Genomic DNA, 143,645 nt, shown 5'->3' with positions numbered 1-143,645 from the left:
AAGAACAGGAAGGATGGTAGTAAGCAAAAATAATTTTTTTGAGAGGGTAGAGCTGAGTCATGACTGAAGGATTTTTAAATTTTTTTTAACAAGGCTGAATGTTAAGTCTCTCTTAGTAAAAAAAAAAAAAAAAAAAAAGAAAGAAAAGAAAGTCCTACCTCTTGCCTTTTTATCTTCCACTCCTTCCCTCTCTTGTTAAGCTAAATAATGCTAGTGGATAGACTGACTTGTTTGTTTGTTTGTTTGTTTAAATCATATTAGCATATGAAGTGCATATAATGGAGAAAATTCTCATTTACTTTCCACCTTTTGTAACACTACTTTAGATTGGATCACAGGTTGCAAATGAGAAAGAGCTTAACTTCTTAAAATCCTTGTTCCGTTCACTGGAAATTCAGAAATCAATTCACAATTGATTTCAGATACCATGTGAATCAAAGAAAATGTGTTCTGCTGTTATCTGTGTGAGTTCCGGAGTAGCATGCTTAGCATAGGATCACTTTCTATGTGCTGTTGATACGGGTTCTTGGCAGGCCAAAGTTTTGCAGCACAGTAATTTTCCAGTACTTATTTTTCTAATTAATATGATTAGCTGCCTTGAAAGAGTGTTCATTGTTCCCTATACATAAATAAAATGTAGATTCTCCTTAAAAACATGCTGAAAAGTTGGCTTTAAAATCTGATATGCACCTTAATCTGTGCTGCCCATCATCATTCAGACATTATGGTACATTTGGATGGTATAACTTCCCTACTCAAGAATAGTGTACCAAAACTAGTTTTGAGATTTAAAATGGCAATAATTGATTGTCTGCTCTCCTTCCCCCTTGTGATGGAGTTTTGACAAGGGCTGAGGGATGACACTTGCAGTAGGACACGTTCAAAAGAAAATAATGCAGTTCAGCACCATAAAAGGTAGCCATTTAACCAAATATTTAAAGAATCATTCCCATAATGAAGGCAAAATCATGTTGAGGTCTAAATCTGTGAGTTCAGTAGTTTATTTTCCATCACTTATGCTCTCATTTTATTTAGTACCTGGTAAAATGGGGCAGGTGGCCTCATTTTTATGGTTATCTAATGTTAGCTTGGTGCAGTTGTGCTTGGCTGGTCACTTCTGCAGAGAGAATACACTCAAATCCCAAAATGGTTTTCCTATAAATATCGATGACAGGAATGTTGGTTGGAAAGGATCTCTAGAGGGCATCCAGTCTGACCTCTTCCTTGAGCTGAGTCTGGAGGTTGTCCAGTCCAGCCTGATAGCAAGGTGTTTGCCACTGCTAAATCAGGTCATACATTTTTTTACATCTGGGCCTTGAAAACCACCAAGGACGAAGGTTGCACAGACTCTCTGGGTACCCTGTTCCGGTGCAGCAGTACCACCCTAATCAAGAATTTTTCTCTTCATTTGTAGCTGTTGCCCCACATTCTGCCATCTGCCACTACTGAAAGGTGTTGGGCAGCGTTATTTTTGTAACCTTTCTGTAAGTAGTAGTAGGCTGCTGTTAAATCACCCCTTGTCTTCTACCTTTCCAGACTATGCCCAGCTCCCTCAGCCTCATCTTATAGGACATGAACTCTGGGCCCCAACCATCTGAATAATGCTTGCCTGGACCCTCTTTAGTTTTTCAACATCCCTCTAAAACTCAAGAGTCCCAAAACCAGACTTAGTATTCCAGTTGCAACCACCAGCACTAAGCAAAATGCCTGCCTTTGCTCTGCAAGCTACACTTTTCATAATGTAGCCCAGTATGCAGTTAAATCACTTCAGACATAACTGAATGTGGAAGATGTTTTGTCCATAATTCGAATGATCATCTTTTAATTATGTGAAAAAGTAGGCATGGGATTCCCACTGGCTGGTTGGAGTCTGCTTTTTCCTGTCCTAGCACAATCTGCCCAAGCCCTATTGCCTCTAGGCAAAAAGGGAGATACAAAAAACAGGCTTACAAAATACTGGGTTATGAATGTCCTTTGGCATGTTTCCCCTTTCAATATTAAATGACCTCTGGATCTCCCCAAGTCCTGGTTCTGATTAACAAAATGGACTTTTGCTATAGGGTAGGCCATTTTTTTCCCCTTGTTTGCAATATAGCAACATGTTGGCAGTCTTCTCCCAGCCTTTTGGAGTTTTGGGTCAGTTGGACAATGAACAGTTGTATTATGGATATTAGCGTCTGTATTTGTCTATTATGTAGCTTTTGTCTGTGGATTTGTTAAACTGCTGCATAACAGTTCAGTGAGGCTGTAGTTTTAAGTCCACTAGATTCCTTGGTTTCTGGCATTCAGTAAGTCTTTGGTTGCAAGTAAACATTCAAAATGCTTAATGGTAACAGCCCTCAAAATTGAAAGAATGTGAAAACTGGTGAAGTGTCACAGCTCATAAAACTTCTGTAGTAAATTTGAAGTATGAATGGGTAATCTAATGAGTGGGTACATGTTGTAATGTCTTATGTTAAAAAGGCAGTGTTAAAAAGAATACAAAGATTTTCAAATAGATTGTTATTCCTGGCATTTTGGAAGCTTTTCCAGGAGCAATTCTTAAGGATATTTTTGCAAGAGTTGTCTGTTTCTGTAAAAGCAAGTAGAGAAATTGCTTGTGGTTCTAGCAGAACAGAAGGATGATCCCAGGATCTGGACCTGATCCACATTTAGGCACATGCTTTCATCCAGGTTAAATAATCATAACCTTATTTCTGTAGTAACTGTTAATTTTTACTGCTCTCGGATGGTATGAGCTTGCACTGTGTAGCTGTGTGTAAGTCTCTCTAACTTTATTGAAGGGTGAACCTATCAGAGTCCTGGTGACTGGAGCTGCTGGGCAGATTGCTTACTCGCTGCTGTACAGCATTGCCAAGGGAGATGTCTTCGGCAAAGAACAGGTAAGTTACCAATGTGGGGAAAATGGAGTCCTGCTCTGTTATGCAAGCTTTCAGTTGTTGGTCATGCTGAAGTTTTTCAGTTTTCTGTAAATGGATTTGAAGTCTTGCACAAGATAGCATTTTCTAGCAGATAACAAGACAAATTAATTTTCAAAACAGGTTAAGCCTGACTTGCACTAAACCGTTTCTTTCTTTACAGCCTCTTATTCTTGTGCTGCTGGATATCACCCCCATGATGACTGTATTGGAAGGTGTAGTGATGGAGCTGCAGGACTGTGCCCTACCGCTGCTGAGAGGTGGCCGAAAGAAATTTTTCTTATACCTATAAGATGTTCTAGTACAACTGTTGCATTTATGAGTTCCTGTAGCTGGCAGGAAGTTGAGCAGAAGAAAATATTAGATGATCCTTTCTTGGTTTTACATTTTGTGGAAGATAATTTAACTTAGGATGTAAGCTCAGAAGAATGTCATCAAATGAGTTTTGTGTAAAGAATTGACTATGCAGATACCTGGGTTTTGGGTTATGTCATCTAAACCTGGGTTGTCAGCATGTACAACAAATTGTCAGATACTTGTGCATTTATGCGTTGTATTCTGGCCTAGTGGTAAAATAGCATTGAATCTTTAGGTACACCTAGATGCCTTTACTAAGTAATTAAAAAAAAAAAATTAAAAAAATCTAGTCTTTAGAAATAACTTCTACATAGACACAAACTGAAAAATTGCTCATCAAGTTGTGTAAACAAGTTAAGTTTTGATAGTTTAAACAAGCAGAAGGAGCAAGTAGATGCTACTGTAATTATTACAGTACTTCAAAAAAAAAAGGCATGTAGCTGCCAGCTCTTGTACATGTACAAATCAAACCTTCTTCAGTTTGAAGTGTTAAAGGGAGAGAAAAACTTCATATCTGTTGGTGCTTGCCACAGAAAATTTTTTGTAAAAGTGAAGAACAGCATATGTACATATGTGTACATATTTAGATAGACACACATGAAAGGTATCTTTTTACATAGATTTCTCCTGTGTTTTCAGAATTTATATCTAAAGCTTTAGATAAATATTTATATATATAGACTGTTCACTGGCAAGTATTTAATCTGTGGAGTTAGGGCTAAATGACTATACTTAACGTTTTTGGAAGGGGAAGGTGGTGGTGGTGTTGGCATATCAGTTTATATACTATCTATGAACCAAAGAATATTCCCTTTAACACTTTGCCATGAGTATTTATCTTACTTAGATTATTTCCCCCCCCCCCCTTTCCTTTTTTTTAGAGGTCATTCCAACAGACAAGGAGGAAGTTGCATTCAAAGACCTTGACATAGCAATTCTGGTTGGCTCCATGCCAAGGAGAGAGGGCATGGAGAGGAAGGATTTACTCAAAGCAAATGTGAAAATTTTCAAGTCTCAGGGTGCAGCCTTGGACAAGTATGCCAAAAAGACTGTCAAGGTGAATATAGAAACTGATTTTAAAAGTTAACTCTCTGAGTTTTGTAGAGATCTAAATACATTGTAGAATGATATTGTGCAAGCAGGAGCCTATTTAGTGCAGGCATTCCTTTCCTTAAGCCCTGGAAAATATACCACAGTCAAGGTTAGATGAGAGATAGTATGTTAAATACACAGATGATTTAGTCCTTAATTCGTTTGGTGAAAAAGATAAGTCTTATACTGTATTGCTGTAGTCCACATATATTCTGAACTAGTTACCAGCAATTCTTAAAAAAACCCCCTATATTAAAAAAAATAAAAAGCAGTCTTCTGCTCGTTATCTTTCTTCTCTGGGAGAACTAAATTATCTACATGCAGCTGCCTACTTCATATCCATCTGTGGCTTTAACATAATGACCCTTAACTTAAGTATCAATATGGAATTACGGTTGCACAAAAAATCAGCTTTATTTAGGTTGTTTGTGTCTTGGTCTTTGGAGCACTGGAAGCTTTTAATTGTTCTCTCTCAGATTCCTTCAGCACAGTTAATGGGATCATGTGGCTGCTCTCCTACTGCTCTTAATCTCAGACCCAGATTCCAACTGTGCTTTGTAACTGACTTTTTAATGTGTGCTTCCTCTGCTGATGAACTCCCTACTGCTTCTAAAGACTTGTTTGCTTCTTTATACAATTGGTATAAAAACTATCAATATTACTATTGCAGAGTAATGGAAAATTTACTGAACTTACTTTCAAAAGGGGAAATGCAAAGGGAGGTTTGCAGATTAGCTTGTGTGATTGAGAGTATATGGAACTTGACATTAATCATCTGAGGCACATTAGTAGATGAAGGATGAATAAAAATCAGTTTTCCATAGTAATAAATTGATCTAAATCCAGGCAATATTTTACTTCTAGCTGCCTATGAACATTGAGATAAGTAACTGTTCTGGCTTTCTTAGTTATAAAGCAATTATATAAAGCATTTGAAAGATGATGGTGAATTCACTGTGGGCTGACTAGTGTGTATGTATCTTGCTTTCCCTGTATCTAGTAGCATGAGGTTTGAAGCCAGGCTGTGGGTCAGTGTGCAGATCTCCCTAGAAGTCTTGTACTCTTTCATGTTTGAATGTCAAATTATAACTAGCTAGAAAATATTTTTCTGTGCAGTTATAGAAGACTCAGTGACTATGAACAATGCACATATAAAACAACCATGTTGAAGACAACCCAGAGATTTAGAAAACTTAACTTTTTGATAGCTTCTTTGAAGGCGAAGCTATGTATTTCACTTGAGGGAGTTGTTTTGCAGAAATAGCTTCTTCATCTTCCCATGTTCCACTTCCCTTTTTTTGTTTTTAGGTTGTGGTAGTTGGGAATCCAGCAAATACTAACTGCCTGATTGCATCAAAGTCAGCCCCATCAATACCAAAGGAAAACTTCAGCTGCTTAACTCGTTTGGATCACAACAGAGCTAAGTCTCAGGTAAAAAGGGCCTATTCAAAGTAGAATGCTTTCTGTTGTCTCTGCTAAATACAAACAGAGCAATGCTCTCAAAGAAGCCTGTGAATTGAGAAGCTGAAGTTAATACATTGGACATCTTTAATTTCCAATTAGATTGCTCTGAAACTTGGTGTGACTGCTAATGATGTGAAGAATGTCATCATCTGGGGCAACCACTCCTCCACTCAATATCCAGATGTTAATCACGCAAAGGTAAATGTGAAAGGAAAGGAAGTTGGAGTTTATGAAGCTATAAAAGATGACAGCTGGCTGAAGGGAGACTTTATCCTGGTAAGATCTTGGGGTTTTTGATTGTTTTTTTAAATGGTTATTCTGTGCTTCTGCTTTGTTCTAACCTTATGTGAAATTATGAACTATGTAACTGACTGACTGGGTGAAGCAGCTCTTCCTATCTCACTAGAATAAGTCACTTCAGATAGCTTCTCTCTTATCAGTTACTTGCTTTTGAAAAATCTAAGGCATTATGAAAACCAACGTAAATACTACTAGAAAAATCCATTTGGAGTGCTAAAATGATTCAACAAAAAGAATTTTGATCATAGCTCAGGTGCAACTCATCTGACACACAAACACCATTGACATTTCACTATGGTGACTTTTTTGGGCGGGTTTGTAGATGACAAGTAGGATGATCTTCCATTTGCTGCTCCCCAGCTACCAAAAAAGCCCAGCAGCCCTCCCCCTGCACATGCATGCATTTGCGCACACACTTTCCAAATCTAAATCTGTGGCCTTGTCAGCAGCATTTCTAAAAAGTAATCTGAAAAATCTAGAAAACACCTGCAAATGTCTTAATGTAGGGTAGCAATAAATAATGATATAAGCTGGTAAGACAAAATAATGGTACTAATTGATTAAAAGCACAGGCTGCCTAAATGCAATATCAAGTGAAACAAGGATTACTAAAGCCCTTGATGAACGTGACTCCAAGTAGGTGTACTTTGCTTGGTATTGGAGTGTTACTGACATGCTGACAGCCAGGTACTGTATCTTGGCCAAAGCACCTTTAGTTTGGGACTGAGGATGTGTTTTGTCATATGACCGTGCTCTGTCCTGTCTTGTTTTTGGATATAGCTTATTTCAGTTCATGCTTGTTAGTACAGAATAAATGATTGTATGCTGGCATACAAAGTTCATGAGCCAGAGGGTAAGCAGAAACCTGTCCTTGTCCTTGATCCTGCTGTATCTCATGTGGCCAAGGCAGGATACTGGTTTGGCCTTCTAGGTGCATTGTAATGCTGGTCTATACTAGAATGCTTTGCCTAAGATAAGGAGATTTCATGATTCTTGCTTTCTAGACTGGGGTCTGGTTGGCATAGAGCCTTACCAAAACTTACTAAGAAAAAAGTATGTGAGGTTTAAGAAGCTATGCTAATTCTAAGTACAATTCTTAAGTAAAAAATTTCTTAATCTAAATTTGAGTATAGGGAGGTAGGTTCACCTATCTTCAGGAATTAAATGAATTTTATGCATTAAGTATTGTAGGATTGAGACCAGCAAGTAGTTCACCTTGGTATTCAGCAAAAAACCTTAACTGCCAGTGTTGCTCTGAGGCATCTGTTACTATTGACATATATGAAGTCTCTTGGTGGTAAAAGCTTGAAATACCTGGTTGGTATGAGAGAAGTCAGTGGGGTGCTAGCTATAACACAGGTACTGAGAAATGAGCCAGCCTCTGAAATACTCCATTATGTTCTTGTCTTGGCAAAACTCTTCTAGACTGTATTTCTGGATTGTATGCCATGTTCATTTAGTGATAGAGCTATGTCTTGACTGATGAAATTAAGTAATGATGTAAGGTGGTCTTTCCTTATGGCATTTACTAACAGCTTTCAGACCAAGCCATGATTTTGCTGCTTTGCAATTTAGGTTTGGGGTTTTTTTCTGAATTGCAGACCGTTCAGCAACGTGGAGCAGCTGTTATTAAGGCTAGGAAGCTGTCCAGTGCAATGTCAGCTGCCAAAGCTATCTGCGATCATGTGAGGGACATCTGGTTTGGCACTCCAGCGGTAAGATGTTGCTCTTGAGTAAGTGCTTGTTTGCCTGATGGCTTTGATTACATGCCAGTGTCTTTGACCTCAAGTATGTGTGTTCAGAGGGGGAAGAATCTGTCTTTTGCTGGAATAAAGTGTGTCGCAGGAGACGCAGTATATTAGAAATTAAAATTTTGCTTGCTTCCAGCAGTGAGAAATGTATTTATCTCTTAATTTTCTGGTTTCAGGGTGAATTTGTTTCCATGGGAGTAATTTCTGATGGCAATTCTTACGGTATTCCTGAAGACCTGCTGTATTCATTCCCTGTTGTGATCAAGGTAACTAGACTGTATTTAAATCCACATATCTTCTGCAAGACCTAGCTAAACTGTCATGAGCTTAACAGCAGTGCTTTTAGTATGGGACTACGGTTGCTGGGATGTAGGGGTTTTAGCAGTCTTTCACAGAGTGGACCATTATTAACCATTTTGTAGTAGTTATCAAATAAGTACTGAGAGACAAGTAGAATCTGATTATGACTAGCTGGTCTGGTTGCATTCTTTATCTGAAAACAAAGTTAACTACTGCCTGAAGTGTTTTTTAAGGCCATAAACTTTGTGTCTTATGCTGCAAAGTTTCCTTCATGAAGACTGAATGAAGCTTATTCTAACATGGAGGTGGTTTTTTTGTTTGTTTTAAAACAGGACAAGACTTGGAAGTTTGTTGAGGGACTTCCTATTAATGATTTTTCTCGTGAGAAGATGGATCTGACTGCTAAGGAGTTAACTGAAGAAAAGGAGACTGCTGTGGAATTCCTCTCCAGTGCATGACTAGGTGATGAGGAAATACAAAATCATTTAAGAGTGGAAGAATCTAAAAGTCGTCTCTAAGTCTTCTACCAAACACTATTCCTGTATTCAAGTCAACTGTATGTGACAATTGTGCATTTTAAAGTTCATATGCTTACTGGTACTGTTGTGCCTATTGAGTTATTAGCAAAAAGATTATTAAAGAAGTAAAACTAGTTTGTTGACCAAACTTTTTGTCTGTTCAATACTAGTTGCTTTCTGTGTATGATACAGAATAATTGTTTGCCTTGGCTACTAACGCACACTCTGAGTTTTGGTTAGAATTTGGCACTGTTGGAACATGTTCTAGTCCGTGATCACTTCAGCATCCTATGGCTCAACTGAAAATAAAATTGGAATGCCAGTAGTTCTCCTTGAACCAGTAGTTCAGTGACTCAAGTCTATCACTGGACAGACTCCAAGTATATACTGTTCACTCTATTGACAAACATTGTAAGCATAAACAGAAATATTAAAAGATGCTTAATCACATAATGGCTAAAGAGTAGTCTGTTGCGCTTTATTTGCATGTTTTAGTTATGTAACTAGCAGAATTTGATAGTACAACATAAAAAACCCACTGGAGACATATTTTAAGAAACTGAGGGAAACTGGTTTTAAGGAGCTTTATTGATGACTAGCACTTCATTTGTCTTTCCCAGGCAAAATTGCTTTATGTCGACACAAAAGCCTCAAGGCAGACTTGTATTGCAGCACTGCTGTTCAAAAGCAGTGTTGGTACTGTAGCTCAGTATTAATTTGATTGTAGCTTCAAAGCTTTTTGTCCCAGGAGACAAGGACTCACTTGGTTAAGACCAAGTGAGGTTAATATACTTGCTTGAGAATTTTCCTAGTGCAGCCTTACAAACATTTTAACATCAGGAAGCTATTTGAAATATATTGTACTGTAATTATTCCTTTGTAAATGCACAGGTGAAAGTTGCTGTAATTCTTCTGCTAGACTCCTGCTTTGTGTGTTCCTACTGTAGTAACCCACCTTATGTAGTCTTAGGGGATTTAGACCAGGTTTGTTGTTCTGGGAATTTCTTAGATGTACTACTACCTGTTCTGTTTGTTTTCTAAGCACCTTGAATACTTCCTGCCTTGTTCACAGAGTGCAAATTCTCACGATAATGGGATTTTTCTTGTATACAATGTCAGTGCTAAGTTGTTGTCTGTCCTGTTCCAGTGTAAGTGTTTCTGCCTTGTACTAAAGTAAATCTTGGGTCTGTTGTATCTGGAGTCATCTCATTTCCCTTTTTTGGTTGGTTGTCCTTAAATGAGGATTCAAGAAGTAGAACTGTTTTGACAAAAAAAAAACCAAAACGCTCAAACTGAATTCTAAGGAAATTGAAAGGTTTCTTTGAGGATTTATCAACTAGAATATAAAATAAATCAGCAAACATCAATAAGCTTATCCTTAAAAATAAGTCTGCTCTCTGAACATTACTGTAGCTACTAAGTACAGTGATAGTAACGCAGCAAAGACTTACTATACATAAATAGTTGAAAGGGAAAACAAGCATTTTGGAAAATGGGAATGTCTGCTGCAGTACAGGCCAGCTGCAGAGAGGGCACAGTAAGTGAATGCCTTGAATGTTTATGAAGCAGCTGTTGTAAGAACTTAAGCACTTTTGCAGTCTTAGGAATAGACGAGAAGTATATACACGGTATTTTTGCTGTTTTTCTCTTTCCTCTAAACTCCTTGGAGTTTAGCTTTAGAAAAATTATAAGAAAATTTCATACATCTGTCTTTTCACAACAGTCTAGGAACTTCTGCAGAATTTAGGGAGGTAAGGGAAGCTGTCAACGTGATGACTGCCTTCTGGTGTTCCATACAAAGTCAGTAAAATCTCATTTCAGCATGAACCTGGGGACCAAAGGAATTAATTCCAATGATTACCATGCTACAGCTTTTTTTAAAACAAATGTGTTTTACAGTGAATGTTACAGGACATAGCCATAGTGCACAGTTACTCAGTTTAAAAAGGCTACAGGTGAAGTAAAGGAAAAATACGCATCTGTGCCTTAAAACCAAAAATAAGAGGTGATAAATCCTGCTGGTGTGAAGTATGTTTTGTGCCATACCTGAAGAAACATCACAATGTAGGAAGGAAGCTTTAAAAAAAAATATCTGGAAGATGTGGCTCTTCAGGGTTTTTTGATGTTTTAAAACAGCCTTCTCTAGGAGACAGCTCATTTCTTGTAAAGTGATGCTTATAACACTTGGTGGGTCAGAACAATTGCATAATTAACCTCAGTACTTGATAGACTATCTCATGATATATTTAACTCCTCAAGTTAACACTTGAATCTATGTTTAACTCCTCTCATACTATGAGTTTTAAGGACTGTTTGTATTTCTTCCAGACTTCTGTGAAGCAATTCAACAGGCAATCTCTCATCTGCTCATTGACCACATATTTAACTACTACCCCATTACTTACAAATTCTCAAACTAGCAAGTGGTGGATATTCTTTGTCTTCGTGTTTCTGAACTGTTTTGTCCTCTGTTCTACTTTCTCCAGTTTTTATATTTCTGGGAGATTCCCTCCTGCTGTGGTTAGTGATCTTTTACTGTGGCTTGTGTTACATTGTACAGTCTGCACTGTTTTTGCTTTCCTCTTCTAGTAGTGAGTGGCGTATGAAAATATGCACATGAAAGCAAAGAGAAGTAGCCATCCACTTTTCCTTCTGTCTTTCAGACTGTTACAGTTTTCTAGTGCAAGAGGAATCTTGGACAGTGCTATTCCAAACTTAGGGTATTAAGTGCTTTGCTCTTCATTGAAATGTTTCTATTCTGTGAATTTTTTTTTTGAGCGTTCATGGGCTGGAGTACATGAGATACTAGATGAGGCTGAGAGAGTGGGGTTTCTTCATCCTGGAAAAAGAAACACTCAGAGGAGATCTTGTCAACAGCTACCTAATGGAAGGGTGCAGAGAAAGCAGAGCCAGGCTCAGTGGCACATAGTGGAAGGTCAAGAGGCAATGGACACAAGTTGGAACAGCGGAAACTGATTTCTCAAACCTGAGGGTGACCAAATACTGAAGTAACCAGAGAGGCTGTGGAAACTCCGTTCTTGGATCTGTCCCTGAGCAACCAGATGTAGGTCAGCCCTGCATTGAGCTGGAGTTTGCACTGAATGACTTCTGACCTTTGCAATTGAAAGCCACTGAATAGGTTCACACCAACTGCATCTTTTGAACAACGCTAAATACATACGTATCAAAAGTTATTCTTTGGTTAGCGATGAGCATATTTTCAGTACGTATAAACTTTCTGTGCAGGAAGAAATTTCACATCTGCTTTTTACTCACTAATTACTTCCCCAAGAGAACGAAAGTTAGGACTTCAAACAGCAACTCCTGAGTACATACAAGCATTCTTTCAGAAATTAATCCTAGGGGAAAGTAAGATTTGAATTGTCAGGTCCACTTCTGGAAGGTTTCTAGATGGAGCAGCTGAGAATGTTAGGGCTCCTGGCTGAGTCTGTGTGTCAGCAGAAAGGCTCCCAGGGAAGATTGGAAACTGTTCAGCATGACTGGCATGCTTTGTCATGGAGCACCTGGAAAACGCAGATCCCAAATCCTCCCTTCATGCTAGCGAAAGCTGTACAAGGTAGGCTGCAAAGCTGATCTCTGTGTCCTTTCATGACAGCTTTCCCTTCCCAGCAAGAATTCTTATGAGAGAGAGAAGAAATAAAGCTTTTCTCCAAATGAACAAAATATTGATTTCAGGTTTGTCTCACATTGTTGTTCTCCTACTGCAGCTATTCCTGCTATTTTTTACAGTGACTGCAGGTAAAGCTGGAAACTCTAGCTCGTACAAATGAATGTAAATCAACATTACGCTGATGCTCACCACAGACGTTCACACCCTGGGCATATTTATAAGGTATCACGTCGTGTCAAATCAATAGGATTTGAATGACACTTTGCACAAGGGAAGGCAAAAGAGAACTACTCTGGCAAGTAAAACAGATGCAGCATGCTTTCAAAGCACCAGATTTACAAAACAGAGGAAAGTCATCCTGGAAGAGTTTATTAGAATTATTTCTTTTTTCTCTTCTATTTTTTCCCACCGTTTCCTGTGGTTTGGGGACTTTTTCACATTTACAGACACATTTTGAATTCCAAATAGCAAATCCTAAATGATAACTACAGCTCAGCTGAAATGAAAGAAGAACTTATGTAAATATAACTACTTGCAACTGAAAGTGCTGATATTTTGTGTTCAAATACCAAGGTTTTTTTGAAAAACATTCTGACTACTTTTTAAGTGGCACCTTTGCAGAGGAGCTTGACAAAAGCTGTTGTATCGGAACAGAAGCTGAGCAGTCAGCTGCTTAAAATAATATACCATAACTGCAGGTAAATAGAGAAATTAATGAGTAGAGATGCAGTCTTCAGCTTAGCCAGAAATAAGCACATTGTTTTGGTTTTACAGAATTTTTTATCGTGCGTATTAATTTATTACCAAAAATTTAATTGCACAGACGCTTTCTTTTTCCAAGTCTGCTAATCACAATCAAGTGGTTTGTAGCTAAATGACAAAGTGTTTGCACAGAGACCTTTGCCTACTTTCTCTCAAAAAACAGTCATCATACACTGGGAGTGATTTGTTGCTTAAATGCATTAAAAGCTCTACTCAAGTCAACTCATGTTTGGGGCTCTGACTGTTTGTTGAATCCTGATGAAATACGCTGCATGAACAAATCTGTGGCCACTCAGGACTTCTCAGTCATATTGACTTCACACCATAATGACTGTTTCTGTGGCCAAAAGCCCCAAATCCAGGCTGTCCTGCTCCTGCAGTACCCGCTCCCTCTCTTTACCCTCCGTATCGCAGCTGAAGAGCAAAGCTGGGACGAGCAGCTCAGCGCAGGGAAGAGGTGGCTGCTGCCTTCCTGGCAGATGGCACTAACGCGTACATGGTGTGCATCCGTATGCATGCACACACCACACGCTCCCCTGATCAGACCATGATGGAAAACGTGTCTGGAGTTCAAAGGAGCCACCCGACTGTCCTTACAAGCCAAGACCTTCATGGCTATCCTTAAGCTGCACAGATCAACTATGCAAGATTTTATTGTAGCAGACGACTAAAAATACTTGGAATGAAGGTGAGCTTTCATTTGTTACCAGCAGTACAGCAGCCAGGACATACCTGAGTGGGTAATTCCAGCCCAGCAGCTCAGGTTGGCTTCACTGAGCTGCTAACCAGTGGCTGTGTATCCTTTAGCGTGGGATGTTGAGCAGCAGCAACGCACACATATATGTTCAAAGGCAAAATACCGAAGCTAAGCCAAAGGCTGAGAAAATATAAATTTCAGTTTGCTAAACTTTGCGCTCTATTTTTTTAAACCAAATCAGCATTTGTAAAGCCATAGATTTTTGCTCTCCAGAGATCTGGCGTAGCCCTCTGTTGTGAAATTTTCCCTGATTGTTTTCATATATTCAGTTTTTCTTTCTCATTCATGAGTGTTTCTCAACAAACACAGGCAGCTTGATTCATTTTTAAATGAGACCAACAATACACCTTGGCTGATGTGTCCCTAACGAAAAAATGTTATTATATGATTATTTCCGAAGCCAGTGGGAACAGAATCCTTTCAAAGCTTGAGATGGACAATTTAGGAAGCCACTAACAAACCAGCATGGGAGTTATTTCAGGAGCTATTTGAACCCCTGCTGAAAGCCCACTGATGGAGACTTAATAGTCTGGCTGAAAACTGGTTTTATAAGAAACCAAACACAGCAACGGAAGTGGATGGTTTTCGGGAAAAACAGCAAGCTGCAAGTTTTTAGTGCCACAGTAAATATTGCTTTGCATGGCAAGCCCAGCAAGGTCTCTCCTGCAGACAGTGGCATTTCTCTTGGTTGGGAAGGTGGCAACAAGAAGCTCTAACCGTACCTTTGTGGTTGCACGCTCCTAGAAGGAAAGGAAAGACAACATTTGGGCTTTCACTTTGAAGAAAAGAGTAATAATTATTTTTAGCTGGATCTCTTCTGCATGCTGAGCTGACAACAGACACGCTTTTTAGATGTGAGGATGCCTGACCGAGGAAAGCACAGTGTGAGCCACTTATGCCAGCGGGCTTGAACACAAGCCCCAGAGGTAAGCTTGCTGTTCAGCAGGATTTTAAACAGAGGATGTACCACTTCCTCAGCACCACGAACATGGGCACGTGGTGTTAATTCCCACTCAGACCTCTAGTTCTGGGAGGAAAAAAAACCACTTTCTTGAAAGCAGGTTCTTCCTAGAAGAGCTCTATGAAGCTAAACTCAGAGGGAGTCCAAAAAGGCAAGGAGTCAAGGAAGAAGGGGAAGAATGAAGTTTATTCCTCAGCGAAGAGTTCGTAGGAGAGAACTAACCCCTCAAAGGATCTCTATGTTTTCTAAGTTAAAAAAACCCCACCTTCCTAAAAGGCAATGTTAACATTTCTTTCTGATATTAAAAGGGAGATTGACTCCGAAGTAAACATAAGCCATGATGGGCATGGCTGTGTTGTGCATGTATCCCACAAGGACATGGGGATGTGTATTAGCAATGCCCATCACTCCTAGCCAGATCAAGGATGGAGAAGGGCAGCACACATTAGACAAGTGAAAATACAGAGGTCTACTAGGGCTAAAAACCAGGGAAGACAGCTCAGTAGGAAGCAGAAGGTGAGAGTCTGCAAATTTTCTACTTTATCCACCAGAAGGTGCTCATCTCACAGATATACGCTTATTCCAGTGATTCCTGTGTACTTGAGGTAAGGGGCCCAGGAGGGGAGCACATCTTCGGGCTGACAACTGCATAGCAACTGTACAAAGAAGTGGAGGTTCCAGCACGACCCAAGCAGCAACCAGCTTCACCGTCAAGCTGAAAGCTTGAATCCCACGAGGAGGGGCAGGAGGTCAGCAGGGGACAGCTTGCAGGTAGCGTTGGAACAAGGGCCAGGTAGCCAGGGAGAGACGTGCCATTCCTGGTTACACACCGTAATTGTGACATCATAGGAAAAGATAAAGAAGGCAGGTTCGGATGATTTCAAGATTGGATTTTGCTGCATCCAAATTTTGCCATCGGGCCTTTCATGTGTTTCATGACTGAAAAGGGGCAGATTGTTTCCTAAAATAGTTAAAACTAACAGACATGTCACCGCCCAGCTGTTTGCAGTCTCAGAGTTCAAGAGCAGCAGCCTGATTTGACAAGAGCTTCCAGTGTGGGCTTGTTATCAGTTAGAGGAGGAAAAATAGATCTGGCAACGTCCTGCTTTCGCATTGCACAGACATCAGGCAAGATGACATCTGACTTTGGAGCACCCTGGGTACATTATCACTCGGGTGCTGCTGTAGCTGGATAGTTGCATCCAGATTTTGGAATAATTATCACGTTCAAAATGATTATCGCTTAACAGGAGGTTCCTTCCTAATTCGTGCTTTGTATTGATCTCCCCAGACTATCACTGGCCAACAATCACAATGCATCTTAAGCCTGCAGATGACATTGCTAGTGCCGAGGTATTTTTACCCGGGATGTCTGTTGGTGGAGGAGTGGTTGCAGCTTCCCAGCTTGGCTGTCTCACCAGTGGAGGCAGAGAAGGAGCATGCGGGTCTGGCATGTCCCCTTCCCTCCACACCTAGTTATTATTAGACTTGTGGAGCAAGAAGCTTCGGAGAGGCTTTCTTCACCTTGAGCTGTCAAGTGTGCACACCGGGATTGTCCTGCATAACTACTCCTTTACAAGAGGGCAGTGCATGCATCCCTGATGGGATTTTACTGTAAGAATAATCTGCGATGCTGGTATTTGTCCTAGGATACTGTCAAGTGAAGTATTTTTTACATGGATCCTTGAGCTGAATGGTGAATAGTGCTTTAGGCTCTGCTTAGTGGGTCAGACAGCAGCAGAGACAGCTTCGTACACCCATAGCTGCTGCTGCCTTTATGCTTTTTGGCATTAGTGGTTTTCAATGCCAAGAAAGCCTTAAATCCAAAATAAATAGATTAATAAATAAATAATTTTACAATGCAATTTTTTTTGAGCCTCCAGATGGAGCTAGTAGAGAGGGTGTCACACTTGGAGGATTTTTTTCCCCCTCAGTCTGTGAGCCTGGAGAATTTAAATACTTGACCAAGAGAAAATAGACAAATCTTCTTCCAGTTCTGCAGTTACAAGGCTGGGGGCCCAGGAGACTCTTGGACAGGAGAAGGAAGGTAATAGCTAGCCCTCATCCCCACCAGGGTGGACACCTGCCTCCATCCAACGGAGGACATGTCTACACAACATGGCAAGGAGAATAAACTCCAGACACACATTGTGTTAGACACTTGGCACTGCCCCTGCCAGTGACCCTCTCTTCCACTCCCAAGCAGGAATAGCACTTGAGGTTGAGTTACAAATTTAGGAAACAAGTTCTGCTGCTGGCTCTGCAGGAGACATCCTGGCCAACAGCAACCAGATAGCCTGTCTTTGCCCCTCAGCTTCTTTTAGCTGATCTTTGCAAAATGAATTGAAAGCCTCGGCTGGAGGATGCTATTAAGGGCATGGTCAGAGTTTCCTTCCAAGCACTTTGGAGAAGACAGGGTGGCTGTGCACCAGGTGACACTGGCATGAGAGGCAAGCAGAGCAGGAAAGATCAGCCACCTCTTAATCAACAAGCAAACCACAAAACAAATAATCTTGACTTACCAACTTCTCCTCTCCTAACGGGAGAAGTTAAATACAGATGAGGGTGGCTACGCTACTTTTGTGGGCTTTTAAGGCACAAACTTAAAGACTAGCAACGCTCCTCGTTGTGAAATACCGTATCGCAAGAAACCCAAATGCTGTTTGGTAACTTGGTAACTTTAGTGTGGATTGGTGGTTGTGCTGGTGTTGATGCCTGCAGAACAGAGCACCCCACTCCATGATAAACATCTGCCTCTCCTGAGAAACAGTGAGAGCTTCCCTTGAAGCTCTGCCTTCCTGTGGGGAGACGGAGGAGACGAGCCACATGGATACTGGCCAGAGGCCACCTCTGCGGGTTTTGGGCTTGTTGATGTCACTGAATGGAAATAGCTGGAGGATGGGTGAGCCAGCTGGAGGGTTACCAGACATTCCTGTTTCTCTCTGCAAAGCCACAGGAGATGAGGTTGGGTTTTTTTGGCAAGTGCTGGGCGATTCATCTGCATGTTGCACAAGTACAGAAATAATTAATATAGGCTCCATGTAAGCCATACTCCTATCTAGCTGCATCACTGTGAAACTGGACATGGGATAAATTAAGTTTCTCTTTAGTGCTCAGGCTGGTAACAGTAAAATCTGAGGAACTGTCTGGTCTCAGCTGCTACAAACCAACTCCTCATAACTGAACCCCTGGCAGCACGTCCCCAGCACCATCCCTGTCTCCTCTCTGGGGCTGAACTGGTGTTAATGGGACTCACTTGCCCTGGCCGGTAGGAGAGGACAGCAGCCAAGCACTGCTGTTTAAGGGCATCTGAAAGTTTTTGAGTTTCTAACTCAGCCACTTATAATTTCCCTAGGAAGTCTACTGTCACATATACATTCTTTATTTATTCTGATTTAAATCCTGTACCCGATGTCCATGAAGAATGCATCTGAAATTTATGTACTCCCGACCCCAAATCCATGTGAATACCTAAAAAAAAAAAAAAGATTGGGATCTTATTCTGACAGATTATCACAAGTTTCCTGAAGGTGAAAGAGCTCTGTAGCAATATCTCTGAATTTTTGCATGAGCTTTCAATTATAAAAATACAAAAAGACTTTGTCATCTTGCTTGTTGGCAGCCAATTGTTCACTCAAATGTGTAATCATAACATGTTTGTTTCTATTTCTGTTTCTCCATCTCCGTCCAGTGCAGAGTATGTGGGTACCTTCCCAGCACTCCTAGAGTTGTGTGCTGTGCTGTGAAGAGGATGTTGTCCTTCTGTGGAGCAGAACTGACGTCTGCCTCTGCCATCTTTACATGTACAATGAGAAGTTTACAAAATGCCATCCCTTCCTCCCTTCTTTATATCCCCTTTTCCTATGGTGGGGCAAAGGAAGGAAACCTATTGCATCGTCTCCCAGGCACATGCGCCCTTCACTGAACTGCTCCAGTTTATGGTTGGCAGCAGGATTTAGGCAAGCCTGTTGCCGCGACCGCGGGGACACTGATGCTTAAAGGTCTCCAAGGTTTTGATAGCTGATCCGTGTAAAGGAAGTAATGAACCACATTGCACATCTCCTGGGGACCAGCATCATATTGGGCAGAGACGGTGAGGGTTAAATGGAGTTAGGAGGTACAAAACATGGATGGCAGGGCTGGATGATACCTGAGAGTGTTTCACAGCTCCTGCCGTTGCTATGCCAATCTGCCTGCTCAGAGCAGGAGAAAGCAACCGAGGTCCTTGGCAAAGTCCTGCCCTGACTAGTCTCACCTGACAGAGCAGAGCACACCCTAATAGAATATAAATTAATATATAAATATATTAAAAATATAAAATAAGTTGCTAATAAAATATTCAAAACCAAAATGCTCTTCCTAGCCTGCTTAATGTGTTTTTTAACAAGCCTGAGATGGGCCAGATGTCCAAGTAGGATGATGCTCAGCAGCTGTGCCTTGCCATCGTTGGGCTCTCGCAACTACGATAAGTGTCTAGGACAGACTGGCGGACTAAGCTTTGCCACTTCAGAATGTTATCCCCCCTCTTTTCGTCTGTTTTTTGCTCATGTTGGAGCTTCCCACTCCTGTTGCCCGCTTGGCCAACTAAGGCAGGTTTGCACTAAAATGCAGACCATGAACTGCAGTGGCCCATCTGTAAATGGAGCTGGCTGCCCTTGGAGGAGGTGTGGGGCAGACAGCAAAAGCCTCCAGGGCTGAGGGCTGCCCAGGCTTAGCTGTCAGCGCTCCGAGAGTTTTGGGTGTACACTGATTGCTGAATAATTAATTACCTGCTCATTTCTTCCTCCCACTCCGGCTCCTGGGGCTGCCTACCGACAACACTGCTGAGATTGTGTAAGCATATAAGCAGATAAGTATTTGAGTGTACCAGTGTATCGGATGACTTTTGGCAGCATCCAAGCAAGATCATCATCGTGAGTCCCATTTGATGGGGCTGGTTCGCGGTTGCATGAATGAACGTTTTCACCGCAACTGCAGCACACAACATTTCCCCTATTTTCTAGTCTGTAACATCTTGTAATGAATGAGGAGCATCTATTTACCTGCAAATAGTGGTACAAGTCAACACATTTTGCTCATGTTCAGCTTCTCTGCTTGAGAAAATAGAAAATTTTGCACAAAGTGTCACTTGCTGAGGTTGCCTTTGCCTCTCCCCCAGGAAGGGAACACTCCCCTGATGTGCTGTTATTGGTTTTGTATAAGGAGCTGGCTATCTGCTAGACCTCCTTCTGCTGAGAAGAAATCCCTTTGATTTGCAGCTCCTTGGGAAAGCAGCACATCAGGATGGCTTTTTCAAGGCTTTCTTCTTCTCCCTCCCCACCCTCCTATCCCTTTGCTCTCAATCAGATTCCCAAGGTCTCGCTCTCAGAACTTTGTTTTCTTTAATAGCAGGGTGCTGTCTGTATGTTTGTCTTTCAGTCATCCCACACATGCTCCTGGCTCTGGTATATTGCTGACCACATACGTGGGTCTGGCACTCAGGTCTTCTGCATTATATGCCAGTAGAGTTACTGAGTCAACAAAGACTAAGTTTCCCCCCCTCAGCTCCTTTCTGCCATCCTGGGACTCACTTGGGTGGTGTCACTTCTCACTCTCTGCTTTTGGGTCATCTTGGGGGTTTTGCCACTTGAACGGCGTGTCACTTTGGCCAGCGTGCCTGGATTTGGGCCCTTCCACATTTCCTCCACTTTCTTAGGTGCCACTTTCTCATGCGGGGAGGTGGACTCAGCTGAACGACTCACGTCCCTCTTTTTGTTCTGCTGTCCCTCTTCACTCTCCCTTCTTTCAGCTGATCAGTAGATCAGAAGAAATCATGTGCTCTACTAATCCCGTGGAGGTTTCCTAGCTTGCTGGCAACTTGTGGCAACTTCGCAGGGCTGCAAGGGGCCCTAAAGGACTGCAGGGCATGGGAGGTGGAGGAGAAGGAGCCTCATGGCTTCCAGCTTTGCGTCTGCCCTGATGTGGTGCATGTGTCTCTCTGTTCGAATGTGCATGGAGACAGTCATGCAAGCACCTTGATGATTTATTTAGCTAATCTAGAAGTGCTGGAAGTTGCTTTGAGTGGAGAGGACACTGTCAGGTTGAATGTGATGGATAAAGACTTGAAATCTATGGGCTTTAGCTGCACCATGCTGTTGACTTCCAGCTCCCCACACTGACTATACCTCTACCACAAAAGGATCGTGCTAATGGTGAAAGCTGAAAAGCCGATTAGCTTGAAGAGTTTCTAGGAACAAACCAGGGAGAGAATGGGAGAGTACCCACAGGCTGAGGTCAGGCAGCTGGCACCTCCTGTGCTGGGGTGCGTGGGGAATGAGGAACCCCATGGTCCAGCCATGGTGAGACACCTGCCCTCTCTGCAGTGGTGATACACCGATGTGGGTGTCTTGCCAGCTGGTCTCTGCACTGAATGCGGTGCAGACCTGTCCTGCTGTTATGCCCATGGTGAGAGAAAGTGGAAAACAGCAAGGGTAGTGTGGGAAGGTGGTGAAGCTCAAGGCGCAGACAAGCTCCTTGTCCTATTGCCTTCACTAGGTATCTGCTGGAGGTTGCTTTCGCTGGGCAGAAGAGGCACAAGCTGCTTGCCCTCAGTCTGGGTTATGACATGGGAGGGAAGCTAGTGTTTGTCACACCCTGCTTTTGCCTTTACTGTGCCTTTCTTGCCATGAGGCCACCTGGTCACCTTGGTGAGGACACCATTTCTGGATGTTCCTGTAGAAGCACTCATTTGAATTATTTATGCATTACAAACATGTGTAAGAACCAAAGTAAACAATGACAAAAATAGTTGCTATTTTTCTATTTGGATGTCTGGGTGTCCAGGCAGTATCTAAGTCTATAGGCAATGCAAAATCTGCAGGGAGGGACAGCTTTTGTTATACTCAGGGATGCATTTGGGAAAATCAGACTCTGTTAGGCACACAGGTCTTCACAGAAAAACGAAATCCTTTTTTTTCCCAAATAAATAACATGGTTTAATAAAAATGCAAATGTAAATCTTCAAGGATGAAAAGAAAGACCTCGAGGTCATACAGAGAGAGGGAAAACGACCTCTCCTGCAAATGCTGAGTTTACATGTACATCACCTGGCTGGGCTGCCTCCTCAACTAGCAGTGATGCTCTTGATGTGTACAACAGATCAGCTGTGGATGTGTGGGCAGACTGCACTGGTTCCCATCATCAGATTAGTTTATGAGCACGATGGTCCCTTGATGCCTTGGATGATCACAGGCTGCACTTCTAGTTGACTCAGGCCAAGGTTCATCAGACACCTGGGATTTACCTTGGACCCATCTGTCCTCTGAAGCCAGTAAGGAGCTTCACACTGCACCTAACTTGATCACGCAGTTATGCCCATGAGAAAAATGCCTGTGAAGGCTTTGCAGTTACAGAGGTTTTGTGCAGGCAGCAGAGACATCCCACAGAAACAATGTGTGCTCCCAGACGATTAGGCTCTCGCAGGCTAAAGAAAGCAGCAAGAAGAATTCAGACAGATGGGCTTTCCACTAGGAGGCCAGCATGACGAACACACCAAAAATGAATAGCATGTCACCTCTCTCCAGTATAAAAAATAAGCAGGTTTTCTTTCCTGTAGGTCATCCCAACCTTTTCTTCATACTCAGCATGACAACAGTGAGTCTTTCACAGGTCTTAATCCTGATTGTATCATACCCCTGCCCATGGCTAGCCAGCAACAAACACTTGTGCCGTTGCTATAGGGTACTTTACAGAGACAGCACATTGCTGCAGAACATAGCTCCTGTTGCTGCTACCATCTCAGGAAAAAGAGAGTCTGCTGTTAGGAGCAGGACCTTACTGTGTTAGAGGCCAGCCTTTATCACAAACACATGGCAGACACAGCTCCAGGAGAGGAAAAATGTCTATAGACACGCACACACATCGCTGGTGCCGGAGGGACCAGTGCCTCCTGCAAACCCTTGAAGGAAGGAAATTTGTTTTGCAGGAAGAATACTGAGTGCTGTTCTTCCAGAAGGACAACATGAGTGGCAGGATAGCTTCAAGATGGGCAGGAGTTTTAAACACTTGTAGCAAGAGGAAAAGAAAGCAAAAATAACACTTTCCCCATACTGCCTAATAGGCAGGTGTTGAAGTAATTAACTTCATTTTCAATTTTCCATCAGTGAAGAGCCCATGTCCTGGTCTGAATTCGATTCTCTCTGGCCTAATTGCCCATTTCTCAAAGATGTGTGTTTTAAAACCTCAGGAATTTGAAAATAATGGGTTCATGGCATTATTATCCAGCACTGGGCCCATTTGCCGTATAGCTGTAGAATCACCCATGTTGGAAGTGACCTCAGGAGGTCCTTTGCCTATCCTCTGCTCAGAGCAAGGCTGACAGCAAGATCAGACCAGGTTGTTCAGGGCTTTATCCTGTCAGGTCTTGTAACCAAGGATGAGCACTGGACAGCCTTTCTGAGCAACATGCTCTGGTACTTACTTAAGTTCCTTGTGATTTTTTTCCTCTAATAACCTAGTGAGAAACTCCCCTCTTTCAATTCATGTCTGTAATCTCTCATCTGCTGTGCACCAGCATGAAGAGCCTGGCTCTGTCTTCGCAGCAGCCTCCTTTTAGGTGTTGGAAGACCACATTTAGGTTCCCCTGAAGCCTCCTCTTCTCCATGGTGCACAAGCCTCAGTCCCTCAGCCTCTCCTCATACACCATCTTGGTGGTCTCCTCTGAGCTCTCTCCAGTTTATTGACATTGCTGTTGTACCGGGGGCCCCCAAACTGGGTGCAGATGCGGGCTAATGAGTGCCAAGTAAAGGGAAACCATTGCTTTCTCAATCTACTGGCTGTTAGTTTGATCTAAACCTGACAAATACTCAGGGAGACCAAATCTCTCATGAAACATTTTGGGTTTTGTCTGAAATGGGCACTAGCTGCTAAAAAAATTATTAGGAGAAGAGTGTGTATTTGATGGAAATGATAGCTTAGACTTGTCCCCTTTAGCTCCCACCTCCAAATCTGACTTCATGTTTCACTTTCCAGCTGGCACACTGGAAGTTAAAATATTTTGCACAGATCATAGTGCAATGAAGTGGTGCTGTTTCCCCAAAGGCAGCCACCAGCACCCAAACCAAAGGTGCCACTTGAACCACGAGGTGTCCCCACAGGGCAGCTGCATGGGCTTGGGGAGGACTTGGAGGGAAGCCACAGGAGAAGACACAACCCTGCAGTGCTGGACATGAAGATCTGCGTCTTGATATTTTGGCCTTTTTTTTTTTTTTTTTTTAATGGTGAATGTTTATTTTTTGGCTTATGGTAGAAATGGTGTTCCCCTTTCATTTGGAGAGAAAAAGACCACATCTTTCCCAATGTCTCTTGGATCCCTAACTGGAGTAGGTGCAGGAGAAAACAGAAGTGCCATTTACCTTGTCCTCCCTTATTCCCACTGCCCTGTCATCACAGGGTGCCTGCCAGGTGGAGGCAGAGAAGTGATCTAAAGAAATTATGCTTCTTGGCCAAACAGTAACTTCACAAAAAATGATCATTTTGGTGCAGAAAGTTTCCATTCTAGTTCCTGGTCTTTTGATCCAGAAAGTAAAAGGGTGGCGTAAGTCTATTTAACTCCTTATGGAGATTACAGTAAATGGGTCTTGAGGGTATCAGTTCCTGCTGCTGTATGATTATTTCTACAAGGTGGGATTAGAAGAAGTTCCTTTTGTGTCCCAAAATATGCAGAAGTCCGAGCATTTTCTTGAGCAGTTCAAATCCTCTCAGGCAAAGAGGACAGCAGAAGCAATAGCTCTTTGTGAAGCTCTGGGCTACTCAATAGACAGAACCAAAAGTACCATCATGATGTGAAACTATCCTTTCCTTTCTTTTCCTTTTCAGCTGAGCACAGAAACAAAATGCTTCATTTTGGTTCACAGAGAAACCTTTGATGATGGAAGAAAACCCCAGAGATTTCATTTCTTTTGGGTGAGTGGGGACAAAAAGGTGGGTCAGAATTTCTACACTTACATTTCTACGCTTCTACACTTCACTATCTGGCTTCCCATCCTTACTGCTATTAACTAAATGAGGCTGTTATTCTAAAATATAATACAGGGTTTGGCTGATGTTGATGCTCATCAGCACTGATTGTTTTCCCTTCCAGACTAGAGAAGTCTACAGAAGGAAAGACCTGACTGAAAAATATCTGCTGAGGGGTCTTTCCAAACCTACAAGCTAGCTGTTTTGAGAGATGGCTCAGAGTAACCTGCACTGAAAGTCCTTGGTCTTTCAACCAGGTCTTTCAACCTGGATAATGACCCTGGTCATGAGTTGAGTGGGGAGTAACCTCTTATCTTGACTTTTGGCACAGAAGTTGCCGATGTGTTCGGTGAATGCAGAGAGCTGGACGGTGTACACAGGGTAACTGCCTTCCCATATTGGCTGTAGGGAGGACAGAGGTATCCCATGGCTGAAGGGTTACTGCAGCTCCTCTTCCAAATCCCAAGCTGCCTTATTACAAGCCACCAATGACACTGCCAAAACTCTGGGACCTGACATTTGTCCCTCGTGAGGCACCCAAGCAATATGCTTCATTGACATGTTCATCAATACAGATAATCTTGGACAAACTGCTTGAATTCTGTGGGGGGAAAAAAAAGTCAGAAATATTGCCTACAGAGTTTACTTTATTATGTATCTTCATCACAAATACCAGTCACAAATATTCCATCAGTGAGAGAAGGGCTGTCACGTTCTGGACCCTTATTGCAAATGCTGTGGCTTTTCTTCATGTCATGAGCCATCTGGTTCCTGTTATGTCCACAAAGGAGGTGATAAGGCTCACACCTACCCAGGGGTAAAATTTCTCTTGGCAATGGGAGTGATACCTAAGCAAATAAATGGGTGTCTGACTCATGGTGCTTCTGCGTGGTGCTCCTCCACCAGTGACGTGGGCAGAACTGCTGGGCTGCAGAGGCAGGAGGGAAAGGTCAGGGAAGTGACTGCAAAAGAGCCATCTATCCACGTATATCCTCAGGCACACAGTTAAACAAACAGAAGAGTGGTCAAAGAAGTAATAAATGATTACTCAAAGTTTACCATGGCTTTTTTTTTTTTTTTTTTTTTAATGTCTCTGGCAATGTAAACATTGGGGTATCATGGCACAAAGGGGCTCCTGGATATTTTTTTAAGAAGGTTGAACAGAAAAAGGTCAAGAAACACAGTTTGACTGACCTCAAACTGAAAATCAAAGCCACAGAGATGCAACCTGATCAAAGCTGTCTTGTGGTTTCCCAACTACTTTTGATATTGATTTTGACTGGGGTTTGGTTACTGACTTTGATAAAAGCAGGGCCAGGCACAAAATCAATGCTGCTTCTCACCCTTATTTTCAGTCCATTATATGCTATTGATAGCACCTGGTATTTTTCATCATGACAAGTTTTTGTCTTCCCCTGGTTAGTTCACAAGCTTCATCTTAAGATACATTTTGCCTGTCCAATAGATAGATACTGTACTGTCCAGACAACTTATCTGTAATGAGATCCCTCATTTTCAGTTTTAGCATCCTTCCTTTCCTTTTTGCATTGTGTGTTATCATCTTCCATTTACTTCTGATAAAAGGTCTGTTCTTTTTTTTTTTCCATTTTAGAATGAGTTGAGAATAATCTTTTTTGTGTGTGCTTAATAATAAAAAGAGCTTTCCTGTTTTTTTATCTCAACAGAAGGTATGTTTTTGACTCTAGGACAGGTTAACCTACTTTTTGAAAATGAAGTGAAGGAAGTTAGTCAGGAACGGCGATTAATGGTAGGAATTTCAAAAGACAGGAGAAAATGAGCAGATGGGTCAAAGGAACAAGTAGCCTGAAGCTCACAAAACCAGTGGCTGAGCCCCAAAGAGAGGAGACACAAACAGGAAACGTGTGACACTGGTAGAAAGACAACCTGGCTGGGAGGACGAAGAGGTCACCTCAACTTAGGAGGAGCTGATTAAGTGGAAAGGAGAGGAGTGGGAAGAGAGCCAGGCTTGTCTGAGGGATAATCGCAAAAGCTACCGAGCCTCAGAGAAGGGGAGTACAGGCAGAAATAGAGATACTTTAGGGCAATGGAGAAGGAAGGATGGATTAGCCCTGCGGTAAGGAGAAAGCAGGTGAGGAGATGGGACAGAAGGTGCTGGTGGGAAGTGGAAGTAGGATGGAGAAGAGGTCAGCATGTGGAGACATTGGGTGGATGGTATCCATCTTATGACCTGACCCACTGCTCAGGCAGACGTGAGATGAGCAGCAGCACTGTTATGCCTGGTGTGCCTTTGAAGGAAACTGTTGGGCCACCAAACTCCAGCAAAGGCCATGAGGAGAGAGCTGTGAGACCACGTGGCACTAGAAGTGTCTGTACCATGTGGTGCCTCTGCTGTGTTTGCTTTGGCGTTGGTGAAACAAATGAGATTAACTGGGAAAAAAGCAGAGTACAGATGGCAGCCAACGTGGCTGGGGGGTGTGTGTGGGGTGCGTTATCTTGCCCCGCTGGGAGTAGAGCGTGGGAGTAGAGACAGAGGGAAAAATGTTGCTCAGGCAACTCTGATTGTCACTGCCATGAAGAAGTCTGGGCAAAAGCCAGCAATTGAGGTTGCAGGAAAGCCTTAGGGGGAAATCATGTGGGTCAAAAATCAAGACTGAGGCAGCAACAGCAGGAGAGCCTGTGCTTGGAAATTACTCTGGATGTAGAGCTGGGGCAGGGCTTGTGAGATTTTCCAAAAATTCCAAGAAAGAGGATGTTTCTTTCATCACCACTGAGCCACTCTTTCGGTCCAGTCAGGAGCACGTGGGGTCTGTAGGGTCCCTCCATGGTGGAGAAGGCTCTTGTCCCTGTCCCCACCCAGACCTTGCTGCAGTGGGAACCCTGCAGCAGGGATCCAGCACACCTCAAGGTGAGGGTCTGGAGGGGCAGAGGACAGTCCTTTCTTCCATTTCTGGGCATAGTTTCAACAGTCAGCCGACCGTATCTAATGGCCAATTTCATCCGGGTGTGCAGCGGCGCCAAGGGCGAGCAGCAGCCAGCCAGCTCCTTCTCTGAGGAGTGAATGCATGGTGTGTCCTGCAGCAACCCCTGGAGCTGTGGCTTGCTTGGAAATTCAGCTGAACCCCCACCTTCAGCAAAAGGACAATGCAAGGAGAGGCAAGAGTCCAAGCTGGAGAAAATAGCATCAGGCTGTCCATGCTGCTCCCACACAATTTTCTACCAGTGCTTTTCTAAGAGAGCTTGTGTCCTTGAACACCTGAGTAACTCAGAGCAATCAGGACATGCCTCACCTTTTCTCCTGACTCATATCCTGCTGTGCAACTGGGTACGCAAAAGCAAAAGGTTGTCATGTTTTTCAGGCCGCCGTCATTTAAACAGTTTCACTTGAGCCCATGAGTTGACCTGGAGAAGTCTGGAAAGCAGGCGGCTCCCAGGTTACCACATTTCCTGAAAACGCATGCTCATTATATCAAATGGAGGCAGCACTTTGATACTTAGACTTAAAGGCTTTTCTTCCATTTATGCCACTTTGACAGAATCAATATTATAAAGGTGAATTGTTTGGCGAAACTACTGTTTCCCTTCCAGACTCCCTGAGGTGAACACATTTGTGTTAGCTTTTGTACATGAGCACAGGTTTTTCAGAGATTTATTACATTTATGTGAGGGGCGGGGGGCGGGGGAGAAGCAAACCATTAATCCCCACTGTACCCACCTCTGTCTAGCTGTGCCACAGAAGATATGCTGGGGCTGCGAGGTGAATTTGCACAATCCTATTCTGTTTGTTCCCTCTCAATAACTATTTTAACATCCTCCCTGTGTAGCTCTATAGTCACCACTAAATTTGAGCTCTTGAAGCAGTCACCAATTTTCAACAGAGCAGAGAAATATAAAGAAAATAGAAAGGCATTAGCTCTGATTGCATCCACTATCTATCAGTGCTAAGTATTGTCAGTGCAGCCCTCCCTTTTTAAGTGTTTCTTTCTCCTCCATTTTTTTATGACTTGATCCCAAATCTGCTTCATTTAAGAAGTGACTTTCACAGCTGATCCAAAATTTTCTTTGCTATACATAAAACTGCAGGTGATGCTTTGGTGAAGCACATTATAAATACTGTAAGGGAAATCACACCACCAGTAGAAGGAAGAATGGTTCAGGTCTATATCTCCCTGGACTGTTTCATTCAAAGGCATGTAACAACTTTTCCCAAGCAGACATAGAGCAGGCAGAAAAGAAGAACTGTAATTAAAAACAGGACACAAATCAATCTCAAAGAGTTAAATCAGAGCTGGAGGGATAGATTATAAGTTGTTATGTTATTTATGTAGCTGTTCACCCTACCCAAAATGGGAGTACGGCATCAACTTAACTGGAGGCTTTATTCACTACCAGTACTGAGCATAATAACTGAGCTCCCATGTTGTTCATCTTACCATAACCACCACATTCCTGGGAGAAAGAGCTTGCCTTGGATCTAGAACAAAGTGGGTGCACTGCAATAAATGTTAATATTTAATCGCCTGGAGTTTGCCAGCCCTCCAGCACACGCAACGGCAGAAACCGGAGCCTGGGAGCAGGTCCTCAATTCACAGTGTGCACACACTGCCCTGCTGATACCAACGACGAAACCTTAGCCTTATCAAAGTCCCTTTGATAAGATGAACTGGGTCAACCTAGTCACCAAAAAAGCATTACAAAAGCAGGTTTTGCTTTTTCTGCAATAGCTGCACTTGATATCAAGCTGGCCTCAAAGACAAACCAGGGATTTTCCTGGTTACAAAGAGCAGAAAACCTACTCATCCTAACCACCTAATGTATTTCTAAAACGATATTTAAGCTGCATTGTATTTATTTCATCTGGCCTTTCACTCTGCAGGGCTGCCAGGTGATGGGCAGACATGGTCATCCATGGCCATCTGGGAAAGGCAGAGCAGCTGGGGCTGAGCTAGTCTCAGTTTCCAGCACTGGCATTCATCCAGCCCTTGTCAGCTCTCACCTTCAGAGGAGAAGTGCCACTGAGTCACAGGTCTTGCCTGCCGGTACTCCGGCCAAAAATATTGGGCCTGACTTTCGAGGATTTAGAGAAGGAGGGGTCGGCAGGTGGAAGACATGTTGTTAGAAGGGAGAGGGTATTTTTATAGCGTGTTCCTTTCCCAAGGAAGCTGTTGAACCAGCTGGGATACTTGATGAGATAAAGAAGAGGAGATTTGAGACACTTGGACAATTACAAGCTAATGAGGTCTGGGTTATGGTACGTGTCACATCCCTATCAGGAGGCCACCAAAGTCAGAGTAAGATTCAGTGAAAAGGTATGTCTGGAGAAAAGTGACAATGAAGTCTGTGTTTTAAACTTACTGTCCAGGGACAAGCCACTCCATGGCATGGGACACAAGCTGTTGCATCCTGGCTTGTTGCTTTTAGGGGATTTTGGCTGTTTTGCTAGCTCTCGTTGAGTGAATAGTTGCTGGAGTTTCTGGTAGGGCATTTTCAAGAAGATGGTGAAAGTCACAAAAGTATTTTATTGTCTCATTTTCCCTTGCAAAGTTCCTGTCTTTTCTGCCTTGACCCTACCAGCACATTGAGAATCTTTCAAGATCTCAGTGTCTAACCTGACTCATGGCCACAGCTGCTCCCCCTTATCCCTTTTGCTCCATTTGAGAGAGTAATGTCAGAAAATGGTTTCTTTTCCAGCGTTAGCTCTGGAAACCCACGCTGGTAGGGCAGCTTTGCATGCCTGTCTTGCCCGGTAGCTGGTGGTTAGCAGGTGTTGCATTAGAGCTGCTTACATGGGCTCAGCTGCATCGGCTCAGCCCTATTTTTAGCTGAGTTCACCAGCAGGGCTGTAGGGCTGTGCGAAGTGATGGAAGTGCTATGGGACATCAACCCTCAAGGTTTCTTACAAACCCTTGCGGTCCCCCAAAAATCATTGAACTGCATAAGCACAAGCAAATGCAGCCTTAGGACCTCCAATTATTGACTCTCCCGCAAAATCACTGTGCTTTGTCTTAGGTGGTATGAGGAGATCTTTGGGTTTGCTCCCTGGCAGGTAGAAGGACTGTGCCAACCCATCTGAGACTCTTGCATGCAGCTCAGGTGTCCTCATGCCTGTGTGGTGGAAAGGTAGTCAGAGGCGATCACTAGCCCAACGAGGGTGGGTGCAAGCAAGGGCAGGCTGGGAGCTAACAGCATTCAGTGGGATGTTATGTGCACATCCATCTGGGGCATATCTTATTTTGGGAGTGGTGGCAGGGCTCACTGACTGTCCTGGTTTCAGCTGGGATAGTTAATTTTCTTTCTAGTAGCTGGTATAGTGTTATGTTTCTGGTTCAGTACCAGAAGAATGTTGATAACACACTGATGTTTTCAGTTGTTGCCAAGTAGTGTTTGGACTAAGTAAAGGATTTTTCAGCTTCTCGTGCCCAGCCAGCAAGAAAGCTGGAAGGGCACAAGAAGTTGGGAGGGGACACAGCCAGGACAGCTGACCTAAATTGGCCCAAGGCATATTCCATACTATGTGACGTCATGCCCAGTATATAAACTGGGGGGAGTTGGCCTGGGGGGATCGCTGCTCAGGAACTAACTGGGCATCAGTCAGCGAGTGGTGAGCAACTGCATTGTGCATCACTTGTTTTGTATATTCCAATCCTTTTATTATTATTATTGTAATTTTATTATTATTATCATTATTATTTTCTTCCTTTCTGTCCTATTAAACTGTCTTTATCTCAACCCATGAGTTTTACTTTTTTTTCCAATTCTGTCCCCCATCCCAGTGGGTTGGGGGGGAGTGAGCAAGCAGCTGTGTGGTGCTTAGTTGTTGGCTGGGGTTAAACCACAACACTGCCACATCTCCCAGGAGCTGAGTAAAAGTCACACCAACAAACAAGGATCTATTTTAATCATAGCCCTGACAACTGTCCCTCCTCTACGGGGGTTTGAAATGTCACCTTAAAGACAGGGGGCTTGGTACATGCTGTACAGTTTAATGAAGAAAGTCACGTGGAGCCTTGTGGATAGAGGTTTCCTGAGTTATACTAGGAAAATTAAACACAAGTCATGCTCCAGCTGGGTTTTGCATCACCACATTTATCATATTAAAATAATTTTTCATTAGGCCAAATTCTGTCTTTGCATAGCCAAACACATTGCTTTCATTGAACCGGCACCCAGGACACCACAGACAGGTTCATTTACCTTTGCGATAATTGCTGCTCCTCAGCAGCAGAGCACAGTTCTCTAATACAAGCTGGATGTGCCCCTCGGCAGAGCAGATTTTGGTTAGTGTCTGTGCAGTCTTCTATGGGTACTTCTAAATCTGGACATGCTTAGCCCCCTACTTTCCCATGGAAATGGCAGATCTCTCAGTGGGTCTCATTATAGTCTGGATTTACAAGCCAGTCTTGGAAAAAATATTGTATTTAGCAGGAAAAATTCCTGGTAGAATTATTGGTAGGAAACATACAATTCAGAGAAGCAATGAAGAGTTTTAAAACTACAACATTTTAAAATTCAAATTCCTCTTGGTGTTCAGATTTTTTCCTTGCGTTATGCTACTTACCACTTAGATGGTAAACGTTTAAGGACAGAATTAATTACAAAGGATTCACTTTTACAGCAGAACACAGGTTCAGTCCAAGTAGTTGCTCATATGAGTAAAGTTGCTTGCTTATACCCTTGTTTGGAGGATTAGGAAATAAATCTCTAACTGAATAGCACTGGCCATCTAATTTTAATTTCTCTGTAACAAGACTTCACAAAAAGTTGATAACTGCTGAATATCAAAAGAACAATATATGGTAGGAATTAATGACATATATTAGCATCTGCTCCTAATAAAGCATTTGGGGAACAGACAACTGGATAAAAAAGGAGGACAGGGACCGCGTATAAGAATAGCACTTCTTAAGAACTGATGATAATAGACGCTCTGTCTCCTGTACTAGGAAAATGTACTAGTGTTTTATTGCTGTGTTTATTATTTAACCACAGGATGACTCACAGCCACTGAAAATATTCCACCGAAGTCCTAGCATGCTGCTGAGTCCAACAAGGATGTATTTTTAAGGGAGAAAAAGCACAGAATTGGCTTCTCCTCCCCATCTGAAAGGGGTACGAGAAGACCAACGCCACTGGAGCCAGCAGGACCAGGATGAGGAATGGCTCAATAACCCTCCCCGTCTCTCTCTGTAGCAGTGAGAGATGAAAAGTGCACTCAGCGTGCGGTGCTATCAATGCAGGGATTGTAATGTGACTTTCCCTTCCTTCCTGAGGTCCGTCTGCAGCCTTCCCTGCACAGAGCTGCCTTTTCAATAGCCCCTGCTATTTTTGGTGCCTTGTAACCATCTCGTCGTGTGACCAGCTTGGCCTCAAAATGTCATGGGGGACACGGCCGGGGTCTGCCCCAGGAGAGCAAAATGGGAGTGCTGGATCAACCTGGAAGACGTGGAAAGCCGTGCACGAGGAATTACAAGCCATTACCTTAGTACATGCTTGAAAAAAGGTACAGAGAAGCTCAGCTAGCCAGAGCTACCCCCAGAACAAATACGGGAAAGATTTAATGGGAACGATGCACTGCCAAACTCCTCCCTAGCCAGCACCACTCCCCCCCAGCCCAGGCTTTCTAACAACAGGGCATTAACTTCCATTCCCACCAAGCATTACTGCCTTGTCCAGCATTTAGCTCTTAAGCATCCCATGCCCCCGCAGATCTGTGCTGCTGTGTGTGCACCCTGAGCTAATTTATATTTGCTGTTTATGCTGGAACATTAATTTGCCTAGCAACCATAGATATTTTTTTCATGCTGGTTTACTGTTATTTATGTGCATTCATAGTGGCAGCTCTGCTATATACAAGGTTTATTAGGGCAGTGTTTTGCTTGGTTTTCCTCCACACTGGCTCCTCCGTGGCGGCTCAGTCAGGTGCTGGTGCATTTGTGGGAGCAGACGCAAACATACAAATGAACCACAGAGAAAAATGCCTCTTTTCTCACTTTGCTTCTGCTCCGCCTTGGCACTTGCAGGTGAGTATTTTTAAAGCACATTTCTCTCTCTATGGCAGTCCTGGTCAGGTCTGCCTTTCTCTTTTAGGTGTCCCCACCAAGGGCACCAGAGACCTTTTCTGCAGGCAAGATGCCCACTCTGCTCAGCCACCTGTTTGCCCATTGTAGAGCTAGAAGAGGTGCTGGGGAATGGCTTGGGACAGGGCTGGTTGGATTGGCCAAAACTGTTGGGTCTGTGCTAACTATTTACCCACAGAGGTGATCAAGACCCCACACTTGGGAACATCCCTGGCCACCTATGCAGTAAGTGTTAGTACACGCTGGTGTAAAATCAGGCTGTGAGTCCAGGGTAGAGGTTTTGGACCTTTTCCTCCTGGGATTCTGGGTCCAGACTGGGCTGATGGAGCAGTTCCTTCCGCAAACACATTTTCTTGGTGAGGGAGCTGGCAGCCCACATCTCTTCCCTTTGGGTAACATGAAGCTGCTGGAACATTTCTGTAGCTCTTTTTTCTTAAGGCTTTTGTTAGACACAGCTTCATAACTGTCCTGTCCAAGATGGGAACATGCATTTGAGATGTTTTGTTGGCACTGGGGGCCAAGTGGCAAAGAGCAGGTTGTTACCCACACTCCTAAACTCCCTTGCCCCCCAACCATGTCCAAGCCTTGGAGGAAGGTCACCAGCCAAGCTGTGGACTGGGACACTCTGAAGGATTGGGATGAAGTCATGGCTGATCCATACCCTGTGCTGCTGACATAATCAAGTAGAACTGCAGCATTTACAACAGTGGCAGATACAGCCCTGATATTTTAAATTCTGTTTCCATGTTTTCTGCTTGCTAACTCACAAATTGCTAGATGTCTCTGGTTCTGGTTTGGTACAGAGTCTCCAAACCATCTAAACCCTCCTGAGCATCGAAGAAGCTGGATCAGAAATAAGCAGCTGGGTCCTTATTTTAGAAGAAACCTCAGATAAGGCTCTAAGCATCCCATGCATGGGAAAAGCATGGATTTGAATTTAGATGGCAACTTTGCATCTCTGGTATTTCTCTGACCTTGCAGCTGCCCTGCTGCAGAGGCTGGTGTAGCTTCTGTCCTCTGTGTAGTGTAATCCAGCCAGCACAAGGACAACGAGGGAGACTTTTCTGCTCTTCCCCAAAACATTGTGCTTCCCAGAGGACTATAGCTGTGGCAAACACGGAGACCACAGCCCACACACTGATGCAAGAGGGTTGGCATTGAAAGACAAGCACACTGCTGTTCATAAAGCAGGGAAGCAGATCTCCTGAGCTGAGGTCCAGCTTGCTAAGGACAGTCTTTGTAGCAAAGCTACAACATGTCTGGAAGTGCCTCCTGAGCTGCTCATGGTCCAAAATGCTCCTCTGGTATCTGGGACAAGGGATGGGTTCAGGACTCTCCTCCTTCTATCTGGTCCAGAGGAAGCAGAGAGGGAAGAGGCATTGCAGCTGAAAAGGATGGAGCTACCTGGCGGAAACAGAGAAGGAAAGCGGGAAAAAAAACATCATGGCAGAAGACAGTGGTTGGGGAAAAAGCAGGATAAGAGTGGAAAATGTCTGCAGAGAGGAGTTCTAGAAGGAAAAGTGAGGGAAGAATGAGAGAAAATAGGAAATCAAATGCCACTGAAGTGATCACAGGAAGGTCTGTCAATGTGCTTTTTTTATATCGGCTGCAATCAGGACATGATCCAAAAATGTTTCGAGCTCCAGCTGTGCCAGTCTTTTGCCCCACTCTGCCTCTCTGTATCCCAGCGCAGCATCTCTCCTGGATCAGACATTTAGACAGGTGAGGGCAGCAGGAAGGTTTCAGGACATAAAGAAATCTTTCAGGACATAAAGAAATGTATTTGTTTTAATATGAGATCACAAAGCCATGTAAACATGTATTTTTCTTTAAATCAGAAAATGCTTATATATATACACACATCATATATTATTTATACACAAGCATCTATTCCCCATGCAGAAACAGGTTGCTTCTCAGTTCTTCTTCCTACCCAACCCATAATTTCTCCTAAAAGAGCCATGGCAGCAATCCAAGCTCTAGGTTTTTTGATGGAGGGATTCACACTGATCCCAGCCCCCCCACTAACCCACTAGGTATGGGGCTGCCACTGTTATCCCACAGCTTCTACCTATTCCCCAGCAAAACCTCCCATTGCAGGAGAAAGGTCCTTCCTAAGATCTCTAATCTGCTAATGAGAAAAGGTGACTGCAGACGTTTTCTGTGCTCCCCCTTGCCCGAAGCACTGGTGCTGGGGAAGGGCAGGATGCCTGAGCTGAAGGAGAGGGAGTCCAAGTTTCCACCAGCCAGGGTCTAGCTGTTCTCCCCAATACCACCAGCTGGGCATACTGGTTTGGCTGGATTTTCACGTTCTTTTACTTATCACAGGTTACCTTCAAGCAGCAGGGCTGCCTCTGCACATGAGAGGGCTGATCTGCCCTGGGAAGTGAGTGGGAGGGAACCTGTCGTATTTTGGCTTCTCTGCATAAACTCCCTTGCACACTCCAATGCTGGACCTTGAGGTGCCTGGGGTGAACAGAGGTGTTGCTCCCGTGAGTGCAAACTCATGAGCTAAACAGACTCTGGGAGCTGCTGGGTTTGGATGGAGCACGCTCACCAGCAAAATGCTTTTACTGCCTTATTTTACTCACAGGGAAACCTTAACCCTTGGCTGCGCCTATCTGCTGACTCAAAGCCATGATAGATGATGCTGTATTCCAAATGTCACCATGGCAGTAACCTTACACCGGGTGACTGGGGTCATGGGTCTCATGACTATTGTCATATTTTTGGAGCTGTATTTAGTCCAAAGATAAGGCTTCCCTTTGCGACTTCCTTCCTCTGCCAAGATTATGGCCATGTGTGTGTGGTCCTCCGCCCTGGGATGCACCGCTGGTGGCTTCTGGGAGGACCTTGCAGGTGGGGATGGAGCAGTTCTTGGGCTGCTGGGGCTGGCAGGGTCCTCTCCATTTTGGAGAGAGTGGTTCTGCCCTGTCTGGGGCAAGCACTGGCACCTTGTCCCCAAACAGTCACCTCCAGGCCACATGACCGTTGTGAATCCTGGGGCTTTTGGTTCAAAACTTGTTCTGTGGACTGTGGGCTGATATCTATCACTTTGAGTTATTTTAAAACAACGTAGGAAGCTCTTTTCCTTTCTCTGTATCACTGATATGGAAAAGTTGAGCTCCACTTTTCAGGTTTGTATCAAGTTTAAAATATGCCTAAAATTTAGGGAGTGTCTGGCCATGGAAGTGCTGGCAGAATTGAACTGGAGGGTCTGACTTGTTAAGGTCTTAAGATACCCCTAGAGGCACCTGCAAATGGACTTGGCAAGATTTTGTTTTGCTTTTTATTGGATCAATATCAGTCAGCTCTTCAGGTAGTTGCCTGACTATATTTTTTTATTTTTATTTGTTGTGAAAGACCTGACTCTCTGTGAAGAGAAAGATGCTTTCATCTCACTTGGGGGCAGATGGGGCCTTTGAGAGTCCCATCAGCCTCGGATGCTGGTGGTCTGTAATGTGTGCTGGTCCCTCCAAATGCAGATGGACTTATCCCATTTGCTCTAAGAGTACTTTATTTCACCCTGGGGTATTTTAAGACCAGGTCAGTGTAAAGTGGCTTTTGTATTAAGGAGTATCAGGCCAAGAGATTTTGTAACTCCATTTACTGCAATCCTCATAATCAGCTTGAAGTCTCTAATTAGCTGCAGTAATGACTCAGCCCTGTAGACAAAACCTGAAGGTGAAGGGTGACATTGTAGAGTTGCTCCCTTATCTGGGAAAGGCTGAGATGTATTGTGCCTTTCTTTTTTATAGCAGAGCTGAGCAGCTAAGAAATTTACCCTCTCTCTAGGTTTCATTAACAGTATTAAAAAGCCATTTGATGTGTTCAAAAGCCATATTTGCCTCTCTTCTGACCAGATGAGGAGTCTCTCTAAATCAGTTTTAAAAGATCCAATCGCCGAGTGGTCAGGCTTTCTGAAGGCCACCTGTTAACATCACCCTTTGGGACACATCAGGTGAGATCTTGGTTTGCTGAGTTTTCCCTGGGGAACCACTGTGCCCAGTGCTCTGTGCCCAGTTGGTGATCCAGGCTCCCTGCCCAGCTGAATCCAGCTCCAGGCTGATCCACGGAGAAGTGGCTTGGGAAGGAAAATACACCCATCCTGGGCAAATTTTATTAAAATCTGACAGGAGAAAGGAGGAAGTTCTTGACAAAGGGGACTACAAAATTTGAAGGGAAGGCTGCTTTGCCAGCTTTTATTGGGTGAATAGCTGCTGGAGTTCCTTAAGTCCCCATAAATGGCTATACTTGGCTTTTCAACAACTTCTACTAATGGTTTTGCAGAAGTATCTCATTAAAGTTTATGGGAGCTTCCAATCCTCCAGGCCTCTAAAAAAGGCAAAAGTTGCTCTGCGCCTGGAGCTGAATTCATGAGCTGATCTCATCAAACTTCTGTCTCCAGGAAAAAAGTCCTGTGCTTGCTTCCTGACAAGCTGTTGTGTTCCCAGCTGTGTGGCTTTGTGTCCCCACCCCCCAGCCGAATGGGTGACATTTGCTGTCCCACAGGGTTGCAACCAACACGTGCTGATGGAGATGCTGGGAGAGGCCCAAGAAGCTGATGAAGTACAGCACAATCCTCAAGGTGCTGGTCACTTGGGTATTTAGCATTTTAACGCCTGTTACAAGGTCCTCTGCTGCTGGGCCCTGTGCTGAGCAGGTAAAAAAAGGTCCGTAGCTGCGAAGACGTTGCTGTGCTCAGCCCCACAGTGCAGACGTTGCAGCGTCGATCCTGCAGCACCATGTAAAACATCCATGGGGGACTGTGCGGGGCTGCGGGGGGCTTGCAGGGGCTGCATGCTCTCACTTCCCATAAATAATATGCTTGCTGTAATAACTGCAGTCCTCATGGGAGACCCCTAAAAGAGGGACCCTGGCCAAACAGGAGCACGGGGTGGTGCTCCACCAGCCCCGCAGGCTGCTTTAACCAGCTCTTGTTTTGCCATGCCGGCTTTTGGGACCTCTCCGCCTCAGGGAGGAGTTCTCCAAAGGATCTGGCATGTGGATCCTTGCAGGGTGGGGGACCAGAGCACCCATCTGCGTTCCCACGTGATCGGAGCGGGCAAAGGGCGAGCCATCTGCAAGGAGGGAGCCGGCAGCTGTGACGAAGCAGGGTGGTGGCTCTGCAGCCGGAGGCAGGGTTTGGCCATGCCGTGCAGCCGCTGGAGCGGAGCCACCTTTGCACTACCTCCAGGGACAGAGGGCAAGGAGGACAAGCTGGCACCTGCGCTGAGCTGGGCGGAGGTGCCACCAGCCGAGGAGCCGGTGGGACATGGGCAGCCCCTGGAGCTCCAGACTCGGCAGGAACAGCACTGAGCAAAGATGGCACGTCCCCTGGAGAGGTAGCAGCTGCCAGTTTAACCTCTTGCATAGCCATGCAACTTTCTGGTCTTGATTTTTTCAGCCTATTTCCCTTTAAATGAAAAAATCCCATATTTTTTTCACTTTCTTTTCAGTCCCAAACTTCCCGAATGGCAAGCCCACCTTAAAGCCCAGTGTGGCGATGCAGAGACAAGAGATGCCAAAGGTCAGGCTAGCTTGGTCATACTATGCATATAGCCTGTATAGAGCACTTTCAGCTGCTGCCTGGCCCAGCACCAGGTCAAATCTGTGCAGCTGACAAAGACAACAGCATTGTCCCCTCACTGCTAACACAGGAATGTGGCCCAGCATGTTCACCATCACAGTAAATCAACTTGTTGCTTTCCTTATTTGAGGCTTCCAGCTGGCAACCCCACAACCCCTGCTGTTTGCCCTTCCTAACGAATTGGTTTCCAAGCTTTTTTTACTGAAAGCTGCAGGATTTGGCTCCTCCATGCAATTTATATTCAGTGAGAGCCTCTCGCTCCTGCCTGCTCCTCACTACCCTGCGATGCCGCGGTCCTGTTGCAGTCTCTCTGCAGCCTGATCCTGGTGGCATGTGAGGTCATTTCCCACAGCTATGGATAAAGCTCAGGGACCCAGAAGGGAGAAACTGCCTGTGTTGTAGAGCTAGTCCTCCACCAGTATAGCCAAACTCTTGTGAAATCCCCTTCACTCAAGCAGAGAACATTTATTGCCCTTGATAAGCTTGTAAAACATTTCTGGGTGTTTCTGGATTTCTCCAGCAAAGTCATGTAGTAGAAGATTAAACTCACTTGTGTTTCATCCCATAGCTTAAGGAAACTAGGGCAAAAAAAAAACCAGGAAAGTGCTCTTGGACAGATCAGGTGTGGCTGAGGTGGGATGCCTGGCTTTGAAGTACCAGTTTTCGTATGATCAGAACCCAAATGCAGAATAAGAAATGCTGTTGGCTTTTAGCAGCTGTTGATGGGGCAAAATACAGCTCCTGGAGCACATGGCATTATATGCTCCCAGTAATAAGTGTAGCCCAAGGCAGCGGAGACACCTCAGGTCTCCTGTCCTTCAGTAGCTGTGGGTCTCTCTGCTGCCTGGCATGAGGTTGTTAGCTCAGGCTGCTCACTGGCCCCATCTTGTCCAAAAGTCACACATTCAGAGACTGGTTTCCTATCCTGCTCTCTATTTCTGAGGTGCTGAGCAATGATCCTTAGGGATCACTCATTGTGCTTCCCTTGACGAGGGGCTTTTTGGGGCAAGGAATACTTCTTCTGGGCTTGTTGTGTGCCTACCCCAGTAGCAACTTGATCAGGATTGAAAATTTTAGGACCCCACATGAAAATGTACCTGGGACAGAAAGGTCTGGCTTTATGTTTATGATGTTTCATTCTTCACGGCTGCAGTCAAAGCACAATTTCACTGCTGGGTAAGAAACTTAGCTGGGATCTCGGGATTTAGCCCTTATTGCTCCCCCTGCAAATACAGCCTCCATAAGGACTTCCTCGTGGACATCCACTCCCAAATTTGGGTGACAGAAGCGTGGATGGCTTTAGAGAAGCCTCTTGCAATGCTTCCTACAAGCTGCCAGAGGTCTGCTGCAGCCAGATGAGGAAGATCTGCCTGAGACAGGCTTCCCCCACCAAGGAGAACACAGACTGGAGCACAAACCTAATTTGTGGCTGGGTTTTAGTGCCACTTACTTACTCACGTGCTGTGTTAGGCAGCAAGTCACTCAGGAGCTCTGTGGAAAACCAAAACTTGTGTGTACCGGGACCATCCACTTCTGTCAAAGAAAACATAGCTGTGCAGTAAATGATTAGTGGGAAAAATATTGCACCACTCCCCTCCAAGCCTCCTTCAGCAGTGCTGATGCCCTCCCAGGACATGACGCCACTCGGCAAACAGGGTGCAGATGTCATCCCCTCCCTTGCTGCCCAGCATGCAGGCAGCCCAGACAAGCATGGGAGGGACTCACAAGCCTTGGCATCACTATTTCTGATCAAGAAATGGAAAAATCCCTTCTCTGGGGAGGTGCCATCATGACTTCTCAAGATGTTTTGAGGTGCAACTGTGGCTCAGTCTCACTCGTTTTTGCTGCAGACCTCCTGCATGGCTTTGGTTTGGAGAAGAGACTCCCTCTGTGGTGTGAGGCTGCTCACTGGCCGCTCTGCAGTCCTCTTCTCTGCTGGTGCTGTGTCCTACAGCCACCGCCTGGCCCACCAGGATGGACCACTGTTGCCCTCAGGAAGCCTCCAGGACCTCACCGAAGGCATGGGTTGTACTTTGGTAAGCATCTCCTTGAAAATGGCTAAACCACAGTAAATGTGATTTATAATCAACAGACAGATTTATCACCCAATAGATTTATCATCCAACACTTAAAGAACAGCACTGTGGGCAAATTTTAACCCTCTCCACCCCGAGCTTGGGTGGAAAAGATGGTGGCTGATGGTGCTCTGAGGTGATTTGCGCTGCCACCAGCAAAGCCTGAGCAGCTGTGACATGTTGTCCAAACGCATGTGAGACTCTGCCTTTGCCCCCCCAAATGAGATTATGGTGTCAAATATGCGGTGGTGTGGGCGCTAAATTGTTTTCTGACCTTCTGTCTGGCTTTTCCATGACTATATATTACTGTGAAGAAAGCGTTTTAGCAGGGGTTCTAGTTCAAGTCTTTTGTCCCTCTGTAACTAAGGGATGCAAACATGGCCTTAATTAAAAGGATTTACTAAGTGCTCTTTCTAGGGAGAGTCTGTGAAACAGGATTGTTTCAGCAGAGATGGAGCAGAGAAGTCTGGAGTGGAGCAGGCAAGAACTGAAAGGCTGAAATCCAGCCATTTCCACTGGAGAAGGGGTAAAAGAGCAGGGCAGGCTTTGTGGGGAGTCACTGTCCTACCACAAAAATCCTCACGAGCATGTCCCAGGGGCTCTGGGGAACTTGCCTGGCAGTGAATGACTTGGCTAGAAATGCAAGAGATGGAAGAGATGACAAACATACTCATTTGTAGCAATAAATATGTGATCTTCTCCTTTCTATTTAGACTTCATTTTCAGAGAATGTGCCCCAAATGAGCAGATTTAAAATTTAAAAAAAATGAAAGCAATAAGTCAGCGATAACAATCCTATTACTTGAAATGGGTTAGCAGCTGGCATTTCTTGCCTTCCTTCTACATCTGCTTAAATATAAGCACCTGAAGGGACATTGGGGACCCAAAGGGGCCACAAGCTCTTTGTAGATTTCTCCCAGGGGCAGGACACTCTCACTTGAGCTGTGTCTCCAGGCTTGAGGACGTCCTGACTTTTGGTCCAGCAAGAGCCTGCCAAATCTCCACGAGGATGCCTCATTCCTCCTCCGTGAAATTACAGCAGCATGACCTCATGAAGGCGGTATTTACACCACGTGTTATGTCTATGAGAAGCAGCTGTGGAGAGGCATTCGGCTGTCAGGAAGCCTCACGTTGCCGATGAAGCTGTGGGATGCAGCAGCTTTGGTCGTGTCTTTCTGTTGGATCTTCCCAATCCTGTCACCCCAACCTCCAGCCCACTAATGCAAAGCAAACCAGTGGGTCCAGGGTTTCTTTGCTGGCTCCTTGAAAGGCAGCACTGAGGACATGGCCCAGCTGAAAACCTGGAGCTTACCACTGGCCCTTTGGCCTGCTCCATCCCCCAGGTGCTTGCCAGCACCACCATCATGGGATATGCTTCCTCCAGTTGAACCACAGGGGCCCAGAAAAGATCAGATGGCCTGGAGAATTTGCTATATGCTTGAGAATGGGTGACATTTGGTTCCTTACCCCAGTAGTGGTGTATATAATCCTGCACATATCAGGGAAGGAGGCTGGTGATCTGTCAGTAAGGTACTGGCTTGGCACAGCCATTGCAAGACATAAAATTCAAATGAATTTATTTTATGCATTTCAGGGGAAAAAAGGGTCACTTGGATACACTGGGGTTGGTTTTGCAGTGCTGCAGGGATAGGAGTTGGCTAAGGAGCACTGTTCCCTCTCTGGGACAAACTCCATTGTGCTGCTGCGCACAGGCTTGTAAGCACAGGCTTCGTTCTCCCTCAGAAACTAGCTGCTTGGATAACCATGCGAAAAAAAACCCCATTAAAAAATGTGCTGATTTTGAAAAAAAAGGTCACCTCTCCAGATGGGACATTTGGTGAGAAGCCAGTTGTACAGAGCTGGGGCTGGCGCAGAAGCCCAGGGCACAGTCCCCGGTACGCTGGAGGGCAGGGCTGCTGCGCAGATTTGGGCTGCTAGACAAACACATTGTTCAACAATGAGTAGTATAGGTCTTTGCTGTGTGTTTCTTTTCCTTATTTACCTTGAGGATTATTTTGTGTGTTACGAAACTCAGCAGAAGCGAGAAGGAAGCTAAGATTTTGATTTGTTTTGTTTTATTCCTTTTTAAATTTGACAGTGTGTGGTTAATGCAGTATTGCAGATGGAAGAAATACATACAGAGGTAGTTGTTAAGTAAGCATACAGTCAGATTATTTTTTTGTGATGGGTGGGGATAGGAGATTGACGTTTTTAGCATAGATAAATTCACCGTTCTAATTCGTGCTTAAATTTTCCTATAACTAAGGATTATCCTTCTCTTTCACCTTAAGCCTTGGCTTCTGTCTGCCTCTGTGAGAATATTGTGTATTCCCCTTCTCATTCAGATTCTAATGTTACCTTAAATTCAACTTATCTTTAAAATAAACACAAAAAATTCTGTGCACCTCATTGCATGAAGCATAAACTACTGTATTTAGGCATATATCTCTTAACTACTTGAAGGCATTCCCTGTTGTCATAATCTGGGATTTTGTATTAAAAAGTGTCAGTGCTTTCAGTACCTCCCGCATGAATGAGAATAGCAGCTATCTAGAGAGGAGACCAGATAACTTCAGACCCAAGAAATGGTCCGGCAGGAACCTCACAAAGACCAGCAAAGGCAAATGCCATAGCAGAGATGGAGATGGAGCCAGGCTCCTCTCAGGGGTTGCTTAGGGGAAGGACAAGGGGCAATGGGCACGAGGTGGAAGATGAGAAATGCCAGTTGGATATTAGGAAGAAATGTGTTCTCCGTGAGGGTGATCCAACACTGGAGCCCAGTGAGGCTGTGAGATCTCTGTCCTGGGAGATGCAAACCTTGGCCCTGAGCAACCTGATATAGCAGGGGTTGGAGAAGGGACCTCTCCAGAGGTCCCAGCTCCAGAGGTCCTTGCTGGCCTCTGCTCTTCTGCAGATCTATGACTCACCAGGAAAAACCCACAGACTTGGCAGAGAAACCGGAGAAATTATAGTCACTCCTTTAGTCTTGTTCTTAACCAACACGTTTGTTTTTTCATTGCCAGGTTCACCATGCCCCAGTGAATGTCTTTTCTTTCTGTAGGTCCAACATTTAAGACCTAATTACTTGCCAATCAAACATGTCTCCATGCTCCGCTTGGTCAGGTGGAGCAAGAGAGGACTGGGTAACCCTGTCTCTCCCCTCTCCTCCGGCTGCCAGTCAGTCACCAAAATCCTCCTGAGATGTTTCACCAAACCCACAAGAGGAGTCACCAGCAGGGCTAGTCCTAGTTCGCTGGGCTAGGACTTCAATCAAAGTGCCTGTGCTGACTTCATTAAGCCAATGGGCCCAAACAAGGCCCTGGATGGTTTATCATTAGAAAGGACGAGCTGTAGGTTGTGACGAAAGGCTACCAGGGCTGATAAAATTACTCATTCTGTAGGGGACCCGTGAGGCCACTGTGACCCCACAGAGGTGGTTGCATTGGCCCATGGGGTGTCATGCCCAGCCTTGGGCTAGGTCAGGCCACCCGGCGCCCCAGGATGAGCTGTGCTTGGTAGCACAGCTGTGTAATTCCCCATCCTGGATGAGCGCTGAGGTTTGTGCTCCTTACTGTACCTCCTGTGCCCCCGGAGCTGGTCTGCTGATGTGGAGGGAGAAGCTACAGCCATCAAGTGTGGACTCAGGGCAAGGAGGTTGCTGCCTCCTCCACTCCTCCTCATCCTGATACTTGAAGGGATCATCACATTTCTGTTTTGCTTCCCTGTTGGATCTCTGTCTCCGGCATGGAAATACCAACAGCCCAGTCTCAGTGCCTCTTCAATAGAGCCTCCTCGCCCTCCTGGCTTCACCTACAAGCCCAGAGCAGGACATTTTGATGTTAGCATCCCCATCCAACCTCAATGGGGCAGCTAGGGATCATCGGAAAGACTCACCATCCAGTGGCTCAGCCCCATCCCTTGTGGACACAAAGCATTACCATCACCTCCAGACCCACATCAGCCCCTCCAGTGCCAGCATGTCTTCCCCACGCCAAGGTCTACCGATGCCCCTGGTTGCAGGGGACCTGCCTGATTGTAGGCGCAGACACTGGGAGGTGGGTGAGGCTGGCACGGCACTGTGAGGCTCTCCCCACCTGGGATCTCTGGGTGGGCACACAGATGTCCAGCCACAGCCACCTTGTCTGATCTAGGTCCTGAGTCTAGCCTTGAGCATGTGGGGAAAAGGGGGAAGGCTCTCACCGCACCGCAGCTGTAACGAGTTGTTTTCCTCCCATCTCTCCAGTGCTTGGCTTCCAGCCCCGAAAGGAAGAGCACCGTGCCAACAATTTCTACAGCCGTGTCCAATGGAGCGAGTTGACACCTGATTTGCCCTTAATTACAGTGGTAGGAATAGGCCCAGGGGCAAATGTGAAAGGGGGACGACCAAGTGGTGATAAGGACAAGACTCGCCTGTCGTTTGCCATGAGGGCTTGTCCTGAGGGCTTTACTTCCTACAAAAAATCAGCAGATAGACTTCCAGTGTGTGGAGAATCAGCTCATGGGACGGGGCGTGTAGAAACCCTGCCTTCCCCTCTGCCACACCAACATCTCCGGACCTGAAAGGGCTTTGTTATACCAAACCAAGCCCCCTCATGGCCTTGTATCGGGAGTGTGGTGCGTACTGTTTGCATGCCGACGTGCCACAAGGCACCGGGCAATGCAAAGTCACTGCAAGAAGGGAGTTAAAAATAGATGCTGAATTATTCCAGAGCTTTTGTCCAGCCTATTTGTGGACAAAATAACCCCCATTACCTTGTGACCCCAGAACAGCTCCAGCCATCCCCAACACCACTGAACTCCATACAAAGCAGGAGACCCTGCCCTCACCGCCTCTGTTGAATTCCCAGTTTGCTACGTTACAAAAACACTATTCAAGAGTGCTGCAGCCCTGAGCGGGAGCGCCCGAAACCTCCAGACGGTCCCCACTGAAGTTATTAACAGGGTATTTTTAGGTGCAACCAGGCTTGTTTCTGATCCAGTGGCTTTCAGATATTGCCCCAAAGGTGTGCTGTGTGTCCTTGCTTTAAACATGTAAAAGAAAGAGAGAAAGCCATAGAATTAAAATAAAAGGAAAAGCCCACACAAGGATTGGCTGAAGCACCTCAACAGTTTGCCTGGGATGCTCAGCCCCGCTTACAGGGGTCTCCCTGCCCATGCCCTGGTCACACAGCCCTTGCTCAACTCCACTTGGTTCAATGCTGGAGCAGCCTTATGCTGCTGGCCATAGATCGTGGATTTTTATACCCTTTTAAACGCTTGGCAAAGATTTCAGAAGAATGTAGTCGCAGGTTTCTGCATCCCATGTTGGAGTCCTGGGGTCACGGACTGGTGCCCAAGAGGGATATTTTTTAAGTATGTGATTTGAAAGCTTTGATCTATTTGGGGCTATTAAATTTGTTAATGCAATGCTTTACATCCTCCCGGGCTTATGCCTGAGCACGTATTGTTTTAACTCTGCTGCTCCCCAGCCGGCAGAGGCAGTTTGAAGGGAAAACTGGATTGGGACCGATGATGCTCGCTGATGAGCCTCTTCTCATTTATGAAATATTGCAAATGGGCGTTGGTCACAGGAAACCAGTCTCCGGAGCAACCCAGGAATCCGTCAGGCGGGTGTTTGCACTCACTGGACAAACAGGAGGTGGCGGAGCACGGGTGGAGCGTGCCCCATGCATCCCAGCCAAGGGGCCTGAGAGGGTAATTTTTACTTTTTCCCAGCCATTCACTGTCTCTTCCTGACAAAAAAAAGATTTTAAAAAATAATAAATTACTATATATAATTATGTATAGTCTATATATCTTATAGACTTATATATGTTACATATTTATTTATAGATGCACATTTATGTTATACATATGTTTATATCATATAAAAATCTATAAAATATATGTAATATATAATTATATAAAGTAATACATATTTATATGATACATATATATACATATGTTTATGCAAAAATATATATACACACACCCTTGGGGATCCATGTGTGTAGCATGTGTGCTTTGCTGAATGCCCAGATGCATCTTCTGGGAGTATATGTATATAATACAAATATACATATATACATTCTTGGATTCCAATAATTTATATATGTATATTTATATTACAGATAAAAAATATATCTATTTATATAACACAGAAAAATATATAATGTATATGGATATGTATAATGTATATGTAATGTATACATATACATATACATATACACATATACATATATAATGTATATGTAATGTAATGTAATTCCATATATGGAATTATATGGGTTTTTATATATATACACACACATACATATCCAGGAATATTAAACAGTGCTTTTATGAATTGCAAGACCCGGGGCAACAAAGCTGGGAGTAGACCATTTCAGAGGAAGGGCAGACCTATAAAATTAGGAAAAATACTAAATGCTGCAACTTTTACCCCTATTTTCTCAGTCTCGGGTGCACACCAGGCCCTGGCAGGGTGGCCAGGACTTTCTCCTGACAGAGCCAAGCGCTCAGGCTGTTCCTCCTCTACCTTTATGCCACAAATTAGGCTCAAGCCCCTGCTCTGAAATGGCCCCGGGGGGGGGTCCTGGGAAGTAGGGCTTGGGCATGATGGGGAAGGGGTCTCCCCCTGCCCTGCCTGACAGGGCTGGGGGTGCTGCTTCACCTTGCAGGGAAAAAAAGAAACTTAGCTGGGACATCAGCTTTCAGCTTAATGGAGTAATGGCCATAAAGCATCTGCGTTACTATTTATATTATTTGGAGAAGAACAAAAAAAAAAGGTTTTTTTCTATTATTCCCTAGTCAGTAAATTAAAATGTTCATACCTTGGCTTTCCAAGCACCTCCTGGCCACATTTCCCTGGCATTTGCACTGTGTCTTTTCCTCCATAAACACCCAGATTTCCATTATCTGCTGATCCTGCTCAGATCGGGCGAGTCAGTTAATTGGCAGTAAATTAAGTGGCTGAAAAACAGAGTATAGAGGGAAAATAAATGTCCTCGGTGGGAAACTTAATAGCGAGAGCTAAGGAAGAAATAAATGGGAGGGAGATGAAGGGATGATACTGGGTACCCAGAAGGGCTTTTTCACCTTCACTTGCCAGCGCCCGCTTGCGTGCCAGAAACAAGCCCATCCAAAAGGCAACTGTCCCAGCCAAAAACCACCTGTGCTGAGCCAAAAGCGGGATGAGGAGAAGGGCTGGAGTAAGGGGAGGACAGGACCAGCTCTTTTGGCAGCCTCTTGCATTGGCATCAGCTTTTTGGTTGATGAAACCAAAGGAAATCACTATTACTGTATTTATTTATTTTATTAATGAGGCGTATTTACAAGGAATTTTATGTATGAGGCATAAAAACCAGGTGGCGGTTTGGGTTTGGTGCCTTTTTCTCCATTACTGCTTACTCTTACATTCGTGATGCTGTCCAGCCCGATGTTCCTGGAAGACGCTGAGCTCCCTGGGTGAGACGGTGACATCAGGCATAGAGGGAGCAAAAGCTCATTTTTTATTCGGGCCATTTCAACCTCCTGTTGTCGGCGTTTCTATGGCTACTTACTTAATCCGAAATGTTGGTGCAGACAGACAGGCTGCCGGCACGTCACTCCCCGCCTATCCCCGGTTGGCGTTTTTGGGAGCTGCAGCATCAGGAGGCTGTATGCATCAGCTTGCATACATCCTGCAGGGAAAACGTCTTTCTCTCATTTTAATCTAGCTCCTGGGTAATTAAGTTTTTTAAATTAAGGCCATGGATATGTGCAGCGCAGCCTCTCCTCTGACTATCCTTCAGCTGATGCTGAGGGAGTCGGAAGGAATTGCTGGGGGTGGACGGGCAGACAGACCCTATCAGCCCCATCAGCTTCATTTCCTCAATCTACCAAGAAAGACACCATCAGAGCTCTGGACACCCAGAGTTTTACCAAAATTTGCCAGTTTTGGATGGGTTGATTCTGGTTACCTCCATCCTAAGTGATGTGGTAACCTGACCGACACCATTGGTCCTCAGCCTTGATTTCTCCCTTACTTCCATAAAACTTAGTGAAGAAGGGAGGGTTTTCTCCTGGTTCTACCACAGTGAGACAGGTCACTGAAATTAGTTTTACTGCAAGCAGATAAGAAGTTATCGCCATTTATTACCCTGTAAGTTATGCCTGTAATTACCCTGTAAAAGGACGGCTGTAAAAAAATTGTTTTGGTACTATCTGGAGATCATCCAGCTTGCGTGTTTGGCTTGCAGGTGTTGGATGTGGGATGGTAGCAGAGCTGAGCTATAAGAATGGAGCACCGTGTTTAAAGCAAAGCGTTTTAATTAACAGTGCGAGCACAGGAGTGGGGCTGCTCTTTCATTTAAGGTAACAGCAAACTCCCACCAATGTCTGGAGAGAAGGAGCAGGACTTTGCTGGAGTCCTGGAGTGAATCCAGGACTTTCCTGCTGGTGGATCCGGGACAGAAGAGGAGCGTCTTCCCTGATGCCCATCTGGTGGTACAACGTGCAAAGGGACGCTCCCACATCAAGTGGATCCGGATATAAAATTCATGGAGCACTTTAGGTCTTTGCATTTTTGGTTTTCTTTAAAGCCGAAAAGCAGAAATGGGCAGATCCAGATGGGGCCCCAAAATGAACTGACTGGCTTATCCTGGGGGTTGCCCATTTTTCCCCAGACTCTATGGGGAGCCTCAAGCACCTGGCTTAGCCTTGGTGCCTGCAGCCAGGAGGGATGAAGCCCACCCTGCCCATCCCAGGCAAGGCTGCGTCTCCCCCCATCTGTCTCTTGAACCTGGGGTTCGGCAGTACCCCGGCAATTGTTGCACCCCTCTCCTTGTGGAAGTGGGGCCCTGGTCTTGTTTGCAAGTTCAACTCGGTGTGGATATAAGGGGCAGTTTGGGTATGTTTTGGTGTCCTTATTATTGGTGTAAAGGGCCGCACTGAATGATTCAATCACGTATTACGTACGTTTTTATATGCAAGCGTAGATACATGTAAGCCCAAATAGAGTCGGTGGGAGGGAAGGATGGCCCCTGCCTCCCCAAAACACGGCAAAGCCGGGCGCATGGACCCTCGCCACCACCAAAGGTGGACCTGGGCCAAGACATTGGTCTGCAGAGGGGCAGCAGCGGCACTTCCCTCCTGCAGGTGCTGCGGTGGGGCGATGGGCCCTATCGCACCTGAACACCCACCGGCAAAGCTGCCGATCCCGGTGTTTGCTGGATCCCAGTTTCTCTTTCTCTTTTTCGAGTCTGTAGAAAAGTCACTCGGCATCTGCTCCCAGGCCTTTTGGGCCGCTGGACTCTGTGCTGTCAGCTCCTGCCCACTGATAAAAAAAGAAAAAAAGGGTGCCGCTATTTACCTGGGGAGTATTTATGGCGGGCAGGGGCATAGGCTTTTCTGCCATAACTGGGTGTCAATGCCTTGAAGGGGGAAGCCCAGCCACTGCCGGGAAGCGTGTTCAAGCAAAACCGGGGGAAATAGTGAGCAAAGAGGGAAGTTGCAGCCAAGGTCAGAAGCGATGCTTTGCCTTCTGCACCTCCTCGCTTGCTAAACGCGCTCCCCCAGCGTGGCACCTCCTGTCGCTAAAGGCTGCGGGGCAGCCGGGCCGAAGGGCCTTCCAGCCGCGGCCGGAGCCGCTTCGATCGCGATAAACCTGTAAACGCGCGATAAACTTGAAGACATCTCGCGCTGAGTTTTCTTTAACCTTGCCTTCGAGCCCCCTCTTTCGAAGCTCCCACCCTCGAACCGCGGATGTCGCGACAGAACAGCAATCGCAAATGACTGCCAGGCGCCTCCCGCGGGGCCGCTGCGAACACCGGGGGCGGGAAGCGCCCGTGTCCCGGCGCCCCGCGCCCCCTCGCGCCCCCTGGCCGGGCAGGGCGCTGGCCCGAAGGACTCCGCGGCCGGCGCGCGGCCGCTCTGCCCGAGGAGCCGCGCCACCACCCCGCCCCTCCGCGCTCCCGCCCACGCGCGGCCCGGCGCACGCGCGGCCTTCCCGCCAGCGGCGGGGCGGGGCGGGGCGGGGCGGGGCGGGGCGGGGCGGGGCGGGGAGGGGAGGGGAGGGGAGCGGGCGGGCGACCGGGCTCCGCTCCCCTCCCACTTCCGCCGCCGCGAGGGGCCCGCCGGGAAGGCGGCGGTGACCCCGCCCTCGCTGGGGGGGGGCGGGGGCGCGCGCTCGGCACGCGGGTGTCCGCGCCGCCGCCCCGCCCCTCCCCTCCCCGCCCCCCGCCGCCCGCGGTGCCGGCAGCGACGAGGTGGGTACGGCGGGACCGCCGCCCCCCCCCCAGCCACCCCCCACCCCCCCCATCTCTTCCGCGGGGCGGCGTGAGGGGCCGGCGGCGGCGGGGAGGAGGAGGAGGCGGTGGCGGAGGCCCCCGGCGGCCCTGCCGCCGCCTGAGGGAGAGGCGGTGCCGCTCTCGGGCCTAACGGCTGCCCGGGGCACGCGGAGCGGGGGGCGGCCGTGGCGGCGCGGCCCGGCCCGGCCTGTCCCGTCCGGGAGCGGGGAGGAGCCGTGCGGGGAGCCCCGGGGAGGCGGGCGGCCCAGCCCGGCGGGGAGGGGAGAGGAGGGGAGGGTTGGGGGTGGCGAAACCCGGGGCGCGGCGGGTCCGCCTCTTTCATTGATGAAATTTAAATTCCTCGGGGTTTGCCTCCCGCCCGCCGGCCCGGGAGGGACTGCTCGGCTGAGGGGCCAGCGCGGCGGGCGGGCTGCTCCCAGCGGGACCGGGGCCGCCGTCTCTCCCGCCTCCCCGCAGCTGCTCGACCGCCGGCGGCGGCCAGCCTCCGCAGGGGCGCGGGGAGACAGCCTGCCCCCCCCCCGCCCCGGCCCTTCCCTTCTCTCTCCAGCCCTGGGGTAAAAAAAAACCCAAACAATTCGGTCCATATTTATAAGAGCACAGTATTTCTTTTATTAAAGAGCGAAAATGTCGTCTTTTGCGAAAGGTAAGCTGGCGTGCTTTGTAGTTATTTTTCTTTGGCTCTAGAGCTGTGTATACATAAATCTCGGCTTTTTTTATTATTATTTTTTATTTTGGTCCTTCTCGCCTTTCCAGCAGCCTGGTAGAGCGCAGGCAGCGGTAGGTGTAGCAGCCCGATCGGCAGCCGAGTTGTGACGTGCAAGGGCTTCCTCAAAGTGTTATTCGTTATTTGGCAGCAGGGCCTCCACCGGTTCAGTTCTGTTCTGCTTGGTTCGCTTACCTCGGTAGATGCGTGGCTCTTGTGTGGTACAGGCGCACGGTGAAACTGGGCAGTTGTGGCGGCAGGGCTTCTCTCCACAGCTCATGCACAGGCAGGACCTGGAGTACACAGGGGGATCTTGCAAGCACAAATCTTCCCCGCTCCACTAAGTGGTCTGTTAAAGTTGGGGGAGGAAGAGCGCTGAGGTCGAATGTCTTCAATTTTTTTCAGAGGCTTGAGTGTATTTTGGCGTTTTCTGATCCCAATAGGCTCCGGTGCTCTCCTTTGCTCTCTGCATGTGTGAACATGTGTGTACGTGGTCTGAGTTTCAGATTCCTTTATTGCAAAGCAGGGAACCAGCCCACAAGAGGTCATTTTGGGAAGAAAAATGACTTCGGTGCATTGCTGTGGCGGTTTTCTTTCCCTCCTTTCTGATATTCCTAATGATGTGTGTGTGCTTTTTGTAATGAAATCCGTGCCTGTAGGTTTCCTTGATATAAATCCATGCAGGCCTATCAACAAATGTAATGCTGCCTGTAGAAAGAACACAAGTAGGGCTTTCGCTATACGAACTTGAACGTTGCAGGCAGCTGAGGGCCTTCACAGGCTTTGGGAAGTAGCTGTCGCTTACCCAGTGGATGTCTAGAACTGTACACCGCTTGCTGTGTAAATGCATCAACTGTCTGCAAATGTCCTGTGGCACCTGGGCAAAATGCAGAGAGCTGAAGGGGGGAAGTGTTACAGCCACGTTTCTCAGCTGGCCACTCTGAAAGTTATCGGGATAAGCCCCTTCTTGCTGTGAAATACATTATGAAAATTCATTCTGAATTGTTCTTTTTAAATGGAATTGGCTTATCTCAGCCTACTGCTGAAGGTAGCCATCTTGGAGTAGCATTATTTATGAAACTGAAAGCTGGAGAAACCTATGTAAAGATCATAACCAACTTTTAAAATATTACCAAAGATTTGACAATCCGAAAAGCTTTTTAAAAAAAGCATCAGCCGTTTAAGTACTCTTTTATCAGGCCAATAGTACTAAAACACGTTGCCAATGTCAAGTGATATTTTTAGCATGAGGATCAGCTGCCCAGCTGTGTCTGACTGTAACACCTAAGCTCTTGGTGCGTGCAGCTGGCAAGAATGGCTTCCTAGGTTGCAGACTTCTGAGTTAGCTCAGGCTAATGTGCTCATCCGTTAAGGAGAGAGGGAGAGTGAGCGTATAGGTTTCACTTCACGTATGCTTCAGTCCAACATATGTTGACAAATTTTGCCTCTAGTAGTAGGAAAAGAAAAATGTTTGTAAAGGCTGAGTGGGTATGTTCAGTCCTAAAAATCAAATGAAGTAGTATTTATTAGCGTTGCACATTATAGTGTGGGTATTTAAAGAGATTTTTATGCTCGTCGGGGGTAAAAATTGCCTTGAACTTTCAGCGGAGTTGGTGGAAGTTAAGGCATTCACTCTGTACCCTCAGCACAGAGTTCAAGGATAGAACATTTAAAGTTCAGCTGCATGTTTTAACTTCCTGGCCACCCTTCTTGATTTTTGTGCAAGTAGTCTGGCTCCAAGGAGACCTAAATAATTTTCTACCCTAGGTCTTTTTGTATACTTACTTAGATTGCAAAAGTATTTGCGATTCATAACTCTCAGCCCAAAAGATTCCCAATTTTTTCATGAGAAAGGGGACTTCTTCCTTGACTTGTGCCACAACTCCCTCCTGTGCTGGGTCCTTGTATACCAAGTACCAAGGCAGTGAAGTTCTCTGTTGAGTGCGTTGATGAACAAAACTAACCAATCTTAACACCTTCTCCACTTTTAATGCATAATAAGAGGAGGGACAGCAGAAAGGAAATACATGCAAACCCCTAAGAGGTCACTGCTGTTCTGGTTTTGTGCAGTTTTCCTGAGGACATTTGTCCTTTATTTTGTTTCTGATAGCATACGAAGACCTCCTTTTTATTGGCTTGATCTGATTTATCATATTTTGGTTTTTCATATGTCAGTTATAAAGTTAGGTATCATAAACCTGCAAATACTCTGCCATATGCTGTAGTTCATGCTGTGAGGGCAGGGGGCAGGTTAGCAGTGAGAGCAGAGCACAAAAGCGTGCCAGAAATAACAGTGGGGGCAGGAGGGTTTGAGTGAAACTCTCCACGCGTCAGACACCACCACAAACTTGATTAAGAGTTGTTGTTTCTCTGCTACTTGAGGAAGCACTTTCCACTGAAGACATTAAAATAAGATATCCTGGGTGGTCATTTTTGCAAAGCCCAGTGTTTTTTGAAGCCTCAACTATTGAGTCATGCTCTTCTGTTCTGTGCTAATTTCCTGCGTGGGCTGGTCCCCCAAGAGTCTTCCACTACCTTATCCCACCCTTTTCTTCCTTCAGATGAGTGTTCAAGAATACTGGTCCCATAGAAGTGGGCTTAGGCTGAAATCTGAGGCGTTGGTTGTGAAATAGCTTGGAAGAGGCATTTCTTTTAAAAAATAATTTGGGAGTTTATGGCCACACGTACCCTTGGAAATCTCTTCCTGCAATTATTTGACACCCCTGCCTACCATCAGATTTTGAGAGGCACAATAACTGCTTTTCGTCATAGCCTTAGGGAATTTGCCTGTGGGAAGTAACTGCTTTCAGATAGGCAGTTGCACTGGCCTTTCTACTTCCTTGTTGCTGCTAGGGTGAAAAGGGAAATCAACCTTCACCCGGGCTATTAAATTTAACAGTAGCTCATGTTAAAGGACTGCAGTTGTCTTTCTGCTAGCAGTAGGCTGAGGTGCATAAATACCAGCTTCTTCCCAAAAACTGAGGGGCAGCAACACAGGAACAACTAGTACTGAGTTCGTTTGTTTGGAGCAGATGTACCGATGCTGCTGTCATGGTCTTGCTTTGGGGAGCCTTTACAGAGTGCCATGGATCCCCATCTGGTCCAAATCCGGGTGGATGTCTCTTAAGATAAATGCTTAAAAGCCTCTGCCTTGCATGTTAAAAGCAGAAAAGCTTTGAGTTGCTATTTCTCTTGGCTGCATAGTTACAGTATTCAAATTCTTACGTATGCAGAATAGATACTTTTCCTGCACCAGGCAAACACATGTTTTTATGGACTCCAGCCATGTTCTTCCACTGTCTTTCCCCAAAATAATAATAATAATAATAATGATAATAGCACTCATAATGCTCTCCCCAAGCAACCGTGCCCTGGCATGTTGAATCTGAATGAGACTGAGTGGTTGCAGTAGTTCTTAAATGGTCAACATGAAGCCTAAATATTCTTTAGTGCCAATGAAGGATGCAGCCAACAGCACTGGTAGCTTTGGTGGTCTGGGTTTCGGTAAGAAATATCCCATCTAGCTGGCTGGTCTGCGTGCTTGACACTTGATGTTTGGAAAAAGCAACGGGCTTGCTTCACTTCTCTGTGAGGATGCTGGTGATCAAATGTGTTTTAGCATTTGCTCATCAAGTTGTGGAGAATTTATAGTATTATAAAAAAACCCAACAAACCAAACTAGGACATTATTACACATTTACTTTTATGATGCCTTTTTCTTTTGATTTGTTTGTGATGTTACTTAATCTCTAAATGCTTTTATCTGGTAGACACAAGTCTTTTGGCTAATAGGAGTGAACAAGATTTTCCTACTTACATGGCAGCCTGGGAAAGTTGCTAGATGGCTCTGCCTTACTTAGCCTCAGTGTGTTTAACAGCACGAATGACAGTCTCTGTTGAATACTTGATATTTGCAGAGTTTCTTCTGAGGTCCGTTGCGTCATATTGGGAAGCTCAGATGTTTTACAGGCTGGTGAACTGTGAGAAATGGCCACTGTTGTTGCTGTAACCAAAGTCATATATTACAACATATTGCAGGGAGCACTACAAACATCTGAAAGTATCTCCTAGCAGTTGTTTCTCTGGAGTTTAAACAGTGTTCCAGTACTCATCAACCTAAAATATGTGAGTGAAAAGGCAGCACTTGCAGCAGTTTGGAATGAAAGTATTAAGCTGGTATAGACCTCATTTTTTTGTAGGAGGAAGTGCTTCCTAATGAAGAGCTGTCTGTGTTGTAACATATTTGACCTGCAAAGATACGCTTAACAGGCTTTCAACTATTACCTGTTTTTACTACTAAATGTAGCATTTGATTAAAAAAAAGAACCTATTGTTCATTGTACTGTTCATCTTGAGCTGGCGTTTCCCCTGTGTTGCACTACATACAGTATGTGCACTGCAGCACTTGTCTGGGTTTTTTTGGTTTTGTTTTTTTTTTTCCTCCCCTACCTGCAAAACAGTGCAGTCAGGAAAATGGCTTCTGTGGGCTTCAAAGCAAGGATTAGATACTGTCACTGAGTCTGAAGCTGTGGAATACTTTGCTTAAAAAAATAAAATAAAATCGAACTTGTATTAAAATGAACTGCCTCTGGCTTTCTTAGACATTCTCAATAGAATAACCTTTTAATGCATGTTCTAAATAAGTAAACTTTAAACGCAGGTTCCTCTTCTAACAATATTTTCTGGCAGTATCACTCTGTTTACTTGCAAAGTTTCCGCCTGTCCCTTTTTGCACTAGTATTCAGGGTGTTTCTAAAATCATAGCTAGATTTGGCAATACATCACTGTCTGTATTACAGAGAAGTGATTACTCAAGAAATTGGGCAGAAATTAAATTAACTGAGATCTTTAGAGAACATACTCAGAATGTCTTTTGAGAATGCACTTGCTTCAAATGCTTTCTGTTGGAAAATAAAGTCAAGTTATCTCCTGTTTCTTTCTGTGATGTGGACTTTATAGAACATTTGTGTATTTACTCTTTTTCACATTTATGGAGCTTATCCCTTTCAAAAACAAAACAAATGCTGAAGTGATAGACAGATGAATTTCCTAGGTTGCTTAGTAACTGAAGTGCATGCTGTAGTGTGAAAATACTCATACGATAAAGTAAGGGAATATTTACTGGAACAAGCTGAAGATGGTGTGAAAACGCACTGTATAAATAATTAAAGCATATGTTTTTATTTGCTTGTGTGAACAGAAGGATACCCTCGATCACAATGTTCTACCGAAAATAATTTTTTGTAGTGAAAAGCTTTTTCACACTTTTACTTGCTAAAGTGTGTTGATGCAGTAGGATGTAAATTCTTTGGCTGTCTAGCAAAAAAGTGTACTGCTGTGGATTTTTGGACACTTCTTGAGATGGATCATTGGTCTTTTGGGACTCTTTTGAGTTTTGAGAGAAGGGTTGTTGTTCTGTGGCCCCGGTTTAAGGTCTGTTCTCCAAGTTACTAAGAACAAAACCTTTACATTCTTGGAGTGCTAGCACAGTAATAAAATAAAACTAGATTATATGAGTTTATTAATTTTTAAAAGAAAATTGAAGGCTATTTGTAATCTAAATAAGCTAGTTTTCTTCTTTTTCCTTTAACCTGTGTTTTTATTTTTATTTAAGATTTCAGCAAAGCAATGTCTCAAGCTGGCACTTCACAGTTTCAGGAAGTCATTCGACAAGAGCTGGAGTATTCAATGAAAGTAGAACTTGATAAGATACTTGCGACTGCACCTTCAAATGAGCTAGAGGTAAGGAGCATGATGTGGACGCAACTCAGAGAATAGAAACTAGATGCAGGAAATTGAGGCAAATGTTATACAGGGAGACAAATCACAGAATACCATGATCCTTATTTTTAGGACATGTTCTGACCCCGTGTGGAAGAGTAGCCTGGATACAATGTCAGTAGGAGACTTTCAGTTCCATATAAACTGGGTGACAGAGTTGTTATTAAATGTTTAATCATCTTTAGTTATTAAAGGTTCTATGTAATCTTTAATGGATTACAGAAAGGGAAGGTAAAGCTGTTATCCTAAAGATTGGGCCAAATTCTAATGGTTTTGACTAAAGACTTGTCTTTAAGGTATCCAAGTTGGTTTTGTACCTTGAGTTTTAGTGGAAATGAGCTTTTGGTACCTTTTAGAATTTTACTTAAACTTTAGCATGTCTACTTAAGAGCTGATAAAATTATTCTTGTGAATAGATTGTACATGAAGTTTGTAGAACCGCTTCCATGATTGAATAGGTATGCATTAAATACTAGAATTAGCTAATGCATTTCTTCTTTGTAGCACGCTAAAAAGGACCTGGAAGGATTTAAGAAGCTATTTCATAGATTCCTACAAGAAAAGGGACCATCTGTGGACTGGGGGAAGATTCAAAGACCTCCAGAAGATTCTGTAAGTTCCAATGAAGTGACAGTCTGTAAGGAACATAAAACTGATAATTGCTACTTGTAGCAAATAATAGGCTGCCCAGGAAAGTGGTTGAGTCACCATCCCTGGAGATATTAAAAAAGCGCATAGACAGGGTACTCCATAACATGGTTTAGTGGGCATGGATGATGGTTGGACTCTATCTCGAAGGTCTTTTCCAACCTAAATGATTCTATGATTCTATGTAGTTGCTCCTAGAATGGATATATCTGCCATGGTTCTGTAAAATCACATAGGACAACACTTTGGGTTCTAACTGAAAAATAATTATTTATTGACATATGTTGAATGTGTTCCTGAACATCAGGTCCTGCTTAACGTATGTGTCAAGTTTGTTGGTGTTATTTTGTTAGCTATTCTTTGAGCAGGGGAACAAAATGGGACAGATGCCATCTTACCATTTGGTACCTTCTCTGGAGTAAATGGTAACTTGTGTTAGAGGGGAAGTTGATAGGACCTTTGTTGTTCCCATTTCCCTCCTGCCTGTTAAAGAAGGTTGCACATCTTGGATGAGACTGTTTCCAGCAATCCATTCTGCTAAATAATTTGAAAGGGACATATGGTAAGTGGGCTGGGTTATATAGCTCGTTTAGCAACTTCTGTAATCTACAGCAGCTCAGTAAAAGCGACTCTGAAGTAGAAGCGAATCTGAAACAAGTAGTTGACTGTGGGGTTTTTTCGAGTGTAATTTTCTAATGTCATCTAAGTTGTTATAACCTGCCACTTGAGCTGCTGCTGAAAAAGCACTAAATATTTTTTTCAGCACTGTTTAGTACTGAAATAAATACTTCCTATTAAACCTAATCTCATTTTATTGATTCATCTGTGGCCTTAGGCTGTCTTTTGACTCTTGCATAACTAACGGTGTAGTTGTACTACAAACTCTTGCTTTTCCCAGTGTAGTGATCTTGGCATATTGCAGGACTTCTGTGTCCTTACACATTTGTGGTTTCTCTTAGCCTCTCTGTGGTGATTCAATTGAGGCTCTGTTTCTAACTGAAAGGCAGGCTGTCCAGTTACTTCCAGAACAGATGCACTGCTGCTCTCTAAAGCGTTGAAGAATGATGCTGTTTTAGAGCAAGTATAGGGTTTTTCCAAGGTTGAGTGTTTTCTTTTAACGTCAAAACCATGTGAAGTCTCTTTCTGTCTTCTGTACTGTAATACTGAATGCAGTGTTGCTTTAGGGAGAAAAATCTACCTTCAGTAAAGAGGTCAAGGTGAGAAATTGGAGTTCTGGATGACATGACTTACAAGGAAGGCTGAAGAAAAGGGGGTTGCTTTTAGTCTAGAAGGGGTGAGACTCTGGGGAGTGATAAGTCTTTTAAATATGTAAAAAGGTAGTTACAACAATGGAAGGAGTAAACTGTTCTCTGTGTCAAGATAAGGCCTGGGATTAAATTACAGCAATTTGATGCGAGTGAATGGGTTGCTTCATGGAGAGGGAGAGCTATTGTCTATTTTTAAAGTTTTGCACATCTTCAGTGAAAAAACTTTCAAGTTCTGTAAAGGACTGAAAATTACCAGGTAGGAAGTTGGGAGGAAATGTCAAACAGGAGGGTTATGATAAGACACTAAAATAGACTGATGGGAGATTCCCAGGCAGGGCAAGCTGTTAAAAAAGAGCTTGGGCAAAGGTCTAACTTAAGGTCACAGAGGGCTGAAAGGAGGGCATGATTAGAAAGAGTATCTTTCTTCTTCCTTATGGGCTGTACTGTCTCATTCTTAAATGTGTCCCTTAGCTATGTAGCAACTTTTGACAAGAGGGAGAGAAAGGTAAGAATCCTGCAAAATCAGGTCACTTTGGGTCAGCTGAGATGCATGCATGTTCTTAAATGAAATTTTGCTTCCTAGCATGTACTCCAAATCAAATAATCATACTTGGTAAAGGTCACAGAAGAAAGCTAGGGAAAAATACCCATAAACAAACTTCCTTCCATGCCTTCTTCACTTCATAATAAATATCTCTTTCTTTAGGATTTATTAGATGATTCTTAGACTTCCTGATCTGACAGGAGGTGGGTTGAGTGCTCTCAAAAACTGAAAGCAAACTTAACATTCTTGAGTTTTTTTCTTTCTTTTCTTTTATTGCTGATCATGAGTTCTATGTCCCCACTCTCCTCAAACCCTGCTTGTAGTTACCCTGCCTCCACCACCTTTTTAATATGTCAGTCATGTAGGGGACATACCATGGAAAGATAAATGTGTCTTACATTAAACCCTTTTCAAGTGACCTGTAGTATAACTTCTCCCAAATTGTTCTTTGCTGAGGGGTATGACTTGTGGAATTATTAGATAAAAGTTGATTTCTTAAAGACCAGAATTACAGAATTATTAGTCTAGCTAGTATAGGTAAGAACAGTATGAGCTTTTAGAAGGGGTAAAGAGTGACAATTGTAGAAGGGCTTCAGAATAAAGACTGCACTACTGAGTTCTTTGGGACAAGTATCCATCTGTGAATATGTGCAGATTTTCTCTGAGTGCTTCTGTTCAGTTCCAGTTGAGTTTTCTTTTCCTAGTTATAAAACCACACAGTGTACTCTCCTCCTGGTCTTGTTAGAACAACACAGAGGTTGGCACACACAAGACTCATTGGGAAAGTTGGTTAGTAATCTTGCAAGTAATTTATAATTGCCTGTATGGACAACATTGTTTTATGAGGTGGTGGTGATGGTGGTGGGCTGCTTGGCTGCTTTTGAGAATCTTGCACTACAAGTATCATGGCCTAGAAAGTAACGACTTATTCTCCCCAGTGTGAATTTATTTGCCTGTGATTGTTTTGGAGAATTAGTTTGGTGCTTGATTGGCCCAAAGCACTGAGAATTTTGGCAAGTGTAATCTTCAGCTGATACCTAGTAGAGCTCTAAGTATCTGTTTAGGTATATATGTACGTGTGTGTGTGTATACATACAGATGTACGCGTGTGTGTATATCTAAAAAAAAAGCGCCCCAAAAATGTGCCAAAATGTGTGGTGGTTGGGGTTTTTTTGTTTGTTAATTTTTAACAGCTTTAAAAAGTTCATGAATAGTTTATTGCATTTATAGGCTTTGCCTTTTAATTTTCTGTTTTACGTAAGCTACTTCTGACTTTCAGTTTAGGTTGCAAAGGTGTTTCAGGCTTTTGCCCAATGTCATGGGACTGTACTATGTAGGAGTGGAATTTCTGATCAGACTTCCATGGATCATCTAATGTGTTATCTGTTGTACTTGTTCTTTGAATGTAGCTTTCTGTTCTTTCCTGAAGCATCTACTGACAAGTAAAGGCTCCTGTCAGTAAATTGAAACAGAAATGATTGTCTTGTCATGTTCCTCTCTTTTTCTCTGCAATGGGAGATTTCATCCCTGACCTCCATGTTTTCAGTGTAACAACTAATACCAATGGGTAAGCAACTTGTAAGCTCCAGATGACAATAACAGAAGATTGAACCCATTTCACTCTATATTGGTAAACCTCTGACTTGTTTTTTCCTTCCAGATGCTTTGCTTTCATATGTCCAAAGGCTTACAGTGGTAGCTAGCGTAGTTAGGACCCAGTCTTCAGAGAAGGAAGTATACTTAGAGTGCCAGTTAACGAGGAGGGGAGGTAAAGAATGTGGACATGGCAACTGTAGTTTAATCCTGTTGATATAGATTGCAGCGATCTGTTTGTTTGAATTGGAAGCAATAGCAAAGTCCTGCTGGGAGGCCTCTGAGACAACTGCCGTGATCAAGCTAACTGCAGAATAGCAATGCAAAACCTATTTTTGGATGTAAAGAGAGCATCCAAAGCAATGCGAGTGTGAAAAGAGCTTGTCTATTAGGGTTTTTTTTTTCACAGTGGTCAGATTCTTGTCTGCAGCTCAGGTTGTCATCTTAATGAACTATATCATGAAGGAAAAGAAAGAATGTCATGCTCTTACTTAAAAGCAAAACGTCTTCCTTATCTTCAACTCTGGAAACTAGTTTTAAAGGTTCACTTGGTGCTGTTTCTAAAACTGTCCCTTGGTGCTGAGTAAATGTTTCGTTGTTGTTCTGTAAGTACCTATTGACTAATATGGGTGTATTCCTTTCCAGCCTACCCACGATGACAGCCCTGATGTTCATTTTGTCTGTCTCTGACAAATTCTTGCAAACTTCCTTGCAGTAGGAGTATGCTTCTGAAATCTGTTAGTCAAACTCCCAATGTTGCCTCATGCAAACTGTTATGAAAATCACTTCTGTGACGTTGTCTGTAAAGAAGCTAGATATGTCATCTTAGAACAATCTCAAACCACAGTTTTGAGACGTCTCAAATGAGTAACACTATAGTCATGCATCTGTAAGCCATGTCACTCCTGCCCGTTTTTGTTCCTGAAGTATTTCCCCATCAGCAGTTACTTGTCAAGTCCACTGTTCCAAATCCTTAGAGCAAGAATTGATTTTTATTACTGTGGAGCACTTCTTACACTTGTGTATATGCTCATCGGTGATGAGGTAGTTCTGCATATTAGTGCCTACAGATGATTGGAACTGCTAGATGATAGCACTGGCATCCAGCAGTCCTGATGCTGCAACGATCCTGCTTGAATTTGAGTTCTTGACATTTGTTATTCTCTGAATTAAAGACCCTTCAAAATCCAGGGCTTCATTGCCAAGTTGTCATTTCCAATGCCTGTGCCAGAAGAAACTGAAATATTTAGTGAGGCTGAGTTATAAATTTTGTGTTGTAGCTGATGCAACATCCAATGAACTAAGTCCTTGATGGAGGGCCTGGATCGAACTGTTAACTTCATCAGGATTTTACTCTGAGCTTTCTGCATAAGCTAGTTTCAGGCATGGTAGTGAAGACATGAAAGGGTAGTTGGCACTTCAGCAAAAGCAAATGATTTGAGGCAGTCTGGCCCTGAACTGAGGGGCAGACTTTCTTCTTTTTGGAGAACTATATTGTGAGTGATGCAAGAAGAACGTAGTAAGAATTGAAAGTTGAAATAATTTTTTTGGCTGTTTAGATGGTGTCTGAACATCGTGGGTGTGACTCACATCTCACTCAGCTAAAGCTCAAACCTAAATGTTTTAAATCCATTTGCAGTCTAATGGAGTGGTATTGACCTTAGAGCGGATGGGAGGTAGTAAATGTCTGAGTGTAAATCTCTGTAGATCCTGCTGGTAGTGAATCCTCATTAAGCTTTCTGATATACTTTCAGTATGTTAAAATCAGTGTTTATCATCTCTTTGTTAATGAGAAGAGTGGTGTTTTTTCAAGGTGTCTACCCAGCCTGAACACAATCTCTGTTGTTGACAAAACACAGCAAGATTCTGCTTTTTGCACACTTCTGTTCCTGAAAAGTTCTAGGAACTTTGGAAAGAAGTTCCCACGTCTGTCCTCTGTGAAATGGCAGTGATTGTGTTACTGCTTGCTGCCTGAGCCATGATAACTCCACGTGGAGTGATCTTATCTTTAAATATATACCATAAGCTTTCCAGATCCTGCGTAAGGCAGAATTTCCCTAATGTGACGGATCTGCTCTAATCTGCTGCCTGTGGTGTACTGGAATGCTGGAACTGTGCAAACTCTCCTCTCTACCCCTGCATATCTGAGTAAGAAATATGACTCTTGTTCCAGTGCAATGTGAATTTTCATTTGAACCCCAGCCTGACTTGCCCAAAGCAAACACTGTTCCAAAAACTACTCTGTATGTATTTGGTTTTGGAAATCAGCTGTGGATCTTACACACCCCTTACAGAACTACAATAATTTTCTTGCTGCTAGAATATGCACAGCACTGAAACACCAAGGCTTTTCTTCAAAAGAAAATCTCTAGAAGGGCAGGCTAAAGAATAATTGTATTGATTTTGCTCTAAGAGTTTTGGCACGATACCTATCATTGCATTGTTGCCTTTGTTTTTTTTTACTTAGGTGCTTTGGATTAGGGGATGAGCAATGCCTAATGCAAGGCACACTTTCATTACAAGCGTGATTTTGCTCTCCACTAGCCCCAAATGTGGCCTATACTCTGTTTTTAGACTTGTAGGATATAGCTGTCAGCAAGGTAGAAGACTTTCTGCAAGGTTTAATGTGAGCTGGATGAACACATCCTGAAAATAGCAGGATAAGAACTAGGAACTTTCTTCCACTTTGTAGCATGCTATTGGGTGAGATGAATTATTATATTGGACTAGTAGTTGGAATAAAAATTGGTTTAGACTGAGTCAAAGAACAAACCTTTTGCCAGGAATGTTGCCTCTGACAACCTCAGAGCAAAGTATCAAAAAAAAAAAAATCTGCTGTGAGTTTAAGCTGCCCAGGGAAGAGGATTTTTGTCCTGCATGCAGGGCCTGTGTTCTTAAATTGTGGCCTGACTGAAGGGGGTCATCTTACTGGGGAATTGAGTTAGATGCCTCACAAGGAGACCCCCTTTCCTTCTGCAGGACAAGAGGAGGGTTGTGGTAAGTGGTATAACTGGCCTGACTTCTTCCTTACCCCTCTTTGCCATAGAGTCAGTTCACCCTACCTGGAAGAGTAGACAGGGACATCTTTTCATCTGTATGAAGCTGATTGTGACTGGTGTCACAAAGTCTATAGAAGTCCTCAAGAAAAGAGGTTATTGTAGTAACAAATTGGGTTATTTGTATTGTAACAAATCAGATTATTGTAGACTCATTTTGCAAATGTTCTTTAGTGTTGTAAATCATATAAATAAATAATGGGTATTATTGCTGAATTTTAAGTTTTGAAGGTTTTTAGGAGAAAGAAATTTCCTTCCAGATATCTGACTGCTGGTTTTTATGTTTGTTTTTACAGATCCAGCCTTATGAGAAGATAAAGGCCAGAGGACTGCCCGATAACATTGCTTCTGTCTTGAACAAGCTGGTGGTTGTGAAACTAAATGGCGGCTTGGGCACAAGCATGGGTTGTAAAGGCCCCAAAAGTCTTATCGGGGTGCGGAATGAGAACACCTTCTTGGATCTGACAGTTCAGCAGATTGAGGTAACTTTTGGTGGGCTTTTCTTTCTACATTGCAGGAAGCAAGACACACTGAGCTTCTCCTGTAGGGCCCTTTAACAGAGATCACAGTGGAGGCTTGCCAAAAGGAAGAGGAGAGGGAAATGAGTTCTGGTCATGGTGCTAGTGGTGAAGTGGAGAATTGTTTTGGAAAGAATAGGCATGAAAGAGACAGTGCAGTTGGCAATTGAACTCTGTCCAATCCACACATGTTAGCACATGTGTAACTCAGCCTGTGCACACCAACCCAGACAGTGGTGACTGTGTCCTGAAACACAAGCAATCAAATTGTAAAGCTGGCTTGGCATGGCTAACTCCTGGGCTTGTTTCTGACTCCTCCAGGTGCAAGCTTAAGTTTAGCTTTTTAAAAGTTTTTTTTATGTGCATTAGAACAAAGCTTTTTGCAGCAGCTCCAAGTTCCTTGTTGAATTAAAACTCTCATGCTGAAAGTGATTGCTGGCATTTTCCTCTGAAGAAAGAAAAGTAAAATAAAATAACAGCTGGTGGTGCTGAGAGAGGACATTTCAACTTATGTTTTTAATGCAGAATATTCCTCTTACAGCAGATAATTAAGATGGTCATTAGAGTTGGAAATTGGGTGTGCCTGTTCCATAGTTTCTGGACCTCCAACAATTTTTGCCTCAGTGTGGTGTTTGTTTGGAGTGACTCTCCCATGTGTGTTAGTTCTATAGCAGACTTAAATTTATATCCAACTAATGCAGTCCTAATCCTTCGGTGTTGCGGGCGCTTTCTCAAAAGGGTCATTGTGGAAGTCTCAGACTCCACCAGAGGGTAATGATCCCAAACACTCCCCAGCAGACGAGGGTGATCTGATACACAAAGCCTAAAACTCACTGAAGTATCTTTTTTTTCTGCACACTCTATTTTTGGTGGAACGCTGTCATGTTTTCTGATTTTTGTCTTTGCTGTGCTGTGTGCATGGAAATGCTCTTGTGTATTTCAGCTCCTTTCTATAGATTCCCAAATAATTAACATGGTGACATTTCATTCATTATGTACTCTTGATACTATTGTCCATCTCATATACTGCCAAGAAGGCTCAAAAGTGCTTACTGTGCAGAGAAGGTTTTGAAACTTCATCCTGACAGACTTTAATAATTTGAGGGAAAACATGCCTTTTGTAATCAATAGTAGCCTGAAATTTAAAATAATCATTTTGTGGTTTCGTGCTTTTCAAATTTTAAATCTTGATGCAGATTTAAAAACAAAGATTGATTGTATCTTAATGTGGGCCTTATCTTTACTACTTACAAGGATTTGTTTTCCTTTACCTGATTTATTATTCTTTCATCTCTCTTTTATCTCATGCATTTATTATTTCCAGTCTGTTTTATCTAATCTCTTTCTCCCAAAATCTTAGGTGTCAGGAGTTAAAGCTAATAATACATGCTGAATTTACCATTTCTTTCCAATCTCAGCATTTAAACAAATCCTACAACACTGATGTTCCTCTTGTTCTCATGAATTCCTTCAACACTGATGACGACACAAAGAAAATCTTGCAGAAATACAGTCACAGCCGTGTGAAGATATATACTTTTAATCAAAGCAGGTATCAAAAAACTTCTCTACTTGGGGTGAAAGGAAAAACTAGCTTGTGTTTCTCCATACTCCAAATGGTGTGGGTTTTTAGTCTCAGATTTGAGGTAGCAATAGTGTCTTCTGTACCCATGTTCAGTCTCTATTTTGGGCCTCTTTGAAAGACTGAAACATCAGGGTGTTAAGCAGAGCCAAAGGCAATGTATTAAAATTAAGGAGGGGGGGTGTGGGACATAGTTTCTAAGAAATGTGTGAATAATGGTTTACTGGATGCTGGTCACTTGATTCCTGAATTTGCTTTTAGGGTACCTGGGCTCTGGAGGGAGACAGAACATGGCTTCCTTATCAAGAACAAACTCTAATCTATAGTGGCTGATGATGTCAGAGGCGTGCCTGGCATGCTTTGAACCTGCATGTCAGAGGGAAGCTGTTCAGCAGCACAGTCCGAGAACTGTGGCTTTAGATCCTTGAATGAGAGATTGTGTGCTCTAGCTTCTTAGTGATAGCTCAGTATTTGGATGGGTCTTTCAATTCAGAGTACTTATACTAACCTAGAAAGCACACCTTCAAAAGCTGTATGAAAAAGCCCAGGTAGTTGCACCTTTACTGTTGTACTTTTATTTTTCTTTATGCTAGTCTGACATTGGTGAGAACTCAACAAAACCCACTGTCTTCCAGGTATCCTAGAATTAACAAGGAAACTCTGCTGCCAATAGCCAAGGATGTATCTTACTCAGGAGAGAATACAGAGTGCTGGTATCCCCCAGGCCACGGAGATATCTATGCCAGTTTCTATAACTCTGGTCTGCTGGATAACCTTATCGGAGAGGGGAAGGAATATATTTTTGTATCCAATATAGATAACTTGGGTGCCACTGTGGACCTTTACATTCTTAATCATCTTATGAACCCACCCAATGGAAAACGTTGTGAATTTGTCATGGAAGTCACAAACAAAACCAGGGCAGATGTGAAGGTAAAAGGAAATAGTTGTGCAAGTCTGTCTGAATGCCTGGCATGTTGGTGAAGATCTCAGCGTCTTCTCTCTTCTGTATGCATAAAACATTAAATCTTCATATAGCTATTTTAGGCACCATTTAATACATCAGCTGTGATCTAATTTGAGATGCACAAAATCAGCAAGTTTATGAAGTTCTAATTCATGGAACAAATTGGATCTAGGTTCTGGGCAACAGCAGACAAGGACAGCCTGGATTTGACTGATTGCTGAAAACACAAGTGATTTCTGCAGGGGGCAGGTCACAACCCCCATACCTTCTCCAAACTGTCATTTACACAGGGGAAAAGTTTGGAGATACTTTAGGGCGGGATACAGCAGTGGTATCTCTATTAACTGAAAACTGCCTAAGCTACTTACCCAGCTGCCAAGGTGTGCATTGCACAACTGAGCTTGGGGTGGCTGCCAGTCTGCTCCTGCCGTAGCTGCTTGACTTCGTACAAAGTCCAGGTTTAACAACTTGACAGGTGTTTATGGCACGTATCAAATGCTTCTAGCATGCAGTAATTTGTCCTGTCCTTTGCCTCTATTCTTTTAAATGTGAGGATGGGGAGGAAACGTGATGTTTTCTGTACTCATTAGATATTAAGAAAGCTCTGACTTAGTTCTATAAAACCAGAAATGTGCTGTAAGAATTCAGTTCAGGTTACTGAAGTACCACTTGTTTCTCCAGTAAGTGCCACAAATACAGAACTATTAGATTTAACTTAGATTTTGCTCTGTAATCTGGCAAAGTACTGCTGAAGGTGATTTTTGACAATGGCAGCACTTGCAAAAGATTCTCAACAACTTTCACTAAAAGAATTAACTGTCTTGGAGTGCTGAAACACGATCGTTTGACAGTTCTGACTGTACTTTAAACACACTCTATATTTAGTAACCTGGTAGCTGAACACAAGCAACATGTTTTCACTGAGGTTCAACTTTAAATGCCAACAAAGCAGTGCATCTGTTTGGGGTGAGGGGGGCGTTTCTGTGGCATCTCGTGAACAGGACTTAAAACATTTTCTTTGACCCTTGCAGGGTGGCACGCTTACGCAATACGAAAACAAGCTGAGGCTGGTGGAGATAGCTCAGGTCCCAAAAGCACACGTGGATGAATTCAAGTCCGTGTCAAAATTCAAAATATTCAATACCAACAATTTGTGGATTGCTCTGTCTGCAATTAAAAGGCTGCAAGAAAAGAACGCTATTGACATGGAGATCATTGTTAACCCAAAGGTAATCAGCTAGGAAGAGTTTAGAGGAAACGGACTCAAAAGAACTGTTAGTTTCTAGGTAATGGAACAGGGACTGCTGCCTTCAAAAAGGAGCTGGTCTGCTGGTAACTGCAGAGCTGACTTAGGCTTATCTCTAGTTCTGAGTGCTGTTACCTGCTGGTTGTGTTTACATGAGTTTTCTCTTCCAGACTCTGGATGGAGGCTTGAATGTTATCCAGTTGGAGACTGCAGTTGGTGCTGCTATTAAGAGTTTTGAGAACTCTCTGGGGATAAATGTACCTCGTAGTCGTTTTCTGCCTGTTAAGACCACGTCAGATCTCTTGCTTGTGATGTCTAATTTGTATAGCCTTAATGCTGGATCTCTAACGATGAGCGAGAAGCGTGAATTTCCAACAGTGCCTCTTGTCAAACTGGGAAGTTCTTTCACAAAGGTAAACTCTATAACTATACTTTGTTTTTATCTCTGAATAAAAATACAGTCCGTAGCAATAAATAAGTTAAAAGTGAGGTTTACTTCATCTACCTCTGCCCTTCTGGTATTCCCTTTTGCTCTTTGTAAAGAACTGTTAGGCTGTTAGAATACAAACTACGTATTTAACATGTGTGCATAATGTCATACTGCTGTTGGGTGCTCCTTTACCCCATCAGCTGAGGAAACAGAAGGTGAATTGGGTTGTGTGCTCTCTAGAGCTCGCGCAACTTTGGTGGGATACTGCCCTTACTGTTTCTTGTAGTTATCCCTGACAGAAATAACAATACCGTGTTGCTTTCAAAGTAGCAACTCTTACATGAAGTCAGATGTAGATTCTAGAAAGGTCCCTGAAAGGAGTTTCCAAGAAGCTCCCACATGTCTTAATCCACAGCTGGATTTAAAACTGTCTCTATTCTTTCCTCTCTGCAAAAGGTTCAAGATTACCTGCGGCGGTTTGAAAGTATTCCAGATATGCTGGAGCTGGATCATCTCACGGTTTCAGGTGATGTTACATTTGGGAAGAATGTTTCATTAAAGGTGAGTGTGTAATTGGGATGCTCCTGCAATAAATGTGACTGATCTCTGCTCCTTGTTAATTGATCCTGCCTAAGTCAGTGCCTTTTTATGCACAGTCCATGGAAGCACTCCTAGGAATTAAGTAACTGGCCCAGGGACTCCAGAGGCCAAGACTGAACAGTGACCCTTATGGAGTGCAAGGTGTTACTGCTATAGCTGCTTCTCTGTATAGTCCCCGGGAGAGCAGAGCTTTATCCACAAACCTTGAAAACACCACAGACTGCATGAATCTGTGTTCAAAATGATGCTTACATCTTTGTCCTTCAGCTTTACAAGGCATGTACCACCTCACCTCCCAGGCTGGCTTTACAGCCACAGGCCCCTTCTCATCAATTTGGTGTTCTTGATTTATTAGTAAACATTGAAACTGAGCAAGTTATTTTCTCTCTCAAATTCTTCCTTAGAATCTGGCCAATCCCAGCAGAACATTGTCATGGTCCTGTCAGTCTAGGGCAGTTTAGCTGCTGATGCAGATTGGTGCAAGGTGGGGCTGCAACAACCACACTCGACCTGGCTTAGGCCATTATCGGACTGTACACTCACACACGTGTATGCGTGCCCAGCTCTTTCTGTGTATTTGCCTTACAGCTGTAATGGTGAGCTGTGCCACGACATACTGATGTGGGTAACATTTTTCCACCTAAAAGCAAGCACACTGGTAAGAGCACTTACAGCAAGTATGTATCTTCAAAGAAGGCATCAGCTGTGCTTGTAAGGTGATAGTATCTAGTATGCTGGTAATTACAGTGTTTCCAATATTGCTTGTTGAAAACCTTTGTTGTGGGGGGCATGGAAAAAAGTCTGTGCAGAAACAATACCACTAAATGCATTCAGGATCTGGCTGCATTACAGCTGATGCCTAACCCATCCTCCAGACAACTCTACTCTTGCTCATTCCAAGACAAGAGTTAATACAAAGTTTCTAATTGCTTGTTTTCTCTTCTGTAAATCCAGGGAACAGTTATCATCATTGCAAATCACGGCGACAGAATTGACATCCCAGCTGGAGCCCTACTAGAGAACAAAATCGTATCTGGCAATCTTCGGATCCTGGACCACTGAGTCAGGGAAAGGGCACGGCCGGTTCTGTAGACTGCTGTGCTAAACCAGCCTCGTACTGGAAGAACCTTTTAAGCATTAGAAATATAAGTACACAGAGGGCCTATGCTTTGTCATCTTCACAGTACCCTGCAGTATTAATTTAAAATTAATTTCTCTTGCTTATCTTTTTAAGCAGACACATAGCGCAATGGATGTGCGTAAGTAATGCTTCAGTCCTTAAAGAGATTCTGTAACTCAGTTAATATAACCTTGAAGTGCAATACTGTTTGTCTTGCGGTAAGATGGACAGATCTTCTTTGATAAGAAGTTAAAAGAGGCTTGCCTCTAACATTTAGTAGTTTTGAATTGCTTGTAACTGCAGAAATAAAGCTGTGAAGCAATACATGTGGGACAACATGGTTAGCTACTCATGTGACTTTTTATGAAGTATAAGTGCAGGCACAGTTGAAAACCAAAAGTTTCACTACTGCTGAATGGGCTGTTAAAAACCCTGTATTTCATGTGCTCACAACTCTCCCCACCTATAGCCCTCTTTACCCCCACAAACTACAAGTGGGATGTCCTATCCCAATTGTATGTCAAATACTGGGGTAAGGCTGTCAATACCTCCATTTCTGTATTGTGAGTAGGAATCGTTAGTGTTCCAAACTCGCCCAAAGAATCTAATACTTGAGAAAAATGCCTCAGTATCCACATGTGGTGTTTGCTCTTTCACATCCCATTTAAGACTGGATCTCCTGTTAATATCTTAAATCCTTGAGCTGCCCTCTTTTTTCCATAAATGGATCATGTTGACTACACCTGTGTTCATATTGTCACAGCCATGTATGTTAATTCATCTTCTCTTGAGTAATTTCTAAATTTGTACAGGAATTGAAATCCCTGTCCTGATCACTATTGATTTCTTAATGTTTCTCTTGTATTTACATGCAGACAACTTTATTTTGTAAGCTTAGTATAACACTGGTATGTATCATTAAAGAAGTTGGTCTTTAAAAACAACTGTGATTTTATAGCTTTATTTTGACTGACAATTAATGACATCTGTTATGCTAACAGATAAGCATGCCTGTCTGAAGAAACCATCGGCACACACACACACACGGTGTAGACCATTCCATTGTACATAATTGTCACAGGGTTAGGCACTCAGACTATGGTTAGGTAGAAAGGTGTGAGGTGAAATACACAGGCACTTTTTACTTAGTACTGGCAGCATCCAGTCTTAAAAGGTAGTATTAAAAACTCTTAAATAAATTAGTTTCAGTTGCACCTTCCTTAATGGTGCAGCCTAAAAATTTAAAAATTCTTCCTGCCCTGTTTTCTGTGTCCTCCTCTGTCTTTATACACACCACTTTGTGTCTTGGAACAGTGGAGGAATTGGCAAAGACCTGCAACACTCGCTGTCTGTACCCCACTGTCAGTGGGCACAGCTGCTCTGGGGTTGGGTAGCTGCAGGAAACCATCCCCTCACCAGCCTTTTTACTACCTTCAAATTCCACCAGAAACCCACTGGGATGTTGTCATTGCTAACAATGACCATTTCACAACTCTATCCAGTAGGTAATGGCTTCAGTGAACTGACAATTTGTTAGAAAATCATATCTTCAGACAGCAGTTTAGAGCCCAGCTGTGAGAAATCCCCTGAAACAGGACTGCTCCCTAACAAATCTGAATCCTATATGCAAGCAATCAAAAGACATTTATTTATATAAAGTTCTGTAAAAAAATAAATTTTAGAACAGCATAGTTTCATAGAGAAAAACATTTTCTACAGAGTTCCAACTGCAAGATTTTTATATTGTACCATCATTAAATAAGGTGGGACACCATGTGAATTTCATTGCACTAGAAGAAATGCAAAGCATCTTTTTAATATAAAGATATACAGAGCATTCTAGACAACTACAGCTGTGTTACAGCTATGTGTTCTTTTGGATTTGGTCCAAAGAAACCTGAGTCTGTTTCCAGAGAGAATGAAAAAACATTGCACAGACAGCTGATCACTTGTTTCTTGCTGAAGGACACTGAAAAGATCACTCCCTGCAGCTCACTCTGAGCCTAGCTTCCCCGACTATCAATAGTGTCCTTTCTTGGATGCCAGTCTTAAGTATTCACCTCACAGTTGTCACGCTGCTTAGAAGAAAGTTGGTCTGTTGTCAGAGCCAAGTGACTGCTCCTGCTGGGTTATCACCTCTTTTGCTCCCAGATTTCAGCCATGTTTAGGTCTAAGTTGTTAAGGCCTTTCAGAGCTTGAAGGTTTCCAGTGTAAAAAGCTACATCCGAAGTAACCAATCTGCAGTGGAACAGACAACAAGATTAGCACCTGAGCCTGTCCCATCCACCTGGAGCATTCAGAAAAATAGCCAGGGGTTGGTTACAACTTGGGCACGCAATTACAGCAATGCACGTTCAAGTACTAGGCCTGGATTAGATATTTTAAGTATCAGTTCAAAACTCAATGCTGCAGAGGTGGTTTATTTTACAGGAGTGACAGTACATGATTACTGCTAGGTGTAAAACTAGTTATACGGAAGGGAGATCAAATGGCAAGTTCAGAAAACTCGGCAGGAATTGAGCATCTAAAACTTCTATTTTCTTGCTGTAATCCCAGGCTTATCTTGACTTAAACCCCTGATTCCATTGCAACTTAGAATATTAATTATTGCAACATTAATTTCTGTATTCTAGAAGGTTTATGTAAAAACAACCAAACAGCAAAACAGCAATATTGTTTGTAACAGTTTATACAGAGTTAAAATCCCTCATATGTTGTTGAAACGTATCAGGGGATGACAGAAACAAGATCATGATGTTTCTAGTTAGGAAGCAGCAAGATGTAGGAATGAAAGTTGTATTTTCATACTAAAAAAATTAACCAGGGTTCACAGATCTATATTTTTACTATTATTACAGAAACAAGCAGTTTAAAATAGGATGAGGATCAGAAAAGCATGTTAAAACTAGGTCAGTGAAGACTGCTGGAACAGCAGCAAGTGAAATCCAGCGTTTGATGTTTCCCTTCTCAAACGGCCCCAACAAACCACTCCCCAAGACTTGTGTTCTCAAGTAAGTAACTGCTGCCATGAAAGAAACAGACTCAGGGCGTTCCTGTTTCCAGCTGACAGTAAGGATGGGAAATACACCACCAGTATGTCACCAGGAACACCTGCCCCGACCCTCCTATCAAAAAGGGATCCATTTAGGCCATCCAGCCACAAGCATCAAACAAAAACAAAAGAGCAGGATGAAGACAGCACAGCACACTGTTTAGGATCAGAAACCCAAGCATGAAGCACTCCGAACACATACTGGTGCTCTCATTTCAGCTAGGGCTGCTGTGGCCTCACTCCTACTCAGTAAGCTTGTTGGCTTACTTAGTAAGTACCAAAGGCAACTGGATATTATCTTGCAAATACACCACAAGTACAGAAAACCATTTCAGATAAGCTCTTTTAACAGAGTACAAGGATGAATATGCTTAAGCAGGACAAGTAAGAATAAATTGGACAGGAACAAAACTCTTCTTCATTCCAGCAATGAATATTGAAACATTTATAAACTTCCTTCTCTGACTTCTTCAACTTAAGACAATGCTTTCTTGCCTGTGGGTAGGCTGACTGAATTTCACCCGTACTATACTGCAAATAAGCACCCCTAGGTCATTAAGAATGATTATAAAACCCACCGTTTCAGGTAACAATCCAACTTACAATAGGATTCAGCCTGCAAGAGGCTGTACACTTTCCTGGGAGGTGTGGGACACCAGGCACAGACAGGTACACTCTCTCAGGAGAGGTACTACTGACCTGTTTTGGTGATAGAGGGTTGGGCAGGGGCAGGAAAGGGGAAAAGCTCTGTGAGCATTATCTGTTTCAGATTTAGTTCTGCTCTAAAACTAATTTCTGTATAGAAGCTCCCCATTGCACAGATGAAATACCACTTTTTCCCATTTTTACTTTGCTAGCACCGTGAGTCATCACCCCCATTTCAAAACTGTTTCATGAATCACACAATTCTTGCAAATTAAACTGTGGCTGTCACACAAAAGGAGAAAAAGCAATCCACAAACTGAGGAAACCTAAAGCAGGTTTCCAGTAGCACAGTGCCCAATTCCCAACCTATTACCAAGCTGACTGCATTCCCAGTTATCCTGGAAAGGCACAAGTCATGTCCTTTACTGTAAGAAAGCTCCAAATGGGACATACTAAAACATGGAGCGTGGCTGCATTCTGCAATCACAGCTTTCTTGCAGAAGACAAAGTCTGCTTATTTAAATAAAGCAGTAAAAAAAAAAAAAAAGTGCCCAAACATACCCATTCAGAGGTCCTCCGTCATTGACTACATTTAGGTGGGCCAGCTGCCTCTTCAGGTGAAGTTTGTAGCTTGCGTTAATTCGTAAAAACAACATCTAAAGAAACCACAGAACCAGAGTAATGAACCATCCCCATGCTTGCATCACTGCCTACAGTAAGGAAATACACTGTGAACACCTTCAATCACTAATCTTTGGGTTTGTTTTTGCAGTTCATGCGATTTTCCCTTCTGCCAATCCCTCAGCCTCCTAATCTTTCTGGCCATACACAATTTCTAACACACAGGACAGTATACACACTCACTTATTTGTTACGTGTGGCACTTAGAGGACAAGTTCTTGGGAGCATGAGTTTTTCTTCCCTGTTGTCTGAAGCATCTAGCCACTTGTATTAAGGCTAGAAGATAACAAATCTCTTTCCTGTACTATAATCACTTAAAGTCTTTTTTCCAAGGGAAAGCGTGAAAAACAGTTTGAAGGGACCATTTAATTTAGTGCAAAAGAGAAACTACAATTTAGTCTATTCAGTGACTGGATCAGTCCTTTCTGTCCTCAGATTTACAACTCTGCAGTAGCAATAACTGCAGCAAAATACTGAAAAAAGCACACCTGGTACAATTTGGCTGCATAATACATCTGGTACAATTTGGCTGCATAATACATTTAGGGACCTTCGGAAGCCACTAAGTTTGAGCAACGTTACAGAAGAATTCCCTAAAAGGGCTGTACTCAAGCCCCAAAGTGTTGTCATTTGTGTAGAATTTCAGCATTAACTCCTGAACTGAAGATTCACCTCTGCAACTCAAAATGCTGGAATCGGTCAGTTCTTCTTGCATGTCTCATCATTCTCCCTGCACATCCAAACACTTACTTCAGTTCAGACCAAGCTGTCTGCGTGACTGCTGCCAACCCCTTTAATGTGTGGGTTTCACAAAGGCTCAAAAAAGAATCCCCCCCCCCCCCCCCAGATAAAGCAGAAGTCTCTCTTGTTACTGAGTTCATGTGCATTTGCAAGGGAGTTGTTACATGAATCTCAAAAATAACATTCACCTGAGTTTGCTCCTCAGGAAGCAGATCATATATAGCTTCATGCATCTTTGCCATTTGCTTGCAGATATTCCTGAAGCATGCTGAAGGAACAGGAGCTTTCACTTCATACTGGAAATAAAAACACAACCAGTTACTCCTTTCTACCACTTTAAAACAGTTTATACAGGAGAGCTTCCAACAGCCATCTGAAGCCCTGCATTGCTAATTACATAATTAGAATCAAGGTTCATTTAGCATATCACAAATTAAAATGGTTGCTGGGCATCATCCGCTTCAGCCAAGAGCTGACATCCTACAATCTTCTAGCAGTTCTTGCTTTATAAGCACACAGTAACATTAAAAGCAGTATGAAATCTGAGGATTTCCCAATTTCATCTATTCACCTTTGTTAGTTTGAATTGCTTCTCTTTGCTCATTACTTTTTGTTGGCTTCCATTACCCTATGAATTACAGATGCAGAGAGAATAATCACTGTGCCAGCTACACAGATACACGCCATGTGGCCTGCTAGCTGGTCCTCTCCTTCAGATTTGTATACATCAATGACAGACAAGAAATTCTACCTCTGATGAATATACCCCTCAAGTACTTCATGAGAGAAAACTACTTCTCTAAGATCATATACATCCAAATTTCTGAAGAAACAAGGAAAGGAAAGCATAAAGAAATGGAAACTCCCAAAAACTCAATATTGGCCATAAAAAAACCCCAAAGACCCCACAAAAATGTTGCGGAAATACCTTGGAAAACAAAGTAGAAAATGTCCCTTCTCCCAGTGACTGAAATGCAAGAACCAAGACACTGGAAACCACCAGAAGGCAAGAGATTTGCTACACAGGGAACAAAATTCTTACATCCCCACCCTGGATAGGGAAAATCTGAATGTGATTTCAGAAGCACTTTGAAAAACTATCCCAGGAACAGTGAAGCCAGCTCTTCAGTTGCCGGTGGAGAGGCTGTGCTAGCACAAGCCTGGGTTAAACACTGGTAGGTTGCCTTTGGTAGGGTGATACATCCCCACAGAGCCTTGCAAAATTCAGTGGAAGAGCTGAATCGTTATCACTAAATTATTTACAAATGCATTGGAGGAGATGCTCTCTCTTACGCTAGCCTGCATTGTGAAAGAGAACAAAGCTTGCCTAAGTGCGGGAGAAAAAAAAAGAAATGGGGAGTTTCGAGAAAGTCTTTACAGAAAAGCCAAACTGATGACTTAATTTTGACAGAAGCAGCAGAAAAATAGTGCTTACTGCTCCAGAAGCCCTGCTCCCTGCACGGGACAACAGCACAGCATACAGGATTGTGCCTCAAGTCATGAAAGTTAGGCAACAAATGATTTACAATTTACCAGTATGTTGTACAGCCAAAGGGAACTGGCAAGCTGCAGCAATGGCTCTTGCATGACTACAGACAAATCACACCCTTCATCGTGACAGGGGAAAAGCAACAGCACCAGAAAGAAACATGAGCTCCGGCCCTACAAGGTGCAGGCCATTTTTATCTCCAGCTAAGGTCAACAGCATGTAATACCATAAGGGATCAGACAAAAATTTACTGCTGTTCTGTCCAAACAGTCACAAGACAGCAAGCTCCAAGAGAAGCTAAGAACTCACACTGGATTTTTTCCATGAACATTTATCGCTTTTTAAAAACCTACACTTTTTTCACTTGTTAATTACAGCTGTTAAATACCCCTGTTCCTGTTTTATCTCCCTGCCAATGTTAACAGACAGATGCTGGGAACTGTCCATGCTGTTGTGAAACGCCTCGCTGAGCTCACAGCCTCATCACAGCGGCACTGTGTGAAGACAGCTCCTGTTCCATGCAGCTCCCAGAAGGAAGCGGAGCCTGAAAATGCAAAAGTAACTTGCCCATGTTACCCAAGTGTCAGGTCAATGTCTCATCTACTGGACCAAACTGTTTGTCTGCTACAAAGTAGGTTTCTAGACCATGCAATGCCTGTTTTTAAAGCATGCTGGACACACGCTGCTATGAAACTTGCTTGCTTGCTCATTCAGATTTGCACGCTTTAAAGCAGGTGACCATTTTATCCACAAGGCACTGAAATATTTGGACTCTTACAAACACATATAAAACAAAGAACACACTGACATGGTTGCACTGACATGCCCATTTGCAAATTTCCTGTTTTTATGTTCTTCACAGCCTTCAGTGCCAAGATTTCATTATTTCAGGAACAAGATGAGCCAAATTATGCGGTATGTTAGGAACAGAGGCAAATCAATACATGATCTCCTTTTCTCTTGTACTCTGTGGGTTGCATTCATGTGAGCCAGGCACTCTCAGTCAAGCCTTTAAGAGCTCTAAAGGACAGGAATTATTCTCAGTTTGTATCTCCTGGCAGCTCACAAGGGGAGAATGGGCTGTAAAGATGGAAGAACAGTAAAGGATGGATACTTACTAACTACCATCAAGAACATAAACTGTGTTACTGGATTGTGGGCTAACTTGTTTGGAATCAATAATCTAAATCCTTGCATTTGTCTTTTATTTTCAAGGGGTAAGAGGTAAAGTGACCAAAAAGCCATGTTACTTCATAGAACAGGTATTGGGAGGGGGGAGCACAGAAAGCAGCAGACTACTATTTGGATCTTTAGAAAAGGGCATAAACATGTTTTAAAAAGTATAAACACAACAGGAAGCGGGGAGTCTTAATTTAAATGTTTTGGCTTTTTTCCCCCCCCTAAGAGTAGGTAACACTATTTGATAGCCCAAGAAACAGATGAAAAGAAAAAGCACAACATAAAATAAACAATAGAAACAGTGAGGAAGACAGAAATGCTCCCAGTTACAGCTGCCTCACTGCAGCCCCCATCAGCCTGTCCCCAACCTGTGCTCCACCAGGGAGATGCTGTGCTTCTCATGAGCTCCTACAAGGAAGAGGTTGGCCCAGGCCAATCAATCAAATCTGTCACTAAAGAATTACTTTTTCTCTCTCATAGAACAGCTTTTTTTTTTTTTTCTTTTTCCAAAGAGCATAAGATCCAAAGCAAAAAACTAAGCTTTAAAAGCTCATGTACTTTATCTATCAGATCTGTGGGCCCAGGAGGTCCCATCTTGGGGCAGTCTCTGTCAGTGTATTCTGCCTTGAGATGAGTCAGAGTGAGTGGATCCAGCCCAGGACCAACCTGTTCCACTGATGAGTGTTCAAAAACCAAAGAACACTAAGAGCGCTTCATGGGACAGCTATTAATGCTGCTACACAGCGGGAACTGCTAAGAGCAGACCTCTAGTCCCCAGGCCTGCAGTTCAATAGATGGGCTGATCCTTCCCCTCCAAAAACTCTTCCTCCTCCGCAGTTTTTTGCTGTTTCCTCAGCTGCAGGAAATTACACGCTCCCCACTTCCAAAGAGGCACCATCAAGAAGAGCAGGAAACGGCAACTGGCTCAGCCTGACTACAGACAAGAGCTGTCAGTGGATAAAACTGCTGAGGGTAGGAGAGCACTTCAGTTTCTAAACACCAGAGCATCTGTGCCAGCCAAAGCATTTCTGTCACTGCTGAAGGAGTAAACGAACAATTTCTTTTTGTGGGGGTGAAGGCAAATCACACCCAGGTGGCAAATGTTAAGACAAAACACATTCACAAGTACAGCACAGAGCTTTCTGTTTATACAGTTCAAAGAAGTTCAAACAAGTCCTGATTAGGAAAGTTTAAGACTCCATTTGAAACATCTAGACTGTATACAATGAGACCTCCAATTGCAATTTAGAGAGTGTATAATTATTTCCATAAATCATTACCTTGGATAATAGTTTGTCAAATAAGCTATCCATTATGGCAACGAGCTTTGCTGAAATTTCAGCTATGTGGTCGTGATAATCCTGTAATGGAAGAAAGCAGGTTTTATTTACTATCTAATAGCATTCATATTCTTCACAGCACAGTTGAAAGGCAGAACTTTGTGTTTAATTAGGAAATGCCAAAAGAATTACCTTTGTAATGTGGTCAAAATGCCTGAGCATGCTAAACTGCTTCGGCTGCAGTCGAGCTTCAAAATGAGCCCTGATAATAGGAATGTAGTGTACGATTAGCTGTAGGCAACGTGAAGAAAGGGCTATAAATCCAGAAGCAAGAGAGGAAAAGAAAAATAATTTCGTTATTACACAGGAAGAGACATTTTGTATAGACTGTATCTCCTTTAACACAAATAACAGATCTGATGCAATTTAACTTTTTTTTTTTTTTTTTTTTTTTTAACACACAAAAAAAAAGAGGTGGTAAGCATTTGTTTCCACTGGGAAACCCCACCCAGTGAAGACGCCAGACTAGTACCTGGCTATTCACACCCAGCTTCTGTAAGATACAGGTTAAGGGACTAATTTTACAAGAGGCTTTAAGTGTCTACTTGACATTTTGAGCCCTGAGCACACACAGACATCAGAGAGATCTCAAAAGACCTGACTCATCAGCTACCTAACCTCAGCAGCCACATTCTCAAGACATCAATATTTCTTCTGCAGGAGGTGTACATAAACACCCTCCCCTGCCAGTGCTGAGCTGCCCAGAGCCTGTTCCTGCCTGGATTGGGAATCCAGCAGGACTCCCAAAACTGAGCTTTTCCTGTGTCCAACAGGGCCCAAGCCAGCAGCAGAATACAAGGTGGTGGAGGCATGGTCACCACACTGGCCAAACCTTCTGGAACAAAGACCTGACCCAGCTTTTCTCTGCTCACTTGTGTCTGTTCCAACACTACAGCCCATGGCCCCTTGCAGGGGAAGCCTCTCAACTCATCCTGCTCAAGCTATTGCCTTTTTAAAAGGGAAATGCAGACTGGTAATCAGGACACCCTGCAACATGGGAACTGCCAGTTCAAACACCTGCTTCTACCCATCAACCAAAAGCTCTTAATTTCAGGAGACAGTTTAGAACTGGGGGCTCTAGTAGCATGTCAGGCTTTCTGTAACATGGAACTGAGTACCTAGTTCTCCCCAGCTTTTCAGAGCAGCTAAAGCAGTCCAGGCAGGTAACTTGGGGCTGGCAATTCAGCTAAATAGATGCACACTGAAAATGAGAAACTCTAAAGCCCAAATCATAGTCTGGATTCAGAACACAGGCACAGAGCCCTAAGTTATCTGACTGTGCCAGGACATTCAGCCACATAAAGACTAACTATTCGACTTAGACCCACCCACAGAAATAATTTCACGCATTACTGACATGTGGTTATAACCCACAGGAGCTGTATGTGGACATGGCGTTACAGAATACAGCACCATGGGGCAGACAGGACAGCACAGCTCAGCGAAATGCATGGGGACAACAGGGGTTTGGCTGCATTCCTCTATCTACGTACCTCCAGTCTCAAGATCTGAACACCAAGCGGCTCCCAAGCATGCCAAAGTCAATGCTGAAAAAGTAACTACGCCTTCCCGCAGTCAAAATATTTTCATGGAAAACTTGCTAGCCTGTATATTTGTTCTTATGCTTCCTTCACGTAACACAGTGAACCTTTAAATTTAAAGTCATCCAGTAGACAGCAAAGGAATTCAATGAATTTTAGTACACCCCTTAATCAGACAATTCACTATCTTTTATACATGCTTTACCCCTAACCAGCAAGGTCTTATCACCCTCTGTGTTCCATGCACAGCACCACGACACAAACATAGCTTTTCATATATGCGATGGGGTTTTTTGTGTTTGGTATTTTTCAAACAGGCAGGAGAACAAGCTTTGACATTTTAAATATAGAAATCCATACCTAGGTTTTTTGTAGTGATTGTTTTCAAACCAACAACTTGCAACGCACCAGCTCCAAGCACTAGTTGGCAACTTCTAGAGTTGAAATACTGTAAGAAAAAGGTAATGAAAATGCATGCTGACTCTTTAACAACTACACATAACCACAGTTGAGAAATACCATCAACAGAATTTTGCAAGATTAAACAGATTATTATGAAGGCCAGTACCAGAGTTTCACATAGTGCTTACTACAGAAGAGTCCATGACTGTTAACTAGTAAGACAAAAGGAACTTTTTCACCACTCTCAGTAGTCACTGGCCCGTAGTATTTTTTGACTCAGCTTACACTAAAGCACTCAAGGCTGCGTTTCAGTAAAGGGAAGTAGAAATACTGCTATTAAAAACACAGTTAGTTACCCAGTGATTTTAATTCAGGGACTAATTTCTGCTTCTCTACAACACCTTTGGGTGATGCTTCTCTCAGTATGAAAGAAAAGCAGCAAGTCAGACTTGCTGCAGACTAGCTATGTTCAGCCTTACTTTGAAAGCCATACACAAGAACAGCTTTGTACTAGAAATCTATAAAACATACTTCTCAAACCAGGACCTTGGATAAGTGAAGGGTAAGGATCTCACTAGTTTTGCTAAGTAGAGTAGACAAGTGTCATATCAGAATGGAAAACACCAAAAGAACGAGTTTCTGCTCTGGCTCTAGAGCTTCCCCACTGCTGATGTTAAAGAAAACTTGAAAGCACTGAAACTCACTGCTGCTGAGGTGGCTGAATCTGTGTTTGTAACACTATAAAATACTGAGATTAAGAAATGATGCACAGAAGGTGATAAGCCACGTCAAAAACCAATTCTGTAACAATGCCAGGTATAGTGGACAACTCATGACTTGATCTTCCTAACCTAGTTCAAGAAGAAAAGAAGTTATCATTAAATGCACACAGGTTAGCAAAGTCTCTGGACAGTAAGACAGTTCCTGTTATCATATTCTGTCTTATTTTGGAATTCTGCTCCATCACCCAGCTTGAGACACCAGATATTCTAGACTGGCTTGGGTGCTGCAGTAGAGACAGAGGAGCCATGGCTGTTGTCCCCCATTTCTGCACTGAATGGGGAGCAGAAGCCCCAGGGCTCATGTTCGAACAGAACTATCCTGTTGACACTGGGGTGGAAACTGGGAGGCAAAACCTATAGAGAATTGATCCTTTCTCATGCACCTGAAGAAAGATTCACAAGAAATTGTGACAAGGTTGCCTGCAGCTTGTGTCTGTAACACAGAGAATTTCCCTCACATAGAGCTCCTTTTGTTTTGGGCCACAGTCCTGCCTCAGAGGTCTTGCTTCACAATAATGCAAGAATTTCAACCATCCTTGAGTAAAAACGGGAAACAATTTTTCTGGCTATTGCCTGGTATCAGTCACAAAACCCAGGACCAGAGGATACACCGTGAACTCCACACAGCCGCTCTAGGCTGCCAGAGTGGTGTATCCGGGGCCAGAAGTGCAACCCAGACCTAGTGCCACAACTGAACCTGAGCTACGTGTGACCCCTGACCCAAGAGAGGCATAATCTACTCTGCTCTCAGACGGAAGTCAGCATCTGAAACTGACATTCACTTCATCTCCTCCTGAAAAGCAAGACCTTTTCTTATGCCTCCTGGTGGACTTTAGAAGTAGATCCACTGAGTCAAAGACAGATATATCCCACACAGCCTAAGCCCCTCTGATGTATTTAGCTCAGGTTAGCATCAACTCATTGACTGCTTGGCAGCCCATTAAAAACACGCTCTATAAAGGATGATAGACACTCATATTCTCCCTCTGCCTTTTGTGAATATTACTCAGTTACCGGATGGCCTGTTGCAAACAAAGCAGAGAGGAAGCAGCATGCCTGAAACATCAAAAGAGCAATACCCCCTCCTTGTGACTGCTTGGAGGAAAGCATTTCTGTGTTTCAGCACCAAGGCTGCAAGCCTTCTCTTATCTGCACCAACTAAACAACTCCGGTAATTATGATCGTGTTTTTGTCTATACACAGGTGTCATTTCACTCTGGTTGCAGCCACAGTTCAAAACAGCCTGGAATTTCATTACCTGGGAACACTTTGCAATTTCCATCACAATAAAGACTAGCTCTTGCTACCTTCAAAGCTTGCTAGCTGACAGTTGTCAAACAAGAAGCGTAGTGACCAGCAAGGACACCTTGAGTGGCTTTTATTTTGTTCAAAGTGTAATAAACGAGCTTTTGTTTTTGCTAGCTGTTCTTGTCATTTCTCCAATTGATGGCACCTTGCTGCCAGATAGGAAATACAATAATTAAACAGCACACGGTTTCAACAGCAAGGAATAAAACGCAAATGACAAAGGTAGAACAAGATATGGTAGGGAGAGAGAAGTATTACAGAGATGCAAATCTAGACAAGTTTGAGGCATCTGCTGCTACTCTGCCAGCCAAAAGGTGCTGCAAGACTTGAGTGAAGCAGCAGCTGGAGAATGAGAGGTGAAGCGGGGCATCCCCAGTCCCAGACTGACTGATTTGTCTCAGATGGTGCTTTCAAAGGGGCAGGTTTGTAGATGAATCTGAATGATGACTGCAGTGAAGAGTGTTCCTGCATCTGGTTATTCAGATAAGAAATACCAACAGGAAGATTATTTAAAGGTCCGTCTCCTAGGGTGTGTTTCCCTTCCCCATCCCTCACCTTATGTGAAATATACTTTTAGAGAGTAGAATCTGTTCATCTTTCAATGATTATGCTTATGTTCAGAACCCTAATACCTGACATAACCTTTGTGGGCAAAGACACAAGGGAAAACCTTGAAATAAATTAACTGTTAGACTTTGGAGCCTATAAATACATATATATACACACACACACATATATATATAAATTATTTTTTATTATTGTTTACTTATTACCTTGCAATATTCTGTGCTTTACCAACTTTCTTCTTCCTTAGTGAGGAATAAATGACAAAAAGGTCCTGGTCTTTCATCACCTTTACATTTTACAACAGAAGCTTCATCCCATACTATTTTTCATGCTTCTACTGGCTATACCTCTACTGACTTGTAAAAACCAAGGGACTTGTTTCCTTCCTGAATATAGATATATCTCTGTGGCATCTAGGATCAAATTGCTGCTTCTTCAGCAGCATTAATCCTACATCCAGCCTGAAGGACAGGCAGCTATGACAAACACTACTAGATGGGATTTCCAGCATTCCAGGTGAAGAGGAACGACAGCCTTCCTGAAGTTAATTCACACAACAAATTGCATCTTTAATGCCCTTAGCTTAAAAGGCTACCTTATGGCACAATAACAAACGCCATCATTTTAAGACAATTATATCATTTATATGAAATCATAAGACAGTAAGACATATTCTCCTCCCTGAATACCCCTGATGAGCACAGTCGGTACACTTGGAGTCATACCTTCAGTAAATCAGACAGGCGGGTAAGCATGTCAGTGGTGATGGAAGGAATGTTATCCACACACTGGCAGTACTCAAGGATTATTCTTATTAACAGCAATACTGTCCTACAAGAGAGGAAACAGCCAAATATGTCATCTCAGTGCACAGAAAATGCTGAAAAATCAAACACAGGCCAATCATGTTGGTAGAAAGCTACGTGATGCTAGAGATTAGAGCATTAAATAAACCCACTAACTGATCTGAAGTAGAAGTAAAACATAAGAGAAGATATACATAAAGATGGTTATAAAGAATACTCATTCCACAGGGCAGTGTGTGGAAAAAGTACTTAACATACATGAGAGAAAATCTCTGAAGTTCATCGGTACAACTTTTTAATCTCCAAAAAAGCTACTGTGGAACTAGAAGTCTCCACATAGATGTTGGCAGGGGACAAAAAATCCAAAGCTCCTTTCTTGTACTACTGTATAATTCCGGCCAACTTTGAGCAAATATAAAAATCCACAGAATGTAGACAGCAACCACCATTGAAAAGGATGTAATGAATGTTAAGGAGTCACAGAGACGACAGCTGTGAACAAACAGCAGCAATATTCAAAGATGCTCAACACCTAATTTCCCCTGAATTCAGCAGGCACTGGAGAATTTGGGAGCTACCAGATGGAATTAAGGCAGCTCCACAAAGAGCAGGTACGTTCCTTTGAATTCAAATATACAGAAGGCAGGAAAACTAAGGCAAGATCAAATGTTCAGAGTAGAAATTCTAACATTTCAAAAAGTTAAATCTCTCTCTTCCTTCAGGCAGTAGAGTACAGAAAGATGATGAACAATCAACTGAAAATAAACACCTGGAGAATTTTTTGAGAACATCTAGGCTTTTTTTTTTATGAATACATTTTATTTGATGAATTACAATGAAACTATGTAGAAGTCTGTAGAACTGAAACAAATACTTGGACCAACATGAAGCTCACAATTGCTTCACAGAGCTAAATATAACAAATTTCAAATGAGCAGAGATGGATTATCAAACACATCAGCTATTAAGTAAATTTTATCCTTTAAAGCATATTCAAATGCTCCTACTCGACCTGAAATGCTTTTTTGCAGTGATATCAGTTGGCTGGCACAGAAGTTCTGAGTCATCAGCTTCTGTTTCTAATCGAACAATGATGCATCATCATGAAGCAACTCATAAAATGACAGCTGGTCAAAGATATTATGTAAATCAGAACTTTTAAGTTTGGTGTAAATTGATGTTAGGACTCTGGGGAGTGAGATCTTCCAGGTTTTACTCCCTCCCCAAAACCACTCTCACACATATTTAATGCTTAAGCCTCATAGTCTTTGGAAACACAGCTTGCTTTTAAACGGAAGTAGTATGTGAGTATCATATATTTCAAAATGTCTTTCACATAACCAGCTTTAAGGAACTACTTTCCAATCCAAAGCGATCGGGATACCAAGGAATAGCATATGCAGCTTGTGAGATAGCCCATATCTTATTTCTTATTCTGAATATGGTAAGCAATCATTCAGTGTTGGACTCATGTATTTGAGGTTGTTTACCCTGAAGAAGAGAAGGCTCTGGGGAGACCTTATTGTGGTCTCTCAGTACTTAAAAGGGGCTTATAAGAAAGATGGGGACAGACTTTTTAGTAGGGTCTGTAGTGACAGGGCAAGGGATAATTGTTTCAAACTAAAGGAGGGTAGATTCAGACTAGATATAAGGAAGAAATTTTTTACAATGAGGGTGTTGAAACACTGGCACAGGTTGCCCAAAGAGGTGGTAGATACTCCATCCCTGGAAACATTCAAGGTCAGGTTGCATGGGGCTTTGAGCAACCTGATCTAGTTGAAGATGTCCCTGCTCATTGCAGGGGGTTGGACTAGATGACCTTTAAAAGGTCCCTTCCAACCCAAACTATTCTATGATTCTATGATTTTGCCAGAGATAACCTATATTGCAAGAAATAACAGTGTGGTATGAAGACAAACCTGTATTTTCATGACTGTATGTTTTCATGAAATAACTGGAAAAAAAACCCATATTCAAATGAAACCATAAATTTCAGCCTAGTCATTCAGAGAAGAAACAGCATTTTAATGAACAGAAGAGCTTGCAAAGTTTTATAACTGTTTGGGAACTAGAGAGAAACCAGTCTGTGAAAGGAGAGGGGTTTTTTTTATTTAAATAAGATTGTTAAAGCTGTTAGTATTCATCACAGTTCTACTCAAAAGTTCTTGCCAACTAACCCACTGCTATGAGAAAGAAAGTGCATCTTACCCAACTGTTGCATATTTTTGTCCTTCAACAATAAGGAATTCAGCTGGCTTTCTTTCTTCAGTAGCTAGACGTTTTAGCAAGAAAAGAAAAGGGATGAATTGAACTAAAAACAAGTACAAAAAATGCTAGTTTCTAAAAATTTAGTGTTTACTTGCTAAGGCTTGAAAAAAAACAACAATCAATCTTTGGAGCACTGCTCTCTTGTACAATATTTATTATATAGTTGGTGACCCATCATAATTACTACAACCTATAAAGTTACTTTTTAATCTGCTGCGATTTTAGATCAAAAATTCCCCAAAGCCCAACAGTCATTATGGACTTAGAAACTTCAAATACAACAGATTACAAATAGAAGAAGAAAAGCAGAAAAAGTTACCAGGTTTTCTACTATACATTCTCAAATGATTTGCTCTGTATATTAATATTTTAGCGTCAAACCACTTCTTCCTCAGGCTTCACAGCAGAAGCTCTTACTGATGCAGCTTTTCATGCTAAATTTGAACCACCAGTTTCCTATCTTCTTGAAGGAAGCTGCAAGAGCCTATTTTAAGAGCAATGGTCAATGAGCATATTTTGATATCATGTTCCATAGTTGGAGTGATTATTGCCTAATATGCCCTCTGTATCTGTTATATTCCTTTTGGGGAGCTGGGGTTTCTCTATTACTGTATTTTCTTCCTTCTCATCTACTGGCATTTTCCTTGCCCTCTATGTATGTTTTCTTCCTCTTCCAGCTATTCACATACATTCATCACTGCAGTATTGGATGAGTATCCCCACAAGGTAAGAACGTGTTATGCATTCCCATTTTGCACATGGGTAAATGGGGTGCAAGGAGAAAAAAGTTACTTGTCTGAGGTCAAACGAGGTTTCTGTAGCAAGGTAAATAATTGAATGTACATGAGTTTTCACTTCCATGAGCAGCCACATAGCACGCTGCCTTTCATTTGAACAACTCACAGATGAAGTAGTGGGAAGGAGCAAGCTTTGTTTAACACAGGGAGGGCCGAGCACACACACATGCTCCTCAGTCCCTTGCAATACTTCGGTGGTATGTTCCGGGGAACGACTGAATTTGTGCAAAGACTGTAAGCCTCTACACCGGGAATACTTATATAAAAAAGTAGCTCCCTTCCTGTGCTAACACTTAAATGGGTTTTCAAAAAGAAAAAAAAAAAAAAAACAAACAAAAAACCCCAACATCTTTAAAAGGTCAGCACAAGAAGTTTCAACACCAGTAAAAGGGAAAAAAAAGGAAAAAAAAAAATGGTATCACCTTCCTTCTGATCCCCCCAGAAGACAGTGAGCAAACAGATCAAGAGTGACATCGGAATATGTCCATCAACATTCAATAGCAGCATTTGCTGATAATAAGTTCAGTTAACAGTAGGACTGCAAGATACACACCTGCTGGTTTTTTTTCAGGGAGAGAAATTCTGCCATCTGACACCGAATCTACAAGATCCTGAAACTCAGCAGGAACTTCAGCTTGCTTCCAGCGCTCGTTGTCCAAAAGTAGGCTAGTTATAAGCACAAAAGAGAGGAGGCTGAGAAAATGAAATGCCTTGTCTTGATGCTTCTCCTGCCTGTAATGTCGTGGAATCAAAACTACAGTAATTTAAAAAGCCAGTGGCCCAAAATGGTATGTTATTCACCTTCATTAGAAAGAGGTGCCCAACAATTGGCAGTAGCAAAACAGAAAAACACCGTGTTGGCATAGAGATCTCACAATTTGATCATTCAATCTGTCATAGAGGACAAAAGACTACACTAGGCAATAAAGATCCTTATGACATCACTGCCACTGAAGTAATGTGCAAATACTAGAGTTTAAAGAGCTTTTTTGATGGATGAGAGCAAAAAGACTTGATCTATGTTACTGGGAAAGCTGTTCCCCAAGTGGTTTGGGGTTTTTTTAATTGTTATTTTTGTTAGAGGTTTTTTGGATTGTTTTTTTTTGTTGTTGGTGATGGTTTGGATTTTAAAGAAACAAAACAAAACAGGTTGGAAGTGAATTATCCTGAAGTTACTTAACCCCTGAGACAGAGCAATCCTGCCCTTCAATGTCAGTCTTGAGTATTTCCTGTGGCTATTACTGCCCTTATTTAGGCAATTGTAGAACAATCCAGATCGAAGAACTGTTACAAAACCAGTAAAAGTCTAAACCAATTGGAAATAATAGGGGTTTAATACAGCTTTTTCAGCCCCTGCTCTTAAGTACAACTGGCTTACTAGTATTCTAGGCAACAAAAGATTGTGTTTGCCTGGCATATGATTGATAAAATTATTCATGTAAGAACACAAAGATCTTCTACCCAGAGATACCTTAGTTTCGTCTTCCTCTCTTCATGGAATCTATTCACAAATCTATTGGCTTGACTCTGAAGTGCTCCTCGCAAGGACATACTTTTCCTGCCGCAGATCTGCTCAGTATCTAAGATAAAGCCTTCCATCAAGCGAGAAAGAGCAACAAACTCGTTGGAATTCAGCTTCTCTAGGAAGCCATCCTATATACAAACAGAACCATTGTAAGGAGACATAACACTACAAAAATTCAGAGATGTAAAGAAATAACTAATCAGCATGTCTGAGGTCTACTAGTATTTTAAGAGGCACATTATTTAACCCTACATGGGACAGAGAAGGCAGACTGCAGTGCAAGCAGCTACCTTGTCATAGATATGCATTCTCTGCATGGAGTTTCAAAGACAGCAAGTCAGAATATTAAAAAGAAGAAAAAAAACCAGAAGTAGCAGAAATCCACATTGCCTAACAGTGACATGATATGTTAATGCTTGTGTGCTCTGGGCCTTAACATCAAGCACCTGTGGCAGCAGGAACAGTTACTTAATTTCAATTGAGAATGCCATTTCAGAACTCTCACTCATTAAACCAGTAACTTGGGAGTAAATTCTCTTTAAGGATGAGAAACCAACAGCAGTCTGACCCAAGCTCCTTACCTTTGCTCTTGCCATGAGGAACTTGACTGAACGATCATGGCAGATATCAGAGGCATTATAAAGTAACTCTTGAATATTGTTTGCCAGCCTGACCAGTTCCAGGTCAGTCAGCTTCATGTCATCACTGATCCTACAAATGACAGAACCAGTTGGTTGAGCATCAATTTATAAAAAAACCCCCAAGTATATTTCTGCTCACAGGTTGAAGGAAGAAAGAGCCTTGCAGCAACTGTCAAATGCAGACAGTCAGTTAATCACCAAAGTCACTCTGTACAGATGAAATCTTCTAAGCTGCTGTCAATGTCATGTCAATCCCTGTAACAAGGACATGTACAGCTGCACATCCTTATATCTTGTTTTAAATCCACATTCTAATTGCTATTAATGGTCTAAGAGAAAACACGATATAGCCATTACTAATACAATAAATATTATTAACATTTAGTGAGCTAAAATTTACCCAGTTCCTGTAACATTTGAGCATCACAAGCATACGACAGATAAAACACAGCATTTTTCTTCCACTGCACTCTGCACTCCCCATCACCTTAATCTACAGGCTGTCATTCTATTAGCTCTTTAGACTTCAGGCTCCTAAGTTGGTGCTTTTTAAAAAAAACTTCTGTGATCTGCCTACTGTTTTGAGGCTAGCCCATAGCACAGCTCTGCCATTCATGTAATTAGTTAGGATAACAATCTTTTCATCCAGTGTGGATGCTCAAAGGACTGACAATATGAGAGAAGAGAGAAAACCCTGGATGCTACAGAGCAGCAACTGGGCTAAAATTGTTGTAACTGTGTCGTGGTTTAACCCCAGCCATCAACTAAGCACCACGCAGCCACTCACTCACTCCCCCTCAACCCAGTGGGAAAGGGCAGAGAATTGGGGAAAAAAAAAAAGTAAAACTCACAGGTTGAGATAAGAACAGTTTAACAGAACAGAAAGGAAGAAACTAATAATGATAATAATAACAACAATAAAATGACATTAATAATAAAAGGATTGGAATATACAAAACAAGTGATGCACAATGCAGTTGCTCACCACTCGCTGACCGATGCCCAGTTAGTTCCTGAGCAGAGATCCCCCCAGGCTAACTCCCCCCAGTTTATACACTGGGCATCACACCACACGGTATGGAATTCCCCTTCAGCCAGTTTGGGTCAGCTGTCCTGGCTGTGTCCCCTCCCAACTTTTTGTGCCCCTCCAGCCTTCTTGCTGCCTGGGCATCAGAAGTTGAAAAATCCTTGACTTAGTATAAGCACTACTTGGCAACAACTGGAAACATCAGTGTGTTATCAATGTTCTCCTCGTACTGAACTCAAGACATAACACTATACCAGCTACTAGAAAGAAAATCTACTCTATCGCAGCCAAAACCAGGACAGACTGTAATTTTATTAGCCTGCTCCAAACACAGAGCAGAGGTGCAAAAAAAACAGATGAGGGATAAAGCAAGTTCATTTTACAACAAAGTTATGCAACCAGCCTCAGAAACAACTTCATTGCTCAAGAGCTCTAGCTGGGACATATATTTTTAGCAAACTTGGCAAAGTGCTCCAGACCAGTTCAGATCCAACTCTCTTCTCCTTCCCTGCTCCTCACTGTAACCCTGGACTCCTCTTCACATGGCATTTCTCCTCCAGTGTACAACAGATGTTTGGACATACAGAGGCCCAAATTTATTTTATGCACAGCATATTTATTTTAAATCTATCTCCTTCAGCCAGCGTTGTGATTTGATGGCGAAAGTCTCTATCAAAACTGACAGTTGCTTAAACACACAAGTATAGACACTTGAGTACCAATCAGCTAGAGCACGCAGGCCACTTTCTAGCTTCCATCTTTCAGCAGGGTAACAAATGGTATTTCAATTTTGCTTCACAGAAGTCTGTATCCAGACATGCTGGCTTTTGAAATGGCTCATGCCCAAGTCCCACACACACTATGCCTGGTTCTTTTAAAAAAATGTAGCTCTGACTTCCAGCCATAAATAAGGTATGCATAAAAGGATGCCAAAAAGGTTACAACTCTGGAGCACCACAGGGCAGCACTGCCTATGTTACCAAAGCACTGAGATGGTTTTATTTAACCATGCAAGCCAAATAGTTGACAATGAACAGCAGGTTTTTCTCTAGAATTTATCAAGGTGTATTCCAGAAAGCCAGCTTAAAACAAACCAAACAAACCAAACAAACCAAACAAACCAAACAAACCAAACAAACCAAACAAACCAAACAAACCAAACAAACCAAACAAACCAAACAAACCAAACAAACCAAACAAACCAAACAAACCAAACAAACCAAACAAACCAAACAAACCAAACAAACCAAACAAACCAAACAAACCAAACAGAAAAAATAGCCATAGGGAACATAGACAGGGAACAGAGATGCTTCTGCCTGCTAATGGCATGACAAACAATCTGTCTTTCATGTAGGCTAGACTTGCATCTCTACTGCTCTCTACAGAAGCAGGCTCCCGAGCAGAACAGATAGGGAGGGGCCCCTTTTCTGTAAGAAGTGACATAATCAGACCCCATACCACTACACATCGAGGTGAAAACAAGGTAAATAAACAAAACAAAGGTGAGCTGGGGACAGTGCAGTCTGATGGCAGTCTCTGGGAGTGATGGCAGAGAGCCACTGCACTTCACTTACCTAGAAGAGTGCATTCCTTCAAAGTAATTTTTGTACTGTATCATCAGAAACAAACGCCTGCACCTAACACCTTGCTTCTGACATGTTGCAAATTGGAGACAGGCAGCACATTTACTTACATCATCTCTACTCCCCCTGGAGTAACTGAAGACGATGTTTGCTCTTTGCTGGATGAGGAATCGGTAGTGCACTCTGGTTCAGAGACCGAATCACTGCTACAGGGCTCACTGTTTGGGGAAGTGTTTCTCTGAGAGGTAGTGTCAGCTGCTACAGGCAGGAGGTCCCCTTCGCTGAATGCATCGCTTATAAACATGCCTTCATGAGTCAGGTAAGCCACTTCTGTGTCCACCGTACTGTCTTTAGCAGAGTTCTTTTGTAAGGTATCCTCCAAGTCTCTGTTTTTTTGGTTCTTGTCTAGAACCAAGAAAACCACGCTACGGATAGTATTTAACGTTGCCTAGAATCAAATATAACTTTTATTACAAAAAACCCAAAACCCTGTGCCACAAGCTTGTGCTAGAAAGAGATTTTCTTTTACCCACAAAATTAAACTAAATCCTGGCTTTATTTTCTATTGTGTAATTAGCATTCGGAGGCAGACCCATCCATCTGACGGTAATCAATATCAGATGTTTCTGAGAACAGTGAAAGAAACCTCATTTGGAGCAATCTAACACATACAAAAGTTCTGTCCTAATCCCTAGCAGCCTGAAACGGATGTAATCACACAACAAGAGGTATTATCTCCTTCCCACTGCTCTCTTTGTTAGCACTAATCATTTTTTTGCCCTGGATGCCAATATTCACGTATCCTTCTTTCAATCAAAGTTGAACTCTATAAGCAAAACCAACACCTTAAGATTTCAAATGGAAAGTAACTTCATTTCATTTCATGTCTCAACTATGTGAAGCTCTTGGTAAATTAATGTCTTACCTTTATTCTCTTAAGAAAGGTGGTAAACTTAGAAAAAATATTCTTCAGTAAATCAAACCACTGAGGAAAATTCATCATCCTCATCTGGTCTGCAAGCCTAAAAAAAGAGCAGTATTCAGTAAACAGCAAATGTTTACCGGCTGTGATGCCTACTGGCACATAAATTAAAAAAACATGCTTTAAATGGAATTGTAAGTATAAGGAAAACTGTGTAGATCTTTATCTGGCAGAACAACAGACCTCACCTGAACAACAGTCATGATCAACACAATGTATGCAAGTGGAATAGGGAAGGAGGTATATAAAAATACATCATACTGAAAAAATGAAAGCCTCACATTTACCATTTAGTTTTTTCCACGGCATAATGTTCTTTTCCCTGGGATAGGTATGTGTTATTAACCCCTCTCCCTTGTTGGTAACATTTTCACAAATCATGTGGGGGGGAAAAAAAATTCTTTTTTAATTAAAATATTTTACAAATGTTACAAAAGCCGTGTTATTAAGTCCATTTTGTTGCATTGCAATGAGACCACTTCTGCTATTAAAGTGCAAGTCAGCTGTTTCTGGCAAAGGGCAGAAAAGTCATTGATAGAACAAAAGTTAAACCCTGTAATACACAGTTAGGACCCAACAGCAGAACAGTAAACATTGGAGAATGGCGACCAAATATTCAATGTTTAAAAATGACCCTGTGTCCAGTCTTTTTCCAATCTGGGTATGAATCCCATGCAGATTCTGCCAGTCACTTTGCTTTGTCAGCTGGTCTGGTTTCATTTATCTTGGGGCAACCCTTTGCTGAGCCAAACGAATCATGGAGCTACAGAAAAACAGAAGCTGGAAGGGGCCTCTAGAGCTGGGACATCTGGAGGTGGCTTGTCCAACCCCTGCTCAATGCAGGTCCAACTAGATCGGGTTGCCCTGGGCCCTGCCCAGTCAAGGCTTGACTATGTCCCAGGACAGAGATCCCACAGCTTCTCTGGTCCCCTGTTCCAGTATTTGACCATCATCATAGGGAACACATTTTTCCTAAGATTCAACTACAATTTCTCATCTTTCATCTTGTGCCCATTGCCACTCATCCTTCCCCTGCCCACCTCTGATAGGAGCCTAGTTCTGTCTACAGCTCTGCTATAACCCTCCCATTGGGTAGCTGTGGGCAGTTCTCCCCAGAGTCTTCCCCTCCCCAGGCTGAAGGGGGACAGAGCTCCCTTGGCTGTTCCTTCTACACTCCATGCTTCAGCCCCCAACCAACCCAGTGGCCTCTGCTGGATCTCAGTGTCTTTCTTGTTCCTCGACCTGCTGATTATGCTAACATGGCCCAGGCTGTGGCTGCAAGGGCACGCTGCTCATCCATGGCCAACCAGTTCTCCACCAGGGACCCCCAGGTCCTGCCCTGCAAAGCTGCCCTGAAGCCAGCCAGCTCCTGCCTCTCTTCTTGCAAGGGGTTGCTCCTCCCAAGACACAGAACTTGGCATTTGCCTTTGTTGGGCTTTTTGAGGTTCCTGCCAGACCATTTCTTGGGTCTGAAGTTGTCTGGTCTCCTCTCTGGATAGCTCCTATTCTCATTCATGCAGGACGTACCGAAAGCACTGACACATTTTAATACAAAATCCCAGATTATGACAATAGAGAATGCCTTCAAGTAGTTAAGAGATATACGCCTAAATACAGTAGTTTACGCTTCATGCACTGAAATTCACAGAATTTTAGTATTTATTTTAAAGGTAAGTTTAAGGTAACATTAGAATCTGAATGAGAAGGGGAATACACAATATTCTCACAGAGGCGGACACAAGCAGAGGTTTAAGGTGAAACAGAAGGATAATCCTTAACTATAGGGCAATTTAAGCACAAATTAGAATGGTAAGTTTATCTATGCTAAAAAACATCCATCTCCTATCCCCACCCACCACCAAAAAAAAGGATCTGGCTGTATACTTACTTAACAACCACTTCTGTATCTATTTCTTCTATCTGCGATACCGTATTAACCACACACTGTCAAATTTAAAAGGGAAAAAAAACAAAACAAAAAAAGATCTTAGCTTCTTTCTAACCACTGCTGAGTTTTACAACATACAGAATAATCCTCAAGTTAAATAAGGAAAAGTAAAATAATAAAGGCAAGACATATCTGTATCGTTTAACAACTTGTTTCTCTAACAACAAACAAACAAACTCCCCAAACCCCGAAAGTCACCCCCCCAAACATCTATTTGCAAAATACAGATGATCAAAACGTTCCCAACTGTGTACTAAGCTCTGGAGGACACACCTGCTCCATCTCGAAGGGACCTGCTTTTCTGAGCATGGATGCTAAGCACTGTTTCAAAAATGTCTCTCAGGTCAGGTACTTAAGAATAGAAGCCATATTCTTTCCCCTTCTGAAGCAACTGACTTTGGAAAATGTTGGCTGACTTCCTTTTCAGCTTTAAATATGGGACTTAGGAACTAACCTACACTGGAAGGAACAGCACCAGGGAAGTGTGGAAGCACGCACCTAAAGTCCTGTGCTTTCAGCTGTTAAGGCAGACCCAGTTTCGACTGCTCTCCTGGTAGACATAATATTTGCTGCGTGTCTGTCCTCTTCACCTCCAGGGCACTGCCTGCCTCTGTCCCTAGATTTCCCCACATCTTTATAGCTACTCTGTGGCCTTTCCTCAAAGGACACTTGCTTCTCAACTGGTACACACAAAACTGGCCCGTTTCTTCAGGTCTCCAGAACAACTGATTTTCATTCTAAGCACATCTGTTGTTTTACAGTGATTCCACTGACCTCTTTTCATGTTACGTGTAAGCCATAGGTACAAATCTACTCAATTCAGACTGAATTAGGGGGTTTGCCCCAAATGCCAATCAATAACCTGATCAAATGAGTCAGTAGCATATGAACTCATCTTGCCTTTAAGTGAATATGTACAATCCAGATGGCAACTGAGGTCTGCCATCTCGAGCTACGTGGATTTTACCCGTGTTTTGAATAACAGTGGTCAGTACAGAAGCTTCTTAAAAATATACCTTGTTCTTCAACTATGCAGTGTGTTCAGCGCTTACAAACCTCTGCTCTTTCATCTGCCTGGCAATAAGGAGCTACTAAAGTACTGACCAAAACAGCCCAGCAACGCATTTGAACGGGAAGCACATTTGAGATGTGGGATGGAAACAGTTTCCTTTATTAAGGAAAAATATCCCTAAGAGTTGAGACAATAGGCCACAACACAAATATGTTGCACAAACCACACAGAAGTACTCTGATCCTGTTTATTTTCCCTATTCAACAGAAACTTACACTGGAAGTTGATTAAACTTCATCTATTACTGAGCAGAGGTGACACCTGAAAAATCCAACATAAAGACAACTATTCCCAGCAGAATGGGAAAAGCACTTTATGACTCAGAATGAACAGGAAAACAGGAAGCACTACCTGCCTATTATGTGACTAAAAGAATCTGAAGGGAAAAATAATTCTCCTTACTACTGCTGATACAGGCAAGTGAAAAGCCAATGGAGACAGGCAGATGAACAGTTTTATCCTAGTGTTATTCATTCATGCCTTTTTTTTTTTGGGGTGTTAAGCCTTATGCAAAGGCCCAGAGCAGCTGCACACATCTGTATGACTTTGTTTTTCCAGGCTTACAGTAATACAGCATGAGTAGAAAGTAGTGTTCACTCACACCCTCTGCTGATCTTTCAGGGAGCAGGGCAATGACCCAGCTGAGCAATCCCACTGCTTTCAGGCAGGGAGAGTACAAGCAGCTAGGGGCAGGAGTGCTTAACCCGATTTAAATTGTATTGGGGTCAAGTGAGAAAGGACTTGCATTATCTCCAAGTCCTTACAAGAAGTAGTGGTGCAGTCGCACATACCACTGTCTTCTAATTCTGCCACAATATTTACTAGCAATATCGGCCTGTGTTATCTATACCCACCCTGCACAACCAGATCAAGAGAACTGTGGGGCTGCAACATGAAGTGGATTGGCAGAGCCAATCTGGCTTAAAACAAAAACCTTAAAATAAATAAAAAAAAATCATAAAAGAAAATCCAAACTTTTAAAAGCTGGGTTCCCAACCTGGTTCACAACACAGCTCTGAACAGCGTACTACACTACGAGGACAGGAGAGACTATCTTCATCTGATGGCAAACCCACCACCTGACTTATCTCCCAGCCTTTGAGATACAAATCAGAGGTAGCTCATAACACATCAAAACATGATCTTAAAATAATCACCTATTCTTAGGGGAGAAAAACACCCCTTACACATATGCCTGCAAACAAACAAGATAAGTAAAATTAAAAGTACCAAACACACACTCAAAGTTCAGTCTAAGTTTTTGTTTGCAACCAAAAGCCATCATGTCATTGTCCAAACCAGTCCATGCATTTTCCACCAAAACAGTCATCTGAACTTTGGCTTTAACTGGTTTTATCTACAAAGATTTTTGGTTTGAAAAGACAGATACACTACCCTAAATGGCAAACAACCACACCAATGCGGACAAGGATTCATTTTTTAAATATATTTTTTACAGGCAAGCACTTCTACCTTCTTTGCTCTCAGAAAAAGGCAAGGATGTTTTCCAACCTTTTATCATGTGCCTATGCTAGGTCTGTGCTAAGTAAGATTCAGGTAAGCAATGTTTTCTGTAGCATTTGTTGGAAATTCAATTGTTTCAACTGGCAAGGGTTTTTTATTCTCTTTTATGTATTTACACCAAGAACTTGGGCATTTTATTTTTTGGAGGGTTCGGAAGGGCCTTTTTGGTGTGGTTTTGGATTTTGCTTTTTTGTTTGTGGTTTTGGGTTTTTTTTTTTGAAACAGTGTTATGACACAACTATACTATTTGGGAAAGCCATGTGTTAAAAGAAAGAAGAAAACTAAGCTAAAAAATCAGGGGATTCAGAACAATAGTAATTACACAGAGAAAGCTGTGATCTGCTGTACTTATGCTACCTACTCCTTCCAGGTCTTTTCTGCAAACAGACCTCTGTGCTTCAGGAAGTCCTTAGTGTGTGCAAGCTCAGCTGCTCTAAACGAGAGACCATCAGCCACCAAAAAACTTCATCAGAGCTATTCTTAACTACTTAAAAATAATTTGTAAGGGGTTGAGGCAAGCTTGTCAGATATGTTAGAAGTGTTTGGCTTACCTGTTTAATTATGTTCTTTGCAGTAATAATCATTTCATCTCCGTATATTTCATAAAAATTTAGCTTTCTTTGTTTTAAAAGTCCAAATACTAGTGATACAAGTCTCTCCTATCAAGAAGAAAAAAAAAAAGAAAATTAAAAAAACACACTAGAAATATCAAGGTGAGGAGAAGAAACAATTTTAAGAAATTACACAGCAGTAAGTAAGTTCATGTATCAAACACATGGTGAACAGTATTTAGATCAGTCCAGTGCCTCGAGGCTAATGCCATGCTTTAACTATACAAAGTTCCCTATGGCAATACCAGCTAACCAAGTCCCTTCCTCCCAACCCCTTTCATGCCTGTTCCTCAGTTGTGTTAATCTACCTGTGCTTAAAAACATGGATATTTCTAAAGATTAGTGAATTTACCTTACCCCAGGCAAGAATGACACTAAATACAATTGCACCAGCACAAGTGAGAGGCTATCACATTGCAGTGCAGAGATGGGAAGAAACTATAGGGCAGAAATGAGAATATTTAAGTGCTATTGCCATCCACTGTATTTCATGAAACCCATAGATGAAACAAGACTAAACAGTTAATAGGGTCTAGCAAGTACTGCAGAACAGTACAGGCAAAATCCAGAAAAATCTTTTCCTGTCTAGAAAGCAACCACAATAGTTTAGTCTTCAGATGTTTATGATCTTCAGAGGAATGATATATATACATACATATATACTGCAAATGAAGCATGTATTCAGGGCAACCATATGCTTGATACGAGCACCCATAAATGCATAGGAAGACAGAATGAGAACAACGTGCAACTATCAGCTTTCATTGCATAACTGAAATTTTACAGTCAAGTAGATAGGAGAATCCATGTTCTTTTCCATTGCACTTACATGTTGAGGTTCATGAAGTGAACTCAGTATACATTTAATCAGAGAAAAGAGAACTGATTATTTTGAAAAATAAGGTAGGACTGGATTGCAGTTCCATGAGTTTAGTTACAATTATTTAATTTTATCAAGCACCAAAAAAAAAAGCTGGGGGGGGGGGGGGGGCTTGGATGAGAAGAGAAATAGTATAAAATTATAAAGTTGCTACTAGGGACCCGAGTGAATTAGTTGGTACTAATTAAGTATGTTAAAGATGCAAACATATTCATCAGACAGTTTATTTCAATAACAGACATACCTCTTCTAGAATTTGGCAATCATCTTCTAGGGGTCTATTTAAATCATTGCGAGCATAAGTTGAAAACTCTGCAATCATCATTTTATCTATCAGCTTTTCCAGTTCACAAAGCTGTGAGCCAAGATGCCTAAGAAAAACAGCCATTGAAATATGAGTTAAATAATCAACCTGAAAATGAATCATTAGTTCACAGTTGAAGAAAATAACCACCCAGCAGGTAATTTCCATGCAATCAGTGCTGGCTTAATGGGGGGCTCAAATCTTTCACTTCTTAGAGCAGCTGAAACCATGCATTTTTCAGAGACACTGCCACCTTGCAGCAAAACATAGGGACTTGAATATTGATGGATGGTAAAAATTGGAATTAGTGAGGGTTTGGGGGGCTTGGGGGCTTTTTTTGGAAGGTGCTGAGTATCTATCTTCCCAATGAAGTGAACCAGAACTAAGAATACTCAGTGCTTGTCAGTATAAGTTTTAAAAGGGAGTACTTCTTTTGCTCGTCCAGTTCCTCAGTTCATCGGTCTGCAAGTTCTTCCACTTCAAACATTTGAGCTTTTAATGTGGTCACAGGTTTAATTCACATGACTGAGATACAGTAATAGCTTTACATGACAGGATGGCTTTCAGAGAACACAGAAGAGTTGTCAAATTTGCCATTTGTATGCTACGCTAAATTAAAAATATTTTTTCCCTGTATTGCGTATTTTAAACCATGTTTTGCAGACTGTTGTCATACAGAACCACAAGAGAATTTCTCACATCAGAAATGTCGACCAGTCTTTAAAGGTTGTGCAGCTAGAGAAACTTCTGGCAGAGTAAAATTAAGAGTGGGAATTTCAGAGATGCCAAACACTCCAGGCTTTCCAACTGCTACCAACAGCTGGTAGCACCAAATATCTGTAAAAATCAGACTACTTTTTCTTTGGGGGGGGGGGGGGGGTGGGGTGTGAGTGGGGGTGGAGAAAAAAGAAATAGACACTTTGCCAATGAGAATTAACAGGAGCTGTGATATATTCGGTAAACCTGGATAAAAAATGGGGAGGATGAGCCTATATAACTCACTGGTGTTAATTCAGTGCTGGTGTAGCTGGACCATTAGATTGCGTAGAGCAATAAAAATGTCTTGGGACTCCCTGGTAGGAGCACTGCTGTACCATTACAAAGCCCATAGGATCCAGCCTCACAGCCCTTGTAGGGCAAAGGCAGTGCCAGGGTGCGAGGAAGCACAATGCCAGGGTAGCTCCTCCCTGTAGAAGCCCACATGGCCAGCACTGAACTGAACTGAATGAATCTTGTTGGATCTGAGTTAAGCAGACTAATCATTTTTTTTTTTTTTTTTCACTCTTAAGATGACCAGGGATGTGCCTGCTTTTGAAACTGTTGGTCAAGAATTGGCTGGAATGGACAAAGTGGACACATTTCAAATATCTAATTTAAGCAAAAATGGCCTCTAGAAAATCCAAGCCAGTTGCATTATGGACATTTCAAAGCAAACCCAACAGAAAAAAACTAAAGATTATTATTTGCAATGTAATGACTGGAGTTGCAAAACTTACTGCAGGACTAATAGCCACAACTCAAAGACTCTGACTTAGGTAAGCACAAAGATGCTCTTCAGCAAATTATTTCTGTAACTGTGCTTAACTACATTGAAACACAATGTAACCTACCCTCTCAAACCTCAGGTATGGAAACGTCCAATAAGAGTTCCCAGCACTTGCTGCCACCACTTCGCGCAAGATATTCTAGCCCCTAACAACAACAAAAGTCCCTCCACCCTGAAACACGCAGGAACAAGTCAAGCCTTAATTCATACTCCGGCAAAATGCCTTGGCAATCATCTCTTAAGAGGTACCAGTCACACATCAGGTCCTTTCAATGACTAAGTACTACAATTCTTTGATGTAAAATTATGACTGCAGGGTAAAAATTCTTTTAAAATACACAGATGAGAACTACTTTTCCAAGTATCTGTGTTCTACTGTATTGAAAAAAAAAAAAGTATAAAAGTGTGGTTTGCCAGCATATCTGTACAAAAAAATCACCGTATCTCCATCACCCCAACAAGGGCTGTGAAAACAATGTAAAAATGGGCAGTACAGATTTGTAATTTAGTTAAAATGTTAAGGTGGGGGGTTTTTTGTAACATTAAAAAGATGAACTTGAAAAGGTTAAAGAGCTCTAAAACTTTAATTCTATCCTATATAAGTAGCAAGCAATAATCATACAGTTAGGACTGATACATATAATCACTGGGGATATTAACCTAGATTAAAGACACCAATTTATTACTTCACAGCACCATTAAGGTGCTTTCATTTTTTGCTATAACTAGAATCAAATTACATTTTTTCTGTGTATAGCATGACAAGAAGAGAAAAATTTTTGTATATGGATGATCTGAGTAGTTTTCTTACTGCTTTACATTGAACAATTCTGTGACATTACTCAATTTAAAACTGTTCAAAAGCAAATTCTACAAGCTGTCAAGCACAACACTAAAGCAACAAGCTTTTTTTTTTAAAAATAAGATAAATTATTTAGGAAGAAAGAGATACTAATTATTTAGAAAAATGAGATACTGATTTAGAAGTTAATCTCTTCTTAAAATAAATCAGGTATTTAACTTACTTGACAATTGCAGCATTCTTGCTCAGAACAAAGCAAGAACATCCATTTGGTATTTCTTGGAAAAAGCTGAAGTATTTCTGTATACCATCAATTTAGATTTTTTTTTTTAAATTTATTTTTAGAAACACAACATTCTACTGAGAAGTTTTATCAAGATCTCCATCTTTCCATTGCACATTATTTCTCCAGACATGCTATACACACAGGCCACTGTGAGACTTGGGAACAACTGTGCTGGGCTTCTCAACTGCACTTGCATCTCTGGTGGGGGTGATGACTTAGGATGCATTTAAATCACTTTTCTGAACCTTTAATATCCAAAGCAGAGGGGACATTTCCCACTCACGTCACTATTTTTAACTCTACCAAAGCAACCAACTAAGCATTATTCATAGAAATTACTTTTTACAGGCGAGATGAATATTTATCTGCAAATATGTTCCACATCTGACTAATTTTAAAATAACGGCACATTCTTGGGACATCACGTATACCAACCACAATGACAGCAGAACTGCACTCTCTGCTGACATAGCACATAGGCTACTCAATTGCAAAACACAACTAATTCTGATTGGTGTTGGCACAGGGTTGTAGAAGTACACTCACTATTATCAAGGTAAATACAAATATGACTCAGTCAAGGGCTGTGCACCATAATCAAGTGGTTGAGAGCAGGAACAATAAAGAGGAAAAAAAACTGCACTAAGGTGTCTGAAGATGGACCATCTAAGCTAAAAGAAAAAGACTAACAGCTTCTAACAACTTTCCTCCCAATAGTTTATTAGCTCTTTAATTTCTTTTTTTTATTTATTTTTTAAAAAGACTTTTTCTGATATCTTTTCTACATAAAATTTGAGTCTTTTTCCAAACGAGGTAGAAGGGGTGTTAGAACAGGAGTTCATCAGAACAGATGGACAAGAGTAGCAACCGTACAAAGTTCTGACCATTCATCTTACAGTTACTGAGCAACAATGATGCTTTTATTGTGCAAGCTGGGAACCACCACATTGCAGGAATCACATAACCTCTAAAAAACACACCCCCCCCAGTATCAACTTATAAAACTAAGTATACGGCTCCTCAACTGGCTGATTCAAGTCTCAGAGATGATTTAACATACACTACTTCTGCTAGCATCATACCACAGTGGCAACTTTGCATACACAACTTTTAAACTCTATATGACTGTTATGACAGCTTATTTTACATTAGCTAAAAGGATTCTACTGTATTAATACTCTTGCATATCACAGAGGACCTTGCCCAGTGCAGCAGCATCTCCCAAGCAGAGCTCTAAGCATCCACTATTAACAGAAGCAGCCAGCACAGGACCTTGGACTCACTAATTCCCATAACTGTAGCAAACACGGGTGAAAAAGCAGTAGCAACAGGAGCTTGGGCAGCATCTTCCTACTGTTTCTTCCCTTTCCAACTTCAGCAGCTCACAGAACTGGATTTCTGAGTCGGATGGAGCAAGGGGAAGAACCCCTTGGCCACTGTAAATACAGCTCTCCACAAGAGCAGACATGGCTGAATACATCCTATCTGACCAGTTGTCAACCTCAGGCCACATTTTGAGCCATAGTTTGATAGCTTTGCACTGGGTTTTGCTTGCAAAGCTTCTTCCAGCACAAGCACAGGCTGAAGGCTTACCTATTGAACACATGGTCCATGCATATTCTTTTAACACCACAAGCCTAGGTCAGTCACTAAAGACATGGGCCCAGAGTGGAGCTGTGTAGCAAGAACTATATCTCTGGGGTGCTGCATGCATGAGGATTGCAGACCACTACATGGAAACCATGTCTCAGCTGTGGGCTACAAGCCCTGCAAGACGAAGGTCCAGCCATTGCTTGGCTCTCATCTCTGCACCTCTATAACAACTGTAAACAAGAATGAAGTACAAAGAATCTCACCCCCCACCCCCACAAAAAAAATTATCTCTGGCATATGCATTAGTCACACTGCTTATGCCACACTTACATTTTGTACCTTTTGTACTATGTCCTCTAGGAATGAACTAACAAAGATAAAACAAATCCCTTCAGCCAACAAAATATGTTCAACACATTCTAGCTCTACTTGCATTTTATTAATTTCCTAGATGGTTACCTACCGGAAACTGTGAATGCCTTGAAGCTCTTGCTGTAACACCTCCTGTGTTGTTGCTATTAAGTCCAAAGCTCCAACAAACTCAGAAGTGGATAGCAGCAACTGTACTGTGGGCTGTGTTTGGTGTACAGTAGCCATTAACTTCAGTTTGTTGTATGCTTTTATACAGTTATTTCTGGTGAGTGACAGTCTTAAAACTCGAAGTGATCCTTCACACATTACTTTATCAATTTTGGAGATTTTCTCTCTAAGTAATTTTACAGCCTGGGAGGTTTTCCTGAGGTAGTCCTGCAACTCATGCTGAGAGGTCATTGCATGAAAAAATGCTTCTGAGCGCAGAGAAATCTGATGAGCAATATTGACTTCCACAATGTCCAGATAATGGCTTAGCTAGAAAGAGGAGGAAAAACAAACAGTGATGTTATGACTTGGCAAGTTTATCACCATGCAAATACACTTTCAGGGTATTTGTCTTACTGTATCATGAAGAAATTTTGCTAATAAAAATTAAAAACCTTTGTCAGATTAGCGAGCAAATAACTACCCATTGTGGTTTGATCATTTGTTTTTAAATGAGCTCCAAATCACTTTGGGAAGGCTGACTTGATGCCTCTCCTGCTTGAAAATTACAAGGCAGAAAAGCAAATAATTTTAAAATACCCAAGCTTTTGTACCACATGGTTGCATTGACACTGTTAGAATATGGCCATTAACCAGAAGACAGCTCTGGATACTGGCTTGCATGTAAGAACAGTATACACATGCAAATACGCTATGTACTTCAGGTCACCTAAGTGGCTAAAGATGTGGCCCGGCTTTACTTGATGACATGGCTTTGGAATGGCTCTGTTCATTTAAAAGGCTGTAGCATCTTTGTAGAAAAATCCTCAGGGTATCTCTGCCTGCAGTTGGTTTTGGCCAACCAGCTGGAGTTCCTATTAGGCACTGTGGGAGTCCCAGAGACAGAGTATGCCTACATGTTTAGAATCTGAAATTCAAGTTCTCTGTTGACCAGTTACCAGACCACTGGGTTGGCCTGATTATTTGAGCTGTAAAAGCTCTGTGTTCTGGCTTATGCTGAATATGCAGACTCAAAGGACTGAAGCATTAGGATGCTCATCTGAATGCTAATACTCAGATGACCTGGTTTCTAAGAGGTGCCAAGCACTCAAACCTCATGCTGAATTTCAAAAGGCCCATCCAGAGATGGAAACAAAATCAGCTGGAGAACGTTCCCTTCTTATAGTTACTTTCATCCTGCAGGTATTTAACACTGGGGATTTATACAATATGCAAACCCATCTTTTTTTGTAACATGTTTAATCAAAAACATCCTCCACCAACCAGCTGACACACCTAGCCCACAGGAAAAGCTGAAACAGACTAGGACATAGGAATCAGAGAAAGGGTTATTATGATCACTTATTTATGTGATTGTACCAACCAGATGGCCCAAGCCCCTTCAGTATGCTGAGGTAGAACAAACAGAACAAAATGATAATACCTGCCTCAAAGAGCTTACAGTCCCAATGTAGGGCAAGACATGGAAGGAGGTAAGGAAGAAAAAAATGTCAGGGGGAAATTGTTCAAGTAGATCAGCAGCAGTCCAAAAAGCACTAATAGCCTAAGTACGTGTGCCTAAGGCAGGTTTTTCAAAATTCTGTTGAAAAATGGCACCTGGAGCTAAGGATAATTATGGCAGCAGAGTGCCTATTTACACGTGGTAAGTGTAAACCTTGTGCAGTTCAGAGCCTTTAAAAAGTAAAACAAAAAATCCAGGCCCATTTCAGTAATATGAAGCAGTGTAGTAATTTGTCAGGCATGTGGCTTTGGAGGCAACAGAACTGTTTTATACTATTTAGGTATTTGTATCACCTCTCCAAAGAAGTGTGGCTCACAGCTATTCAAACCCTTTTCACTCCACTGCATCAGAGAGGGTTCTGGGTCTCCTTCACTCAAAGTCCATGTTGAGCGTCCATCCTCCTGCTGTCAGGCACACTTTGTGAGTTTAAAGCATATGCCAGACACTGCTTTTTCATCTTCAGACAGTAACTTCCACAAGAAACTCCAAAGAAGCATTCCTCCAACTTTAGGTGTGGAGGACAACCCAATGAAGGATCAAGTTAGCCTCCAGCAGAGCCTGTCTCTTCCTCCTGACCTGGCAGGTGAGTAGGAAGACTAACTCCTGGAAATTTGGAAATGCCTTCCAGAGGATCTCATGTTATTTTTTCTCAAGGCACCTCACTAATTATTTTTTTTCTTCTCCCCACCCCCCCCAGCTCCCAGAAGCTTTAATAGGTTAAACAGGAGGGAAAATTAAAGTTAGAAAACAGACTCCAAATGATACAGATTTTCTATAAGCATTTTACAGGTATTCATACCATAAAAATAATTCATTATGGGATTTTCTACAGTATGACTACATAACTACCTAACAACAACAAAAAAGACCAAGTAAAGACTTCTGTTTCCAATATGAAAGAAACAGCTCTGCTTTCATGCTGTCCAATGCACTCAAGTCCTTTGTGAAATGCAAAAATGGATCAGTGCAGATGATATGACAACAAAAAGGTAAGAAGAAGATCCTGACATAAAAAACCCTTAGGATTTAGTATTTCTTTTAGTACAGAAACCACAGTGCCTTGAATCTGGAGTTTTCTTGAGATGTGAGAAAGCAATAGGCTTAAACAGTGTACAACCTTTAGCTTTCCCTTCTCATAGAATTGCTTTTCCTCCCTAACAGCTCCACATCTCTGAAGTTCCCAGTATATACCTGCTTCACTAAGTTTTAGCAGTCAAGAAGAGCCAGTTATTAAGCCATATACAGATTCTCTTTTCCAGATTTGATAGATAGATTTATTTAGCAGGGAAAAAAGTAGTCTTTCAGTAAGATGCTTCCTGCATTGTTTACTAACCATCTGCAGCCTGATGTAAAATGAGAGATAACAAAGCCCACAACAGTGATGTCTCAACAAACAGTACAGAACAGTAGCAATGGAGTTTCTTTGTAGTAACTAGCAGCTGTGATGGATAACGACATCTTGTATCAAAGTCGTACCTTTTCTTGAAGTAACTTGGAGGAAGCCGCATCACGATTTCCTTTTCCACCAGCAGTACTAAAATGAGACCATGGTAAAACGGCATTAAATGTTAAGGAATCTTCCAAGGCAAAATCTGGTTTCATAAAAATCTGAAATAGAAAAACAAAAGAAATAAATGTGCCTCCCTCACCCCTACATTTTCCTCCCCAGTTAAACATACCTCCCATCTCATGAAGCTAACAGGGACCTTATTTGTTGATTTTCAAAAACCAAATTTTCATTTATCCAGGCAAACAAATTCATTCCAGACCTTACAACCAATTTACACTTTAAAACCTTCTGTGATCTGACAAAGTCTTATCTTCCTAAAAGTGGAAGGCACAGCTCCAAAATTACATAGGGTATCAAGCACCCAAGGTGATCTAAACATCCTGTGTGTGAAAACATAGGTAGCATTAAACTGTATGTGGGTCCTCTAAAGGATCAGAGCAAAAATTCTTCAATAGCAGGGGCATCCTACTGCTGATCTGCTCATTTCTGGGGCCATAGCTTCTATGAGACTGAGGATCCAGCCAGACGTCAGGGTGCAGCAAGTGTTGCCTGGGAGAGAACAGAGCCTCAAGCTGATCTCCTTTAGCACAATGCAGAAAACACACTGGTCATGGAAAGAGTTAGTAACATGCAATATTAACTACACATCTTAGAGAACTAATAATCTAAAATTCTCTCTGATAACATTATTTTTACTTGACAAAACTGGTACAAACCTTGAGCTTCCAAGCAGACAGTAGTACCCTTTTCCTGGTATTTATGAAGTGTTATTTTAAAAGGTTCAACATAGACTATAGCATCACACCACACTCAAACATTCTTGTTTTCTGGACTTTAAACATTGTGGTGACAGCTATTCAAGTAACAGCCTACATGACTGGCACAGAGATGCTGACCCATATTAACACTCTGACTTCTTAATGTACCTAGAAAATATTACTCAGACTGAAATGGAATCCGGAGTTGTGTCTTTTGTCAACCTGTCACAAAAAAACCACATCATATATGCTGCAATCATATATGCAAGAGGGCTTTGCTCAAGGATTCAAGGAGTTAAAACCTAATGCTAAATTGTACATTATGCAATATTCAACCTTCTATCAAACTCTTCAGCTTCCCTTTCCTCCTAGAACATGGAGTGGCTAATTTTGCCCAACTCTGAGGTTTTAACTATTAAAGATGAAAAAAGTAATGACATTTGTATTCTACTTTAAGTAAGAGAAAAATCAAGACTGTGGGAAACGACAAAAAAAGAAAGAAAGAAAGAAAAAGCACATTGTTCTTAGTCTTTTTAAATTCTGAGCACTGTAGATCCTCTTGAGAATCAGTTCAAGTAATCAGCTTGCATAAAATCTCTACAAAGAAGAGAGTACATTCATATATTCAAGACTACATGTGAGAAATCCTTATAAAAGCTTAGAGTGCACAGGAACCATACCTTAGGTACTTGTTCCAGATCTGTCCTGGATTTATCTAAAATTAAACAAAATACAAGTAATCATTCATGAGCAAACAATGGAAAACAATTACTTTGAACACTATTAAATCCTATGAGGAAGCCTTCAAGACAACAATGCCAGGTTCCTCACAGGGGGCGGACAGGGAACAGTGGTTATAAATTGAAATGCAATGTTCTGACTGAACACAAGGAAAACCTTTTTCACCATGAGGACAATCAAGCATTGGAGCGGGTTGCCCAGAGGGGCTAGGTACTCTCCATCCTTGGAGGTTTTCAAGGCCCAACTGGATAAAGCCCTGAACAGCTTGGCCTGACCTCACAGCTGAGCTGGCTTTGAGATGACAGTTGCAGTAAAGACCTTCTAAAGTCCCTTCCAACCTGAAATATTCTTTCAAACACTCTGTTGTCCTTTGTAGTTTGGGTCTCATGCTCAGAGTATTCAAAGGTGCTCACACTTGGCTGCTTTGACAGTGAAAATGTTAGTCATACAAAAGCAATCTACTTAGTACTTCACATTCCTCAATGCACTGTTCAATCAACTGGCAAGGGCCAGTAAAAGATCCCTCTAACATCACCCCAATTTTAATGCTCCAAATTGAAGCTGCCCATATAATCACTTCTGCACAGCACTTGGACAATGGATGCACAAAGGTTGGCAAAAAAGATGAACAAGGGCTCAGGACAAAGTCCCAAGCACTCTGAGCAAGTAGCACAGAAACAGCCCTTCCCTTGAAGTAAGCTGACCTGACAATTGCAGAGGATGAGAGAGTTGAGATGGGAAAAGAGGTGCATCGTTGTATCCCAGCAGAGCTTGAAGAAAAGGCAAATTCAGACTTTTGTGGTTCAGCCAAAACCCCCTTTTCCTCTCCGACTCATTAACTTAGTGTGCATTATGAAGAGGAGGCACATTGGAGGCCAAAAAAAGGTGGGGAATTGAAAAGCAACAAGCCCATACCTCAGCTGGATGGTCTACTCGTCCCTGACAAACATGGTAAGCGCTACATCAGCATTACCTCCCACATTTCTCTCCCTCTTTCGTTCTTACTTTATTTGTATTGCAATACAAAAGGCAACCGAGGAATCACCCTGCTGTTCTCAATCTTTGGAAAGACCAACTCTTATGGAAGTGAAAGGCCAAGTCTTGTGGGCTGGAGTTAGATGAAGACAGGCAACGCTAACAAAAGAAATTATAGAAAATACTTTCAGTTTACCAAATGGTGCTTCTACCAGGAGCTGTCCATCTACCCAAGAAGCTCCCAGTTACTTTGGTGACAGTAATTTTCTCTTTTTAAAAACAAAAGACACTTTCAAAATGCATTAAGCTAAGCCTGAAGAAGGAACTTTTATTTTGCAGTATGTGCCACAGACAGACTCATTCAGGAACGGCTATTCCAAAATAACACCAATCACAGAGAAACCCTACAGAAGGGCTTCCTTTTGTGTGGAAAAGGAGGAAGAAAGCTGCTTGAAAGAACTTAATCAAAAGGAGGAAACTACTGAATGTTTCTTGCTGCATTAACTGTAGACATTGATACAGACAAGCTTGATCAAACAGTGATTGGCAAATGAACCCTTTTATGCTAACGTTTTTGAGAAAATATATTAAAATAAATTAAATATTAAAAGCTGCTTCCAGGTTATGAGCGTTTCTTTTCCTTTCGCTTGTCTTTTTCATTTTGCCTCGCACCTTCCTTTGTCCAGTTTTATGTTAGCTGAACCATTTCCATAAAATCTTGAAATTCAGCCTTGCTACAGGTGCGGACACCAAAAGTTTGTCAGGTAGTCTTTGCTAACAGTAATCAGAGAAATATTAAGCAGAGAACTGGCCAGAGCAGAACTTCACAAAGTTCAACACAGGAAAAGGCAAAGTCCTGCCCCTGGACAGGAATAACAGGCACCATTATGTGCTAGGGGTATAGCGGCTAGAAAGCACCCCTGTAGAGAAGGACCTGGGGTCCTGGCAGATAACAGACCATGAGCCAGCAGTGCACTCCTGCGGCAAAGCATCCCAGGTTGCATTAAGCAGAGCACTGCCAGCAGGTTCAGGGAAGGTGATCCTCCCTCTCCACTCAGCACTGGTGAGACATCCGGAGCAGTGTGTCCCGTTCTGAGCTTCCCAGTACAAGACAGACCTAGACATACGGGAGTGAGTCCAGTGAAGGGCCACAAAGATGATTAAGAGACCAGGGCATTTTTCATAGGAGGAGAGGCTGAGAGAGCTGAGACTGTTTAGCCTGGAAAAGCTCAGGGGGATTTATCAATGTTTTAAAATATCTGATGAGAAGGTATAAAGAAGACAGAGCAGGCTCTTCTCAGAGGTGCCCAGTAACAGAACAAGAGACAATGGGCAGAAAGCAACACATGAAGAATTCCATCTGAACATAAGAAAACACTTTTACTCTGAGGGTGGTCAAACACTGAAACACGTTGCCTAGAGAGGTTGTGTAATCTCCATCCGTGCATAAATTCAAAATCCAACCGGACGCTGTCCTCCCATAGCTGACCCTGCTTGAGCAGGTGGTTTGGACTAGACCATCTTGAGATGTCACTTCCCACCTCAGCCATTCCATGATCCTCACGGCAGAGCGACAGGAATGAAAAAGTGCTGCCATTCTTCACTGCGAAGTCAACAGCTGCTAGAAATTTGATGCGACAGTTTCAATAGATCTTAAATAAAAGGAAGTTAAAGAAAACACTGCCAGGGACATAATGACCTGCCATGAATGCAAACACGCCAAGGAAAAGTTTAAGAGCAGGTATCACAAGCATTTTGGCCTATAAAATATCAGCAGTGGTCATGAATACTTCTAGTCAACCATGTCTGGGTTTTCAATTATTGTTACAAAGAAAACATCAGTAGCTATCATTGCACATGAAGCCTCAAGCAAGTAAAGGAGATGATCAGTATGTTATAGCATTCACTATTGAATGCTAGAATATACTGATACAAAAAGAAATTACTTTTTAACGACTAAAGGAAGGCTTTGACTGTACCATGGGTGTGTAATAGAGTCCTGTCGAAGGTATCTTTAGGAGTACAAATATTCTTGCATCTTTCATGAACCTTCTCTCTCTGTAAAAGAGAAAATATATTAAAGAATTATTCTGAGGCTTAAAAAAAAAAGAATTTTTTTTCTTTGAAACAGAATATTCAGAACATTTTCAGTGAAACATAACTGCATTATACTAAATAATTCTGACAAGTTCACAATAGCACACAGTAGATTTTTTTTCCTCTTAAAAGCTCAGATGATGTTTGTCCAGGTGAAAGGTACCAAAAATTTCAACCTGTAGTCGATATGCTATTTTTTTGCTGTATCTTTACATCTCAAGAGAAAATGAAGACAAAAGTTATTAAAGAGGTATAACAACTTCTCTACATAATGAGATATAACAATAGATAAATTCTAATTACATATCCAAACATTTGTTTGCTGTCTAATCCAGAAATTATACTAACATGCAATGAATGCTTTTTCATCACTAAATTAAATCAAATCAAACTAGAAATTGCTTCCACATCTTACTAACGAGTACCTTGCTGAAATCACATACCTTGTTTTGTCATGCTGAGCTTCAAATTTTATCTACAGGTGTAAACAACACCAGAGACCATAGTGGTGAGAAATTACGTTTCTAAACAACACAGATGGTAGCTAGATCTCTGCTAGTAGCTACATCATGGGTCAGTTCCCTCTTCCCAAAATCTTCTTTCATTTAGCAGTCACTGCATTACATACTAATTTTAACGGATAAGCTCTTAAACATTTTAAATGTTTAATGTGTGAACTAATGGTAATAGTTCAGTTACAGACAATTCACTTTTACATACTTTAACTATGATTTACACAAGTAACACTTCCTGCAGCCAATTCTGTACCAGCAAAAAAATAAGAAAGTTACAAACCAAGGAAGCAGAAAACAGTGGGAGACTTCTACATGATCTTTCAGTTAAAAAACAAAACAAAACAAAAAAAACCAAAAACCAACCAAAAAAAAAAGCTACATACATACTTACTGACACCTGTATTTTAAGAGTTTGTAGAAGTCTCCTACTGGTCCTGGTGTCCTTAGATGTAGCTTAAACCTTCCTGTTACAAAAGAAATCATTGAGATAATAGGCCTATTTATAGTTTAAGAACTTCATGTATAAATGTTTAAATTAGAGACTCTTAAAAAAATATCTCCAATCCTTGCAGCACATAGTCATGTTTGATATTTGATCCAAAGGCCTGAAAATGTTATATTGCACTGTAGAGCCCAATCATTAAACAGTCCTTACACAAAAAGGATTAATAATCAGAAAGAATAAATATGAACTGTAAGCCCTGGTACAGAGCTCAATATTCAGAAATACAAATAAAAAAAAATATAAAATTGCCTAGTGAGAATTTAGACAGCATTTTCCACACTATGAATACTGAGATTATAAAACAAGAAATACCTAATGAAGATCCAACAAGCAGTGAAGAGCAAATTGATTATCAGCTAACTGTATGATGGACTACTAGCAGCGACAATCTCTAATTAGAAGAAGGAACACAAATCTCTTTCTGGCATGTAGTACTATGTGCATCATATTTTGGGTTCTTACCGGAGTGATTTCCTGTTGGTATAATGCAAAATGTTCCTTGGTGATCTGTGGGAGGTAGAATGAAGGCGTGACTTCAGTGTCCACAAAGTCCACTCCCCATGTTTTTGTAAAGAAATCAGATTCCCTTTTTGCTAACCTAGGATCATTTAATGCTGCTGGGAGATTGACTTTGGAATGATAAATAGTCCATCTGTGCTGATCCACAACTAGAGATGGGCTGTCACATAAATTATTAGGATCGCCTGCAGCACAAAAGACAAGACAGTTTGTTAAGGGGAGAAACTGCAAGTTGTATTTTTCCCAAAATGTGGTTCTTAAGCAAACCCTGTTTTCACAGTTACATAGTGGATCATAATTATCTATGCAAAAGACACATTATATTCTCCTTCTGCAACATTTTAACTTGCATTTCTTTTATCAGAGTAACCAACATGAGTTGTGAACACAGCGGTGTATTCACACTCATTAAATATATTTAGCTCAACAACATTAGCTTCTACTGAAGAGAAAAAAAATTCCAACCGCAAACATATTTTTAATAATCTGAACTCAATTGGAATGACAGTTGAAATTCATTAGCATTATATTTTGTAACTCTTAAGATCCCACCCCACCTCCTCCTTTTTATAAACTAAGCTTCAGTATACCATAGCAGCTATAACTGTGACCAAAACCTGGGTTTACGATAACATTAGAGACTTATGACAGTGCTAGAGACAGGTCTTGGTCTCTTACTTCCTACTGCAAGAGGGCTGGGGTGTTTCACAGAAGTAATGCAGCTAGACTCCAAGCACGCTGGACAGGTCTGTTACAGGCTCTGACAGAATATACCCTCTTCTTGCATGTGGTATGGATCCTAGCTATAATGTGGAATCACACAAGCAAGATCCCACCTATAATGCGGACATCTAAAAACAAGCTGCAAATAGGAGAGCTTTCCCACTGCTCCAAAGGGACACTGGGTGGTATAAAACAGAATTACAGCATACTTTGAAATAAGACTACAGCTTAGTACACTACATCTAGTATACGAGAAAATTTGACTGAACAATTGTTAATGGATTGGCAAATCTAACTGCATTTTCACTCTCCTGGAACACCAACATTACCTGTAGGTTCCTTGGGACACACATCAGGCAGTGACTGCACAGGTCGAAAGTGTTTCGTGGTGTCCATTTCCTTTTTAAAGAAAGCATCACTGCTGTTTGACTGAGGCACTGGTGAAGAACTGTGGCTTGATGCCATTGCATAAAATCACCACTTGATGAAAGCTAAGTAAGAAACAATAAATATCAACGTTTCAATAAAGTTCTGGTTACAGTGTATCAAAACAATGACACTCCATCAGCTACATAGTATTTTTTTTAACTGCAACATTTTAACTGACACATTTCAACAGCAACAGGGGAAAGTTTATTTTAAAGACACACAAAAAAAGGCAGAATGTAACTTCATAGTCTGTTTCCTCCTACACCTCTAAGCTTGGAGGATAGCTTGTCCTTGCACACAGCACCAATAAAATCATATGTTTAAAAAAAGAGAAGTCTTTCAGGCACTTCTTCCCTTCTATTGCATAACTATCGCAGCCATAGTGCATACATTCACAGCAGAACTTCCTCACAGGCATCAGGAAACTTTGGTAGGCCAACACTGAGGCTTCCACCTCCTCTGCCCTCCTACCTACTATCTTTGGTGACTGCAGGGAGCAGATCACCTTTTGCATCTCGCCCCCACAGTGCTTCTACTGTCCTGGGGGCTGCCACTCCACAACAACCATGACAGCCCAGGCAGGGCAAGGAAAGAGAGACAAATGATCTCAGTCTTCAAAGAACTGCTTCATAAAGCAGCAACTAGTAGCAGTAAGACCACTCAGAAAAACTACCCCATCTGCATGATGGCCTTAGGCCAGGATTGAAAGCCTGAAGACTGGTGCATAACCACAGCAGAGGGAGCTCACACAAGCTGCCCGTGCCCACCTGCAAGAGGCTTCCTGCAACTGCTCTACTCAAGACATGGGCAGAGCATCCTGTGAGATGTCTGCAAAGGCACGCCACGCTCCGCAAGGTTTACACACGGTGCGTTACACACTGCAGTGAAAAAGATAATGGGTGCAGGTGGGATATTCTGTCCCCTCACTTTGTTGCGCTCCTTTCCAGAGGAGGAGGTCTGCAACCTACCTTCATGATTCAGACAAGCCCAGCAACAGCTACCCACAGATACAATATATCATTAATGATTTATAGTAATTGAAATAATTGGATTTCAGACAAATCAGAATCTGAAGAGCATGAGCATACCAGAAAAGCATGAACACATACTATGCATAGAACATTTGATCACTTGAATCAGGAAAATTGACAATTCAACTTTTCATGGCTGCCTACTAAAGTAAGCTACAGCTTATTTCAGCGTAAAGAATATTTGCAGAAAGAAGACAATTAAAATGTAGATCAAAAAGCTCGGAAGTAAGGAAAGTCCTACTAATTTTCAGTTGAATTTTAAGCTCCCAATTTGAAAATAAACAGCCTTAAAAATTTTATGCCAGGGCTGAAAAACATAATGAGTTCTTTCCATCTGTAAACAAAGCTGCATTTCCATCAAAGTATCAGTTGAGTCAGTAGTAAACTGCAGAACTATTAGAGGTTTGAGAGTTTATTAAAACACCCCCATAAGGTACAGCTCAAAGAGTGCCCGTTCAAAGGGACTGATCTGAATCCTTGCCTTTATGGAGAAATAAACACATCTAGCAAGATCTTAGCGTTTAACTACCAACCCTTAAGGGACACCTAAATTACTATGCTGTGAAGGAGCACAAAAAGATAAAAGGCCTATTTTATCTTCAATTGCTGAAGCAGGCACCAAGGGATAACTGTACATCACCACGTCAACTTCTAACAGCATCACATGTATTACAGCACATCTCATTTGGAAAAGAAAAAAAAAGTTCTACTTTCTAAATGAGGTTGGAAGTATCCTACAAAACAATTCTAAAGATGAGTTAAGATATGTACAGCTATAACAGAACACCCCAATGAACAGGCCCACAATGACTAACAAACATGTATTCTGGCCCAAACTCTGCCCACTGGGTACCATTGCTGATGTTCACTTACCTCTCTCCCTTTCTATCCAACAATGCAGCAAGACAAGGAGGATAATGTGCTTCCACTGTATTTTTAAAAGTGACTTTTAAAAGAGGTAAAAACAGACTGGCAGAACCCTTGCTAAAGATGTTGCACAAGGACTGAACATCAGTCTCCCAGGTTTTCTCTGGAGGGGGTTCCTTTCTTTCTTACACTAGAAAAAACCTTAACAGTAGGGGTAGAGAATGGGAGCGCTAATGGAAATCTGGAAGTAGTCAGAAAGGGGAAAAAACCTTTCCAGACATCTGACAGACCTTCCTTAAATACTGTAAAGCATCAGTTTGTCTCCCCAAAAAGCCCCAAAGAAAACTTTTTCTCTACTACTTCTGTTGCATGTTCATATTCTTACGTTCTTCCCTTGACACTTCCAAAGCAACTTCTTTCTTCATAAAACTCTTCCCTAATGTTTTGGCGTGTTTTTGTGAAAAATTTAATTTATGATAATGACAAAACACTATCATTTTAGCATTCTTAAAAAACATATCCAGTGCTAAGTTATAATGATCAAGTCTCCTAAAGGCATACAGTAAATTTATCTGCACTTGGAACTGCTTCAAAGTTCTGTATTTGCAGTTTTTCTCGTGAAAAAGTCTCTGTAATATGAGACACAGTCTGCTCTAGCCAGATGTATGAGCAACTAAGGCAATTCATAGAAAGCACTGAAATCTTGTACTCGTGCTAGCACGAGTACAATATATCTCTTTCCTTTCCCCATAATCAAGTATTGCCTAAAAGTATATTCTAAGATGTGAATTGTCTCTACATAAATCTCAGTGAAGAAAATGCTAACTGCATTATGCCAGTCCAAGATTTAAAATAAATTTAAAAGACAATTTAACACTAAAGTCTAGCTCAATACCTCAGCTTTTCAAAACCAAACTATACCTACACTTGCACAGGTATTTTTATTACTTATCACCACAAAATATTCACTTTGCCTTTGTACACTGACAAATCTTAAAATAGAATGAAAAGAGTACAATAAAATATCACTGCAAGCAGTAACCTTCATACTATTGAGTGTTTTTCAACAAGATATAAGGATTCTCAGGCAAAGGCCTTCTTAAGTGGCATGCAATATGATGCTGTACTAAATTATTCATAGTTAACTGCTATTCTAGTAGCCTTGTAAGTCAGGACCTTATGGATTATTAACCTCAATGAACAGCCACATTTGCACAGGAATAAACCCATCTGTACTGCCCAAAACGAGGCATTCCTCAAACTGCAGTCCTTAAATTAGTCAAGTAAGGATAGCTTCAGAAAGAGAAAGAAGACTGGACAGAATTACCTGAATTAAATTCGAATTACAAAGGAATATGTGACAAGTCTATATGAAGACAAAAATCCTGCCCTACACCTGAGCCCTTCTGTGTACACTAACCCTGCACACAACTGAAAAATGGTTTCATTTGTTCACCAATAGAACAGCCATTCCTCATGCTACACTACTAAATATTTTATAGACAAATTAATCTAACACTAGTCTTCTGAGTCAGCATTTTTAAATATGCAACAATGTATAAATTTGCTCATTTAAACATAGCAAAAAAATGAAACTCAGTGTTAACAGAGAACAAAATGGCTACAAAATATTTTAACTCATTCAACTTTTACCTGCATTTCACTTGCATTTAATGTAGTTAAATGCACAAGCCCTGCACAATGAATTATGAAACAGTGAGTCCCCTGAGCCTCCTACTTAGAAAAGCATATATGCAGCAAAAAGAATATGCAACTATGTAACTTAATGACATCAATATTTAAATGATATACAATTAAAACCGGGTTAGATTAACTCTGTTCTCTCCAGTAATCACCATAATTTATTCACATTTTGTCTAGCAACATGTATTAAATTAATGCAATGAAAAAAAACTTTAGGGGTTAGATACAAGAGTAATGACAGAAATACTTACAAGATTACAGCTATATTTGCAACATGCCTTCAATATATTAAATCTATTTTGCACACACCAATTTCCTTAGTTTAAAAAAAATGACATTACACTGTCACCGTAATAACTTAATATTACTGAAGCTAAACAGTAAAATTTTTTTTTAAAATCAACCATCACAACAATGAAAATAGCTTCAATTATTTGAATTTATGGTATTCTTACGGTCTGAACACATGAAGATTAGTATTTCATATTCAACAATCTTACAGCCTCATCTTTAAAAAAAAATCTTGTTCAGCACAGTTGTACAAGGTACAGCATGGAATCAAATGACCATGATGACAAATGTAATAACCACATGCTTGGATACTGTGCAGTCAGCAAAGTAGAAGATCTGCACAGTTAGTAACATATTAATCACATGAATTTTAAGAAGTTGTTCCTGTGATGACTATGCTATGACTCTTGAGTTTCATAAACAAGGTTTTAGCAGTTAGAAGAGTAACACAACAAAGCTCATTACTCAGAAGTAATTGCACAGAACGGTTATAACTCTTGAGCATGTGCTTGTTTTTGTAAGTATTAAGACTTGCATGAAGTTCATCAGAAACTGCCTTTCCATGTTCTGAGCGTTAGCCGCATACTTTGTTTTTCAGATCATAAGTCTTCACTACATCCAGTATTATCTCTATATAAACACAATGTTAGAGAAGGTGCAAACTAAACCTCACCTATTTGTGGATCTTAACTTCGTATTTCCTCATTTTCGGGCAGTTTTCCATTAGCATTATCAACCAGTTTTCTATTTCCTACTTAAGGTAACAGATTTACATGAGTTAAGCATTTTTACTGGGGATTTTCATGTGCGCACACTTTGGTTTGTAAAGCTGTAATTTCTATTAACAATACAAATTAGAATTTATGAAGCCAGCACAATCCTGAAGTAAGTCTCAATTTATACACTAGAGACACATATTTCTCCTGTCTCTGTGCTCTCCCTCTCAAATGAAAATAAATCTACAACATACTAGTAATTACCTTCGAGTTAAATTGGTAGTTTTGGTAAGTTACCTGGTACTACAAGGGGCACCCAGGAACATGGACCTTATTAGCTCCAGCCCTTATTCATACAATTCATAGAATCTGCTCTCCAAACTCTATTTTGGCTTCAAAAATAGTGACATCTGAGAAGAGACACTAAGTGCCCAGGACTTCCACTGACCACACAACACCGAGCAAGTTCTCCTTTAAGTATTCCACACTGTCCACGATGGCCCACACTCAGACACCACTAGGTAATTATCAAGAAGTACACTCCACATCCCAAAGGTAAGGCAAAGCTAAGTTTCTCTGTGAACATGAATGGCATGCTAAAGTCCCTGCTGCTTTTCATGGCTTTGTCTGGAAACAACAGAGTGAAATCAAAGCATTTGAAAGTACTGTTCTGGTTACCCAATACCCTTTGGAATAGAAAACCATCAGAAGCCACCCACAAGTCACGCCAAATCAAAATATTTCACCATTTCTAGAACAAGTGATAAATACCAAAGATACTTATTAAAGAAAATGGATACCCAAAACATAACTACAAGAGAAAAATGCACAAGGGATTCCTGCCAGGACCTCAAGAGCTAACAACATGCCTGTTATTGGTCTAATATATTTACTCTGTTAGCTTTCTCACTCTATTATTATACTGCTCTTTTTGATAAATCAGCAGGATTTAACCCTGCAACAAGGAAACCATGGTATGAGCAAAGTACACACCACCTTTGTAAGACAATGTGAACCAGCCTGGACTAACGCAAGCTTTCAATTTCTTTCAACCAGCTAATTCCTCAGGCTCAAATTTCCATGCTTGTCCCTGTGCCCCAAGACAGACATCCCTCTTTCAGCAGGGGAGCCAAGAAGGTTAGCTTTCAGCAGAAATGTTTAAGCAGTTTCAGAGAATGAGGTTAAGAATGCAGAAGCTGTTCTGCTAACCCAAGCTCTTTCTGAACACCTATTTCCACCCTGGGATTTTAGAGTAGGAAGAAGATGATTGTCAGGGGGACAAGGAGGCTAGAGTCAGGAGAGCTGTGACTTGTCCCCATGGCAAGCCATCTACATTCGGTGCACACTCCAACATCAGATCTCTTTACACAACTTGGAGAGGAGCCTGTGTCAGCCCAGCCTGACAGCCTAATAAATATACATACATTTGTATTCATAAACACACATGTTTTTTAGTGCATTCCACACCTTTTAATAGAATCCCAAATGTCATGTTCCCACCTGGAGGGTGTACCTTCTCTGCAGAGCTAGCATGAGTGATGACCATCCAGATTAGCATTTCTGGGATGAAAGCAACCTGACAAGGAAGCTATGTATGAGTTATCTGCATTTCTCATCAGCCCTGCTTAGCCACACATACTGTTAATGATCCAGCATATTCTGTAATTCCTTGGACAGTGCTGAGTTGAGCCAGATTGCACTACTTTCTTAGCAAACTGCATCATGGGGACTGTGGAAAAGCAAGAGCACTTGAATAGCTTAAGAAGTAATGCCACCACCCTCCCCTTAAATCGTCTCTTTCATAACGCCATCTCAAAATGCTCTCCTCAAATGGGGAAACAGGCAAGAAAAAAAGTAATCTGACTACAAAGAAAGAACAGGACAGCTGCATCCCCACTGCAAAGCACTGTGGGTAGACCACAAGGCCAGGGTAAAACAGCATTTGACTTTCATATTATTACATTTTGTACCAGTTTTTGCCCTCTCCAGCTGAAGTCACCTTAACAGTAGATTAAAAAAAAAAAGGCAAAAAAGCTTTACTTGAGCTTCAGTTCTTTAAATACAAGAATAAGATCCTCTGAAAAAATTACCCCCAAAAGCCCCCATCACTTAATAATATGTTACTTGAATGCATGTATGCACAAGTTGTTTAGAATACTACACAAGTATAAACATTTTGTCAAAAATTGGAAAGGAATTTATCTCTCTATAGACAAACTATCTTAAAAGTAATATTTCACTTTTATTCAGATACTGAATAAAACAATTAAATGAAACATCTGTGATATACTCAATGTACCAAATGCACTTCCTCTCATCTGGAAACCTGACTTCCCAATGCTGAACACAAATTTGAAATGAGAAGGCAGCTTCTGTGCTGGAGGAACAGACCTTCCTACAGCTATGTAGGTCATTATGCATCAAGTTCTTCCATGCCAGGGGTGGTAAAATCATTCAGAAACAACTAACAAAGCAGTAAAAATGTACATCAGAGAAGAAAAGGCCTTGTGGTTAGTTGCCCACACTATCACACAGGATAAGAGTGAAACCTTTTTGCACTCTTTTTTTTTTTTTTTTTTTTTCCCCCCCTCAGGCATCAGCATTACAGTGTGCATTATTCCCTTGGAAAATTGTGAAATATGAGCATCTCATATAGCCCCACAGAGGTACATGCAGCTGAGCAAAGATCAAGGAGCCCCGGCAGGCATTCCAGCTAGAAGTCTGTCAAAGGCAGAGACCGCAGAGCAGTGACATTTTGAGGAAAGGCAGAAGAACTGTGCAGCCAGAGCAAAAATTGTAACGCTAAGGTCCTAACTTCATGAAAGGAGTTTGACAGAAACTCATGGCAATTTGAGTCAAGAGCAAGTTTCCATGTGCAGCCTCTCCACTTGCTGTCGTCAGCAGGGTTAGGCTCAATTTGTTAATCTGAAACTAATTTTCTAAAAATGTGATTTTTCATGAGAATCATGTCTTTCAAAAGCCTTACCAAAGCCCCAAACAACTGCAAGTAACTACGAAAGAGCCAAATAAAAATATTTAAGTTTTGACATTATGCAAAAAGCTGAAACCAGGCATTATCGAAAAGCAGGCACAGCATACCTCATAACAAGTCTTATCAAGTGGTCTTGACATAGGATGCCAGTCCACTAGCAGGAGGCAGTATGTCACTCTGTAGGGCAAGTACTCTGCAAACAAGATAATCCAAACTTTACCTTGGTGAGCAACGAGAGTGCCACCCGTGTTTGTTGACAGTTCTTGTGGTGACCTGCCCAACAGAAGATCAAATGAAACAGATCACCTCTATTCACGTCACTTACTTTTAATCCCTCAAATAGCTTCCATTTATAAGAAGAATAAATACTTCTATAAACATAAAAAACAGTATGGCTATGTTACACTTAGAATGCCAAAAAATAAAAGGAAGGTCTTACACCGCTGCTTACAGTAACTGTGTAAAACTGATGGGAACTCTCTGCCATATCGCAAAGCACCAGATATGCTACTCCAACACTAATAACCCATCTCAAACACAAATACACAAACATCTAAAGTGGCTCCTTTTTTTGCTTTACGAACCAGATTAATAGGTGAAATATCGTAGCTGCTTCTCCATCTGAAGATGAGTATTTTGGAACATCTGATCAGTAAATGGATCTGCCATTTTTGACTAGCAGAGAAATACATTAAGGATTTTTTACCTTTTGAAAAGAATACTCGGATCTTTTTTTTAAAACCTACCACCTAGGTGAAGTAGGTGCAAAAAGTTAAAAATATGGGGAAGACAAATCTTAGATGTGCTGGTAAATATTTCTTTGGACTTAATCATATGAGGCCCCAGAAATATACATGTAGAACATCCATTCATGCTTACCCTTTCCCTCTTTAAGCTACATTAATAAAATAAGACAAGGAAAAAACAAAATAAAATGTAAAAATAAAATAAAGAACAACAAAAAAAGTAACAGAAACCAAAAGAAAACTGAGCCTCCCAAATGGAACGATGATGATAAGATGTTCATGGCCCTTCACTCTTCTTGAGAAACTCGCAGCAACTAATTTCCCCAAAAGTATGAAGAAAGAAAGCGGAAGTGGCTTCTACACAGAGTTGCTGTCCCAAAAGAAGAAACGATACCTACATGATTCCATTTCCCAACTTCTTCCCACTCAAACTGCCAAAGAGCAAGTCTGCGGTCTGCTTTCTTCACTCTCTCTAGTGGCTCCTGATACTTCTCAGGCGAACAATATTCCTGTTCAACCTTGGAAATGTACATCCCCTTCTCCTCCCATGAGGTTTGTGCTGTCAACAGGAAGGCAAAATTCCTCCACGCATGCACCAGACTCCTACTACAGCAAAAGACGGTACTGAAGACACAGGGACACCCAGGACAGATCCTATTACTGACAAAAGGGATGGGAGAGGTAGAGCTGCTTCTCAGCATGCAGCCTTCAGACCTCACTGGTGAGGCTGCCCACAGGATGCACAGCAGCTTTTGCTTAGACAGCCATAGATCTCCTGTCAATTAGTTCATTTCAGGCATTGTTTTCCTATCCAACAGAAGCACCATCCTATGCCCAGAGGATTTCAAGGGAACTATAGCTTTTGTCTCCCAGTTTGGGAGTCACACTGGCTCTCAGGCTAAAGTAGTAATTACTACAGCCACTACAACAATTAACACACTGCAGTCAGGTTTTTTAGTAAGAGCATTTTTTCAAAAGGTTGCAAAGCAGCTGTGGTTGCACAGGGCCACAGCTGCGTGGAAGTCCATAGGACTTCTTTTCATTCAGGATTCCGTCTGATAGGGTACAGGTGAGACAGCAAAGTCAATATACCACCTGCTCTTTAAAACTCTCAAAAAACCCCACACATGCAAATCTGTAGTCAAATAAATATTTTGATGTACTTTAAAAGAGGTACTTTACATGTTTGGGATCGCTCAATGTTCTGCAACAAAAATCCTAAGTATTTAGAGAATATTACAGAGAAGAAAAAAAGAATCAAGGAAATACTAACGCTAAAACTGGACAGTCAGAGAAAGTAAATTTTTTGTTGAGAGTGCAGGAGGTCGATATCTTACAAACACACATGGGTATTTCTCTCCACAGGACACACCGTGTTTGAAAAATTACAGTAAGGAAAGGTAAGAAGTGATGTTTGTCTATGCACACAATTTTAGGATCATCTATAAACCCAGGAACCATTGCAATCCCAAATGGGTTTTGGGTCCAACAAATCTTTAGCGCTCCACATCCCAGTCCATCCCTGTCGCTGTTAACCTGGGCAGCCACGTGCCAGCATTGCAGAGAAAAACCCCAAATACTTGCTCCAAACCTTACTTCCCCGCACCAGCGCCAACTGCTTACGAAAGCCACGCTGGAGGAGCTGGCCATACCTTAGCGAGAACACGCCGGGAGGATCTCGGGGAGGCCGTCGTCATATCTCTCCCCGTTGCATCGTACAGAAAACTGCCCGGTCTCAGAGCCTGGGGACGGCGTGTCGGTGACCTGCGGAAGAGAGCCCACATGAGCGAGGGCCGCCACAGCCGTGCTCGGGGCGGCCCGGGAAAGCCTGGCTTAACGCTGACACTTCCACACAGGCTCAACGCCTCCCTGCCAGGCACAGGCACCGATTTCAGACACCGCCCGTCTCCCACCGGGAGGTTACCATGGAAATGCAAAACGTAAATTGGCAGAAAAAGGGGAGAACCGGGCGGCACTCCCCCCCGCCTCGAAGTCGGCACCCCTTCCCTCACGCCCTCCTCTCCCCCACACAGGCCAAGCCGCCCCCGCCAGCCCTCGCCCCGCGGAGCGCCCGGGCCGCAAAAACAAAGGCCACCCGGGAAAATTCAACTTTCCCGGCCGCTCTCCGGGAAAGCCCCCCGGCCGCAGGCGGAGGCGGGGAGGCACCTGCGCCGGCGGGCCTAGCCGGCGGGCGGACGGGGAGCTCCCCGCTGCCTACCTGCGGCGCCGGGCGGGCGGCGCGGCCTAGCACGGCGCCTCCGCGGCGACACGTCGCTCCCCCCCGCGCAGGGCAGGGCAGGGCAGGGCAGGGCAGGGCGGCGCGGCGCAGGAAGCGGCCCGGGCGGCGGTGGCGGCGGCGGCGGCGGCGGGAGGGGCTGAGGCACCGCCTCTCCCCGCCGCCCGGGGGAGGAGCGGCCGCCGCGGCCGGCGGAAGGGGCTGCGCCTGCCCGGCCGCGCTGGGGGTTGCGGTTCCGTCTACTTGGGGAGCGGCTCCGGCTCTTGGCGCGGGGCCCGCCCTGGGGGAGGCCGCAGGGCCGGGGTGCCGCCGTCCCGCCCGGGGCGCTGCTGGACCCGCCGTCGTCCTGGGGGGCTGAGGGTCTCCGCAGTGCCCCACGGCCGGGGCGCCGCCATTTGGCGGGCCCCACGGACAAGGTGCTGCCATTTGAGGGCCCCCACAAGTGCCCCACAGCTACAGCACTGCCATCCTGGGGTGTGAGAAGCCCCGCGAGTGCTCCGCAGCCAAGCCACTGCCGTGTGAGAGAACCACATGTACCCCACAGCTGAGGCAACGCCATTTGGGAGTCCCCACAACCGCCCCGCGGGTGAGCCACTGGCATTTGAGAGGGCCCACAAGTGCCCCGTGGCCAAGGGGCCGCCATCCTGGAGTGCAAGGGGTCCCACAAAGGCACCCCAGCAGTGCCCCTGGTGTGGGGAGCAGAGTCCCCTTACCGCCGTGGAGGGCCGCTCCATGGCGGCAGCTGCTCCCGCACAGGTTTCGGCCACGGCCGCCACACTGTGCAGCGGTGGGGGCGGGGGGGGGGGGAATTGTGCCAGGTGGCCGCGGTCATGCTCAGAGACTTTAATGGGCCATTGTACCCAGCAATCCCCTGGCTGGTAACTTCTTATTCAGACTTATATTTAGGCTGTAATTCTTCATCAGGCCACAAAAGATGCTGAAATACAGGGACGTGTTACACCCCAATTAAGCAATAACAGCCTCCTGCCCGATCGTACCTTAAACACACTTAAATTCTCGGCTGTAGTCCTGTGGCAGTCAACAAAAGGTATTAAAACACAGGGAGGCTCTGATTAATTAATAGCAGTAATTCCATTCATGTTAACGAGCAGAGGCATGTGAGCACGTGGCTATGGGCTGCATAAATGCACGTATGTGGAAATCCGTGGGCTCACACCCTGGCTTGCAGCTCACTAACTCATTTCTGCGTCCGCCCCTGCGCAGACACCAGACAGACTGGTGTCACCCCAGCTGGGCTGAAGATGGTTTTTTGCTCCTCGGTAGTCAGTATTGACAGATGTTTGCTGGGTACAATTTGTTTTGCAGCCTCTTGACCGATAAATCCCAAACAGCCATCACCAGGATCAGGTGCCTGGGAGTCACAGCAACTCTTCGATGGCTTCCTTGAGAGACGTGTCTGACATGACCTGTGTTCACTCTTTGGTTCGGGATGCTCCTGTGTCACGTAGCAGGCTCCTGACTTCATTTTTTCTCATGTCACTAATGTACTAGTGGCAACAGAAAGCTGCTGACACCTGTAACGAACCCCGTGCCAGTCGCTGGTGCAGCAGGCTGGGCTTTTTGCAAGAGAAGGAGTGAGTTGTAGATGCAGAAGAGAGACATACATACATACACACATAAGATAAATAAATAGCAGGAAGAAAATACAAGAGAACTGTGGAGACACTTTGTTCCCCACACAACCCTGCATTAAGGACATTATTTGCTTTGTTCCAGACGCTGTCTTGTGAAGGCCGCATATTGCGGTTGCAGTATCCCATTTCATTCCTCCCACCAGACTTCGTTTGCAACATGGCAAAAGTCTGCATCAGGCTAAAGATATGCACTAGCATTGCTACCACAGGCTGTGAAAGGTTTATCCCAAAGGATAACCATATTCAGTACATTTAAAGCACAGACCCATCAGCAAGCAAGCCGTTGTACATCCCACAGTAGAGGCTGTCATTTCAGGTGCATGGATATTGTGCTCACAGGGCAAACTGCATGCCTCTATGTCACTTCAAGGCTGTGTTTCTACTACTACTGCTTTGCCTCCAGCAGCAAGACTGACACAGGTAGTCACACCTGTGTATTGCTGCTGGTATCAGACACCTGGGCTGCCATTTCCAGTGGGCCTACTCTCCCACCTTGCATTAGCACGGATTTGAGTGCTAGGCTGAGTCATGGCTTTTGGACGCAGACATGGAACCTCCCACCCAGCACACAGCTATCTTCCTGTGGGAGCTCAAGTCAGCTGTTAGCCCTGCAGACCTTAGGACACTGCAGAAGGGAACACCTGAGAGAGGTAGCTGGGAGGATTTCATTAGCGTTTACCCTCAGAGGCCAATGGAAATTTGTGGCTGCAGTTTTCCTGCTTTCACTTTCTCAGGCCACCACGCATCTAAGTGCACCCATGGGTCCCCAGGTTTCAGACTGTGAAATACTGAGTGATGCCATGGAGGACAAATAAGGATATTAAGATGCCTGTCTTGCAATTACTTCCCCCTCACTTCCCTATCTGCAAGGCCCCGGATGGCCTGATGCTACAAAGTCAAACAAACTCATCCACAGTCCACATGGAAGTGTGTGAACACGGTGGAGATCAGTCCACGATCCTTCTCTGACATAATCGGAGCCTCAGCCTGCACATTCTTGCAGCCCTAGTTGTGCAACATGACAATTTATTGAGGGCATGGGCATCACCTTCAACTTCAACCCTTTTATTTACAGTATGAGTCCAGCTGTTTTCCAATAAGGAAAACATTCCAGCCCTGTTTGGAAGTGGTCATTTCATGCTCAGATGGAGATTTGGGTGTTTTTGTTGTTGTTGCTATTGTTGATTCACGTTAATACCCAAAGCCGCAACAACTGGAGAGTGAAAACTGCTGCTGTGGATCTCAAGCTTTTTGCATCAGACTATTCCTGGCAGTTTTTACAATGTCTTTGTGGCTCACAACTCGCACAGCACCGAAATTTTCATTGCAAAGCTTATTGAAAGCACAGCTTGACGTGTGGACCGAAGTGCTGGCTACTCAGCCTAGCCTGCTGATTGCCACTCACGTGTGCGTGACGGTCTGGGAGACACTGATGTAGGTGGAAATAGCACCATTTGCTGCTTTGCATGCAAAATTTTAATCAAATCTGATCTCTTGCCTTACCTTGCAAGAGGTAACTGGTTTATACGATGAGTTTAAAGAGCAGAAAATGTGGCACTAGCAGAAAGAAGTAATAGTTTAATATTACTATTACTTTGTAACTTTTGGCTCTGGTGTCAGTTGTCATCACCACCGCTGCTGCGCTCTCTTTGCATTCACTACACCTTTCCTAGACATGCTTTAGAAAAGAAAGATGTACCTTCTCACGCTTCAAAATACCATCCTTGGCTTTCTGAGGTGCTGGAATTAATATCAGCTCAGCACAGCTCAAACAGGCTTTATTGGAAGCTGTAACAGCAAAAGCAGTAAAGAAAACACGTTAAATATTAAATGTGTGTTAGGAAGCCAATGGGAATTTCCCTCCAGCAACCTGCAAACCTCACTCACAATATTTTCATAGCATCTTTTCCACTACCTGGCAGAAGTCTCTTTGTCCTTAACAGCCTCAGCCACGTTCAGACTGCAGGCACACATTCGACATGCTCCTCATGGGGAAAATGTGGTGTTTGGTTGTTTGATTTTTTTTCTTGGGGATCACATTAGTTGGAGTCTTTCTGTCTTCTAATCCCTAAAACACAACACAGTTGCGATAAAGTGAGAGATTGTGAGCATACCATAAAACTGATCGCTGTATATAGATCCAGACTGCAGAAAGACTGAGTTTGCAGAATTTACTCACGTGGATAAAGTCAATGAAATCAGAGAGGCTGTGGGAGGGATGGAGGCCATGTTAGCCCTGTCCTCTGTTGCAGTTCTGTTTTGTGTTACTTATTGTTGTCTTAGACAGAGGTCCTCAGCTGTGTGGGTTGAGGATGCCTTTCCTGCCTCACTGCCATGCTATTGCTGCCAGCTGGCTGGGGGTGTCCCCATGGCTCCTGCAAGCACATGCAAGTGAGACGGAAAGTTTGGTTTTGCCCAAATCGTGTTCATTTTTTGGTTTTGGTAGTCTGACTTTCCAGAAAGGGACCTGGGAATATCTACATAACCACTTCCCACTGGCAAAGAGACAGATGGGAGTGGATGAGAAAGGAGGGGAAAGGCAAAAAGAAAGGGAATCCCCAGCAGAGGAGCAGCTGTGGGTGGTTATTAACTACAGCCGCTGTTTTTGAAAGGAAAGCCCTTCCCACAGCCTTGGTGGTAAACCAAGTTTCCCCTCTCCAGCCTTATGGGTTAGTCTGATGCTGAAGTTGAGTGCTGCAGCATGGATACCATTTTCTATGCCTCCCTTGGATGAATCATGGGTTGATACACTCACCGCTGCAATGTGTCCGGTCTTGGTCCACAAGCTGAGCCAGAGTGAAGTCCAGCTGTGCAGGAATGACCTCAGTGCTCAGCTGGTGATGTTCAGATCTCCGATCTTGAAGCATCTTCACCCAAGTCGGGGAGACATCATACCAGGTTCATCTTGGTTGATTGCTCAGAGCAGCTTTAAAAAGAAATTTTGCATCACTCACTTAGCATGAAGTGACCCTTATGTAGAGCTATTTGCCCAGGAAGTACTGATCTGGCTGAAAACCTCAGATCTGTGTTTCTCTTCCACCAGCGAGGTACATTCAAAGCCACAATGATTAATTGGGGCAGAGAGACAGGGAAAAACCATGCCCTCAAAGTGACCTTTTAGCCATGCACCCTCCCGTGACCTTTAATATTTTCCAGTTGCAATGAAGAGAGTCTTGTTATCTGCTCACAGAGGGAAAGTAACAAATTGTTTGATTTTCTGCCAGAATTGTTTGATTTTCTACCTTATGCTTCGCTGACGTTATCTCCAAGTTATATGTTGTTACTGTTCTGCTGCATTTTGTATTAACAGCAAAGCCCTCTGTTCCCCTTGGGAAGAATAAACTAATGCTGCACAATATTTGTGGACCAGAAAGAAAGGGTGACAGACATGCAGTTACCTCCTGCTGCTTGCTTTTCTGACTGTCATCTTTTGGCTAAACACCACGGTGGCAGTAACAATGCCAGTCCAGCCTGAGATATCTCCTGCCCCCCAGGGACTGTAGGATACTCAGTGGGTGATTTTTAGTGACTTTGGGAAGAAAGGCTGGTTTAAACCGTGACAAACTTCCCCAGGGCACGCAGCGTGGCTGGTCTTATGAACTTTCTCTCAGCCTGAACATGCTGGCAGTTCTCTGCCAATAAGAACAGCCATTGCTTTACCAGCAGAGTTTGGTGAGGAAATTGTGAGTCAGCAACCATAGTTCACTTGATGTGTTGTCCCTCCACCTCTCTGAGTACAACTTAGGTCCGTAAAGTATGCTTTTATGGTAAGTCTTCTGACTGGAGCATTTCAGTTATCTCTGCTTCCTACTGATTGCCAAGGGCTTTGCAGGAGAATGTGACTCAGTGCTGCCAGCGCGTTACAGTGCCCCGGTGATATAAAACGACAAACATCCTTATTCCTGTGCATGTGGGACATAATCCTACAAAGAGTCTCCTAGGTAAACAAGTCCAATCCTAGTAGTTTTAGCCAGGAAAATTTTTCTACAGCTGCTTTTTCAGATACGTGAGTTAAATTGGCCTTCTTGAAAAACAACAAAATATGACAGGGTTTTTTCCTATGCTCACTCTGGTTCAGGAGTCTTCTGTGGAGTCTTCCTGGAAAAGAAACAGGGGAAACAGTGGGTTTTGTGATGTCAAAAATAAACAGTAAGAAGAACAAAGTAGCTCGATGTTTTCCCAGGTACGAGTGCAAGAGACAATAAAATGTAAGGAAATGCATATTACTGCTCAGTGGCAGAAGTAGTAGCCAACTATTGTAAAAGCAGGGTTATCTCTAGTGCTATCTGGGCTCCTTTCTTGTGATGCTGTAGTATTTTAGACAGTCCTTGTTTGCAGGGCTCTGGTACTGCTAGCTTTCAGAAACTTTCACAGAAAACCTTTGCTCAGCTTGTACTGCAAGTGAGAAAAATGAACAAGGTATTGGGATTTGTAAGGAATATGAGGGAAAATAATGATTAAAAGTAATTAGAGGGGCAGGTCCCCCAGGAACCCTGAGCATAGTGGGTAATCTTGTCTCTAAAAGAGCAGCATTAAACAATGATAGGAACAACCAAACATCAAGGAAATGCTCTCCTTCAAGGAAGCAAGGGATACAAAAGAAATATGTAAAATAATGAACTCTGCAGAGAAAGCAGATGGAGAGTTTCTGCTCTTCTTGTCTTCAGTGATGTGAAGGGATATTAAGACTGAATTTTTCATGCCAATAGCGGGGAAAACATTTTCATGCCTTGTGTAAGCGGAGCGTGGTGCTCAATGCCACAAGAAACCTTTCAAGACAGGAGCTTAGAAAGATACAGAACGGCAGTTTTATAGGGCAACATTAGTGGCTTTCAAAATTAACATATACAACAATTTTGAAGATTATTTTTATCATGTCAACCAAATGCAAACTATTAGAGCTCAGGATCAGACTCAGGAGAAGACAAATGACTGGCCCACCTCTGCGTTCACGGGCCACCACCTGACATGCTGTATCCTTGCTAGAGGCAAGATACAGGGCAGGATGGGTGGCTAGTCTGACCCTGGAGGACAATACCCACATTTTCCTTCAGAGCTGAAATGAGCCGGGCCACTACTGCATGTCAGAGCACACAAAGTGTGAGAAGAAGGGACCTGCAGGAAGGGAAAGTGGCTGGATCAGGGTAGTGGAGATCAATGGCTCTGTCTAGGACAGTTTCTTAATCGACTCCATTGAGACACTGTCACAGCATAAGGACAGCCCATAAAACAGGGATGGCAAATCTCTCCCATTGCTCCTAAATGATAGGGCATTTATTCCTCCATGTCTACAATGGTAGCAGAGCTCCTCCTGGCTCTAAGTCATTCCTCAGCACATTAGACATGCTGCAGATGTTAACTGCATTTAACCCAGTTTCTTTTTGGTACTGTCAGTCTCCAGTAAAGAGGCTGTGTAAAATTAAAAGCTCTTGCTTCTGTATCTGGAGTGAGCACATTTTATCAGATAGCAGCTTATTCTGATGAAGTGGAGTACATTAATACCTGAGTCATCATGGGCTCTGGCTTTTTTTATGTCAGCTTTCCAGGCTAGCTTTGTTATGTGCAGCACTCCCTTTGAACTCAGCCACTGCCACCCCGACATTACAAAAGGAGGGATTCTAGTGGGATGCTTTCAGGGAAGTGTAATGGGTAACAGTCTGGTCCGAGCAGCAACTCCAATATCATCAACCATGGACTCAGACAGGGCTTTGCTTTTAAATTAAATGGCAACATTAGAAGTTACTGAAAAACTCAACAGGAGATTCTCCTGTTTGCCAACAAGGAATCACTGTGTGAAGATCAGGTGTGTCTGATGCATATGGAATTAACCTGTAGCATTTACTTAAATCATCCATGGGGATTAAGAGGCCTTATCAAGCCCTCCAGTTTTGCTGGGTCTATATAAGACTTCTCCTTTTACAGCCTCTAGATTCCTTCTCTAATCCTGCTGCTCTTTGAGATACTCCTAAAGAAGTTCCTCTCTCTCATTTCTTTTTTTCTGTCTACATCACATCCTGGGTGTTTTCACCAGTACAACCCACACCTTTGTACTGCTGACAAATATTTACCTCTCTTTTATTGGCCTCTCTCTCTGTGTCCACTTCCACCATTTAGGCTTGAGTACCTACCACCCTGAGCTGATCATCTAGTCAGCAATATTTGATGTTAGACCTCCTGACCACTGTAACAAAACACAGCCAAAAATCAATTATTTTCATTCCCAGACCTCACTGTTTCCAAGCATCCTGGTATCCCAGAAGGAGCAAAATGTCTTGACTTCACTGGATTTTAGTGTATTAGGCACCGTTTGGCAGAGAGACAGTTGCATGCCTATAAGCAGGCAGAAAATACACAACCCAAGTGTTTTAAATACTACCTCTCCTAAGTGCATCCTTTTCATCTGAGCATGCATGAGAGGAGGTGTTTGATTCTTAAAGGACTCCAGGAACATGCGTCTGCCAGAGTTGCCACCCCACAGCCACCCAGTAAGTGTCTTTTTACAAAACAAGCAAGGTGTCACGAGCTCCTGTCCTTTATTCCCACCTTTTCCCATGCTAACTTGTTTATTTGGAACAATTCTTTCTGGCCTCTCAGTCTGTCTTTACTCAGGCAGACTAAAAGCTCTTGTTCCTGAGATTACTTGTGAGTCAAAATGTGCGGTTTCAGAGTAAGTGATGATGTGGAGTGAGGAAAAAAAAGTACAGAAAAAGCAGACCAACTTGGTGGTGTCTAAAGAAGGTACCAAGCAAGCAGAGCTGGGACCTTGGAGACTTTCAGAGATATGAATTCGATTCTAGTTTTACCACAGAGTTCAGTACAGATTTTATTTTAAAGATCAGAGATAAAGGCCCTGAATTATAGATGCTTTTAGACTTTGCTCTGCTCTAGGTTGCAAGGTCCACCAGTGGAGGGTACAACCACAGGAATCCCAAGTAACGCAGAAGTGGCCAAGCTAACTCGTTGCTATCTTAGGTATGACACACACCTTTGTGCATTTTAAAATTCTACAGCTGAGAGGCTGTAGAAGTACATGGGTGCCTAGATTAAATTGAGGAAGCAGCACACTGACCCCTCACAGCAGGGTCCCCCGCCAGCAGCTTTCTGAATGGTGGCTCAGTCCCCCTCTGCCCGTCTCTGACCTTGAGTGGAAATCCCAGTGATTAAAGCAGGTGGGGACCACAAGGATGATTCTTTTCCTCTAAGGGCATGATTTTGTAGGGATAGGTAACAGCTGTTACTGAGAGAGTGATCCGCGTGGGAAGCATCAACATGCTTTTAAGCGCACAGTTCGTCTTCACTTGTCTTACCTTGCTTCTGCCCTAAGCTCATCACAGCTCTGACGCGACTGCTACGGTTTGATTTAGGTCAGATTTATTTCCAGCAACCGCTTTGTATTACAGCAGATGGCAGCCTTTCCCCAGATTTCCAGAAATGAAGAGTACCTGGATTTCAGACAATACATGTCTGAACGTGTCTCCTGGTGTCTGCTTGCCGCCAGCAGAAGCCTTCATAGGAACTGAGCAACTGGATTGGAGAAGCTAGAGACAGAAACAAGACTGAAATCACCTCCTTGCATTTGCAGGGCTTGGCTCCTCACCAGAGGTCTGATCAGCTGTTGCACCACCTCTTTATTCATCTAGGACAATGTTTCCTTTCCAACTTAAATCAGAGTTCAAGATCAAAGTACTTAAAAATCCACGCTAATTAATTTCTTCACCGTGACAACAACACATAACAGAAAATACATCATACTTTGTGGGTAGTATGTCAAAATCAAAGTGACATTTTTCAGTGCTTGACTTAATAAGATGTTCGTGCCATATTAAAAAGCACCTCTGTTAAAAGACCTACAGCAGCTGGCTGAATAAACTGTGGTGTGGGCGAGGCCTCAAATTACTTCATCTGCTGGTGACTGTTCAAAAGAGCCTCAGATATGCTCTGTGAATTCACCCAGCCCTGAAAAGCAAGGAGAAAAGTGATCAGCACTCTTCTGGCCTGTCCCTTTTTATTCCCTGCTAGTGGAGCCAGAACAGGAATGCTTACTGGGACAGGGTTTTTTGAGATGACCACAGGCACACCGAGCTCTTTCTAATACCCTCTGGATCCTGTGGACAAATTTCTATTACCACATGGCAACTACTTTGTCCATACTGTGTTTTTACACCTGCCTGACTGGTATTAATCAATCCTAGTGGTCTGTTTCACAAGCACAAGAAAGGTGCAAAGATGTCTTCGTCCGGGAGTTTGCTCCTGATGCAAACACAGAATAACACAGATTTACTTCTATGTAGGTTCTGCCTTGAATTTCTACTTTTCATCCTGCTTCTGTTCTCACAAAATATGTTAATGGCAACCAGATGTTTATTAACACGTTTCATACTAACAACCAGAGACAGGAAATACAGGCCAGATGAGGAAGAGAACAGCTTAAACAATAGTTAAGAGACATGAGACGAATTCAGAGTCAGCAGGGCCAAGTAAAATTTACTCTGGAGCCTTCAAGAAACTAATCAAATGGTTGTCAGTGAACGACTTTATAAACTCTAGGGGACAGGAGAGGTCCCATAGGACCAGAGAACCTATTATCAATATCTAGGGGGACATCCAAATATAGCATTATTTAAACACCCACATGATCCTAAAGCAACCGCTACAGGCTTATAAAAACAAGCCATGTCTAACCAACTCCATTTCTCTCTTTGATAAGGCAGCTGGCCTGGCAGCTAGGAAAGGGAAGTCACAAGTGTGCTGCATCTTCACTTGAATAACACTGGCTCATGCAGCCACCAAAGGAAACGGTCTAGACAATGTTACTATGAGGTGAACAGGCAAACGAGTTGTTTATGCTCACGGGGTAATGTTCATCACGTCCCCAGCTCTGTATGTCCCTGACAGCCACTGCCATGGGAACATCAGCTCTCAAAATCTGGCTGAAGAGGCAGGAGGCTGTGTTTCTGTGTGCACACCACAAGGGATGAGAGACGTGGGCAGAAAGAGTTAACTGCACACAGGAAATCACCATCAGCAAGGAAACGACCCCAATTCCCTATGTTATACTCAAGGTCGTGGCATTCAAGAGCATCTTTTCCTTACAAGATGTGTGCACCACCCACCCCCAGTTTAGCTTTTACTGAAAGAAACACTTAGAATACTCTTCCACCAATCTACCCAGCCTGCAGAGACTGTTGCAGACTGCTGCTTACATCTGTCCTCAGAGGAGCCTTTTCATCCTTTTGAAAGCTGCTGTTTTCTTTCCCAGCTCTGTAGAGAAGTCTGGCTAACTAGAAATCTCGAGGCCATTGTACTGCAGTTCTCCCATCTTCCTGGCTGCATTCATTATTAATAGCTCATCATTAAACTTTAATGAATTGAATATCAGAGGTTTAAGGCTTGTTAGGCACCTTTCCTCCCTTTTTTCTTCCAGGTCCATTTGTTGGGCGAGTTCATTCAGTGTCACGCAGGGGAAGCTGTCATTGATAACAGGTGCACCTTTTGCAGAAAGTTGTAACATCTTTATTTCCAAACTCTGCAGAATTGCTTGGAGTACAAAATTTTGCTTTGAGTTGTTTTTTTCTTTAAGACACACACCCCCCCCCCAACAGTAGATAAGTCTTTGGTCTCAACTTCCTCTTCAGTTTACTTTGTTAGAGTGGGAATTGACGAGTTCTAGCTTTGTTCATTAATGAGTTGGCTTCATAGGGAAGATGGGAGCAGCTTGGCTGTTTAAGACCGCTGGTCTGCGTATGGCCAATCCTAATGCAGGACCTGTCCCCCAAAGAGCAGTGAATTGGGGCTGCTCCAGGAGAAGCACAGAAGCCTGTGGTAGGGAGAGAGCCTCTCCATCATGTTTTTCAGGGTGGAATTTGCTCTAGCCCCATCCCAGGAGTGCACAGACCCACTCTTGGGTGCACCAGTGACACTGTCAGCAGCACCAATATTTGCTTGTGTAAGGTTGTTTTGGTGTGGATCATCCCCCTCACCTTGCAGTTAAAACCTGAAAGGAGGACCTTGTAGAAGATCTGAATTGCTCAGTGTTTGGGGCTCAGGCACCCAAAATTGAAATGCTTTTCAATGGGCAGAAATATACTGAAACCAAGAACTGTCAGGATATTTTTCCCCAGTGGAGGAGGTGCATAAGGGTCTTTGGAGGGACATACAGCATGCAGGACATGGGCAGGGACCTTCCCACTTCACTGGGCAAGTGGAGGGCCTCAGGGAGGACGTGGCGAAGTTGAAGACATAGTTCAGGAAACAAGCAAGAACCCCGGCAGTCTGGCAAACACAGCCTATGAAGAAAGATCAAAAGGACTGCTGTAGCATAGAGAAGAAAAGGCTGAGAAGAGACATGGTCATAGCCTTCAACTATGTAAAAGGCTGCTAGAAGGAGAGAGGAAAAACTATTGCCTCCACATCCTCGGGGGGGGGGGGGCAGGGAACAAGCAGTAATGTGCTAAAAGTTTCCTTCTGGGGGGCTTTAAGTTCAAGATGAGGAGCAATTTTTCATTAGGAGGATAGTAGAACCAAGGAACAGGCTGCCTGGAGAGGTTGTGGAGTCTCTCTCCATTACTGCAGATTTTGAAAGGGTGAGATGAATGCTCACAAGCAGGATTTGGGCAGAACTGACCCTGCCACAGGGCAAACTCATGCAGGAGAGGACCATGGACCCATGATTACATTATGAACAATACATTTTTTAATCAGCTGATGCAAAGAAGCTTTCATCCAAAGCCTGTGAAAAAAATTGTTTGAAGCAATCTGGGAACCCTTATTGGTTTTTTTTTTTCCTTTGAAATAGTAGGGAAATTCCAGAGATGCTAAGAACTGGTACTCAAAAGAGAGCCAGAACTACAATTTTAGACTAGCTCATCTGAAATCCATACTGAGCAAACTAAAGAGAAAGCTGATCAGAGCTCACACATAGAGGACAATAACATAATGCCAATCAACATGGGGGTTTTTGGAAGAAAAACTCACCTCTGGCAAACCTGCTTTCCTCCTTTGAGATAATAAGTTTGGAGTCGGGACAGATTGACATTATGATTAAAAGATTAGCACTCTCCCCTATCAGAAAAGCCCACGTTAAATGGATTAGCTGACAGCTCCCCAGTGGAGGCTCTACCACAGACAGGACAGAATCACCCAGGAGGCACCTGGACCTGACGCTGCTTCACATTGCCACTTGGGATCTGACAGCAAATATAAGGTGATTGCTGACAGCATGTATACAGGATGTAAGGATCAACCAGGTGGCAAGCTGAGCTGAGAAAAGTAATTTAGAAACTGCTGCTACACAGAATACGGTGGTGCATTGCTATTTTTTTGAGTACCAAGAGCAAAGGTGGGTTAAATACCTACCTCCACCCTGGGGACTCCCACAGCTGCTCTTCTCTTCCTCTGCTGTGTTCTAGGGAAGCCAACCTCTGATGTCCCACCTTTATACTTCTGTAGTGTGAATTAGCCCCTAAATTGCAGTCTGAAAGATTGGGGCCAGCAGAGCCTAAGCCTCTTGCGTGATACCATTCAACATATTTTTCACTGCAGAAACATAAATACAGCCTGGTTTTATTAACCATTAACCTATAAAGATAAAAATATAACAAAATGCAGACACACATGGTCTATAAATATATTTATGCTGTCGTGAGGAGGAACACTAATTCCAGGCCTCTACAGTATGAAAAACACTCCCCTGTATAAACACTGTGCATTTGGCAATATTGTTTTAAGGACAGGGGGGCTGGGTTTTTTTTCCTTTAGGGCTGGCACAGTCTCTGGTCAAGCTCCCCTTTTGCAAAGGCACTTGCCCTGGCTCCAGAGATGGCTTTCCCTGGCAGGCAGTTGCCAAAAGCTGCCAAGGAGCGCAACATGAGCACTGATTCATCGATGCCCAAAGGCACTTGGACACACCTTCTGCTTCTCCTGCTGGAGAACAGGCAGAGTGAGATTTCCAAGTGATAAAGAGTGACGCTGGCAGAAACGCTGAGTAACACTGAAAACACCCGGAGTGATGGTAGAGCTGAGGTCTTCAGCATCACTTACCCTGCTTCTCAGGAAAGCTGCTCTAAATCCACTTTTAATGCAAGTAAGTGAAAAAGCATTAAATAGCCATGCTCCGTTATGTGTCATTTAAAAGACCTTCTGATTGATTTAGCTCACTTTTAGAAGTGAAGCAAGCTAATTAAATGAACTGAGGCCCTGGCAGCTTTGCTCTGCAGAGCCTGGGACAGGCTTTGCCAGCCACCGTGACCACAGGCTGTGGGGAAGGGGCAGCAGATGGGAGAGGTGCCCGCATCCCTGCCACCCATCTGGAACAACTTTTAACCTCCAGCAATGGTGGAGGGTGGCACCACAGGTTTATCCCATGGTGGGACCCACGGACACGTCCCCATTAGCAGGCAACACTCCACAGAAAGGCAAGCTGGGCAGGTTAGACCATGACCTCTCAAGTCACTGCAATTTGGAGCCTTTCGTCCCCTTTAAAGTCACATTTTAGGTGATTGTCCAGGCAAAACGAAAGTGGGCACGCCTGCATCTCAGTCCTACGGAGACCTTTGAAAATGTCAGCCACTGTGCCAACTGGAAGCACAGGCCAGAGAGAAAAAAAAAGAGGCCAATTAAAAAACCAGGTTGTCTCCATGTTGCTCAGGGTTAACAGAACACATGATGGCATCGCTAGAAGCTGCGTTTGCTTTTAATTGTCCTCGTTCCACTGAATAACTAATTCTCTCCTCTTCCCACATGACAGAAAAAAAAAAAAAAGCATGGGTTTTTTGGAAAGGATGAGTTGGCTCAATTGCTTTCCTACAGCGCATGACAGCAAGCTGCAGTTTTTAGCTTTGCATCCAGGCAAGTTTAGAATATCGCTGCATGCATTTGTTTTGTTTCAAATCTTCTGGGATCAGCTAAAAGTATTATTTTGGAGATAAGAGGATACGGAAGTACTAAAGGCTTTGTGTTCATTCAGCTTCTAAATTGCAGCCAACCAAAGGGAATAGCACAGGTAGATCCCATTTGTAAGGTGGTCATATTAAAACATTATTTTACAGGTGTCAGAGGGCTGGGATGTGGGAGGTGCTGCGGATCTGAGCATGATCCAGGGAAAGAAGTGGATCCTCTCAGCCCAGAGATAAAACCTTGGGCTTACCACAAGACTCATACTTCATGTGGCTGTTTCCCAGGAAAGCTATTGCTCTTCCCTTATCCTTTACCAGCTCACGTTTCCAGCATTTTCCAGGAGAGACTGATGGGAAACCCTATCTAGGCTGAAGAATAGATGACCAAAAAAATAAACCTCAAAACACATTTTGCAGGGCCTGAGTCCAGCCAACATGGTTCAATGCATTAAAAAAAATTACATATTTCAATAGAAACACTTAAAATCATAACCATGGTGAACATGACTGAAAACTGTCAGATAAAACAACTGCAGAAAAAAGTGAATCTGATTTAATTTTGGGGGGGAGGTTGAAGCAGAAACAAAGGACAAAGACAAAAAACTATAAATAAGCAGACAGGATGATCTTGGGAGTTATTAGTAAAGAATACACATAAGGAAGCTTTTCCCCGTCGAATGATTTAACTGTGTACTGCACTTTCATCTACTGTCTGGAAATGTGAACTACCATGTCCTACGTGCCCTCTCCGCGCTGCTCATGCTTCGTGTGGTGCATTCATGGGGAATCCTTAGGAGTTTGTCGTGTGCTGTGCTAGTGCTGTGGAGGGGAAGCCTTTTAATGAGACCTTTCCACTAGAAGGAGGAAAAATAGCCAATCCTGGCATGAGTTATAACTCCAAAGGACTCTACCCTCATCATATTTCTGAAAGGCAGCGGATCTCCAGTCACGATCTCAGTACAGAGCTGTTATTATGTACATAGACAGGGTAGAGGAAGGAAGTCAGAGTTGATTAATAATTCAGTCCTGCCTCAGAGCTGTTTAGTGACACTAAATCAGCAAAAGCATTCAAAATAAAAACATCACAATATTGCAGGCACTGCCAAATTACAAAGGAGTTGCCTCTGCCAGCAGGAAAGTGCTTCTCTAGTTGATCCGTAAGGTCACTCGTGCTCATGCAGAGGATGCAAGATGTCTCAACCCCCCGCATTGTAGTACTGGGCCCTCAGCAGGGATGGCAGAACCGAGTATTTGCTGGTGCCTTCGCTGCTGCCACAAACACATCCTCGCCAGCAGAGCCAGGCAAACATCACAGGCCAGAAGATAGGGTGATGCTGGTGCTGGCTCCCACTCCCTCCTGCCAGCCCTGCAAGAGGGGTAGTAGGACAAGGATGGAGAGCTGGGCACACTAGCAGCAAAACCAAGAGTGGTCGTGGGTGGGCAGGGAGCTCCTGACTGCCAGAGCTGCCACTTTGCCTCTGGTTACTCATCTTGGTGGATGCAGCCCCAGCTGATGCCTAACCTGATCCCGCACAAGCTTATGCCAGGCAAGGCGAACGGGGCCAGCTTCTGTGAAGTCACCTGCTTACTGTGGCTGCAGAAAGGACGGTATCTGCTAGGGCTGGAGGGAGGAGGAGGATGGGCAGCAGGTTGCAGGGGTACGGAGGCAGGAACATAAAGATTCAGGCACTAGGGCTTATGGCTAACGCTGTTCCCTAACACTGCACTAGCGTACAGCCTCGGGCACGTCCGAAGCCACCAGTCCTGCTGCAGGCTTTGCAGTCCCCCGAGACTGTGTTCAGGATGGCTAATCTCACAGGGGCAGTTTAGGCTTGAGGAAATAAAAGCACTTTTTTTCCTGCTCTTTAAATCTGCCACCCTTTTGCTTTCAGGAGGCAGACAGGACCAGACCAATAACCAGTAG

The 143,645-nt window shown here is 42.9% G+C and overlaps 3 protein-coding genes and 2 long non-coding RNA genes across 15 annotated transcripts in view; 3 read left to right on the top strand and 2 right to left on the bottom strand.

Moving 5' to 3' along the window:
* Positions 1 to 9,894, top strand: part of MDH1 (malate dehydrogenase 1) — a 12,662-nt gene extending 2,768 nt beyond the window's left edge. The window contains exons 2-9 of the mRNA XM_075035582.1: positions 2,784 to 2,882; positions 3,082 to 3,178; positions 4,157 to 4,332; positions 5,676 to 5,798; positions 5,931 to 6,107; positions 7,733 to 7,846; positions 8,059 to 8,148; positions 8,515 to 9,894. Of these exons, the coding sequence (XP_074891683.1) occupies positions 2,784 to 2,882; positions 3,082 to 3,178; positions 4,157 to 4,332; positions 5,676 to 5,798; positions 5,931 to 6,107; positions 7,733 to 7,846; positions 8,059 to 8,148; positions 8,515 to 8,640 (1,002 nt within the window). The 3' untranslated portion in view covers positions 8,641 to 9,894. The remainder of the gene's footprint in view (positions 1 to 2,783; positions 2,883 to 3,081; positions 3,179 to 4,156; positions 4,333 to 5,675; positions 5,799 to 5,930; positions 6,108 to 7,732; positions 7,847 to 8,058; positions 8,149 to 8,514) is intronic.
* A 23,107-nt stretch (positions 9,895 to 33,001) lies between these two features.
* LOC142034949 (uncharacterized) lies at positions 33,002 to 47,281 on the top strand. Of its 2 annotated transcripts, none has more exons than XR_012651776.1 (3): positions 33,002 to 33,286; positions 41,304 to 41,489; positions 45,772 to 47,281. It is a non-coding gene; the product is annotated as an uncharacterized LOC142034949 (long non-coding RNA). The 2 variants fall into 2 exon arrangements; XR_012651777.1 differs by lacking the exon at positions 33,002 to 33,286 and adding an exon at positions 38,374 to 38,451.
* A 4,408-nt stretch (positions 47,282 to 51,689) lies between these two features.
* Positions 51,690 to 72,796, top strand: UGP2 (UDP-glucose pyrophosphorylase 2). 2 transcript variants are annotated; one of them, XM_075035581.1, is made up of 10 exons: positions 51,690 to 51,754; positions 58,114 to 58,241; positions 58,785 to 58,892; positions 65,686 to 65,871; positions 67,326 to 67,459; positions 68,125 to 68,422; positions 69,488 to 69,685; positions 69,873 to 70,115; positions 70,589 to 70,693; positions 71,687 to 72,796. In XM_075035581.1, the coding sequence occupies exons 2-10, from the start codon at positions 58,128 to 58,130 to the stop codon at positions 71,792 to 71,794; spliced, it is 1,494 nt and encodes a 497-aa protein (XP_074891682.1). In that variant the 5' UTR covers positions 51,690 to 51,754; positions 58,114 to 58,127; the 3' UTR covers positions 71,795 to 72,796. The 2 variants fall into 2 exon arrangements, with proteins under 2 accessions (XP_074891682.1, XP_074891681.1); XM_075035580.1 differs by lacking the exon at positions 51,690 to 51,754 and adding an exon at positions 52,141 to 52,439.
* Position 72,797: 1 nt separating this feature from the next.
* On the bottom strand, positions 72,798 to 127,291 carry VPS54 (VPS54 subunit of GARP complex). Of its 8 annotated transcripts, XM_075035574.1 has the most exons (26): positions 127,156 to 127,291; positions 126,590 to 126,701; positions 124,299 to 124,384; positions 122,667 to 122,775; positions 116,491 to 116,652; positions 115,382 to 115,623; positions 113,782 to 113,860; positions 110,767 to 110,801; positions 109,295 to 109,426; positions 106,241 to 106,626; positions 101,491 to 101,617; positions 100,307 to 100,414; positions 97,100 to 97,155; positions 95,155 to 95,251; positions 94,340 to 94,677; positions 91,557 to 91,686; positions 90,922 to 91,103; positions 90,004 to 90,116; positions 88,594 to 88,657; positions 86,305 to 86,410; positions 82,881 to 82,968; positions 81,112 to 81,233; positions 80,920 to 81,000; positions 77,160 to 77,267; positions 76,111 to 76,205; positions 72,798 to 74,090 (listed from the first exon to the last, which is right to left on the bottom strand). In XM_075035574.1, the coding sequence occupies exons 5-26, from the start codon at positions 116,624 to 116,626 to the stop codon at positions 73,985 to 73,987; spliced, it is 2,931 nt and encodes a 976-aa protein (XP_074891675.1). In that variant the 5' UTR covers positions 116,627 to 116,652; positions 122,667 to 122,775; positions 124,299 to 124,384; positions 126,590 to 126,701; positions 127,156 to 127,291; the 3' UTR covers positions 72,798 to 73,984. The 8 variants fall into 8 exon arrangements, 7 of the variants coding, with proteins under 7 accessions (XP_074891675.1, XP_074891676.1, XP_074891673.1 ...); XM_075035575.1 differs by lacking the exon at positions 122,667 to 122,775; XM_075035572.1 differs by lacking the exons at positions 122,667 to 122,775; positions 124,299 to 124,384.
* Positions 127,292 to 128,179: 888 nt separating this feature from the next.
* Positions 128,180 to 131,878, bottom strand: LOC142034948 (uncharacterized). Of its 2 annotated transcripts, XR_012651775.1 has the most exons (6): positions 131,845 to 131,873; positions 131,584 to 131,754; positions 131,008 to 131,203; positions 130,744 to 130,896; positions 130,528 to 130,616; positions 128,180 to 128,750 (listed from the first exon to the last, which is right to left on the bottom strand). It is a non-coding gene; the product is annotated as an uncharacterized LOC142034948 (long non-coding RNA). The 2 variants fall into 2 exon arrangements; XR_012651774.1 differs by having other exon boundaries at positions 131,584 to 131,878.
* Positions 131,879 to 143,645: the final 11,767 nt, after the last annotated feature.

This window comes from Buteo buteo, chromosome 9 (assembly GCF_964188355.1).
Source record: "Buteo buteo chromosome 9, bButBut1.hap1.1, whole genome shotgun sequence".
NCBI classification, from domain to species: Eukaryota; Metazoa; Chordata; class Aves; order Accipitriformes; family Accipitridae; genus Buteo; species Buteo buteo.
This window is presented reverse-complemented; position numbering and strand designations above follow the sequence as displayed.

Excerpts from the sequence above, each read along its gene's own strand:
- UGP2 (XM_075035580.1), top strand. Across the intron at positions 67,460-68,124 it reads TATACTTTTAATCAAAGCAG|GTATCCTAGAATTAACAAGG; the intron begins GTATCAAAAAAC and ends ACTGTCTTCCAG. Across the intron at positions 70,694-71,686 it reads GGAAGAATGTTTCATTAAAG|GGAACAGTTATCATCATTGC; the intron begins GTGAGTGTGTAA and ends CTGTAAATCCAG.
- VPS54 (XM_075035574.1), bottom strand. The coding sequence starts at position 116,626 with ATGGCATCAAGCCACAGTTCTTCACCAGTGCCTCAGTCAAACAGCAGT. Across the intron at positions 115,624-116,490 it reads GTGTCCCAAGGAACCTACAG|GCGATCCTAATAATTTATGT; the intron begins GTAATGTTGGTG and ends TTTGTGCTGCAG. Across the intron at positions 95,252-97,099 it reads GATACAGAAGTGGTTGTTAA|GCTTGCAGACCAGATGAGGA; the intron begins GTAAGTATACAG and ends CTCTTTTTTTAG.